Raw genomic sequence first — 144,179 nt, 5'->3', positions numbered from 1 at the left:
TAGACAGGAAAAATCAGATACCCAACCGACTTTTAAAACATTTGAATTCCCCCCTGTGCGTCTGGGCAGGTCTCGCCAACACTCGGTTCTAGCGATATATGAGGAAGTCCTATATTCGTCCCCCTCGTTTATTATGGCATTCTGATCCAGGAACCTCATCCCAGGAGTCACCAGCTGAGTACACAGGGACACAGGACATGACAGATAATGATTATTATTAATCATAGCAGCATATTCTGTTGTGCTTTGCAATTGGGAACAAACAGTAATTAAACAATACTGGGTAATAAAAGACAGACATAGACGTAAGAAGGCCCTGTTCGAGGGCTTACAGTCTATCGAGGGCTAACAATCTTGGGTGCCACTCCTGTTCCAGACCACCTGGAAGATGCCATGCCCCTAGCCCCTCCCCTTCTGACCTACTTGTGAATGCAGGTCAGCCTATAGTTTTGGTTTAGGGGAGGGTTTTAGGGGGGTGTAATTTATTAAGCATTGCATCAGCGATGCAATACATCCAGCCACTTATTGATTACATACTGGCGTTAAAAACTCTGGTATTTACTTAGAAATGCAATTAAAATCGCACAGACCAGATATCCCGATAAGAGATTTCCCTTGTGATAGAAGGATTTCCGGGTTTAGGACCCGGGAGTCCTTCTACATATGCTCAGAGTGATTCAGGGGTGCTGGGAATTGGATCCCTCTCGTGGGAAATGTGAAAAGAAGACTATAGGCTTCTACTGGGTAACGCCACATAAAGATGGTGTTACCTATCATGACCAAGCTCCAAAACGTATCGTATTCCGGAGCTTAGTACATATGGAAATGCGCCCAAAACTCCAGAAACTGTATTTCCTTAGTTTTGGCCTCATTTTCCGCTATTAGTTCATTCCTCCCCTTGTCTGTTACAGTCTAGTGGACATTCTATAAGAAATGTGGTGCAGTTATGTGCTTACAGCTCGATTGTTAAAATATAGATAGATATACCTTTGTACATCCTTTTCTGTCCTTATTTCTTTCTGCTGGTATTTCTCCTGCTGTCTCTTGGTCGGTCTTTCACCCCCTATTTTTTTCTTTTATCTGCTGTTGCTGCTAACCCATCTAGGTGCTCTCCCTTCTCGGTCCTACCTTCTCTGCACTTTCCTTTCTCTGCTATCCCTTCTCCGTTCTGTTAATACTATACAATTCTTTCTGCAGTCATGTCCCGCCTGCAACATTCTGTGGGTATCCTAGCCCGTTACCTTGTAAATGCCCTCTCTGAGCCGGCAGCCCCCGGCCTCTGTCGGGCATCTCCACGAGTTGTGGCGTTGGGCAGTTTGCAGCCTGTCTGGATCACCGATCCAGCGTACAGCGCACTCAGGCGGAATGTGGCTCTCTCCTGTCAGCTTCCCTAGGCTGAGTGCATAGCAGCGCTGTCAGGGGGGAATCTGTGGAACGGCGCTGGGGGCCACAGGATGACAACTTCTCTCTGATGGCGGCGGGTGCTGTGGCTACTGTTTAACACAGGAGGGACTTGTGGGTGGGTGGAGGTGGAACGCGTTCCATCTCCAATTACAGCTAATGGAACACAGTTCCACCCCATTCCGGCCCACTTTAACCTCTGCTGCCAGAGTATTGGCTACAGCACTGATGCAATAGCTAAGAGCCAACAACTTATCTGCTCCTAACAACCACAGCCCTCCCCCCAAACAGCACCCACCATTGGGCCTAATTCAGACCTGCTCACTGCAACGGCAGCATACGGAGGCTAAAGCCCACTGATTGACAGGCAGATGCTGTGGCGGGGGAAGTCGGCGGTGTTTGGGGGTGCGGTCTGGACAACGCAGGCATCTCTGGACCATTTGCGGGGTGGGCCGTGGTGGCCGCTGTGACTCTAAACATGGTGGGTAGCCGCCTGCCTTTGCAGCTAGGCTGCGTAGGCAGAGAGCTACTTGTCAGGTGTGAAAGCATCGCTGCTGTGTGATTCTTTCGCATGTCTACGGGGGGAGGGGGGGGGGGGGGATGTGTTTTTTCGCACATGTACGTTCAGGTCTGAATTAGGCCCATTATCACAATCTCCACACATTGCCCCGAATGTGCAGCAATCCTAGATGTTGAGAAATAAGTTTGATGCAGGTTAATTGAGCCTACAGTGTGATTTTAGGTGTTTTATGCCATGGAAAAGACAGATAAATAAGACTCTGCTGCCACGAATATCATTGGATGCATTTTGATCTAATACTGTACTTTATACCTCTGGCCAAACAGCTGCTCCTTACATTTCTCTATGTTGCCAATAATCATTTCAGTTAATTTAACTACATAATTTCAGTTTACCTCAATTTTCCTGCATTTATAATGTTTGCAATTTCTTGCTAAACAAAATTTATTTTAAAAGAGAATTTCCAGAAATATACTGAAACCTAGTAAAAAGTAATTGGATTACATCTGAGACAGGCTTATTTAATGAAACTTTCTGGTTTCAGTGACCCCATTTATATCAAGTGCTGTACCCAGGGGCTTTTATAACAGAGGAGGGGGCCCCTTTGCAGACTCTGGGTGGGCCCCCTCCTCTGTATAGCACAGCAGACTCTGGCATCGTGCCAAAGTCTACTGCGCATGTGCAGGTCTCTGGAAACATGGCGCCCACCATTTTCCGGAGACCAAAATCACTACTGTGCATTTATGGCCACCATTTTGGCTGCACCGCACACATTGCACCCATTATAGAAACGCCAATGGCCGTATCTGTAAATATTAGTGCCCACTTCCTTACAACTTTTTCTGTGTTATTCCCACACTAGTGGTGTGCAGAATATTGATCTGATTTCAAGTTTCGGCCCATGTAGGGCGTCCTTGTGAGGTGCAGTGTCAGGCTGTTCGCTGCCAATCCAGCGGGCAGCACACTCTCAGATGGCATGCAGCTCTCTGCTGTTAGCTCCCCTCCGCCGGGTGCACAACAGCGCAGTCGAGGGAGATGTGTGGGGTTGGCAGGGGCATGCAGTTCACCACAGCAGGTGGGTGGGTGCGTTCCGCCTCCAATTACAACTGACGGAACTCAGTTTTGCCCCGTTCCAGCCCACTTTAACGCCTGGTAATAGGTATTGATATACAAAAATGGTGGTTCTGGAATTTGATAAGCTTGCCGGAAGAGATGAGTTTTCAGAGAGCGCTTGAAGGTTTGGAGACTAGAGGAGACTCTCAGAAGCGTATTGCACTCTCACACTCTCTGTGACTACGGTCACAATGATGGTGAATATAGCCAGGGTGCGGGGCACTTTCAGGTATGGGGAGGGGCAAGGCACCTCCTCTTCCTCATCCGCTCCCCTTCTCATTGGTCCCACATGGTTTGTCACCAAACAGCAGCCACTACAATCAGCACCAGTCAGCAGTGCAGCATGAGCATACCTGTACATTTTCTGGGGGTACCGTAGCTGCACTGCATGGTCTATCCTGGTAGTCTGGATCACAGGTTACAAAGAGCTCTGTATGGAGAGGTATCTAGACCAGTGACTGCCTGTCCAGCTGTGTTGAGACTACAAGTCCCAGCACACCTTGTCAACTGGATTTGCTGGGACATGTAGTGCCACCACACCTAGAGAGGGGTTTTTAACTGTATGTATGTGTGCATATATCCCCTCAGTGTCCCAGTCTGCACCCTCCTTATAATTCCTCCTTAGCATCCCTGCCCGCACCATACCTGTAACTGCCCCCTCAGTGACCCTGCCCATACTCTCCTGTAATTCCCTCTCAGTGTCCCTGCCCGCACTCTTCCCATAATTCCCCCTCAGCATCCCTGCCCGCACCCTCCCCGTAATTCCCTCTCAGTGTCCCTACCCGCACCCTAACCGTAATTCCCCCTCAGTGTCCCTGCCTGCACCCCTCCCTGTAATGCTCCCTCAGTGTTCCTAACCTCAGCCTCCCTGTGACTCCCCCCTCAGTGTCCCTGCCTACACACTCCTGTAATTCCATCTCACTGTCTCTTCCCACACATTCCCCGTAATTCCCTCTCAGTGTCCCTGCCCGCACCCTAACCGTAATTCCCCCTCAGTGTCCTTGCCCACACCCTCCCCGTAATTCCCTCTCAGTGTCCCTACCTGCACCCTAACCGTAATTCCCCCTCAGCCTCCCTGCCTGCACCTCCCCGTAATTCCATCTCAGTGTCCCTGCCCGCACCCTCATAGTAATTCCTCCTCAGTGTCGCTGCCTGCACCCCTCCCTGTAATTCTCCCTCAGTGTTCCTAACCTCAGCCTCCCTGTGACTCCCCCCTCAGTGTCCCTGCCCGCACACTCCTGTAATTCCCTCTCAGTGTCCTTGACCTCACCCTCCCTGTAGCCCCTCCCTCTCATTTTCACTACCCGAATCCTCCCTGTAATTCCCCTTAGTGTCCCTGACCTCAGCCTCCCTGTGATTCCCCCCTCAGTGTCCCTGCCCACGCCCTCCTGTAAATCAACCTCAGTGTCTCTGCCCATACCTTCCCCGTAATTCCCCCTCAGTGTCCCTGCCCACACTCTCTCCCTGTAATTGCCCCTCAGTGTCCCTGACCTCAGCCTCCCTGTAAGCCCTCCACCTCATTGTCCCTACCTGGACATAGGCAAATGCAGGAGGGGTGCGGTTGCCCGGAAACCCCCCTCCTCTTGGCAAGTGACTCAAATTATGAAAACATTAGCAATGGTATATAATACGATATCTAGAGCTACCACCACATAATGCAGTTTAAGGGACAGAGCACATGCCCAGTGGTAGCATCTTCTTCTACCAAGTTTGCTGTGTGAATCCTCAATCAGTATACTGGACAAGAGAGTAGCTACCAGAAAGAAAAGACATGAGCCTTACCATGAGGTGGGAGAATGTGTGCTTAAAAAGTGCAGGACTGGTGGTTCTATTATGTTTGTGTATTTATTTATTTATTTATTTATTTATTATGGTGTGTTTAATCTTTTTCCTGACCACTTAGTTATATTATTTAAATGTGTGATACAGCCTACACTATAGACCATCTATAGTGTTAAATATGAATACTGTATTCCATACAGTATACATTAATGTCCAGGGTCTTTACTAGGTTCTTCTACTGCTCCCCCAGACTCCCACAATTGCTCCAACGTTCTGCAGAGTGGGAGATTGTGTACTGCATTTGGAAACCCCCCTCTAGAAATCCTGCATTTGCCACTGTACCCACACCCTCACTGTAATTCTCCCTCAGTGTCCCTGACCTCAGCCTACCTGTACCTCCCCCCTCTGTGTCTCTGGGTGGGGGAGGTGGAGGTCGCCAGTTCCTTACTTTGCCAGGGGCGCTCAGACCCCTAGATACACCCTTGCCTGCAAAACATCAAGCAATCATGAATGAGAACAGGTAATGCTCATGGATAAGAGACGCAGATCTTGTGCATAGCGTAGAGGTTGGATTGGGAGATATTTTGAAGAATAAGTGAAGAGATGCATGTTAAGGATGTAGTTGACATCCCGGCGTACAGAATCGCCACAGTCACAATACCGGCACCAGAATCCTGATAGATGGAAGTAATTATGCCAGGAGGGTTAGGGTTAGGCTGCGGGCGGAGGGTTAGGGTTAGGCGGCGGGGGGGAAGGGGTGGTTAGGGTTAGATTGCAGGAAGGGATGGTTAGGATTAGGGTTACTTTGCTGTAGCGCCCCTGTCAGGATTTCTGGCTGTCGGGATGTCAGTGTTGGTATTCTGACCGCCGACATCCTGACTGTCGGTATTCCATATCCAAACCGTATGTTGGTGTAGTTTTTTTAATATCCTTATATGTAAGTAAAGGTACTTAATATTAGACATAGCAGAATACAGGTAACCAATGCAGGGCCGAAACTAGGATTTATGTTACCCGGGCAAGGCAGTAATTTGACATTTTTGTGGCTGGATTTGAAGTAATAATTAACTAGTTTAACATTTAGGGGTTTGAACCAGTGGCACATTTATAAATCAGGGCACCCTAGGCACAACAGTAATGACCATTCCCCACCATCCATTTTATAATTATCACTATTTGGTTTTAAGCCCTCAACTGACAATTGGCAGTTTACTATCATTAAAGAACCAGACATGAACTATGGGGGTCATTCCGACCCGTTCGCACGCAGCAAATTTGAAGGGTTGGAGAACCTTGCACAAGACGGAAATCATTTTCCACTGTGCTTGAGACAGGTGCATTCCCCCTCCTATGCCTATATCGTAGGTGGATGCAGTGGCGGATCCAGGGGGGGGGCACTCGGGCCCGTGCCCCCCCTGTCATTTGTGGCCTTCTGTCTGCCGTCCCCCCGGCGCCGCACAGGGGGATGACGGGCGCCCGCTGAGATTGCGTTACCAGCGGGCGCCCGCTTCCGGCGCTGTCACTGTGCGCCGTGACTGACGTCTCTCTCATAGTGCTGACTGAGGAGCGGACGCCCAGGGAGGAGGAGGACTGCAGCGGTCTGGAAGCGGGAACGGGGCTCGTAAGTATGATGGTTTTTTTCTTCCTTAATGCAGCGGGGGCATTTACTGGGGGCAAACTACGGGGGACATTACTACTGGGGAGGCATCAACAAGGGGCATTACTATTGGGGGGGCATTATAACTGGGGGGCATCTACTGGGTGTATCACTACTGAGGGGTCATCTATTGGGGGCAGCTACTGGGGGACATTTTTACTGGGGGCATTACTACAGGGGGGTCATCTCAGTGACGTGCGGTGAGGTCATCGGCTGGGGAGGCACTGATATATTTTTATATATATATATATATATATATATATATAGTGTTTGAAGTGGAAATTTTGAAGTGGGGGTATGCAACAGTTAAGGATGCAAGTATGTGCGCACCGAAGGCGCGCACGCTCCAGAAAAGGGGGCGTGGTCACCCAATAGGGGGCATGTCCAGTGTAGTAGAACCCCTTATACTATCTAGTACTGGTGCCCCTTTTACCTTATAGCACACGGTACGAGACGAAATTCACATTATAGAACATGGTACGAGCCGAAATTCACATTGTAGCACACTGAATGAGCCGACATTCACATTGTAGCACACTGAATGAGCCGACATTCACATTATAGCACACAGTACGAGCAGAAATTCACATTGTAGCACACTGAATGAGCCGACATTCACATTGTAGCACACTGAATGAGCCCAAATTCACATTATAGCACACTGAATGAGCCGAAATTCACACTGTAGCACACTGAATGAGCCGAAATTCACATTGTAGCACACTGAATGAGCCGAAATTCACATTGTAGCACACTGAATGAGCCGAAATTCACATTGTAGCACACTGAATGAGCCGACATTCACATTGTAGCACACTGAATGAGCCGACATTCACATTGTAGCACACTGAATGAGCCGACATTCACATTGTAGCACACTGAATGAGCCGAAATTCACATTATAGCACACTGAATGAGCCGAAATTCACATTGTAGCACACTGAATGAGCCGAAATTCACATTATAGCACACTGAATGAGCCGAAATTCACATTGTAGCATACTGAATGAGCCGACATTCACATTGTAGCACACTGAATGAGCTGAAATTGTGATAGCAGGGAGAGCCAGAGTGACGACAGGGAGAGAGAGTGACGACAGGGAGAGAGAGTGACGACAGTGACAGCAGGGAGAGAGAGTGACAGCAGGGAGAGAGAGAGTGACGATAGTGACAGCAGGGAGAGAGACGACAGTGACAGCAGGGAGAGAGAGTGACAACAGTGACAGCAGGGAGAGAGATTGACGACAGGGAGAGAGAGTGTGACAGTAGGGACAGGGAGAGAGGGTGACAGCAGGTGAACATTACCTGACTCATTTGTTGCGGCTGGTGGCGGTGAGTGGCTGCCAGCGGTGGGCGGCTGGCGGTGGTGAGCGGCCGCCGGCCGTCAAGCAGGGGCTTCTGTCTGAGAGAGGGCGGAAGAGGAGAGCACCGGGCGCCGCTCAATTCACGCTGGGTCTGTTGCTTCCCGCCGCTGTCGCCGTGCACATTAGCCAGCGTTTGGGCCAGCGGGGGGACATGGAACACACTTTAGCTACTAGGGGGGGGGGAGGGGTACATGGCACACACACATTAGCTAGTAATGGGAGGGGGGGTACATGGCACACACACATTAGCTAGTAGGGGGAGGGGGGACATGGCACACACACATTAGCTAGTAGGGGGAGGGGGGTACATGGCACACACACATTAGCTAGTAATGGGAGGGGGGGTACATGGCACACACACATTAGCTAGTAGGGGGAGGGGGGACATGGCACACACACATTAGCTAGTAGGGGGAGGGGGGGACATGGCACACACACATTAGCTAGTAGGGGGAGGGGGGTACATGGCACACACACATTAGCTACAAGGGGGAGGGGGGGACATGGCACACACACATTAGCTAGTAGGGGGAGGGGGGGACATGGAACACACACATTAGCTAGTAGGGGGAGGGGGGGACATGGAACACACTTTACCTAGATTACAGTAGGAAGATCTGCCGTTCCGCTCTCCCCCTCCTCCCTGTACCGCTGCTGGTGCACTCCTGTCTTCCGCTCTCCCTCTCCTCCATGTACCGCTGCTGCTGCACTGTCTTCATGCTCTGCCTGTGTGTGACAGGCGCCGGACCAGCAGCGGCAGCAACAGCAAGAACAGTACTATGAAGTCAGCCCCGCATGGACTCCTGGGCATCACGGCGCCGCCGCAGCTGGAGCAGTATCTGACTGGTCCCGCCGCCGCTTCTCCCGGCCGCGTCTATGTGATTGGACCAGCGGATCCAGCACTGGATCCGCTGTCCAATCACAGGTGCCTCGCTAGCAGGGGCATGCTTTCCCTGCCAGTGAGGCACTTGTATAAGTGCCGCATTCTAGTCTTTTTGTAATGGGCTTTTCCAGCCCAGCGCATGGCCCCGCCCCCCCCGCTTTGTCCCGTTCCCACTAGCTACGGGAGGCACTAGCTGTCAGTGCCTCCCAAACGTATTAGATGGGCTAAAATGATTATATTAATATAAAGAGGGTACATATGACACAGAATATGTGTCTTATGTATCTTCTTTCTATTATTTTAATCATTAATGACAGGGGAGGCACTGCCTCCCCTGACTGCACGTCCCTGGGTCATCTATTGGGGCAAACTCGTAGGGGGCATTATTACTGGGGGGTCATCTATTGGGGGCAGCTACTGGGGGACATTTTTACTGGGGGACATCTACTGGGGGCATTATTACTGGGGGGCATCTACTGGGGGCATTACTACTGGGGGATCATCTATTGGGGGCAAACTCCTAGGGGGCATTACTACTGGGGGCAAACTACTGGAGGACATTATTACTGGGGGGCATCTACAGGGGGCAAACTGCTGGGGGACATTATTACTGGGGGGCATCTACTGGGGGCAAACTGCTGGGGGACATTATTACTGGGGGGCATCTACTGGGGGCAAACTGCTGGGGGACATTATTACTGGGGGGCATCTACTGGGGGCAAACTGCTGGGGGACATTATTACTGGGGGGGCATCTACTGGGGGCAAACTGCTGGGGGACATTATTACTGGGGGGCATCTACTGGGGGACATTATTACTGGGGGGCATCTACTGGGGGCAAACTGCAGGGGGACATTATTACTGGGTGGCATCTACTGGGGGCAAACTACTGGGGGACTATTACCGGGGGCCAACTACAAAGTGCTAACTACTGGCGGCGTAACTACAGGGGCATTACTACTGGCGGCTTAACTACAGGGGCATTACTACTTGGGGGCTAAACTACAGGGGGGCCAAACTACTGGGGGCTTAACTACAGGGGCCAAACTACTGGGGGATAACTACAGGGGCCAAACTACTGGGGGCATTACTACTGAAGGCTAAGCTACAAGGGGGCATAACTACAGGGGCTAAACTACAATGGGGCAAACTACAGGGGGGCATTACTACTGGTGGCTAAACTACTGGGGGCATTACCACTGGGAGGCTAAACTAAAGGGGGGGGGGGGAACTACTTGGGTCATAACTGCAGGGGAATTACCACTGGGGGCATAATGACTGGGGGCATTACTACAGGCAACATTACTACTGGGGGCAATACGGGCATTGAAAAAGGGGCACCACTACTATGGGGTCTATATAAGGGGCACTACCAGTACAGTGGACATTGCATAATGAGCGCTACAACTGTGGGCATTGTATAAGAAGCGCCATCTCACATGCACTGAAGCCGCACGCAAATGTACTTGCCCCTTCCATGGTGCCCCCCCTATCATTTTCTTCTGGATCCGCCCCTGGGTGGATGTATAGGCTTGAATGGATTTTTGCTTCTCCTCCATCCTCTGAAGCATATAGAGTGTTGAATTCCACCTCGTTGCCACCTCTTGCTTCAGGTGATGGCAGGGCAGGTTCGGGAGTGTTTGCTGGCGCTCCAGTCTTTGGCAGGCGGTGGCTGAATGTTGAAAGTGGCCTGCAATTTTACGGGCCACCGACAGCATCTCCTGCACGCCCCTGTAATTTTCAAAAAATTCTGCACCACCAAATTAATTGTATGTGCAAAACATGGGACGTGCTGGAATTTGCCCAGATGTAATGCACGCACAATATTGGTGGCATTGTCCGATATCACAAATCCCCGGGAGAGTCTAAGTAGGGTAAGCCATTGTGCGATGATGTCCCTCAGTTTCCATAAGAGGTTGTTAGTGGTGTGCCTCTTACGGAAAGCGGTGATACATAGCATAGCCTGCCTAGGAACAAGCCGCTGCTGTTGTTGCTGTGTGAGGCCATACATCTACCCAGTGGGCTGTCAGTCATATAGTCCTTAGTCTGCCCTGTTCCACTTGTCCACATGTCCATGGTTAAGTGGACAGTGGGTACAACTGCATTTTGTAGGACACTGAGGACACTCTTTCTGATGTCTCTGTACATTCTCGGTATCGCCTGCCTAGTGAAGTGGAACCTAGATGGTATTTGATACCGGGGACACAGTACCTCAAACAATTCTCTAAGTCCCACTAAACTAATGGCGGATACCGGACGCACGTCTAACACCAACATAGCTGTCAAGGCCTCAGTATCCACTTTGCAAAAGGATGACTGCTGTCATATTTCATCTTCCTCACAAAGGACTGTTGGGCAGTCAGTTGCTTACTGGAAGTAGTACAAGTGGTCTTCCGACTACAACTCAGGGATGACGATTGACTCCCAGCAGCAACAACAGCAGTGGCAGCAACAGCAGGCATACCACTCAAGGATCCTCTGGAGGAATCCCGGTTAGGAGAGGACTCCTCAGTCTTGCCAGTGACATGGCCTGCAGGACTACTGACGTTCCTGACTGAGGAGGAAGTTGACGTTGAGGGAGTTGGTGGTGTGGCTTGCAGGAACTTGGGTACAAGAGGAAGAAAGGATTTAGGTGTCAGTGGACTGCTTACGCTCTTACCCAAAGTTTCACAACTTGACACTGACTTCTGATGAATGCGCTGCAGGTGACGTATAAGGGAGGATGTTCCTAGGTGGTTAACATCCTTACCACTACTTATTACAGATTGACAGAGGCAACACACGGCTTGACACCTGTTGTCCGGGTTTGTGGAGAAATAATTCCACACCGAAGAAGTGGCTTTTTTGGTATTTTGCCCAGGCATCACAATGGGCTTCTTCATCCCATGGACAGCAGGTGTCTCCCCCGGTGCCTCATTTAAACAAACCACATCACCATTAGAATCCTCATCATCAACTTCCTCCTCAGCGCCAGCAACACCCATATCCTCATCCTGGTGTACTTCAACAGTGACATCTTCAATTTGAATATCAGAAACTGGACTGTGGGTGCTCCTTCCAGCACTTGCAGGGGGCGTGCAAATGGTGGAAGGAGCCACCTCTTCCCGTCCAGTGTTGGGAAGGTCAGGCATCGCAACCGCCGACACACTTGGACTCTCCTTGGGGATTTGTGATACCATCTTAGAACACACACTTCTTTTCTGTGCTTTTTCCAGCTTAATGCTTATCATTTGTTTAGCAGGAGGATGAGGCTTCCATCATCATGTGAAGCTGAACCAGTAGTCATGAACATAGGCTGGGGCATTAGCCGTTTCTTGCCACTCCGTGTCGTAAATGGCATATTGGCAAGTTTACGTTTCTCCTCAGACCATTTAAGTTTCTTTTTGTTTTTTTTTACTGAACTTTGGCTTTTTGGATTTTACATGCCCTCTACTATCACATTGGGCATCGGCCTTTGTAGACGACCTTGATGGCATTTCATCGTCTATGTCATGACTTGTGGCAGCAGCTTCAGCACTAGGAGGAAGTGGTTCTTGATCTTTCCCTATTTTATCCTCCAAATTTTTGTTCTCCATTATTTTTCTGGAGTTATATAACAATATCCAGTACAGGAGAGCGTACGTCTACACCACACAGGGCAAACCCTGTGAAAATTATTTGGATTAAATATTAATAACCCCTTTATTTGGAGTAAATAATATACAGAGCAGGACAGCACCACTGAACTTATATGGCAGCACCACTGGACTTGTCTTATATGGAATTATACAACAAGATCACTGGAATTATACAGCAGGATCACTGGACTTATACGCCAGTTCCACTGGACTTATACGCCAGTTCCACTGGACTTATATGGCAGTATCAATGGACATATATGGCAGTATCACTGGACATATACGGCAGTATCACTGGACATATACGGCAGTATCACTGGACTGGACTTATACGCCAGTACCACTGTAATTATACGGCAGGATCACTGGATTTATACGGCAGTATCAATGGACATATACGGCAGTATCACTGGACTGGACTTATATGCCAGTACCACTGTAATTATACAGCAGGATCACTGGACTTATACGCCAGTACCACTGTAATTATATGGCAGAATCACTGGAATTATACGGCAGGATCACTGGATTTATATGGCAGTATCACTGGACATATACGGCAGTATCACTGTACTGGACTTATATGCCAGTACCACTGGAATTATACGGCAGGATTACTGGATTTATACGGCAGGATCACTGGATTTATATGGCAAGATCACTGTAATTATACGGCAGGGTCACTGGACATATACGGCAGTACCGCTGGACATATACGGCAGTACCGCTGGACATATACGGCAGTATCACTGGACATATACGGCAGTATCACTGGACTGGATTTATACGCCAGTACCACTGGAATCATTCAGCAGTATCACTGGATTTATACGGCAGGATCACTGGATTTATACGGAAGTACCGCTGGACATATACTGCAGTATCACTGGACATATATGGCAGTATCAATGGACATATACGGCAGTATCACTGGACTGGACTTACACGCCAGTACCACTGGACTTTTACGACAGTATCACTGGACATATACGGCGACAGTATCAATGGACATATACGGCAGTATCACTGGACTGGACTTATACGCCAGTACCACTGGAATTATACGGAATAATCACTGGACTTATACGGCAGGATCACTGGAATTATACGCAGGATCACTGGAATTATACAGCAGTACCACTGGACTGGCCCTATACGCCAGTACCGCTGGAATTATACGGCAGGATCACTGGACTTATACGGCAGGATCACTGTATTTATACGGCAGTACTGCTGGACATATACGGCTTTATCAATGGACATATACGGCAGGATCACTGTAATTATACGGCAGGATCACTGTAATTATACAGCAGGATCACTGGACTCATACGACAGGATTACCGGAATTATACGGCAGGATCACTGGATTTATACGGCAGTACCGCTGGACATATACGGTAGTATCACTGGACTGGATTTATACGCCAGTACCGCTGGAATTATACGGCAGGATCACTGGATTTATACGGCAGTACCGCTGGACATATACGGCAGTATCAATGGACATATACGGCAGGATCACTGGACATATACGGCAGTACCACTGGACATATACGGCAGTATCACTGGACATATACTGTAGCACAGGGACACCACCACTGGCCTGATGCAGGACAACACAGCACCACTGCAATGGACTGGTTTTATACAGCAGCACCATAGGCATGCGCAGCTAATTTTATTAGGGGGTGCACTGCTGGAGGGGCATGTCTAGCACCTCCTTTTGGGCGTGTCTCGCACCGTCTTTTGGGCATGTCTAGCACCGCCCAGGGACATGTCGACCACTATTTTACATTCTCTCAGTAAAATCACATAGTGTAATCTAATTTATCCCTAGTTCCTAATAATACAAGTAAAAATAATACACCCCAGAGAAATAAAATGAAACATAATGGTGCAACCAGTAGCCATTACTGACTGTCCGCTACGGCATAATCCTTAGTCCTAGCTGCCGCTGCAACCTATCGCTACTTACACTTCCCCAACCTATCTCTGACCTAGTGGTGGAACTAGAGAGTGGTGGGCCTTAGTGCAAAATTCACATTATGCCACACGGTATGAGCCGTAATTCACATTAAGATACACAGAATAAGACGAAATTTACATTACGCCACACAGTATGAGCCAAAATTCACATTACACCACTTGGTATAAGTCAAAAGTCACATTACGCCCCATAGTATGAGCCAAAATTCACATTATGCCACAAAGTATGATAGAAAATGCACATTACACCACACAGTATTGAACCGAAATTCACATTATGCCACACAGTATGATATAAAATTCACATTACGCCACACAGTATGAGGCAAAATTCACATTATGCCACTCAGTATGATATCAAATTCACATTACGCCACACAGTATGAGCCAAAATTGACATTACACCACATGGTATGAGCCAAAATTGTTATGCACACCAGTGCCTGCAGGAAAGTACTGGTGTCAGGACTGTTATGCACTCCAGTGCCTGCAGGAATGTACTGGTGTTTGAACTGTTATGCAAAACAAATGGACTTACAGACAGACTGGGGAATATGACATAACGTACACAGAAGGTGATAGGGTAACAAAATACACACAAAGTGAACAGAGAAGCCCAGAGGCTAAGGAACTGGGTATCTCCCTTGTATTAGAACTGCTCAGATGGGAAAAGCAAGATGTTGTGTTTTAATACGTAGAGAACCCGAAATGCTGTTGCTAAGGGCAACAAAAAACCCTAAAGGGTTACCAACGGGTGTGGCAGTAAACTCCTTGGTCAGAGATGGAATGATAGACACAAGGAGAGTCTCCACAATCCTAATTCTCACTTGCAGTGCACAGGTTCAGCTTACTGCCACTAAACTGACCCCTGACACCTAGCACAGTGAGACAGGATTAGACAGGCAAGTCTTAGAATACAGCCGCAAACTTGCTAAGTTCACAGAGTAGTAACAGAACCCCAGCAAGCTAAACGACTGACTCCAGTCTTACTGCTAGGTCTGGATTGGCAGAGTGTAATACCAAATCCCCAGGCCTAATTGCAGTAAGCAACAAACAAATACAAAGCTACACAGTACTGGCTAACTTTCAGAAACTGACTAACCAACAAAGATTCAGCAGCATCTGCTTACCCTGAGAAGAGGCCTTATAAAGCAGGTGCTGTCCACGCCCCACTCAGACCTCACAGACTGTGAGCACAAAAACCAGCACCGGATCCCCTGCCATGCACAGAGCCTATAACCACTGCACAGCAAAAGACCCGAACCGGAGTATCAGCTGCGCTCAGGTCACTCCACTAGCACTTGTCTCCCGGTTGCCATGACGACGTGGCAGCACAGGGCAGGAGACCCTAACAGTAACCCCCCTCTGACGAGGGGTCAAAGAACCCCTACCACCGGGTTTATCGGGGAACTGCGAGAAGAAAGAGTGTATCAGTCTGGGGGCATGAAGATCACAACTGCGCACCCACGACCGCTCCTCCGGGCCATACCCCTTCCAGTGCACCAAAAATGACAGCCGACCCCGAACCACCTTGGAGTCAAGAATCCTTTCAACAACAAACTCCCTCTGGCCACGTATCAGAAGAGGGGAAGGTCTTCCACTGGAAGAAGGATTACTAATCGCCCGTTTTAAAAGGGAACAATGAAATGTTTTATTGATACCCAAAGAACGGGGCAGATCTAACTGAAATGCCACCGGATTGATAACCCTGGTGATCTTATAAGGGCCGATGAACCGGGGGCCTAACTTATGAGATGGCTGTCTCAACTTCAAATTCTTGGTAGACAACCAGACGAAGTCTCCTAATTTGAAGCTGCAGGGTCTTTTCCGCTTATCAAAAACCCTTTTGGTCACTAATGACACAGACACAAGGGCTTTCTTCACTTTCCGCCAAATACCTCTAAGGACCGAAACCACAGAGGAACCACCAGGCGTGGAGTCCAGGGGGTCAAAAGAATTGGCCTTAGGATGATGCCCATACACACAAAGGAAGGGAGAGATCCCTGTAGCAGAGTGAGCCGCGTTGTTATAGGCAAACTCCGCCATGGACAGATGAGCAACCCAGTCAGTCTGACACTTGGAGACATAACACCTGAGGAACTGCTCCAAGGACTGGTTCACCCTTTCAGTCTGCCCATTAGACTGCGGATGGTAGCCCGACGACAAGCTGAGAGAAATCTGGAGATCGGAACAAAATGCCCTCCAGAATTTGGCCACAAACTGGGATCCGCGGTCAGAGACCACATCAAGTGGCAACCCGTGGAGACGCACAACATGCAGCATAAATAATTCAGACAGGCGTCTGGCCGATGGCAGCCCAACCAGTGGAACGAAGTGCGCCATCTTCGAAAACCTGTCAACGACAACCCAGATGGCTGTCATCCCCGAGGATTTGGGCAAGTCCACCACAAAATCCATTGAAATGTGGGTCCATGGCTTAGATGGGATAGAGAGTGGATGTAATGGGCCAACAGGAACCCCTCTAGGAGTCTTATTTCGGGCACAGATGTCACATGCCCGAACCCACTGATCCACATCCTTAGCCACCAAGGGCCACCACACCGCCCTAGATAGCAACTCCCGAGTTCTGGCAATACCCGGGTGACCTGCAGACTTCTTGGCATGGAATTCCAGGAACACTCGCTGTCTTAACCTAGGAGGCACAAACAAAAGACCTACCGGAAGGTCTGGAGGAGCCTGCTCCTGTGCTCTAAGGACTAATGATAAGAGGTCCTGGGTAATGCCCACTTTAATACATGATGGGGAAACAATGGGCAACGGCTCCTCGGTGGTCTCCTGGATTGGAGCAAAACTCCGCGAGAGCGCATCAGCCTTGATGTTTTTTGACCCAGGGCGATATGTTATCAAAAAATTAAAGCGAGCAAAAAACAAAGCCCATCGTGCCTGCCTGGCATTGAGACGCTTCGCTGACTCTAAATATGCCAGATTCTTATGGTCAGTGAGAATTGAGACCACAAACTTAGCCCCCTCAAGCCAGTGTCTCCACTCCTCGAGTGCATCCTTAATAGCCAACAATTCCCGGTTACCCACGTCATAATTCATCTCGGCAGGCGAAAATTTACGGGAAAAGTAAGCACAGGGATGAAGGCGATTACCAGACACTCCCATCTGAGAAAGCACTGCCCCAATACCCATCTCAGAGGCATCCACCTCCACCACAAAAGGACGCTCTGGATCTGGGTGTCGCAGCACCTTGGCCGAAACAAATGCCCTTTTGAGACGGGCAAAAGCCGCTTTAGCCTCACCAGACCAGTGAGCAACATCCGCCCCTTTCTTAGTGAGTGCCACCAAGGGCGCCACTATAGACGAAAATCCAGCGATAAATCGTCTATAAAAATTCGCAAAGCCCAGGAAACGCTGAAGCGCCTTCAAACTAGTGGGCTGCACCCAATCCAGGACTGCCTGTACCTTGGAACCCTCCATTTGGAAACCTTCTGGGGAGATGATATATCCTAGAAATGCGATTTGCTGAACTTCAAATTCGCACTTCTCCAGCTTCGCCCCAAGCCGGTGGTCTCTGAGTTTCTGGAGGACTAAGCGTACATGCTTCCGATGTTCCTCCAGGGAATGGGAGAAGATTAGGATGTCATCTAAGTATACAACTAAGAATCTATCCAAATATTCCCTGAGCACATCATTCATGAAATCCTGGAAGACTGCCGGGGCATTACAGAGCCCAAAAGGCATCACCAAATATTCATAATGCCCTGAGTGGGTATTAAAGGCAGTCTTCCATTTATCCCCCTCTCTTATTCGGATTAGATTGTACGCACCGCGTAGGTCAATCTTAGAAAAAATGGTGGCAGTACGAAGCTGGTCAAACAAGACCGAAATGAGAGGCAGTGGGTATGAGTTTTTAATCGTGATACGGTTCAATTCCCTGAAGTCGATGCAGGGTCGCAACGAACCGTCCTTTTTACCCACGAAGAAGAACCCCGACCCAACTGGAGACTGTGAAGGTCTGATAAATCCCTTAGCCAAGTTCTCCTGAATGTACTCTGCCATAGCCTGAGTCTCAGGACGTGACAGGGAGTACAACCTGCTCTTGGGAAGCTTAGCATTTGGCAACAAATCAATGGCACAGTCATAGGGGCGATGGGGAGGTAGTACCTCTGCAACTTTTTTGGAGAACACGTCCGCAAAATCTGCATAACACCCTGGCAATCCTGGCAAACTTAGCTGCGAGAGCCTGACTGGAAGGCTCAAGCAACTCCTGAAACAATCAGTACCCCAACTAAGAATCTCCCCAGAGACCCAGTCAAATTGAGGATTGTGGGCCCTTAACCAGGGTAACCCCAACACCAATGGGGCAAAAGTACAGACAGTCACATAAAAGGACAATTTTTCAGAGTGTGTGGCTCCAATAAACAAAGAAATTTGGCTAGTGCAAGAGGTAATTTTACCTTGGGATAATGGTTCCCCGTTTAACCCACAAATCTCAATTTCCGATGCCAAGGTTACTAAGGGAACAGAGTGTTTCAGGGCGAATTGGCGGTCCATAAAAACCCCGTCGGCCCCACTGTCCACAAAGGCCTCAGTCTTGACAGTTTGACCGAGGATCTTCAAGGTCACCGGAATGATAAAAGTCTTCTTGGGAAATTCTGACTTCTGGCCTGATAGGATATTTCCCATCACCCTCAGGCCCTGAAGTTTTCCGGCTTTTCTGGGCATGATACTACCACATGACCTTTATTCCCACAGTACAAACACAACCCCTGCTGTCTCCTCCGCGTCTTCTCACGCGAGGAGAGGCGGGTAGCCCCAATCTGCATAGGCTCCTCGGAAAATTCCTCAGAGTCTGAGGTTCCCTTGGGAAGGAAGGAAATCTCAGTCTCCCTTTCAAGCCTACGCTCTCTCAGCCGTCTATCCACCCGGATGGATAACTGCATGAGCTGATCCAAGCTATCAGGCAAGGGATATTGTACCAGTTGGTCCTTTATCTGGTTAGAAAGACCTCTTCGGTACTGGTGTCTCAGGGCTGGGTCATTCCACTGGGTATCATGGGCCAACCTCCGAAACTCCGTACAGTAAACCTCAACTGGCCTTCGCCCTTGCTTAAGGATCGAAATCTGAGCCTCGGCTGAGGCCGTCTTGTCAGGGTCATCATACAACATGCCCAGTGCCGTAAAAAAAGCATCAACACTTTTAAGCGACGGACAGTCAGGCTGCAACCCATATGCCCAGACCTGTGGGTCTCCTTGTAGCAAGGAAATCACTATGCCCACCCGCTGAATCTCCGACCCAGAAGACTAAGGCCTAAGCCGGAAGTATAGCTTGCAGCTCTCCTTGAAACAAAAGAACTGCGAGCGATCTCCAGAAAAACGATCCGGGAGATTTACTTTCGGCTCCTTAACCCCTGCAGGTGCTGCTGCTGCGGGAGCTCCGCCAGCAGCCTGGGAGGTGTGCATTTTAATGGACAAATCATTAAATTGTCGAGTCAGGACCTGCACCTGATCGACCACCTGTTGCAACGTATTTTGAGGGGTATGCTCCATATTCCCACAAAATTTCAACAGGAGTATTGGGCTGCTGAATATGTTATGCACACCAGTGCCTGCAGGAAAGTACTGGTGTCAGGACTGTTATGCACTCCAGTGCCTGCAGGAATGTACTGGTGTTTGAACTGTTATGCAAAACAAATGGACTTACAGACAGACTGGGGAATATGACATAACGTACACAGAAGGTGATAGGGTAACAAAATACACACAAAGTGAACAGAGAAGCCCAGAGGCTAAGGAACTGGGTATCTCCCTTGTATTAGAACTGCTCAGATGGGAAAAGCAAGATGTTGTGTTTTAATACGTAGAGAACCCGAAATGCTGTTGCTAAGGGCAACAAAAAACCCTAAAGGGTTACCAACGGGTGTGGCAGTAAACTCCTTGGTCAGAGATGGAATGATAGACACAAGGAGAGTCTCCACAATCCTAATTCTCACTTGCAGTGCACAGGTTCAGCTTACTGCCACTAAACTGACCCCTGACACCTAGCACAGTGAGACAGGATTAGACAGGCAAGTCTTAGAATACAGCCGCAAACTTGCTAAGTTCACAGAGTAGTAACAGAACCCCAGCAAGCTAAACGACTGACTCCAGTCTTACTGCTAGGTCTGGATTGGCAGAGTGTAATACCAAATCCCCAGGCCTAATTGCAGTAAGCAACAAACAAATACAAAGCTACACAGTACTGGCTAACTTTCAGAAACTGACTAACCAACAAAGATTCAGCAGCATCTGCTTACCCTGAGAAGAGGCCTTATAAAGCAGGTGCTGTCCACGCCCCACTCAGACCTCACAGACTGTGAGCACAAAAACCAGCACCGGATCCCCTGCCATGCACAGAGCCTATAACCACTGCACAGCAAAAGACCCGAACCGGAGTATCAGCTGCGCTCAGGTCACTCCGCTAGCACTTGTCTCCCGGTTGCCATGACGACGTGGCAGCACAGGGCAGGAGACCCTAACAAAAATTGACATTACGCCACACAGTATAAGATAAAATTTACATTATGCCACTCAGTAGGAGATAAAATTTACATTACGCCACACACTATGAGCCAAAATTTACATTACGCCACACAGTAAGAGATAAAATTCCCATTACGCCACACAGTATGAGATAAAAGTCACATTACGCCACACATTATGAGCCAAAACTTACATTACGCCACACAGTAAGAGATAAAATTCACATTACGCCACACAGTATGAGCCAAAACTTACATTACGCCACACAGTAAGAGATAAAATTCACATTACGCCACACAGTATGAGATAAAATTCACATTATACCACACAGTATGAGTCAAAATTCACATTACTCCGCACGATATGAGGCAAAATTCACATTACCCCACTTGTGAATGCACGGCTGCACCCCGGCCTGAATAGACCCCATAATACCCCCCAAACACATTATATAATACACAGTGCCCCCTAAACACATATGCCACACAGTGCCCCCACACACACATTATGTGACACATAGTGCCCCTCCAAATACATTATATAATATACATTATACATTACTTGTTATGGGTGTGCTCACAGCTGAGCGCTCCTCGCCACCTGCCACTCCATGCATAGACAACTACTGACGTCCTTTCTCTCTCCTTCACCCCCTCCTTCCCTGCAGTCCTGTTCACATGTGGGTTCCAGTAGCGGGTGCAGCTGACAAATGCACCATCTACTGCCCCTGCAGTGGCGTGTCTCTTCCCCTATCGCCAAGCCTGCTGACTGGGTGTAGCGGGCAGGTGTAGAGAGGGAAGCGGAAGGTGGAGGGCGGGCGCGGGTGTATAGAGCGGGGGTGGGCGAGTGTATAGAGTGGGGGTGGGCGGGCGTAGCGAGCGGGCGGACGGCCGTAGAGAGCGGGCGGTCTGTGCTGGCTGGTGGGAGGTCTGTGCTGGCGGGAGTAGAGCGTGGGTGGGCGTACAGTCAGGAATAGAACTGCAAGCTCGGCAATGACTCAGCTACAGGCATGTGTGAGGGGGGTGCCGTACATTAGGGTGTGCCTGTGCGCATCAGGCACCCCTCCTGCGCACAACTATGAGCAGCACTGGACATATAGCAGCAGAGGACACCACCACTGTGACTGGACTGATGCAGCACAACACACCCCCACTGGACTGATGCAGCACAACACAGCACCACTGGACTGGACTTATACAGCAGCACTGGACATATGGCAGCAGAGGACACCACCACTGTGACTGGACTGATGCAGCACAATACACCACTGAACTGATGCAGCACAACACAGCTCCACTGGACTGGACTTATACAGCAGCACTGGACATATGGCAGCAGAGGACACAGCCACTGTGACTGGACAGATGCAGCACAAGACACGGACACTGAGGACACAAAGGATGGAGACCCGTCCTCTCTCTACACTCTCCAATGCCGGAGTGAAAATGGCAGCGACGCGCGGCTCCTTATATGGACTCCAAACCCCGCGAGAATACGACAGCGGGATGATGACGTTTTGCCTCGTTCTGGTTTCCGAGTCAGGCGGGAAAACCCGAGCCGGGCTCGGATCCGGGCTCGTGACGTGAAGTCCGGTAGGGTTCAGTTCTTTGAGAACCGAACCCGCTCATCTATAAGATTAAGGTAACTTTTTAGCTTTTAAGTTTTGTTATGCAGGTAAGACAGTCAGTAAAGTATCATACTGCAGGGTACATCCCTAAAACACCGCAACTAGCCATACTGTGCTCTTCCAGACACCATGCTAGCCAGATGCAGGGGCCATGAGGCAGTGACAGTGCTACCCCAAGGACCCAGGTTGATGGCACCACTCACCCACTCCTCCCTACAGCCATCACATCACCAAAGCTTACTGACCAAGCAGAGCTTTGGAGGGCGGAGCTGCTCAGCCAGACCTCCAGAAGGCCGGGCCATCCCATGAGGCCGTTCGTCCTTCTAGCATTAACACAAAAAAAAAAATACAGATGCACACTCAATGGTACTAAGCACTGCTAATCAGAATAATCTAACATAGGGCAAAATTGACATGCTTAGCATAATTTTTGGTCAAAAATATAGGCCCACCAATCCATGCTAATTAAAAACACCCTCAGATAGGTGGGAGGGTGCTAATCTAAGTTGAGAGCTTTGTGTGGGCATGTACACAATCCCCCCATACCTTTTGGCATTTGCCAGATGGCGGGTCCAGCTGTGATTGATTCACATGCCATCTATTAGTAACTGTAGGGCAAAAGGGGTAATTCAGACCTGATCATAGCAGCAAATTTGTTAGCAGTTGGGCAAAACCATGTGCACCACAGGTGTGGTAGATATAACATTTGCAGAGAGAGTTAGATTTGGGTGGGTTATTTTGTTTATGCGCAGAGTAAATACTGTCTGCTTTATTTTTACACTGCAATTTAGATTTCTGTTTTAACACACCCCACCCAAATCTACTCTCTCTTCACATGTTATATCTGCCCCCCCCCCCCCCCCCCGCAAGTCACATGGTTTTGCCCAACTGCTAACAAATTTGCTGCTACGACCACTGTCCAGATGGATTTTTTTAAATGATCTTCTACATAAATGCCATAGCTTATTTTCCCATAGTGGGGCTTCTGGGAGTGTGGAAAATGAGGCAACTTTAATTGTCCATGCTGCAACTTTGCATTATGTAAATGAAAAATTCTCAGAAGCATTTTTTGTTGTTGTGTATATTGGTTGTTTCACTTCTACATGTCACGTCATGGCAGAGTTTGATACTGAAGCGACGGACATAGTGTGCCATAGCATGCTCTTGCTCTGTGTGCCATGGCTCCACGATTCATCTCTGCTTACAGTCTGCATATATCTAATCCTACCCATTCACATTTCCTTGAAAATGGCATGTGGACTGGTATGGTATTGTGGAACTTTTTTGTAGGTACTGATATTTGTATGACTGTCAGTAATAAAACAAGCTTACTTCCCCCAGCATGTGCATCATATACAATGAAAAAATCACCACCGGATTGAACGCTTACCACTATGCACATTTTTAGTCTTAGTGCAAAGAGAAAGATACTGGACCTATCAGGCACTCTTAATATCGTTGTTCTAAATTTGCACTGCTGTATAAATGGAGCTACTCAGACTCTAACAATGGATAAACAATAAAAAAGGCTATACAGTGCACAGACACGTATATATAATACCAATTAGAATGTAACTCTTCAAACAAAGCTGAGAGCTGGAAACAGCTGTTCTGTGGCATTGAGGAGACAGTGTGTCCAGTACACGGTGCAGTACACAGAATGGGTGGTAGGTTGATAGATTTGGTTTCTGTATTGCAACCATTCTGATGCATTTGCCAATGCAATCACTTCACTTTCAGATTGGGACCCAGTTTATGCTACTATATACATGCGTAGTCTACTGACTGCACATGCAAGAAAGAAGAGTACTGGGAGGGATACTTCAAATCCATCTCAGAGAATTTTGCGGAGGGAACCCATAGACTATATTGAATTAATACCAATTGGTGGCCAGTGGATGTCCTGTAAAAGTGCCTAGAGGGTCTTCTATGGTATAAAGTGGAGTCCAAGTGGACAGTACCTAGACCAACCAGATCATATGGCCTTATAGAGAGGACCATTGGTCTGCACATCAAGCAACCAGAGCTCCTCAGAGTCAGGGACTGTGTTCAGAATCTGAAGCGACTATATTGGAGCGTCCACAAAGACTCCAGAATTTGTAGTAACCTCAGAGCCGTGTGACTAACCCTGCAAACCTTTACTACTGCAATTAAGTAACAGTCCGCCAGACTAAAGGGCCCCATACACTAGAACGATAATGCCCAATTTCAGCCCAATTAGGGCATTCGGGCCGATATATTGGGTGAAATCGGGCATTTTCGTTGTGCTTTACATCTGATTCGATCTGTTGCGCGTTCCCCTGAGCATCAGATCGGATCACCCTAAATCCGACATATCACGAGTGCTGCACTCGTAATATGTCGGATCCCGCAGGAATGGCTGGGATCGTATAAGATACATTACATGCAAAAAGACCGCATACGATGTATCTTATACTATCCTGCCGCCCGGGAGGCTGCTGGGAGTTTGAAGGGAAATCTTATACGACATGACGGACCATCATATCGTATAAGTGTATGGGGCCCTTTAGGTAGAGGACTGATACTGATCATAATTAATGATCATTTCAGACCCCAGCACAAAGCAATTTGGGTCCAGTTTAATGCAACCAAACTGTCTAAGGGGGTAATTCAGACTGGATCGCTGCAGTGATCGCAGTCTGAAGCCTTTTTTGGAGTGCGCTTGCGCAGCGGGCACACCGTGTGCGCACCCCGGGAGGCCCAGTGAGATGCTAAAAGCATCTCAGGGCTGCGATCGCCTCTGCCTGGTTGACAGGCAGAGGCGGTCGCGGGGCGGGAGGAGGCTTGCCAATGACATTAGAACGCCATTGGTGGGGCACAGTCTGGACATCGCAGGCATGTCCGGACTGTTGCGGGGGTAGGCCGCGGCAGCTGCGTGACAGGCTGCGCAGGCAGGGAGCTACTCGGCGGGTACGAAAGCATCGCCGCCATGCAATGCTTCTGCACCCGTGCAGGCAGAGCCGGCCCTAACCAATATGATGCCCTAGGCAAGATTTTGTCTGGTGCCCCCTAGCACCACCTCTAGTTCTGCAAGAGATGCCTGGCATGAGTCAGCTGGCAGCTCTGCTAACGTCGGGTGCCTTTTGTTTATGAAAATGCATCTTATTTGCATCACTATGTGGCTAGGATGCACAAGCAGCTTCTGCTGATTAAAATGATATGCAGCATGCCTATATTCTGTGCGCGGCTGCGGCTGTATCTGCATACGAAATGCTACACACAGAATATAGGCATGCCGCATATCATTTTAATCAGCAGAAGCTGCTGGTGCCCCTAAGCATACCAAATGCCCTAGGCAATTGCCTAGTTTGCCTATGCCTAAGGCCGGCTCTGGGTGCAGGGGGGGGGGGGTAGGGCCAGACATGCAGAGCGGTCTAGCGCTGTCCTTGGCATCCCCCCGCATGTTAGAGTAACTGTTTATAGATGTGATAAATTTAGCACATCTACGATCAGATCTGAATGACCCCCATAGAACTATCTGTATGTTTAGTTTAAGCCAGACATCTAGCCCCTGAACTTTGAAAGTTAAGCCCAATTAAATGTCATTTTGAACCATTTTGCTAAGACTTGCCACTGTGGCTCATTGCCATAAATGTATTTTTGTGAGAAATTTGGATGCTCCTATGTTTGTATTATGCAGAAAACTGCATGGAAAGATAATTTTCAGGGATAAGGACAGTGAAATCAGAATTGTGTTTCGGTTCCATGATTATAATTTTCATATGTTCTGTAAATGGAACCTTACTTCAATACACTTCTTGGCAGCATGTAACATTCCTGCCGTGTCTGGGGCCTTTATTTCTTTCTTCTATGTTTCTCTTAAGACTTGTGCCTATACTGAGAAGGAAACCTGGCATTGTTTTCTAAGTATTTGGATGTAAAAAATCTCTTTGAAACCCACAGGGGTCTGTAATGCAATGCAAATAATATCCAATTGGATCTGATAAAGCTTTTTTGGCAACTGTGGGTGTATTTAAATATGTCTAAGTGTTAGGAAAGGTCTTTTATTTTCTTTCTGTGGCATTATTGCTTATGATTGTTTTTGTTACTTGGTGATCCCTAAGGAGATATGTGCATTCATGTATGCCTCTCTTGAGCAAGAAAAGAATGAAAAATAATAAACATGATTTCTATATTTGCCTAAGAGTGGCAACAGGGGCAGTGTGCTACAGAGGAACCAGGGGTGTTTTGATATTAACCCCATGGAAGTCATGCATTTGGAGGATAAAGAAATGTGTGTTTTACCTGCTAGTTGATTTCACTGTCTTTCTCCTGTCCAGTCTGGCACAGCTGAAGGTAAGTGAGTAATCAAAACAGAGCTGCTGGAAGGTGCTCCTTTTTAAAGGCAAGGTAGGAATGTCATTTGCCTGTCAGTCTGGGGGAGAAGGAGTCTAGGGTATGTAAGATCTGTCTGTATGACCGATGCTGGAATAGCTAGCCGGTGGCTCTGCCAGTTAGTGACAAGGCCGTAAACATCTTACTGTGAAATGGATAGTGTTCTGCGTTCATTCTGAGAAAATAAAACCATGATGCAATGTATATAAGGGGTTCTACCTGGCGCAACATGTATAAGAGGCTCTACCTGGTGCAACGTGTATAAGCGGCTCTATCTGGTGTAACGTGTGTGAGGGGCTCTATCTAGTGTAACGTGTGTAAGGGGCTCAGCCTGGCACAATGTGTATAAGGGGCTACCTGGTTCAATGTGTATAAGGGGCTCTATCTGGCTCAATGTGTATAAGGGGCTACCTGGTGCAATGTTTATAACATGCTCAACCTGGTGCAATGTGTATGAGGCTTTACCTGGCACAATGTGTATAAGAAGCTGTACATGACACAACGTATATAAGGGGCTCTACCTTGTGTAACGTGTGTAAGAGGCTCTACCTAGCACAACGTGTATAAGCAGCTCTACTGGCGCAATGTGTATAAGGGGCTCTACCTGGCATAATGTGTATAGAAAGGGCTCTACCTGACGTAACATGTATAAAAGGGTCTCTACCTGGTATTACGTGCATAAAAGGGGCTCTACCTGGCATAATGTGTATAAGGGGCTCTCTCTGGTGCAATATACTGTATATAAGGGGCTCTTCCTGGCATGTATAAGGGACACTACTGTATGGTGTAATGTGACTGATGGACACTACTGTGTGGTGTAATGTGAACTGATACTTTTCTGAGGTAATTGGTGGTGTGAGACCACTGGGCACTGGGTAAGTATTGATGATAAAAAGCAAGATTAAATAATAAAATGCTTTATAAGTAAAAAAAAAAAAAAAAAAGTACAATAAGGGTTGCAATTTCGGTGCTTCCGGTCATGAGGTTTTAGGTACTCCTGGTCGTGGCTTTGACTATGCATGTGCCCGTGATCCCACTTCCGGTCTGGGGCCATCTTTAGTTTCCCACAGGACTGTTAGTGTACCTTTGTGAACGCCATGTTTGATGAGGGCAAATTATATTAAATTCCTTATAAAAGGGATCCAAACAAAATGTCAAAATTCCTTGTTACATTTGTTGCTCCAGTTTTGTGCTCAAAGGATTGGACATCAACATTCACCAGGTGACAAACGTTGGAGCTCAGCAGGGTGGCTTCACTCTGCTTTTCTCACACCACCAGTGGTTCCATACATCTACACCGGGTATGATCACCTTTTCATTAAAAAAAATTGTTCATGGTGAATGCCGTCACCCATGAGAACATTGATACCACTTGTTTTTACATCACATGTTTTTTACATGTTTGTTGTCATTTTCATGTTTCATTGTGTTTTTAAATTGCATCCCTTATTGTACTTTTTTTTTACTTATAAAGCATTTTATTCTTTAATCTTGCTTTTTATCATCAATACTTACACCTAGCGGTCTCACATCACCAATTACCACATTCCTATCAATCAGGAGCACATGGAGATCCTAGGTGTTTTTTGACCCATGGTCACATAGGTTTGGTAGCGCTTCAGATCCACACTAACTATCTCTCCATAGTACTATTATGTGGCCACCCCCTTCTCTGTGAAGCCATGCCCCTATATTTTTGTCGCACTGTCCTTAATTTCAATTGGGAAGGGAGGTGCCAAAGGAAATGTTTGCCCTGGACGCCACAAGGTCTAGAACCGGACCTGATGGAAATCTGAATGAAACACTGAACCACACCTGTAACTCCCAACTGCATACCTCCCAACTCTCCCGATTTTGGCGGGAAAAGCCCGTTTTTTGTGGACTGTCCCACCTGTGGGCCACAGTGTCCCGTGGTGGGGGGGGCTAGTTGGGAGACACTCTCACTTGCTGCTCTGCTTAGCAGAGCAGCGTGAATAGATGCTGTGTGTATGTTCACAGCGACTATTCACTGCGAGAGAGGGACAGGGGACAAGGTCAGCAATTCACAGAGCGCTGTCCATGCCGCCATAGTGTTTAAAACAGGGGTATGGCTCGCGATGATGGCACTTGCTGTGAGGCCATGCCCCCTTGACATGAAGCCACACCCATTACTGCGAGGCCGCACCCCTAATTTCCTTGGACAGTCTCAAAATTGGGAGGTATGCAACTGTCCTGATTCTCACGGGAGAGTCCCATTTTTTTGGGTGATGGTCCCGCTGTCCCACCCACGGGCTGCAGTGGGACATGGGGCCATCACAAAAAAACGGGACTCTCCAGAAATACCCCGGAGATGGAGATGGTTAGCAGTGTAGGACTACATAGGAGACCAAAGGTTAATTGCATAGGCTTGCAGACTAGAAGTGATTAGCAGTGTGGGACTGCACAGGATTGCAGGCAAAAGCTAGCTGGAAGAAACTGAAAGCAGGAAACAGGAACTGATGAGCTCAGAGCTATAGCATGTACAATACTTGTGAACCAGGTGATAGGTTAGCAATCAATCCAGGAAGCAGAGCTTCTGATTGCGGAACCAGGAACTGGTAAGATACAAGTTGTATTGGCAATGAGCAGATATGAGGGTCTTAAACACGGCACTCTGATCAGTCATTGGTGCCTCTGGTCAGGTGGAAGCTTGCCTTCTATGATTGGGAGAAGCCAAAGTCACTGAACAGTCCAACATGGGGGATTTTCTTGATTTTGCTTTACAAAAGATAGAAAAAGGCGCCAAGTAGCCAGCAGCTAGCCATCCTCAATATGTTTATGCTTACTGTAATTGCCAGCTGGAGCACCCTAGCAGGAGATGTGACAGCGTTGGGCTCAGACAGCGGGAGTATGTTATTATTATTATTATTATTATCCTTTATTTATATGGCGCCACAAGGGTTCCGCAGCTCCCGAGTACATAAACAAATAATCAAACAGGAAAACAGCAAATTACAGTTGATGACAATATAGGACAAGTACAGGATAAATAAACATATCTACATCAGCAGATGACACTGGAATAAGTATCACGTGGCAGAAGACTGCTGGATTTGGTGCAGCTGAAGATTATTAAAGTAAGAAAAAGGATAAGCACATGAGGGAAGAGGGCTCTGCTCGTGAGAGCTTACATTCTAAAGGGGAGGGGTAGACAGACTGGGGTGACACAGATGGGGTACATAGAGAGCATGGAACAGAGGGCTAGGATGAGATTTGGTTGGGTTTGGTGAAGAAGTGGGTCTTGAGACCCCGTTTGAAGTTTTGTAGGGAGGTGGAGAGTCTGAGGGGGAGAGGTAGGGAATTCCAGAGAAGTGGTGCAGCACGTGAAAAATCTTGGAGGTAGGAGTGGGAGGAAGTAATCCGTAGGCAGGAGAGTTGGCGTGCATTAGCAGAGCGAAGAGGACGGGTGGGAGTGTAAAGGGAGATAAGGTCAGAGATGTAGATGGGAGAGGAGAGGGTGAGGGCTTTGTAAGTGAGTGTGAGAAGCTTGAAAAGGATTCTGAAAGGGAAGGGGAGCCAGTGAAGGTCTTGTAAGAGAAGAGAAGTGGACGTAGTGCGTTTGGTGAGGAAAATGAGCCGGGCAGCAGCATTGAGGATAGATTTGAGTGGAGAGAGGTATTTGCCAGGAATGCCAGTCAGGAGGAGATTACAGTAGTCCAGTCTGGAGATGATCAGTGAGTGGATAAGAGTCGCATCCTGGGTCAGAAAGGGTCTGATCCTGGAAATATTTTTAGATGAAAACGGCAGGTTTGTGAGAGGTGCTGAATGAGTCAGAGTATGTTGCTTGACAAATGACTCTGACTTGCCTATATTTGCTCAAAATTGCAAACTTGCAAGATCTGTCCACAAAATGGATTTGGGCACAACGGGGAATCAGCCCTATAGACTACCCAGAACCCTGACCTAACATTTATATTTAAACATTTCCACAGTTAAAAAGAATAAGTTGTATCAGAGCCAGTTGGACTGTTATTTCCATTACACCAGAGACTCATGTGTGTTCAAAGGCAGCACACATAAATTCTGTAAAACATGACAAATCAGTGATAGAAAGATATGTAGATAATTCATGAATGATTTATTACATGCCAGCTATTGCTTAATAGGCATAATAGTATATTGGTGGTAGATATTTTATGCAGAATGTCTTCTTTCAACATATTCTGCCGGTTTACCATTTTTCAATATTGGCATGTTTAAAGTGACTCAGTGAGGTTCTGCATTGGTTCTGGATGATTGAGTGCATTGGAAAATATTAGACTATGGCTTTAGACCAGATTACATTATTTGATTTTTTTTGTTTTTGTTTCTTGTGTTTATCTACTGCTACTACAGAGTACCTAAAGGGTGAACAAGTTGTTGTTTGAACTGTGATTTATCTCTGGCACAGTCCTACTTCATTATATTTTATTTGATCCCTGGTGAAAGTGTCTTGTGTAAATGTTAGCATGGAATATCTTACTGAATTTTGTATGCACAAGTATAGTTTATGAAGCTGGTTTGGCTTTCAAATGATAAAACAAGTTATAAAATGTTCTGTGTGGCCATAAAATGTTGCATAGAACAAATGACTAATTCAGTAGTAAGACACGGTGTTATTATTATTCTTCTTTAAAAATCCTCCAAGGTCCAGAGGGTGTATCCAAATACTTAAGGTGGTGTGCAATCTTCACAACCTCATTCAAAGGCAAAGGACAAGGGAATTCTATAATGAATGCTTAACAAGGATGTATTGTATCGGGATACAGTTAATATACCAGTAAAATGTCGGAAGTCGGAATACTGCACGAAGGCTGGTATTCCCACACGAGTGGTGGGTCCACGCCACCATCCGAGTGAAAATATAACCTGTGGTATGTGAAGCTCGCCGCCAGGCCCAAAGCGAGAGGGCTCGCTGTGCAGGCTGATGGTATTCAGGATGGCGGGATGGCGCTGTTGGTATCCCATCTACTGGTATTACATATGTATTTCATTGTACCAAGTCATGTAAAAAATAACATCAACAGTTGAAATACTTTACTGTAGGTGCATGAAGTCATATCAAAACATTCACACAGAGGACTTTGTCAGGGGGTCTGACAAAGTCCTCTGCCGAAATGCGTTAGGCGTGGCTTATGGAACGTTGGACGTGCTGACGTCACCCAGCTGGTTCCTGTGTGCGAGTGAGCTGTTATCGCGGCACCCGAAATCTGCTGTGTGAGGGATTACGGTAGAAAGCTGCCAGGAGGCTGGGCCACCGCATGAGAACGCTAAGCCGATTATTTAAAACTAAGATGTATGTGAGCTTTTATTGTCATTAAATGGAACTGTGATTTTGTCACTCACACCTGTGCCCTCCATTCTGCTCATATATATATATATATGAGAAATAATATAAAATAGTTTTATTTGGGGAGCGCTATAATTAATTAGGAATGTCTCAATTGGTTAAAAACCAGCAGCTGCTTGCACTGCCACGATCACAGCTCACCGCTCCGTGACCTCAGCGCGTTCACATCATTAGTCATCCGTCAGGACTTCGTCAGTGGGTGTGTGGCGAAGTCCTGACGGACGAAACGCATCTGGGCGTGGCTAATGACATGAATGTGCTGTCGTCACAGAGCGATGAGCTGTGATCGTGGTAGTGAGGCTGGACAATCCAGGTTCTAAATCTGTCCATATGCGCTATTGTGATATGTTCTTGTTATATATCACCACGATCGTTGTGAGTGTTTTTATTCTCTAGTAAAGTTGTTCTGTTTTTAAAAAACACCACACTATTGTGCGCCTCCTGGTGTTTTGGATATATATATATATTATATATATACATCAACTTATAATTTGAGGTGGTTACTTAATTTAGGGAGGTGTCAGGGGCTCACACCCTATAGATTTTTGTTATGTTACTATGATGCGCGAACAGAGGTAAATGGGCGGTAGTCAAATATTATATCACACCCAATCTCCTTTCTAAAGTGATTCCTGTGATCGCACATATCGCGCCCATAGTAATCTGGTTTAGTTGCGTAAAGGGTTGGGCGCCCCTGCTGCTCTGGGGGTAGCGAGCTGAAATTATTATACCATGCCCATCAGCCGAAACAGAACGGGTGTGGAAGGGGGTGAAAAGAATTGAATGCCGCCCAATGTGTGGGTTTTTAAACCCGCTGCACATTGCCAACAGCTTGTGTTTTCAGCCTTCAAATCTCTGGCTATTACATACAGTATGCCGATATGGCGGCTAAAATTGTCTGAAAATCTCCTTAATTTGAGGGGAAAAACAAGTCCGTGTTGCCATTGTCAGGTAAAGCCCCAGACTACCAGTAGACTTGTCTGTTCTAATAATAGTTTTGGACACCTACCCTAATATAGAAGTCTGGGCATTCCAGTAGAGCAGGCAATAACTATGTGCTGGTGATGATATTTATCAGTAAAACATACGTAAGAAAGCTTATACCGCTCTCCATAGTGTCTATAAAATAAGTTGGTCAATATGTTCATAAAAGATATTATGGGTTCTCAACTCCAGTCCTGTTTTGTGGGGGGGGTTTTAAATCATGCACACATATGTTAATTTAATTTCCTGGGTCAGGAAACCCCCCTTGTCTGTTTCTTGTCAGCAATTATCCCACCTGCTTCCACAGACAGCCTCCGAACATGACCTGTTTGAGGGTTTATGTTGAGAACCACTGAAATAAATAAATAGAATGTTCTAATGAACTTCACCGAGAAACGATTTGATGCATACTTGCTGACACTCCCAGAATGGCGGGGAGACTCCCAGGCCATCTTGAAGCTTGGGCAGGTCTCCTGGAGCTATCTGCTACACGCCATCCATCCACCCATTTACAAAGTGAAGTGGACGGTCCCACGATTGACGACACGATTTGCACTGAATCACGTCACCGTAGCCACTGATAATGACAGCTATGAAACCAAATGTAGGTATATGACTCTATCTGGATGCATAGAAGCATACAATTAATATACGCATTTAAGACCTGATTTAGGTTCAGTATAGGGAGGCCAATCCTGGGCCTTTTTTTCAATCCCGGGTATCGGGATTGAAAAATGATCAATCCCGGGAATCCCGGGATACCTGGGATTGGGTTGAAGATTTTAAAATTAAAATCTTCAGTACCCACCCAGCCCACAGAACTACTCACCATCCTCTGGGAGTGCGGGCGGGTTCACTTGCTGCAGGCGGTGGGCGGCGGTCCGGGCACCACGGGCGGTTGGCGTCAGGCTGTGCAGTGTGACCTCTGACTTGACGTCATGCTGCACAATTCGCACAGCCGGGGCAGGGGGAGCCGGGAGGACGTAGCTGGGCAGCGTCTGAGCCTCCAGAGGATGCACAATGCTGTCTGTCATTGAAATAACAAGGGGGCTCCAATCCCGGGGATTAAATCCCGGCCAATTTTAGGCCTAATAGCAGGCAAGGGTAAAGCCGCCCAGTATACAAGTTGCCACCCTGCGGCAATTCAATTGCGATCGCATCGCAGATCCAGGGATGCCATGCTGCATATGCAGGAGCACTGCCACAATCTTTTAAATTGGAGCAGCCACGTGTGACATCACATGGCTGCCCTGAGAATGGTCCGGACATATCTACGTGGACCGGAACATTCCCCTAAAATGCCACGATGATGCCCCCGACGGCTTCCGCTGGCAATTAAATTGTGATCGCAATGCAGAAGTCCGCACATGTACAATGCGGACTTCACGCATGTGCAGACGGACGAAAAGTGTCTGCAATTTTCTCAAATTACAGGCCTTAGATCCCTGCTCACAATTTGGGAGCAACTATGGCAAACTTGCATTCAACTCTGCCTTATCCCAATAGGTTCAAAGGTTCAAAACTTGTTACCTTCACTTTAAACATCAGATATTTATTATGTAAAATATGTCCATGAACTTTCCACAAACATGTCTATAAAGATTGATCTTGGACTAAACAGCAGCAATTTTGCTAGTTTAATGCTTAGTAGTAATGATATATGCACAGTACGCTGAATAAAATTATGCCTTTTGGTTTATAAATTGTATGTTATTGTATATTTAATGACTTTTCCAGATGGATTCTTTAAACCTTAAAAGTGGTTTGGCAAGTTGGAAATAACCATTGTTAGTGTGGCTGGCACATTGCAATTTGCGAGAAACTAGTACAGAAATGTTCCAGAAGTAAATAATTCAATAATATAAAAACATTTTAAAGAAATAAAATTTAGTTGTCAAATAAAAACCCCAAAACATATTCATCAGTTAAAGTCTGACATTATCAGTCATCCATTACCATTATACAATTAGTGTGATGTTTAACTGGTGCACTTTAAATAATATATCATTTTTAAATACTGTGAAAAATCTCCAGGGAGTTGATAGTTGATTCCAGGTTGTCAGAACCAGACCCTCCTGGTATGTCAGCGTGAAAGAGCTAATCAAACCAAACTACCTGGTGTCTCTATAAAGCACTATAGTCCCCCACAATTATATCTCACACTCGTGATTAAACCCGAAATCCTGCCATCCATTTTCTTCAAAAGACGACACACTCGGAACCTCTTCTGGTACTCTCTGACTGATCCCAACTGGAAACTACCTAAATTCAGGTGTGCCGAGAGGGAACAGAAGCGTGTACTAATTACCTGGGCCGGGCTCGTTGAAGAGGCCCGAGCCCACCACCACCCCTTCTTACCAGGGAGACTGTTGCCTCTAAGTGCAGCCGCAGTCTTCTCTGCATTGTGTACGGTGGGGAAAGGGAGTGAATGCACTGATCCCCTATACCCCTGGAAATGACCCTGACTGAGGGGAGCACGGTGCACTCCCAGGGCCGGTGCTAGGGTGTTCGCGCCCCCCCCCCCCCCCCATGCAAACTATAAATTTGCACCCTCCCTTACTTTTCAAAGGGAAGGTGCACACCGAAAAAAAGGGTTTGGGCTAGAGATGAGCGGGTTCGGTTCCTCGGAATCCGAACCCGCCCGAACTTCATGTTTTTTTTCACGGGTCCGAGCGACTCGGATCTTCCCGCCTTGCTCGGTTAACCCGAGCGCGCCCGAACGTCATCATGACGCTGTCGGATTCTCGCGAGGCTCGGATTCTATCGCGAGACTCGGATTCTATATAAGGAGCCGCGCGTCGCCGCCATTTTCACACGTGCATTGAGATTGATAGGGAGAGGACGTGGCTGGCGTCCTCTCCATTTAGATTAGAAGAGAGAGAGTGAGATTGATTTGAGACAGAGACACTTGATTTACTGGAGCTTAGGAGTACTGTAGACAGTGCAGAGTTTAGTAGTGACTGACCACAGTGACCACCAGACAGTGCAGTTTTATTTAATATAATCCGTTCTCTGCCTGAAAAAAACGATACACAGTGACTCAGTCACATACCATATCTGTGTGCACTGCTCAGCCCAGTGTGCTGCATCATCTATGTATATATCTGACTGTGCTCACACAGCTTATAATTGTGGGGGAGACTGGGGAGCAGTGCCAGTTATAGGTTATAGCAGGAGCCAGGAGTACATATTATTAAAATTAAACAGTGCACACTTTTGCTGCAGGAGTGCCACTGCCAGTGTGACTGACCAGTGACCTGACCACACTGACCACCAGTATAGTTAGTAGTATACTATATTGTGATTGCCTGAAAAAGTTAAACACTCGTCGTGTGACTTGTGTGGTGTTTTTTTTTTTATTCTATAAAAAACTCATTCTGCTGACAGACAGTGTCCAGCAGGTCCGTCATTATATAATATATACCTGTCCGGCTGCAGTAGTGATATATATATATTTTTTATATCATTATTTATCATCCAGTCGCAGCAGACACAGTACGGTAGTTCACGGCTGTAGCTACCTCTGTGTCGGCACTCGGCAGTCCATCCATAATTGTATACCACCTACCCGTGGTTTTTTTTTCTTTCTTCTTTATACATACATACTACATCTCATTATCAACCAGTCTATATTAGCAGCAGACACAGTACAGTAGTCCACGGCTGTAGCTACCTCTGTGTTGGCACTCGGCAGTCCGTCCATAATTGTACACCACCTACCCGTGGTTTTTTTTTCTTTCTTCTTTATACATACATACTACATCTCATTATCAACCAGTCTATATTAGCAGCAGACACAGTACAGTACGGTAGTCCACGGCTGTAGCTACCTCTGTGTCGGCACTCGGCAGTCCGTCCATAATTGTATACCACCTACCCGTGGTTTTTTTTTCTTTCTTCTTTATACATACATACTACATCTCTTTATCAACCAGTCTATATTAGCAGCAGACACAGTACAGTAGTCCACGGCTGTAGCTACCTCTGTGTCGGCACTCGGCAGTCCATCCATAATTGTATACCACCTACCCGTGGTTTTTTTTTCTTTCTTCTTTATACATACATACTACATCTCTTTATCAACCAGTCTATATTAGCAGCAGACACAGTACAGTACGGTAGTCCACGGCTGTAGCTACCTCTGTGTCGGCACTCGGCAGTCCGTCCATAATTGTATACCACCTACCCGTGGTTTTTTTTTCTTTCTTCTTTATACATACATACTACATCTCTTTATCAACCAGTCTATATTAGCAGCAGACACAGTACAGTAGTCCACGGCTGTAGCTACCTCTGTGTCGGCACTCGGCAGTCCATCCATAATTGTATACCACCTACCCGTGGGGGTTTTTCTTTCTTCTTTATACATACATACTACATCTCTTTATTAACCAGTCTATATTAGCAGCAGACACAGTACAGTAGTCCACGGCTGTAGCTACCTCTGTGTCGGCACTCGGCAGTCCATCCATAATTGTATACCACCTACCCGTGGTTTTTTTTTCTTTCTTCTTTATACATACATACTACATCTCTTTATCAACCAGTCTATATTAGCAGCAGACACAGTACAGTACGGTAGTCCACGGCTGTAGCTACCTCTGTGTCAGCACTCGGCAGTCAGTCCATAATTGTATACCACCTACCCGTGGTTTTTTTTTTCTTTCTTCTTTATACATACATACTACATCTCTTTATCAACCAGTCTATATTAGCAGCAGACACAGTACAGTACGGTAGTCCACGGCTGTAGCTACCTCTGTGTCGGCACTCGGCAGTCCGTCCATAATTGTATACCACCTACCCGTGGTTTTTTTTTATTTCTTCTTTATACATACATACTACATCTCTTTATTAACCAGTCTATATTAGCAGCAGACACAGTACAGTAGTCCACGGCTGTAGCTACCTCTGTGTCGGCACTCGGCAGTCCATCCATAATTGTATACTAGTATCCATCCATCTCCATTGTTTACCTGAGGTGCCTTTTAGTTGTGCCTATTAAAATATGGAGAACAAAAATGTTGAGGTTCCAAAATTAGGGAAAGATCAAGATCCACTTCCACCTCGTGCTGAAGCTGCTGCCACTAGTCATGGCCGAGACGATGAAATGCCAGCAACGTCGTCTGCCAAGGCCGATGCCCAATGTCATAGTACAGAGCATGTCAAATCCAAAACACCAAATATCAGTAAAAAAAGGACTCCAAAACCTAAAATAAAATTGTCGGAGGAGAAGCGTAAACTTGCCAATATGCCATTTACCACACGGAGTGGCAAGGAACGGCTGAGGCCCTGGCCTATGTTCATGGCTAGTGGTTCAGCTTCACATGAGGATGGAAGCACTCAGCCTCTCGCTAGAAAAATGAAAAGACTCAAGCTGGCAAAAGCAGTAGCACCGCAAAGAACTGTGCGTTCTTCGAAATCCCAAATCCACAAGGAGAGTCCGACTCCAATTGTGTCGGTTGCGATGCCTGACCTTCCCAACACTGGACGTGAAGAGCATGCGCCTTCCACCATTTGCACGCCCCCTGCAAGTGATGGAAGGAGCACCCGCAGTCCAGTTCCTGATAGTCAGATTGAAGATGTCAGTGTTGAAGTACACCAGGATGAGGAGGATATGGGTGTTGCTGGCGCTGGGGAGGAAATTGACCAGGAGGATTCTGATGGTGAGGTGGTTTGTTTAAGTCAGGCACCCGGGGAGACACCTGTTGTCCGTGGGAGGAATATGGCCGTTGACATGCCTGGTGAAAATACCAAAAAAATCAGCTCTTCGGTGTGGAAGTATTTCACCAGAAATGCGGACAACAGGTGTCAAGCCGTGTGTTCCCTTTGTCAAGCTGTAATAAGTAGGGGTAAGGACGTTAACCACCTCGGAACATCCTCCCTTATACGTCACCTGCAGCGCATTCATAATAAGTCAGTGACAAGTTCAAAAACTTGGGCCGACAGCGGAAGCAGTCCACTGACCAGTAAATCCCTTCCTCTTGTAACCAAGCTCACGCAAACCACCCCACCAACTCCCTCAGTGTCAATTTCCTCCTTCCCCAGGAATGCCAATAGTCCTGCAGGCCATGTCACTGGCAATTCTGATGATTCCTCTCCTGCCTGGGATTCCTCCGATGCATCCTTGCGTGTAACGCCTACTGCTGCTGGCGCTGCTGTTGTTGCTGCTGGGAGTCGATGGTCATCCCAGAGGGGAAGTCGTAAGACCACTTGTACTACTTCCACCAAGCAATTGACTGTCCAACAGTCCTTTGCGAGGAAGATGAAATATCACAGCAGTCATCCTACTGCAAAGCGGATAACTGAGGCCTTGACATCCTGGGTGGTGAGAAACGTGGTTCCGGTATCCATCATTACTGCAGAGCCAACTAGAGACTTGTTGGAGGTACTGTGTCCCCGGTACCAAATACCATCTAGGTTCCATTTCTCTAGGCAGGCGATACCGAAAATGTACACAGACCTCAGAAAAAGAGTCACCAGTGTCCTAAAAAATGCAGCTGTACCCAATGTCCACTTAACCACGGACATGTGGACAAGTGGAGCAGGGCAGGGTCAGGACTATATGACTGTGACAGCCCACTGGGTAGATGTATGGACTCCCGCCGCAACAACAGCAGCGGCGGCACCAGTAGCAGCATCTCGCAAACGCCAACTCTTTCCTAGGCAGGCTACGCTTTGTATCACCGGTTTCCAGAATACGCACACAGCTGAAAACCTCTTACGGCAACTGAGGAAGATCATCGCGGAATGGCTTACCCCAATTGGACTCTCCTGTGGATTTGTGGCATCGGACAACGCCAGCAATATTGTGTGTGCATTAAATCTGGGCAAATTCCAGCACGTCCCATGTTTTGCACATACCTTGAATTTGGTGGTGCAGAATTTTTTAAAAAACGACAGGGGCGTGCAAGAGATGCTGTCGGTGGCCAGAAGAATTGCGGGACACTTTTGGCGTACAGGCACCACGTACAGAAAACTGGAGCACCACCAAAAACTACTGAACCTGCCCTGCCATCATCTGAAGCAAGAAGTGGTAACGAGGTGGAATTCAACCCTCTATATGCTTCAGAGGTTGGAGGAGCAGCAAAAGGCCATTCAAGCCTATACAATTGAGCACGATATAGGAGGTGGAATGCACCTGTCTCAAGCGCAGTGGAGAATGATTTCAACGTTGTGCAAGGTTCTGATGCCCTTTGAACTTGCCACACGTGAAGTCAGTTCAGACACTGCCAGCCTGAGTCAGGTCATTCCCCTCATCAGGCTTTTGCAGAATAAGCTGGAGACATTGAAGGAGGAGCTAACACGGAGCGATTCCGCTAGGCATGTGGGACTTGTGGATGGAGTCCTTAATTCGCTTAACAAGGATTCACGGGTGGTCAATCTGTTGAAATCAGAGCACTACATTTTGGCCACCGTGCTCGATCCTAGATTTAAAGCCTACCTTGGATCTCTCTTTCCGGCAGACACAAGTCTGCTGGGGTTGAAAGACCTGCTGGTGAGAAAATTGTCAAGTCAAGCGGAACGCGACCTGTCAACAACATCTCCTCCTTCACATTCTCCCGCAACTGGGGGTGCGAGGAAAAGGCTCAGAATTCCGAGCCCACTCGCTGGCGGTGATGCAGGGCAGTCTGGAGCGACTGCTGATGCTGACATCTGGTCCGGACTGAAGGACCTGACAACGATTACGGACATGTCGTCTACTGTCACTGCATATGATTCTCTCACCATTGAAAGAATGGTGGAGGATTATATGAGTGACCGCATCCAAGTAGGCACGTCACACAGTCCGTACTTATACTGGCAGGAAAAAGAGGCAATTTGGAGGCCCTTGCACAAACTGGCTTTATTCTACCTAAGTTGCCCTCCCACAAGTGTGTACTCCGAAAGAGTGTTTAGTGCCGCCGCTCACCTTGTCAGCAATCGGCGTACGAGGTTACATCCAGAAAATGTGGAGAAGATGATGTTCATTAAAATTAATTATAATCAATTCCTCCGTGGAGACATTCACCAGCAGCAATTGCCTCCACAAAGTACACAGGGTGCTGAGATGGTGGATTCCAGTGGGGACGAATTGATAATCTGTGAGGAGGGGGATGTACACGGTGATATATCGGAGGATGATGATGAGGTGGACATCTTGCCTCTGTAGAGCCAGTTTGTGCAAGGAGAGATTAATTGCTTCTTTTTTTTTGGGGGGGGGTCCAAACCAACCCGTCATATCAGTCACAGTCGTGTGGCAGACCCTGTCACTGAAATGATGGGTTGGTTAAAGTGTGCATGTCCTGTTTATACAACATAAGGGTGGGTGGGAGGGCCCAAGGACAATTCCATCTTGCACCTCTTTTTTCTTTTCTTTTTCTTTGCGTCATGTGCTGTTTGGGGAGGGTTTTTTGGAAGGGCCATCCTGCGTGACACTGCAGTGCCACTCCTAGATGGGCCCGGTGTTTGTGTCGGCCACTAGGGTCGCTTATCTTACTCACACAGTCAGCTACCTCATTGCGCCTCTTTTTTTCTTTGCGTCATGTGCTGTTTGGGGAGGGTTTTTTGGAAGGGACATCCTGCGTGACACTGCAGTGCCACTCCTAGATGGGCCCGGTGTTTGTGTCGGCCACTAGGGTCGCTTATCTTACTCACACAGTCAGCTACCTCATTGCGCCTCTTTTTTTCTTTGCGTCATGTGCTGTTTGGGGAGGGTTTTTTGGAAGGGACATCCTGCGTGACACTGCAGTGCCACTCCTAGATGGGCCCGGTGTTTGTGTCGGCCACTAGGGTCGCTTATCTTACTCACACAGTCAGCTACCTCATTGCGCCTCTTTTTTTCTTTGCGTCATGTGCTGTTTGGGGAGGGTTTTTTGGAAGGGACATCCTGCGTGACACTGCAGTGCCACTCCTAGATGGGCCCGGTGTTTGTGTCGGCCACTAGGGTCGCTTATCTTACTCACACAGCGACCTCGGTGCAAATTTTAGGACTAAAAATAATATTGTGAGGTGTGAGGTATTCAGAATAGACTGAAAATGAGTGTAAATTATGGTTTTTGAGGTTAATAATACTTTGGGATCAAAATGACCCCCAAATTCTATGATTTAAGCTGTTTTTTAGGGTTTTTTGAAAAAAAACACCCGAATCCGACAAAAAAAAATTCGGTGAGGTTTTGCCAAAACGCGGTCGAACCCAAAACACGGCCGCGGAACCGAACCCAAAACCAAAACACAAAACCCGAAAACATCTCTAGTTTGGGCTCATAAGGAAGTGACGTGGCCACACAGTACACACAAATTACGCCACACAGTAGCACAATCTCATTCACATTACATGGCACATACTAGTGCTGCTTATCCACATAATGCTCCCAGTAGTGGTCACATGGGCGTTATGCGCCACTGTCCATATTGGTGCTGCTATCTGAAAGATAGAGCACGCCAATATGCAGGGGCAATGTATTAACAGTCGGCATCGCTGACCATCCTGACACCTACAGCTATCGATTTTGACAGCTGCAGATTATGTTGCCCATACACTACATCCAGGTACAGCTCTGTCTCTGGCTGCAGCGGCTGCCGGCTCCTTGTGAGCTCTCGCGATATTAACGAACGCTCGCTCATTACCAGTGAGCCGGCCGGGGTAGCAAGTGTGACGGCGCATGTGCACTGTGCACTGCCTGTACAGAGTACTGAGGCCGGACAAAGTGGTGTGACGGGGGACTGACATCTCGTGCGCATGTCTATGGATGTGAACTCTCCGCCAATTGTGCTGGGGATGCAGCACTCTGCACAGCGCTAGTGATGGCCCTACACACACACACACACACACACATACATACATACATACATACATACATACACACACTTTCTCTCTCTCATTCTTATTACATCAACCAGTGCCGTTTCTAGCGGCGGGCGAGCCGTGCAACCGCACGGGGCGCCCGCCGCGGCACTTTGTGACTACTCCTCTCCTCCCTCTCTCTCCCCCCGAGCGCTCCTGCTCGGGGGGCGGGGCTTCGCGGAATGACGCGTTTGCGTCGTGACGTCACGACGCAAACGCGTCATTCCGCGAAGCCCCGCCCCCCGAGCAGGAGCGCTCGGGTGGAAGAGAGAGGGAGGAGAGGACTGGAGATAACCATCGACGGAGGAGGCGGCCGGCGCGCGGGACCCGAAGAGCGGCAAGTTGTAAGTACTCTCTCTCTCTCTCTACCCCCCACCCCCCCACTTGACACCTGCCGCACTGTGTAAAATGGGGATACCTGCCGCACTGTGTAAAATGGGAATACCTGCCGCACTGTGTAAAATGGGGACACCTGCCGCACTGTGTAAAATGGGGACACCTGCCGCACTGTGTAAAATGGGGACACCTTCCGCACTGTGTAAAATGGGGACACCTGCCGCATTGTGTAAAATGGGGGCACCTGCCGCACTGAAAATGGGGGCACCTGCCGCACTGTGTAAAATGGGGATACCTGCCGCACTGTGTAAAATGGGGATACCTGCTGCACTGTGTAAAATGGGGGCACCTGCCGCACTGTGTAAAATGGGGACACCTGCCGCACTGTGTAAAATTGGGGCACCTGCCGCACTGTGTAAAATGGGGGCACCTGCCGCACTGTGTAAAATGGGGATACCTGCCGCACTGTGTAAAATGGGGACACCTGCCTGCGTACTGTGTAAAATGGGGATATCTGCCTGTGTACTGTGTAAAATGGGGACACCTGCCTGCCGCACTTTGTTAAATGGGGACACCTGCCTGCCGCACTTTGTTAAATGGGGACACCTGCCTGTGTACTGTGTAAAATGGGGATATCTGCCTGCGTACTGTGCAAAATGGGGACACCTGCCTGCCGCACTTTGTTAAATGGGTACACCTGCCTGCCGCACTTTGTTAAATGGGTACACCTGCCTGCCACACTTTGTAAAATGGGGACACCTGCCTGCCGCACTTTGTAAATGGGGACACCTGCCTGCCACACTTTGTAAAATGGGGACACCTGCCTGCCGCACTTTGTAAATGGGTACACCTGCCTGCCACACTTTGTAAAATGGGGACACCTGCCTGCCGCACTTTGTAAATGGGGACACCTGCCTGCCGCGCTGTGTAATATGGGGACACTTGCCTGGTGTAATGTGGTAAAAGGGGACTTTTTTATTTTTATTTTTTCCCCCTGTAGTGGGTGTGATATCAGACGAGGCCACGCCCACTGTAATGAGACCACGCCCATTTTAATCAGGCCACACAGCCTTGTCGGGAGCGCGCGCGCATGCTTTTTTTCTGGTTATATGGGGGGGGGGGACGCAATTTTTTTTTTATAGCAATGGGGGGGGGGGCGCATTTTGAAATCTCGCACTGGGAGCCAAATTGTCTAGAAACGGCCCTGACATCAACTTACCAGAGTCTTCCTGGCCGGTTCTGCAACAGCCTTGTTCCAGGTAGCCCCGCCCCCTCTGCCCATGTAGCCACACACCCTCAGTCCGCAAAGCTCCGCTCCTTTTCAACCAAACACTGACACGTCCCTCGCTGTCACAGGGGATTGGGAGGGGAAAGGAGAGGAGGACTTAAGGTGCCGGCAGCGCTGCCTGTCAGTGTGACAGGTGCAGCACAGGGATGCAGGGCAGGGAGAGCACCTCTCCAGCCTGGCGCCTACCTGCTTTGCATCCCTCTGCTGAGCGGGTAGCGCCGGGCCTGCCCACTCCCTCCCCCTTCGTGTGCAGCAGGCACACATACTATTTTTTTGTAGGAGGTGTGACCACCTGATTATGCCACACGCCTACAGTATCTGGGCTGGCCATGCTCTCTACAGATCTGCCTACATTAATCAGTGCTACTGTAAACCAAACAATTCCCTGCAGAAATATAACATTATATAACATTATTGAAATGATGCCCGACACGTCAATTTAAAAAAAAAAACAAAGATCATTGTTAAATTGAGTTTAGTATGAATTTATTTATTTATTTAAACAGTTTATTTATAAAGGTTACACAGTGACGGAAAATGAATGCATTTTAACAGAGCAGTACAGCAAATTATTATCACCGCTATGATAAGCGTCATCCTTTTTAAAAAAAATTAAAGGAGCAAGAAGACTTTCAGTCCAGTGCGCAACCCTTCTCCATGCGGCCGCATCCAGGATTGATAGCGGTGGTTGTTCATGGGCGCCAATGTGGCATTTTTTTTTGGGGGGGGGGCGAGGTGTGATGGAACGCATGGGACTTTCCTGGAGCATTTTCGGTGCGGCTGTATGATGTCACACACTGCTGCTCCGATTAAAAAAATGTCTGTGGACCGGCTGACAGTGCACTGGCGGTTAACCTAAATTCAATGCGCCCACAGTCTAATTGCGGACGCATTTGGAGGCGGCGCATCACACATGCTGGGTGACCTTGCCCTGTGCTGGACGGCCCCCAGCATGTGAAGAGGAACACAGATCTGGCTGCGTATGCAGCGATGTGCGTACATCTCTGAATCAGGTCCATAATTTAGAGATCAAGCCTCTGGTAGTAGAGCACTGTCTGCAGAGAACTTCAAAAGTAGTAAGCGGTCTACTAGTGAGAATAGTATGGACCTTGGAGTGAAAGTGTCTGATTTGCAAATAACGGAAAAAGTCACAAGACGGAAGTGCATGCTGGGGGAAACCGGCGTCTCTAGTGTTGTCATTAAGATAGAAAATGTTCCTCTCCTTCTATGAAGAAAAGAACAACCTGGACATACCCGGGGAAAAGCTGGGTTATAAAACAGAGGTATGATCGGTGATTGGCCAGGGGCTAACTGAAATTTTCTGTTGACATAGGGGGTAATTCTGACCCGTTCGCTCGCTGCTGTTTATCGCAGCCGTGCAAAGGGGTCTGTACTGCGCATGCGCCGGCGCCGTAGTGCGCCGGCGCATGCCAGATGGCCGAAGGCCGTGGCAGGGCTGCAATCGCCTCTGCCTGCGGTCGCTGGGAGGGGGCGAAACGGCGGCGTTTGGCCGCCGTTTCGTAGGTGCAGTTCGGCCAACGCAGGCGTGGCTGGACCGAATGGGGGGCGGGCCGCAGCGGCTGCATGGCGTCACATGCAGCCGCTGCAGGCCGGGGAGCGGTGAGTAACTCCCAGCCAGCACGCTAAAGCTGCGCTGGTCGGGAGCTACTCTTGAAGTGCAAAGGCATCAAGGGGGGGCACACTGACATGCGGGGCGGGCTAGCCCTGTGCTGGGCGTCCCCCAGCATGTCAGTGTGAATGATCGTAGCTGTGCTAAATTTAGCACAGCTACGATCAACTCGGAATAAGCCCCATACTCCCATAGAAATAAAGAGCAGGCAAATGTCGGGGGTGACATGACGTTACAGGCACGGTGAGCCATCGGCAACCACAAAAAGGAGATCACTGATAAACCCAGAGCTTCAGCCTCAATAGACACCCATACCTTCTTTGCATGAAAATCACACCACTGCACACAGCAAACAAGCTGTGCTGCGTAGTAATAATGCTTAAAATCAGGGATACTCAGCCACTGCTACGAGCGGGTTTCTGTAACAGTGTCAATTTAACCCGAGGGCATTTGTGAGCCCAAACGAAGCGAGATGTTTGAAATTGCGAAAATTAAAAACACAACTTTAAATTCTTTGAGAGTTTTACAGCTGTTTTGTGTCCGACTTGTAATATTGGATTTCATTACATTGGCCGAGTTGTTTACTTACTTAAATGGGGATATTCAATTGTTTGAAAAGTTGGTTGGGTGTCTTTTTTTCCCTGTCTATTAGATAGGAAAAAACAGACACCCAACTGACTTTTCAAACAATTGAATACCCCCAAATGTGTCTGGAATGATTAGCCAAACGAATATGTGTAAACTAATTGTCGCAACAAATATTGTCTTGTATTTTCTGCACTGTGTTTGAACAGCGGTTACTCTGCGTGATTCTCACATACAGGCCTGATGACACCTCTTCTCCATGCGGTACAGTATATCAGCATTGTAATCAAAGATTGTACTTGAAAAATGTGAACTGATTTCCCTTAGATTAGCTTTGGACATATTCTAGTTAATTACGTTATAAGTGGCCTTGTCACATACGGAGTAGCCGGAGGACAGTGAGCACATAAATGGTTGAACAATTGTGATGAGGCGTTCTGGTCACAGATAGAGCCATGCCAATCAAGGTGTATCCACTGACGGGTGTGGATCATTACATCTACAAGCAAAAGGTCTACAGTCATTAGGTCGACCACTAATGGTCAACATGCATTAGGTCGACAGTGTCAAAGGGCTGACAGGCTCATTAGGTTGACATGAAAAAGGTAGACAGTAGGAAAGGTCGACAGGGTCAAAAGGTCGACATGACAAAATGTCAATACAAAAAATGTCGACGCAACATTTTTAATTTTTGTAGGTGTTTTCACCGTGAAAGCACAAGTTACTCCAATTAGTGCATCTGGGGGTGGGTATAATATTGAAATACTTACAGGTTGTTTTTTTTTACCATGCCACATGTGGAATGTAATGTTTAAGACCTGGCTAAAGAATACAAAACTGCATTTTCAGGAGGGAATTTTATCATGGTAAACTTTGCATGCAACACAACTGAAACCATTTTATATATTACAGCTTTGCTCTCTAATTTATTAGTTTATTTAAAACAATAATACTCTTATAAATGAAAGAGCAAAGCAATACTATATAAAATGGTTTCATTTATGCTGCATGCAAAGTTTACAATGATAAAATTCCCAAGTGAAAATGCAGCTTTATGTTATTTTTAATGATTTCTGGAAAAACAAAAATAACTTTTATGTAATCCTGTATCTCTCCCCGGCTGACAGTGAAAACGTGCTGCCACCGTTAGCTGCACGGCGGAGCAAGTCACAGTGTATGTCCCCAGAGTGCAAAGAAAAGGGGCCATGTCATGTGACCACGTCCCTACTGACACGTGGCCCTGTCAGTAATGTAGTCTAGGGTATAGAGGGCTCAGTAGTGTAGGGTAAAGAGGGCCCAGTAATGTAGTGTATAATGTAGAGGGGACTGTAGTGTAGTGTAAACTGGCGTGCGCAGCACATTTTATTAGGGGGTGCACCATCGGAGGGATGTGTCTAGCACCGCCTTTTGGGCGTGTCTAGCACCATCTATTGACGGTCAACGCAATATAAAATATCCACCCTTGTACTAATCCTAATAAAGCAGATGCATTGTCAGATGTTGTGGTGTGCACCAAACAAACACCCCTGATGACACTCATGCAATTACACTGCTCCTCCTCAGCCTGGTATGGCTCCCCCTCTTTCCCCTGCAAGCTGCAGCAGCTTACTTACAAGTCAGTCACTCACTGACACGGACAGTCACAGACTAGTACTGCTGCTGTAGGAAAAACGAGTGACGTCACTGACGTGTCAATGCTGCTGCAGACTGCCTGCCAGTATTGAATTTGTCTTCCTAAGAGGAACACTGGCTGCATGCTGATCCTCATCACGTCACATCACGCTGTTTTTGTACATGGAGGTGGAGCAGGGAGTTTGAAAGCCGGTGGCAGTGGCACCCTTGATTAAACCAGGCGTCCGGTCAGTAATGCAGTCCTGACAGGGTGCAACGCAGAGGGTACAGTAATTAGCCTGCACGGCGATCGCTGCATCAGGCATGTGAGATCGGGGTGCCGGACATTAGGGGGTGCCTGTGCGCACCAGGCACCCCCCCTGCACACACCTATGGTAGTGTAGGGTATAGAGGGCTCAGTAGTAAAGGGTATAGAGGGGCCAGTAATATAGTGTATAATATAGAGGAGTCAGTGATGTAGCGCAGGGTAAAGAGGGGTCAGTGATGTGGTGTAAGATATAGAGGGCCCAGTAATGTAGTGTATAATGTAGAGGGGACTGTAGTGTAGTGTAGGGTATAGAGGGCTCAGTAGTAAAGGGTATAGAGGGGCCAGTAATATAGTGTATAATATAGAGGAGTCAGTGATGTAGTGCAGGGTAAAGAGGGGTCAGTGATGTGGTGTAAGATATAGAGGGGTCAGTGATGTAGTGTAGGGTATAAAGGGGTCAATAATGTAGTACAGGGTACAGAGGGGCCAGTAATGTATTCAGTAATGTAGTGTAGAGTATACAGGGCTCAGTCGTATAGGGGATATAGATGTTATGGTCAGAACTTACCGTTGATAACGCGATTTCTCTTATGTCCACAGGTATCCACAGGATAACATTGGGATATGGTTGAACGACAGCGGAAATGGCACCAACACGCTCACGAGCTTTCTACCCTCCCAGGACGCATCGGGGCTTCCCCATATAGTCCCGCCCACTGACTCAGTCAAATCAGTCCTTTCCACAGCGATTTAGGCAGCATCAGGTAGAAACCTATTTAGGCGATAAGAACACACATGCACACCCTTCCATACAAGAGGGAAGAGGTTTAGTGATTGTCATGATCCTCAAATCAGGTGCGTCAGGGTGGGATCCCTGTGGATACCTGTGGACATAAGAGAAATCACGTTATCAACGGTAAGTTCTTACCATAACGTCTATTTCTCTGGCTGGGTCCACAGGATAACATTGGGATTCCCAAAGCCAATTTTAGTGGTGGGGACGCTCCTGATTACACAGGAGGACCTTTCGCCCGAAGTCTGCGTCATGAGAGGCAAAAGTATCCAAGGCATAATGTCTGATGTATGTGTTTATGGAAGACCATGTGGCTGCCTTACAAATCTGTTCTGCTGAAGCACCCTGTTGTGCTGCCCATGAAGGACCTACCTTACGTGTAGAATGAGCAGAGACATTAGCCAGAGTAGGGAGATCTGCATGAGAATAAGCTTCTGATATCACCATTCGGAGCCATCTCGCCAGCGTCTGTTTACTAGCAGGCCATCCTCTTCTATGAAATCCGTAGAGGATGAAGAGAGAATCTGTTTTCCTGATGGCACTAGTATGATCTATGTAGATTCTTAAAGCTCGGACTACGTCCGGCGACGCTTCTCCCGCAGATAGTCCCGATACCTGAAAAGCTGGGACTACAATCTCTTCATTCAGGTGAAACTTTGAAACCACCTTCGGAAGATAACCATATCTCGTTCTGAGAACTGCTCTGTCTGGAAAAAAACTTAGGAAAGGAGACTTACACGATAACGCTCCTAAATCTGACATTCTTCTGGCTGACGCCATTGCCAGTAGAAAAAGTACTTTAGCCGTTAACCATTTAAGATCTGTTCTCTTAAGCGTTTCAAACGGAGGACCCTGGAGGAATTTAAGAACTAAATTCAAATCCCAGGGAGCTGCAGGAGGAACAAATGGAGGTTGAATATGTACCACTCCCTGAAAGAAAGTATGTACATCCTGTAAATCAGCAATCTTATGCTGAAACCATACAGTTAATGCTGATAGTTGAACTCTCAAGGAAACTACTTTCAAACCTTTTTCCAATCCTGCTTGAAGGGAATCCGAAATCCTGGATACTTTGAAAGATCTTGGATTCAAACTTTTTCCAGTACACCAATGAATATAGGCTTGCCATATTCTATGATACACACGAGCTGAAGAAAGCTTTCTTGCTCTGAGCATAGTTTGGATTACTTGTTTTGAAAATCCTCTAGCTTCTAAGATAGAGGTTTCAATAGCCACGCCGTCAAAGACAGACAATCCAGATGACTGTGGCAACAAGGACCCTGCATTAGCAGATCTGGACGTTGAGGAAGCAGTATTGGTGCTTCCACGGACATTCTCAGTAGATCTGTGTACCAATGCCTTCTTGGCCAAGCTGGAGCTATTAGAATTATGGCTCCCTTTGCTTGCTTTATTTTTCTCACTACTCTGGGTAACAGAGATATTGGAGGGAACAGATATGCCAGATGAAATTTCCATTCTACTGACAGCGCGTCTACAAGGACCGCTCCGGGATCCTTTGTTCTCAATCCGTACCTCAGAACTTTGTTGTTTAGACGAGACGCCATGAGATCTATCTCTGGTAGACCCCATCTGTTCACTAGTGTCTGAAACACTTCTGGGTGTAATGCCCATTTGGTTTCCTGAATGGTGTGTCGACTGAGAAAATCTGCTTCCCAGTTCAGAACACCTGGGACAAACACTGCTGACAATGCTGGGAGATGGAGCTCTGCCCATCTTAGAATGCTGTCGCATTGTCTGAGCGAATCTGGACCAGTCTTCCTTACAGACTGTCCTTTGCCTGAACTAGAGCCATATAAAAGGCCCTTATTTCATACAGATTTATTGGCAGGCGACTTTCCCTTGCGGTCCATTTTCCCTGGAACCACAGGCTTCCGAGTACCGCACCCCAGCCTTGCAGGCTGGCATCTGTTGTCAGGACTTGCCATTCTTTTATCCAAAAGGGTCTCCCCTTGGTTAAATGGTCTGTCTGTAGCCACCACGCTAGAGACCTTTTTACGTTTACTGGGAACTTTATCATCTGCTTTTTTACTGTCTGATGATTTCCGTTCCATTTGGTCAGAATAAGGTGCTGTAATGGTCTGGAGTGGAATTGCGCATATACCACCATGTCGAAGGTTGATACCATCAGACCCAACAGTCGCATTGCTGCATGGACTGACATTGTCTGGGCGTGCAACGCTTCCTGAGTCATGACCTGCACCGTGACTATCTTTTTCTCTGGTAAGAGAACTTTCTGTATGTCTGAATCCTATATGGCCCCCAAATGAGCCATCCGCTGTGACGGATTCAGAGACAACTTTTCCCAATTTATGAGCCACCCGTGTCTCTGTAAACAAACTATTGTCTGTTGAAGATGGCTCAAAAGTAAATCCTGTGAATGTGCTAGGATTAACAGGTCATCGAGGTATGGGAATATTCTTATCCCCTGTTTGCGCAGACAAGCTGCCATAACCACCACAATTTTGGTAAACACCCTGGGTGCTGTCGCTAGCCCGAAGGGCAAAACTTGGAACTGAAAATGTTCCTGGAGGATGGCAAACCTGAGGTAACACTGATGAGACAGTGCTATAGGCACATGTAGGTAAGCATCCCGTACATCCAGAGATACCATGTAATCTCCCGGTTCCATAGCCAACATTATGGAGCGTAACGTCTCCATGTGGAACCTTGGGATCCAAATGTATTTGTTCAACATTTTCAGATTGAGAATTGGTCGAAATGACCCATTTGGCTTCTGGATCAGAAATAGATTGGAGTAAAACCCCTGTCCCCTCTGTGATGGCGGTACTGGGACAATCACACCTGACTGCAGTAATTTTTAGACTGCTTCTTGCAGGGCATTGGCCTTCGACTCTATACGAGACAGGCTGGTGCCAAAAAATCTTTGAGGAGGCTGCTTCCTGAATGGGAACCCATACCCCTGAGATACCACCTTCTGCACCCAAGCATCTGTTGTTGACTGTTGCCATATGTGTGCAAAATGAAGGAGTCGGCCCCCAACCCTGGAATCCTCCAGGCGGAGGCCCGTCTCTTCAGGCTGATGGTTTCTATTCAGGCTTGGAAGCTGGCTTTTTGCTAGCCCACTGCTTCCTACCCCTGGTTTTGAACTGGGGTTGCTTAGACTCCTCTTTAGCTTTCGCTTTGCCAACGAAATGAGCGAAACTTTGAACCGTTAGACTTAGGGTTATAAGTTTCCGGAAATGTGACCTTCTTTGATTCAGCCTCTGATTCTAGGATATCAGATAATGGTTTCCCAAACAATATATTACCAATGAAAGGCAATGCTTCCAATTCTTTCTTGGATTCCGCATCTGCTTTCCAGGTACGTAGCCAAACTGCTCTGCGAACGGCTACTGTCAAGGCTTAAGCTTTAGAAGCAACTGTACCCATATCAATTGCTGCTTCTTCCAAGTATTGGGCAGATTGTCTTAAACGGCTTAATTGATACTCTTGCTCCCTATTAGGAGAAGAGATGTCATTCTCTAGATCCTCTATCCATTCGCCCATTGCCTTTGCTACCCAGGCCGAAGCCATAGCAGGTCTAACCACTGCTCCTACTAGAGAAAATACATTTTTCAAGAAGCTATCTTCCCTTCTGTCTGTGACATCATTTAGTGAGGTAGATGACAGTGGTAAAGTAGATTTATGCACAAGTCGCAGAACATGTGCAACTACTTTTGGAGGAACTTCTCTTTTCGAAGAATCCGCAGCTGGAAATGGATAATAAGAATTCCATCTTTTCGGAATCTTATATTTTTTACTGGGCGTCGCCCAAGACTCATCCATCATTTCCGTCAGCTCATCTGACGCTGGGAATTCAGTTTTAACTGATTTTGTTCATTTAAACAAAGGTGCTTTAGATTTTAACACTGTCTTGGCTGGCTCTTCCAAAGAGAGAACAGCCTTCACAGCATCAATAAGTTCAGCTACATCCTCTGAACTAAAACTCTGCGACTGATCATCATACGAAGTATTTGAATATACTGTATCATCATCTGTTGTATCATCTTGTGTAGTCTGCCACATAGACGCATCTGTCTTAGTCTTACCTGTCCCTTGGTTGCTTGTAGAGGCTACTGTAACCAAGCTGTAGGAAGGGAGCTGCATGTATGGGTTAATAGTGTAACCGAACCCTTGAGGTGGTGCTACCGGAGTTAGCCTGTCCGCTATTGAAGATAAAGTCTTTGCGAACATATTCCATGGTGGCTCTGTTGGTGGTTGAACCAACTCCTGTTTTTACTTTGCTGAAAAGCAAAACAGTTCGCACACAACCCCTCATAAGTGACCAATTGGTCCATACCAATTAACCCTGTCTTACAAGATAAGCATGTTAGGGATGTAGGAGTGCTTGATAAATTCTCCTCGTCACTTTTGCCGCTCACAGACATGGTAATAATCTGTTAATGACTACACAATTTGTGACTGAAAATCACCTATATATGAATATATAGAAGTGAGATCAATCTCACCACAGCCGTGCACCTGAATTGAGGGTCAGAACAAGACTGACAACATGGAAAAGTCAGCACACATACTGGCAGTCAGTCACATGTTAAGGCATTAGACATTGTCATATGAGAATACAACCCCCATAACAACTTACAAATAAGTAGGAAAATTGTACTTCTGTTTCAACTGGTTCTTTTTCAACATAACATGCAGAAAACACAGTAATATACAGATCTCATATGCAATATGTACTAAAAATTAACAATTCATACTAACAAGTAGAGAGAATTTTTAGTACTGTATACCCTTCCTCCGTAGAGCGGGATACAGGGAGACTCACCACACTTCCATATCCAAGCAAATGCGCTCGTAAGACGCTGAGTGGATTCAGACGCTACTGATGTAAACTACCGCTCCTGATAACTGATAACGGACACAGTCGCTCACTGATGGACACGGACGCTCAGCGACTTCCACGTGCATGCAGACGCTAAGGCTTGCGACTCGGTCTAGACGGGATCTCTAGTGTACACAACCGCAGCGTCTAAGCTGCGACCGAGTACCCTCGTGGTAGCGTCTGAGACGGAAGTGAGGTCATTCAGTTCATGGACGGGAGACACGCGGAAACTGGTCATGAACTCGGAGGAGGGGTGGCCAGGAGAGCGTCTGAATCCCCCTGTTGACTTAAACTCCAAGGATCGCAGCCTCTACCTAGTCCTGGCGCCTATGATCCCTAGAGCTTAGCGCTGTCGCACTCGAGATGTTCGGCGCATCAACACACTGTTTGTAGTCTCCACCAATACAGTGTAGCTGTGTCCGGACCCCTCTAGTAAGAGGAAATCCATAGACTTGCCTTCCCCCCATGCTCTGGCCACAGCCTGGTTACTTCTGCTGGACCTGCTAGAACACCCGACACAGACGCCCGTCGAGACAGCACTGTACCGCGAAGGTAAGCGTTGTTGTGACCTGGTGGGGAGTTGTTGGAGCGACTCTTTCCAGTATGCGTTTAAGACGCTGTTAAGAAAAGTTGCTCAAAAAAACATAGTAAGTCTATAAAAATAACATAATAAAAGCTTCAGGTTGCTTTATTCACAGCAGCCCTGTGACCATGTGGCTTCTTGCCGCACCAAGCAAAATACTGATTTGACTGAGTCAGTGGGCGGGACTATATGGGGAAGCCCCGATGCATCCTGGGAGGCCAGAAAGCTTGTGACTGTGTTGGTGCCATTTCCGCTGTCGCTCAACCATATCCCAATGTTATCCTGTAGATAATCCTGTGGACCCAGCCAGAGAAATAAGGGTCAATAATGTAGTGTACAATATAGAGGGGTCAGTGATGTAGTGTAGGGTATAGAGGGATCAGTGTAGGGTATAGAGCGGTCAGTGATGTAGTGTAGGGCAGTGGTTCTCAACCGCGGCCCTCAAGTACCCTCAACAGTTCATGTTTTCCAGGTCTCCTCACAGGATTGCAAGTGAAATAATTTGCTCCTCCTGTGGGGTTTTTTAAATGGGTCAGTGAGTAATGAATACACCTGTTTCACTGCTAGGTGACATGGAAAACATGAACTGTTGGGGGTACTTGTGGACCGAGGTTGAGAACCACTGGTGTAGGGTATAGAGGGGTCAGTAGTGTAAGGTAAGGAGGGGTCGGTGATGTAGTGTAGGGTATAGAGGGGTCAGTAATGTAGTGTGGGATATAGAGGGTTCAGTGATGCAGTGTAGGGTATAGAGAGGTCAGTAGTTTAGGGTATAGAGGGGTCAGTGATGTAGTGTAGAGTATAGATGGGTCAGTGATGTAGGGTATAGATGGGTCAGTAATATAGTGTAGGGTATAGAGGGGTCAGTGATGTAGTGTAGAGTATAGATGGGTCACTAATATAGTGTAGGGTATAGAGGGGTCAGTGATGTAGTGTAGAGTATAGATGGGTCAGTGATGTAGGGTATAGATGAGTCAGTAATATAGTGTAGGGTATAGAGGGGTCAGTGATGTAGTGTAGAGTATAGATGGGTCAGTGATGTAGGGTATAGATGGGTCAGTAATATAGTGTAGGGTATAGAGGGGTCAGTGATGTAGTATAGGATTGGGTATAGAGGGGTCAGTAAAAATAGTAATCCCAATAACTTGAATTTAAAATGCACAAAAAATAAGCAATTTTCATTAAACAAAAGGCAAACGCCATGCCTTGCACCACATAAACTGAGTTAGGGTTCAGTATGATTTCCCGATGGACAGGATGCCGGGATCCCATACATTGAGAAGCTAACTGCTTCTCCTGAGTTATGTTTATTTTTTGTATGGGGCATTGGGGAATGTTGGCTGCAAAAATTTGTCCTGGACTCCACTTAGCCTAGAACGGACCCTGACTCTAATTTACTTGTCTTTGTAAATAACTGATATTTTAGGTTAAGCTCTTAACCAGACTGCTTCCCTATCCAGCAAAAGAAGAACATATTAATAAATTGTGTTGGAAAAGGTTTCTGTGTCTGGTAGGAGTGTTGGTTTTATTTGGAAAATAGTCAGTGCAAAAATATTTCCAAACGCATTTTATTTCTGCCTTATGTAAGGCAATCAGGTATCTTACTCGCACTAAAATCATAATTATACTTGTGATAATTGCATTTATTGCATAAATTAACATCAATTGCTTCCAAGTTTATGAAGTTTAGTTTATTAAGAGCAGGCTCATTTATTTTTCCATCTATGGTAACCCCTCTTGGCATTTAGATTTTAATGATTATTTGTAAAATAACCATTAACATAATAAATTATGACCTTTTAAGTAATGTGTTTTGCCCTTTCACTCCCTTGCCATCATTGTTAATTTAAACGGTTTGAATTTATGAAATATTTTTCTTTTGGTAATTATTTTAAACAATTAAGTTAAACATTGTTACTGAAATGAGGCTGCAGAACATTTATAAAAGGATAATGGTCTAACAACTTTGCCATACGGCAGCAACAGCTGCTGAATTACTCTTTTACTTCATAATGACCTGATTTTTTTGGGCGCAGCCATATTGCAACATTAGTAGGAAAACATTAGCCCAGATGTTTCCAAGCGTGGTCCTTAAGGCACCCTAACGGTCCAGCTTTTAAGGATATCCTTGGCTGAGCACAGGTCATTAACTTAAATTGATTGAGGCCATACACCTGCCAGATCCATTTTGCAGGTGCTGGGAACCCTGGCTGGCTGTCGACTCTCCTCTCCGGGAACGGGTGTAGAAACATAGAAACATAGAATTTGACGGCAGATAAGAACCACTTGGCCCATCTAGTCTGCCCCTTTTACTTTTTATCCTTTAGGCAATCTCAACCCTTTTTGAACCTTAATTCTTTGTAAGGATATTCATATGCCTATCCCAAGCATGTTTAAATTGCTCTACAGTCTTAGCCTCTACCACCTCTGATGGGAGGCTATTCCACTTATCCACTACCCTTTCTGTGAAGTAATTTTTCCTTAAATTTCCCCTGAACCTCCCCCCCTCCAGTCTCAGTGTATGTCCTCGAGTTCTAATACGTCTCTTCCTTTGAAGAATGTTTCCCTCCTGAACTTTGTTAAAACCTTTGGTATATTTGAAAGTTTCTATCATGTCTCCCCTTTCCCTTCTCTCCTCCATACTATACATGTTAATATCTTTTAGCCTTTCCGGGTAAGTTTTGTGATGTAGGCCATGCACCATTTTAGTTGCCCTTCTTTGTACGCTCTCTAATGTATTTATATTCTTCTGGAGATATGATCTCCAGAACTGGACACAGTATTCCAGATGAGGCCGCACCAATGACCTATACAGTGGCATTATTACTTCTCTTTTCCTGCTATTCCTCTTCCTATGCAACCAAGCATCTGATTTACCTTTCTCATTGCTTTGTTGCATTGCTTTCCTGCCTTTAAGTCACTTGAAATAGTGACACCTAAATCCCTTTCCTCCTCAGAAGTTTCCATTATAGTACCCTTGATACTATATTTAGCCTTTGGGTTTTTGAGACCCAAGTGCATGATTTTGCATTTTTTAGCATTAAACTGTAGTTGCCATGTTCTTGACCATTTTTCAAGTCTAGCTAGATCATCAATCATTTGTTTTACACCTCCTGGTGTGTCTACCCTGTTGTATATCTTTGTATCATCTGCAAAAAGGCATACTTTCCCTTCAATACCATTTGCAATGTCACCAACAAAGATATTAAAGAGAACTGGTCCGAGTACAGATCCCTGGGGTACTCCACTGGTAACATTTCCCTCCATAGATTGCACTCCATTTACTACAACTGTCTGTTTCCTGTCCTGCAACCAGTTTCTTATCCATTTAACTATTTTATAATCCACCCCCACACTTACAAGTTTATTTAGCCGTCTGCGATGTGGGACAGTGTCAAATGCTTTAAAAAAGTCTAGATATGCTACATCTACAGCTCCCCCTTGATCTATTATTTTCATCACAGAGTCAAAAAAGTCAATAAGATTTGTTTGGCATGATCTCCCACCAGTAAATCCATGCTGTTTTGGATCCTGTAAGTTGTTTGATTTAAGATAGTCTTCAACTCTTTCTTTTAGTAGTTTTTCCATTACTTTCCCTACTACTGATGTAAGGCTTACTGGTCTGTAGTTACTTGCTTCTTCCTTGCTTCCACTTTTGTATAGTGGAACTACATTTGCTCTTTTCCAGTCCTCTGGAATGGCACCTGTACTTAGTGACTGGTTAAATAATTCTGTGAGTTGGATCCTGTCTTTATACTAAACCATACTCCTTGATGATCACTGGATCCCAGGTGCTCACCCACATATATGTCTGATATCCTGTCACCATTTGTAAGAATTAAATCTAATATTGAGTCTTTGCGAGTGGGTTCCCTCACCAATTGCTTGAGAGATGCTCCCTGTAAGGAATTTAAAAATTTGCCACTTGTAGCTGAAATTGCAAAGGACCCCTCCCAATTTACATCAGGTAAATTAAAGTCTCCCATGATTATGACTTCTCCCTTTAAAGCCATTTTAGAGATGTCCAACAATAGGTTCCTGTCCAAATCCTGCCCCATGCCTGGTGGTCTATAGATCACCCCAATGCGAATAATGTCCTTCTCCCCGGTTTCTGTGGTGACCCAAAGGGCCTCAGTTTTGAGTAGCGGTAGTCCCCCTACGTTTGGTAAGTAGGAGCCACCGCTGGTAAATACTGCTAGTGCAGCATGAAATGTAATAACAGCAGTGCACTGTAGAGAACACATCATAGTCCTGTGCAGTATAAGTTAATAACATACAGTGAGTATAATGCAAGTGCACAGTCTGGAACCTGATCCCTGGAGGAGAAGGAGGTGGACCCCCAAGCAGTGGGGCCCACCAGGGGTTTCCCCTGAATCCATGTGTGTCAGTCCAACCCTGCATGTATGTAACTTTTCCACTTGATCACACTAATAAAGGGCCACATGTAATTTATGAATTACAGGCTTACATTGTATTGATATCGGAGGTGAGTTTGTAATATATCCTGCTCTTTCTATGATGCATAATATGTATGTGTTATTATGTCCTTATTGGCATTAAATTGATTTTTATTTACCTATTGCATTCTGCATATTGTAATTTCACCAGCGCAGTGTATTTTTTCTTTGTGCTTGTAGTGTCTTTATTGGTTATTATCAGAGACGCTTCACAGCCACAGTGATTTAAGCGCCAGCAGTCTTTCTGTTTTTTTGTTAATTAGCTGTCTTGGATAGAGAGACAGCAAATATACCTGGTAGAGAAGAGCCAGTGTCCAGTGTCTAGACTAACTAGGACTGAGGGCATCAGGCCTGCAAGTCCAACAAATGTAGGCCCTCACAGGCAAACACTGTGGCCAAAATTGTGACTGACCATATTATAGCATTCCTCTTGGGAACAGAACCTTGTAAACCATTTACACTACTACTCATTAGGGTCTGCCTTTATGTAGTACTCACCATTAGTCTACAACTATGCGTGCATCTTTATCGGAATATTAGCCAGAGACTAATTGATACCAACTTTAATCTGATTGACACATCCTGCATCCAGTGTAGTTTTATTGGCAAAAACTGCCACACTAATTAATGTCTGGAATGAATCAACTTGTTAAGTGCATCAACTATACCACAGTGGGGCAGATGTATTAACCTGGAGAAGGTACAAGGAAGTGATAAACCAGTGATAAGTGCAAGGTGATAAATGCACAAGCCAATCAGCTCCAATATGCAAATTGACAGGGGCTGACTGGCTGGTGCATTTATCACCTTCCACTTATCACTGGTTTATCACTTCCTTATGCCTTCTCCTGGTTAATACATCTGCCCCAGTGTTTGAGCTCACTAGTATTGATTTATGGAATCATATTTATGAATATTAATATTTAATATATCATATATGGTATTTAATATATGGATATATTTCAATTAATATGCATTTATCATATATATCTGCAAATATATTATGTCAGGCTTACAAACTAATTGGCTGATACATATATGCAGTCCTTATACATATGACTTATGAAGTTATTAAGTTAAGATTCCTTAAAGAGAGTTCAAGCTTGAATATTACCGCTCTTTTTATATGATTCTTTATTTACAGGCAGATCAAATCGTACAGAATAAGATATACACAGTAGTGATATATATACTAATTATAATTATATATGCTTCCTTCGTTACATAACATAAAACAACATGACATAAGTTTCACAAACAGTTTCAATTGCTAACATAAAATGTATACTTGCAAGTTAAAGATTGCCATCCCAAGAATCATTCCTTCTGCATGTTCTCCATGACTTCTCCTCCTGACTGACTTCCTTCCTTCTCCTTCTTCTTCTCCCTCTCCCTCTTCCTTCTAACTCCTAACTACAAGTCTGGTCCTTTTATCTCATATTTTACCAATTCAAACTATCATATTCTCATAGTTTCCAATGGAATAGGTAATTATAGGTTTGTCAGATTCCAAGGTGTAATAAAACAAACATTGAACTGGGCTGTCGTGTCCTGTTCACGGAGGCATGGTGTCATAAAAGTGTGGTGTCCACACTGCCTTAAGCAAGTATAGTATTGTAAAATCTGGAATGTCTTTTCATCCAAAGTTCTGTTGTATTGACAAGTTTTCCTGGGGTCGGTTACACAATGTTTTATCAATGGATGTGATCTCTTTTCATAGTAGTTAATTTATACTCCCTAGCTTTTAACCTTCACTGGACAATAGACAAACCAGTAGATTCTGATCTACTGTAAGCACACCTGTGAATTCCAATGACCAACAGAGCTCTGTCACATACCTATTATCATTTATGGCCTAATACCTTTTCTCTACAATGACTCTTGATCTTACTGTAACCTCTCTGGCCTTATTTATGACTAGAGCAGAATAAACCTGTTCCCTACACTATTTTTTTACCATCTTGCTGTAAAACACAAATATACAGTATATCTATATAAACACATACACAAACCTAATCTCTTAAATCAGCTAAACATTACCTCATACATTCAAACTTATTTCATATCTATTCCTTACTATATATATCCAGTATACTGTCCACTATGGTAACATCGCCTATTTATAATGAATTATATTTTGATTCAGACAATATCCATTGCCCTAATATTATACTAAGTGCAGACAATTACCTATAAGGCAACAGTCGCCCCCTTGTGGCCATGAGAAATTCTTTTGATTGGCCACACATTAAACTAGCGTAATTGCTTCCAAATACATTTCAAAATATTCCTTCAAACATAACTTTCGTTGTAACCATAATATATACCATAAGTGTAATAATAATAACCATTATGATTTTAAAAATCTCTAAAAATTCTTAGCTTACCTAACCTTATTCTACTTTTTAACTAAAGCAGACAAAACTGAGGTTTTTATTCAGTATTCATGAGGAAAACTAATTTCTACAGACATTTGGAATACCATAGCCCAATTGTAGACCTTTTTTCTGTATCTGGATCAGTACGTTTGGACATTTTTGCTGTTCTTGTATGTAGCAATTTACTGGGATAAGACTGTCCTCTGCGTGGTTTGCTTGCAATTGGAGATGCCTTGCGTTTGCATTATGGCCTTGCGTTTGCAACATTTGCACCATTACTAGAAGTAGAATTCTTCGTAGCAGCTGCTCCTTTGCTTGCCATTTCGCTGTTTGAGGCAGAGGGCTGTGTACGTCGAGTGCTGTGTCTTGAACATTCAGTACTTGTGACGACCCTCAGTAATAGTAATAGTCTTTATACAGTCTTTAGCAGTTCTGTTTCCTTTGCGTTTATCCAATGCCGCAGTTGTGACCAGTGTCCATATTGCTTTTGCACAAACAGGTTGTGATTTTGAATAGAACAGGCATATATGAAACAGTCTTTTTTTTTTTTTCTTTCTTTCTTTCTTTCCTTGCTTGTTAATAGTAGGTCTTAATTGTCTTCGGGCAATAGTACCACAAATGGCTGTGAGTAGTACACCTACTCTGTTCTGTATTTCCTCACTGAATAAATTACCATGCAGTCTTAAATCTCCTTATTCTACCTTGTACCTATTTATACATCTCAATCTTACATAAACTTATACCAGTTTAACCCATATAAAGGCGTTTTCTATCCTACCTATATTTTGACTAATAATTATTTAAAATGCTTTTGATGTGTATATAGTAACATCCTATCAATACAATAAATGAATATAATTTTGCTTCAAACAGATATTAAATATCATTTAGGAATGGCTTTAAATATATCTAATTCCATCCAATATTATTTTATATGCAGCCATGTGCATATACAGTGACCCTGTTATGCTACAAATAATTATCTTAGACTTGTGACAGTCTTTATTAAGAGAATTATTCATCCCACTTAATAATCTCGGCCCAATTTGTTATAACGTGGTATACCATCCTGTATTAGATATTTAATTACTTTTGAAGCTTTTACGAAGGAAGCATAGGTAGTATCTATTGTGTAATATATAAAAAAAACATAAAATATTTACAAGGTATATATGCAATGATATAAAATATATCTCAGACAAATGTTTACATATATGTGATTAAGGTATATGAAGGGATGAGACAGTTCTGTATAATCACAGTGATGAGATGTGCTGTACACTGTTGTGGGAGTGTACATGTAGTTTGAAAGACAAGTAATGATTACTTGTGATGAAAGGGTTAATGAAAACCTTCCCCTTTCTTGTGAAACTGGAAAACTCCTTGAGGATTTGTCCATATATCAGTCTTTAGGGATGCTATGTAGATTTTGCTGGATAGCAGCGATGAAAGGGTTAATGAAGACCTTTTCCCTTGTAAATTGGAGTCTTTTTGGAGTCTTGCACCATTCTGTATACAGGTTGCCAGGATTACTATGAATCAAACAAAAATACATACAATGACTATCACAGATATTTATACAGTGATTTAACATAGCTTGCTATGCATTCTGTCCTATCTGCTGCATGTTATCAGGTACAGAATTTACAAATGTGTCTTTTAACGATTGAATAACAAACAAACAATTGTTTCTGGCCTGTGCCAATCTTTCCTGTCACATTGTGTGTCAATGACAGCACAATTGTCGCTGCAGATATGATGCAGGTTTAATTTGGAAACTGTGGCTGTTTGAACATCAAAGCAAACAATGGCTTCATTGGATCTAACAAGTAAAGGAATGATACTACCGTATTCACTTGTGACCATACTCCCTTGTGATGCAGCCTGGTCCCAGACTGTCTTTAACCATAGCGTTTGCTGCTTGGTGTGGCTCCTTAGTTTGGAAGAATCTTGGAGCTTCTGAAAAAACCTACTTTTGTGGGGAGAGAAACTTGTTAAACTTTGCCAAATATGTATTGCAGGTCCCAGGGCTTTCTGTCTTTCCACACCTGTAATAAAATGGTTATGGCACCAGGGCATAAAAACATTTTCATCCTGGTGATCCTTTTTGTCATTGTTAATTGGTGTGTGGTTTGCAGAATGACACTCTGCATGTGGTCTCTCTGAGAGCATGCAAACATTTGCACCATCACTAGAAGTCTCTGAGTGCTCTGTGGGGGTTACATAAGTTTGGGAACTTTGTTTGTAAACATGCATTCCTGAATTAATTTCATGGATTTTCCCTTTAAACATGTTTCCAGGTGAATACATTTCAAGGTTTGCAACTCTGGTTGCCATGGGAGTTTTCACCATGGGGAACTTCCCCACCCCTGTGTGCACTGTACTGCTGCTATCAGTGTTTAAATCTGCTGACAATTCACCTTTGCCTAAGGGCATAACAAATTCTTCATTTACATTGGGAACTCTGAGAGTGTATTCAGCAGAATACTCATAATCTGAGTTACAATGATCTTCCCCCTTACTAGACACAGTATAGGGGACATCTCCTATTGCTGCTACCTCCTTTACATTAATGTGCTGTCTGATGATAGACACATCCGGCACATTGCTACTTTCTTCCTTTACCACAGAGGCTTTTCTGCTGGTGGTCTGTGTGACCATAGCAGACTCCATGCGCTGCACATTGATGCAGTCCTGCAACATGTAACTTTCCTTAATTTTAGGATCTTGACTGATTAAGTCATTTCTGACTCCTGTAGACTCTGTGTACAGAGTTTCACATACCTCAACACTATTCCTGTTTGGTGTTTCTATCTCAGCTTGCTTGCTGGATGTTATCTCTTCATCAGAGATCTTGACAATTTGATTACAAACTGTCAGGCTTTTCGCTTCTGCCCCAAACTTTTTCTGTTTATTTTTCTGTTTAAGGGACTTAAATAACGAATGCATTTTTGCATTAATGGTCAGGCACGCCTTACGAAGACGTGAACCTGATTCTTCTTTACATTTCTGTTTGGCTTCTAGAGCCGCAGTTCTGCGCATTTTTCTAAATGCTACAGAAAACTTTTGCATTTTTAACATTTCAATGCTAAATTTATATATTCTTTGTTTTTAGTACTGAAGGTATCCTCTCCTTAAGATTGACCGGTGTCTTAAGGTTAAACTCTAATACCTGGTACATTTATACATTTATTTGGAAATACTCTTTTCCACTGTGCACATTTTCTATTCTAGGCCTTTAAATTCTTTATTCTCATTTGTAACCTATTCCACTGTGATCTTGTACTTTGCCAGCAGGCTTATAGCCATTGGTGCTGCTTCCTAATAGATATTATGTTAGTTAAAATAACGTATATTGCACTAACACATTTATCCTAGGTTATACAGAATACAAAATTGACATTACACAATGGTAATAAATTTTCATAGATACATCCCCACCGTGATTCTGCAGATTTGGTAGCCAGCTTATAGCATTTGCTACTCCTCATAAATATTATAAATCAGATAATCAGATTCAGTAATAACAAGTCCAATTCGTGGTCGCCAATATTGATTTATGGAATCATATTTATGAATATTAATATTTAATATATCATATATGGTATTTAATATATGGATATATTTCAATTAATATGCATTTATCATATATATCTGCAAATATATTATGTCAGGCTTACAAACTAATTGGCTGATACATATATGCAGTCCTTATACATATGACTTATGAAGTTATTAAGTTAAGATTCCTTAAAGAGAGTTCAAGCTTGAATATTACCGCTCTTTTTATATGATTCTTTATTTACAGGCAGATCAAATCGTACAGAATAAGATATACACAGTAGTGATATATATACTAATTATAATTATATATGCTTCCTTCGTTACATAACATAAAACAACATGACATAAGTTTCACAAACAGTTTCAATTGCTAACATAAAATGTATACTTGCAAGTTAAAGATTGCCATCCCAAGAATCATTCCTTCTGCATGTTCTCCATGACTTCTCCTCCTGACTGACTTCCTTCCTTCTCCTTCTTCTTCTCCCTCTCCCTCTTCCTTCTAACTCCTAACTACAAGTCTGGTCCTTTTATCTCATATTTTACCAATTCAAACTATCATATTCTCATAGTTTCCAATGGAATAGGTAATTATAGGTTTGTCAGATTCCAAGGTGTAATAAAACAAACATTGAACTGGGCTGTCGTGTCCTGTTCACGGAGGCATGGTGTCATAAAAGTGTGGTGTCCACACTGCCTTAAGCAAGTATAGTATTGTAAAATCTGGAATGTCTTTTCATCCAAAGTTCTGTTGTATTGACAAGTTTTCCTGGGGTCGGTTACACAATGTTTTATCAATGGATGTGATCTCTTTTCATAGTAGTTAATTTATACTCCCTAGCTTTTAACCTTCACTGGACAATAGACAAACCAGTAGATTCTGATCTACTGTAAGCACACCTGTGAATTCCAATGACCAACAGAGCTCTGTCACATACCTATTATCATTTATGGCCTAATACCTTTTCTCTACAATGACTCTTGATCTTACTGTAACCTCTCTGGCCTTATTTATGACTAGAGCAGAATAAACCTGTTCCCTACACTATTTTTTTACCATCTTGCTGTAAAACACAAATATACAGTATATCTATATAAACACATACACAAACCTAATCTCTTAAATCAGCTAAACATTACCTCATACATTCAAACTTATTTCATATCTATTCCTTACTATATATATCCAGTATACTGTCCACTATGGTAACATCGCCTATTTATAATGAATTATATTTTGATTCAGACAATATCCATTGCCCTAATATTATACTAAGTGCAGACAATTACCTATAAGGCAACACTAGTTTACACTGCTATGAGTCTGCTTTCTGGACTGTAGCTGCAATCTATCTAGTAATTGTGTGTGCAGTCTTTATTGTGTACTATGGACCCTATTCAGTAAGGATTGCAGATTCTGCTTATTAGCAGAATTTGCAATCCTTTTGTTCACATGCTGGGGGCCGCCCATCAGAGGGCAAGGCTGCCCAGCATGCTACCCACCACCTCCCTCCTGCGACCACGCTGAAATTGCGGTCACACCACAATTTCAGTGTGTTCGCAGAAAGTAAGGATGCCTCCTGCTGGTGCAGCATGGCTGCGACCGCAGGAGGCCCGCTGCCATCTTTGTGATCGGAGCGGATGCGTGTGACATCACGCAGCCGCCCGATCATGCCCACGCCACATCCCCCGTTCACGCCACCATGGCACGTTTTCCAGATGCTGCTCCCCACAACGCTTCATCTCTGCCTAGGAAATGGAGCATTGCCACCCCCTCCAGGGCTCTTCGTCTTTGTAGTTTTTTTTGCAGTTGGATCGCATTTTGCGATCCAACCTGAATGAATGCCTATATACAGTAGATCAGGGGTGTGCGGATAGATGAGGAATTGCCTCACCTGTCATAATCCACGATACACCACAGGGGCGGATTTAGACTGATTTAGAAGTAGTCTGAGGAAGCTGCTGACGCCAACAGTAGGCGGGGAAACGCGTTGAGTCTGAGACTACATTCTTCTACACCGCACCAGCCAGGATAAGACCTCCATTCAAAGGACACAGTATTCCATTGTGGATGGACCCTGGAGTTGACTGCATTATAAGGAATTGCACCAGCACCACATTGAAACAGGATCTGAGGACAGTGAGAATATTTATATGTAAGGAATAGTCAGACCAGACAGGTGGTTTTCAGTATGCTGCCTGTTGGGATCCTGGCGCTCAGTATACCAGCGCCAAAATCCCGACACCCAGCATACTGACAACTAATCTCCCTCTTGGGGTCCACGACCCCTCTAGAGGGAGAATAAATAGGGTGGCGCGCATAGTGCGCCACCGTGCCTGCAGAGTGGCAAGTGCAGCAAGTCCACAAGGGGCTCGTTTGTGCTCACCCTGCTGCCGGCATGCCGACGGTTGGGATCCCGATCGCCGACCACTCATACTACACCTGACCAGATAGATATATATATAGAAATAAACACCCCCTGGATGAGATAAAGAAACAGCCTGCAGGACAAGCATAATAGGCTGAATGGCTACACCTGTGAGTAAAATCACCTGGGATTGTTACAGCATATTAAACAAACCACAGAGGTAATATTGTTCCATTATTGTGACTGCCTAAAAGCTGAAAAATATAACTGCTACTTCAGGATGCTACAAATATCCCTGGATTGTTACAAAATAACAGAAAAGATCCTGCAGAGAGCATTAGCTTGTTATATATGCTGCTAAACCAATTAGTCTTTCTGGTACTGTGACTGGGTGTATATATGGCTGCTATTTAAGACCAAGCAGTAGGTTGTAAAACCAGCGCTAGTCACAGTGGCAGTGATCCCTGGGAAGGACCAAGCTACCAGCAAAGTCACCAATACCAGCACTAGCCCCTACAGGACAGGGACCAGTGCCTACCTCCAAGCCAGCACAGATGTGTGCCCATATGTCTCAGATCTGGCACATACTGTAGCTCCTATTACCCATGAACCTACCTACGTGCACTGTTGTGAGAATGTATGTTTTGTATAGATTTGTTCTGCTGCTCTGAAACAAAGTGAACTAACCAAACAAAATATAATTGTGACTATTGAAAAAGTATAAATGATTGGATTAAACATGATTAATATTACTAATCAGGGGGATATCAACAGTGTGCAGCATGCACTGTTGACTGATTTTTTATAGGGGCACAGTACACATCTAATTAATAAGACGATGAGGTCGGTCCAGATCATGTTTCCCCGGGTGGCGGAGGGTAGCATACGGTGACTCAGTGAGGAGAAGCTGGGATGTCCCTGCAGCAGTATCCGTGCTTGAGCTGTGGTAGAGGTACCTGGTCATTGTCACTCACAAATGCAGCAGGCAAGACGGCTCCAGGAAAAAAAGCTGCGTTTGTCAGCTGACCTGCTAATATGTTGTATATATCATGTCTCTTTAGCAGTCACACTCACGGCGCTGCCGGGTTCTGACAGAAGCACAGCTGCTCCAGGGAACTTTGCCGCAGTAGCGGCGTGCTGACAGTGCTGCCTACCCGGAGCTGTAGCTTCAGTAAATGGGCATGGCTATGACTATGCTACGGGGGGGGGGGGGGGGTAATCACCCTTATCGCCCCTCCCTGTATCCGCCACTGATACTCCAGAGTGTTACCTATAAAAATTATATGAAAATACAAAGTAAGATATTATACATTATACATATCATCTTTATATTATTCTAATCATTTTTATAGTCAAAACTCTGGAGCATACTGGTCTATGACAGATGAGTCAGTGCCTCCCCTGCCTACCTTGTCTGCACATCTCTGATCATGGCCAGGAGGTAATGAAGTCCGAGTTCAGCAGCCGTGCGGGATGCCGGACAAACTCGGACAATTTTTTAAAGGGGTAATTATGTACAAGGCTAAACCATGCCTTGTACATTATTGCCCCTTTAAAAAACATCCTAGTTTGACCTGTGCGGCCGCCGATTTTGGTCTTCACTACACCTCACACTGAAACTTAAATTTCCAGCAGTATACCCTGCTGCACCTTTGTATGATGCCCACATGAACCCTAGGGGTGTGTGTGTGTGTGTGTGTGTGTGTGTGTGTGTGTGTGTGTGTGTGTGTGTGTGTGTGTGTGTGTGTGTGTGTGTGTTAGTAAATCTGGCTCCAATACTAGCTAGTGCCTCCCCAGCCACTTACCTCACCGCACATAACTGTAGTATAGTCTGTATTGAAAATCATCATGCTGAATGTCACTACAGAGAGAGACACACGAATGGTCATACTACTTTAACTGCTAAATCAAAATATGCTATAAAGTGTATCAATCCAGTCTTCAAACCACAAAACTAAAAAGCCATTAGGTCAACACCATATGCTCGACAGTCAAAAGTCCGGCAGGGTCGAAAGTCCAACAGTCAAAATGTCGACAAGGTCAAAACGTCGACACAAAAAAATAATTTATTTTTCACCCACTAGGGGTCACTGGAGTACTCTTGGGATATGGACGGCTTCCACAGGAACAGGGCACTGAATATTTAAATTTAGAACTCTCCACCCCTCCATATCCCAGAGTACCTCAGTGTTTTTTCTGTGCTCGATGTAGCAACAAGGCTTGTGTGGAGCTCAACCACACTTCTTTTGAATATATTTTTATTTTTATTATATTTTTGATTTTTCACTTTCTCCACATCCCTTCCCCCCTTCCAAAAGGCGAGGGTCCGGGATTGTGGAAGCTGCTACAAGCAGCTACTGGCGTGTCGGTCCTCTCTAAAAGAGCACCCTCACAGCCAAGTGCAGACAACCTGCAGGAAAGGCTGGACGGAGCTTGCAGAAGAAGCCCCGTCATAGCCCCTCACCACAGGCGTCCAGGTATGTAGGGGACGGGGCGGTCAGCTCACGCTGCCGCCCCGCTGTGTGGGGACACTGTACAGTGAAGCGCCGCCCGCCGCTATGTGAGGAGCTTGTGAGCGGATGCAGAACCCGCTCAGTCCCGCCACTAACAGAGCCGTGCTGGCCGCCTTTGCTGCACACCATAGACGCCACTCCATGGCTCTATGGAGCGCGCTCCCCGGCTCCCGCTACCCGGCTCCCTCTACCTCGCTCCCCGTAATCAGAGCAGATAGCTCAGTCATGTAAGCCCCGGCTCCGTGTACCCGCTCCCCGCTGGAATAGACAGCGGTACATGGAGCATGGGGGGGGGGGAGTCTCACACAAGGGGGGAGAAGTGTGCCCATAAGCAGCAGCAGTATGAACGCTGCATGGGTTATATAACAGCATAGGCTATTAAGCCTTTTTTAACAGGATTATTCCCAGGTTATATCTGTTTTGCAAAGTTAACCTGTACTGTGATTTTAACTGTAAGCATGGCATGGTGGCCATTTTAACCATGCTTCCTGTTCTTCCTGTTGTGATTCCTGAACGTTCCTGTACTACATCTCTACTCCACCGGAGGCGCAGGGGTGTTAGTGGGAATTTGGGATCAGATTTTATATAGTACGGGCCACGTGCACTGCACTTGGCCAGATATATATATAGAGAGAGACACCTTAGTACTATTTTACTGAGTCGTGCAAGTTGTCTGTCTTTGTATATTGTATTGTCTATCTCCATAATGAGTAAGGCACCAGCAAAATCTAAAAAGCAGTTTCACTGCAAGGTCTGTAACAGTGTGTTACCGGATGGATCTACCACTTGTACAGTATGTTTTGTGAATTTAGCTACGAATACAATTTTGGCTCCGGTTTTAAAGCCGGTTTCCTCCCCGGACCCTCCATGGGCTATGCTAACAAATGTAATGGCTGGGTTGCAATCAGAATTGGCCGCCGCTCGACTAGAGCGGAAAGCGGCAAGATCTGAGTCTAGGGTGAGACCGCCAGAACTACCGGAGGCGTCTCAGCCTTGCCAAAAGTCCAAATCCATTTTGGGTAGACGGGGATAAATTTCATATGTCTTATGATTTACCAGTTTCTGCTATGTTGCATTCTGACGATTCCATGCCAGACCTCACTGCGCAAGATGAGGGTGAGGAGGGCGAAGTGAACCAGCAGTCAGATAGTGATGATTTTAACAGCCCAGGTATTGATAATCTCATCAGAGCGGTGCGTCAGTCTCTGAAGTTTACAGAAAGTGAGGAGCCTCTGACAAATGATTAGGTCGTCTTTACTAAACGACAGAGATCTCCAATGTGTTTTCCTGTTTCAGAATCTCTTAATAAGATGTTAGTAGAAACACGAAAGAATCCAGATAAACGATTTTCTATACCTCGCAGATTTAAGTCTAGTTACCTGTTTCCAGAGTCGGTAACATGTACATGGGAGAATCCGCCAATAGTGGATTCGTCTGTGTCAAAACGTACAAAGAAATTAACCATACCAGTACCAACTGCTACTACGCTTAAAGACCCTTCAGACCGTAAAAATTTGGGTCACTAAGGCGCTAATAGTATGGATAACAGAACTCAAGTCTGCCCTACATGACGATCACCTTATACTTCTCGCTGATCAAATCTGTGAAGCTGCTGAGTATCTATGTACAGCTTCTACCAACGTCTGTCAGCTCACTTCTCGTATTTCTTTGTCGCTAGTTACAGTACAACGAGCACTCTGGCTGCGTTCTTGGCAAGTGGAGGCAGAGGTCAAGAGAGGTATAGAGGCGTTACCTTACGGTGGCGAGAAATTGTTTGGTCCTGAATTGGACAAATGGATTTCTGAGGCCACGGGAGGAAAATCTGTTTTCCTACCATTGCCTCCAATGGTACCTAGACGGAAATACTCTGGCCCGGCGTTCAAATCCTTTAGACCTCAGCCATTTCGAGGCCGTGGTAGAGGAACAGCCACGCCTGGTAGACGAGGTCGAGGACGTGGTTTCCACCAAACCAACACCAGTCGTCAGGACGCTAAGTTCACCGACAAGCCAGTGGCATGACGGGCTCCCAGACCATCTCGGATCTCCAGTTGTGGGAGCACGCCTTCAGACGTTCCATTTGGCATGGTTCCAGACATCCACAGATGGGTGGATCCGCAATTTAGTGTTAAACGGTTACAAAATAGAGTTCGACTGTCTCCCGCCACTGCGGTTTTTCAAGACAGGACTGCCTCTGTCGGACAACAAGAGTGCGGTTCTGCAAATTGCCATTCAGTCCCTGCTGGATTCAGCAGTTTTGATTCCGGTCCCTGCACAACAACAAGGTCAGGGTTATTATTCCAGTCTGTTTGTGGTAACAAAGCCGGATGGCTCCATCAGGCCAATATTGAACCTAAAGGATCTCAATCAGTATGTCACTTACTACAGATTCAAGATGGAATCTCTGCGGTCAGTAATTGCAGGTTTAGAGCCACAGGAATTCATGATTGCGCTAGATCTCAAGGATGCGTACTTACACATTCCGATTTGGCCACCTCATCAGAGGTTCTTGCATTTTGCGATACGGCAGAACCATTACCAGTTTCAGGCTCTACCGTTTGGCCTCTCGTCAGCGCCTCGGGTATTCACCAAAGTGATGTCTGTGATGATAGCTCATCTCAGATCCCTGGGAGTGATAATAGTTCCGTACTTGGACGATCTGCTCATCAAAGCTCCGTCTCAACATATGCTCCTCCAATATGCGTTGCTAACGTACAATGTACTAGTTCAGCACGGTTGGATTGTCAACTTCAAGAAATCACATCTAATTCCGTCTCAACGACTTCAATTCCTAGGTATGATTCTCGATACGGTAAATCAAAGAATTTACCTACCAGAACAGAAAGTACAGATTATTCGTCATCTGGTACAATTAGTACTCAAGCCACGCACAGTCTCGGTACATTTGTGCATTCGCCTCTTAGGCACAATGGTGGCGGCTTTCGAAGCACTTCAGTTCGGAAGATTTCACTCACGTCCTTTTCAACTGGATGTGCTCGCACAGTGGTCGGGCTCGCATCTGCAGATTCCCCACAGGGTGAGGTTGTCGCCACGGGCCAGGGTATCTCTACTCTGGTGGCTCAAAGTACACAATCTAACCGCAGGGAAACGGTTCGGTGCCTGGAATTGGATAATTATAACGACGGACGTGAGTCTCAGAGGTTGGGGAGCTGTAGTTCAAAATTGTCAGCTCCAGGGTCTCTGGGCGGATCACGAAAGATTGCTGTCTATAAATGTCCTGGAACTCCGGGCAATTTACAATGCGCTATGACAAGCAGTGCACATGCTTCGGTCTCAGACTGTCCAGATGCAGTCAGACAACGCGACGGCTGTCGCGTACATCAACAAACAAGGAGGAACGAGAAGCCGCATGGCAATGTGGGAAGTAGCTCGAATCCTCAATTGGGCCGAGCAAACGCCCCAGTATGTGTCCAGAACGCGAGATCCACAGGCAGTGGCGGTGGATGCTCTCACAATCGCGTGGCCGTACAGCCTCGTGTATCTGTTTCCACCATTTCCGCTGCTCCCTCTGTTGCTAAAACTGATCAAAAGAGAGTCCACCACAGTCATACTAGTGGTGCCTCATCGGCCTCGGAGAACTTGGTTCTCGGATCTCCGCGGACTACTCGCAGACGATCCTTGGCCGCTCCCACTACGTCCGGACCTGTTACAACAGGGTCCGTTCCTTTACCCCGATTTAGCGCGGCTGCGTTTGACGGGGTGGCTGTTGAGACCGCCCTCTTAAGAAGAGCGGGCATTCCAGAATCGGTTATACCAACCATGTTACGAGCTAGAAAGCCAGTTACGGCAGCTCATTATTACAGAATTTGGCGTGCCTATATAGGTTGGTGTGAAGCTCAGAAGTTTCCGACATCATCTTTCAAGTTATCCCGTCTTTTGTTATTTCTACAGACGGGGTTAGAGGGAGGACTGCGTTTATCTACACTAAAGGTGCAGGTATCTGCTTTGTCAATTTACTTTCAAAGACGATTGGCTCTATTGCCATCTGTACACACCTATCTGCAAGGTGTCCTCATAGTACAGCCTCCATTCATTCCACCTACAGCGCCATGGGACTTGAATCTGGTTTTAGATTTCTTACAGTCTTCATATTTTGAACCCTTACAACAAGTGGATATTAAGTTTCTCACTTGGAAAACAATTTTTCTCCTAGCCTTAGCTTCAGCAAGGCGTGTTTCAGATTTGGGTGCCTTGTCATGCAAGCCACCGTATTTGGTGTTTCATGATGACAGAGCGGAACTTCGGACGAATCCCGCTTTCTTACCAAAGGTAGTGTCATCTTTTCACATCAATCAACCAATAGTAGTTCCTGTGTTAACAGAAGATTCTGGAACTTTGGATGTGGTACGCGCATTATGCGTTTATGTATCCCGAAACGTCTACAGTTCGTAAGACGGATACGTTGTTTGTTCTCTATGATGCTGCCAAGATGGGTTGGCCAGCTTCTAAGCAGACCTTATCCAGATGGATAAAACTGACCATACGTCAGGCTTACCTTCATGCTAGGTTACAGCCGCCTACATCAGTAACAGCTCATTCCACACGTTCTGTGGGAACTTCATGGGCAGCTGGTCGTGGGGCTTCTACGACGCAGCTTTGCCGCGCGGCTACGTGGTCATCAGTGCACACGTTTGTGCGCTTTTACAAGTTTGATACGTTTGCGGCATCAGCATCTAGCTTTGGCCGCTTAGTGTTACAGGTGCCAAATAGCTCTCCCGCCAACGGGGGAAGCTTTGGTACGTCCCAAGAGTACTTCAGTGACCCCTAGTGGATGAAAAAGAAAATAGGATTTTGGTACTTACCAGGTAAATCCTTTTCTTTGAATCCATAGGGGGCACTGGACGCCCACCCAGAGCAGTGTTACCTGGTTTGTGGTAAGTTCAGGGGATCTTACGGTAACACACTCTCACCGACTGGTTCAAATTATCAAGTTCTATCGGTTATGGTGTCAACTGTTTAGTTGTCAGTAACGTTATGTGTCAACTTTATTGTTGTCCGTTATGTTATATGTAATTCTCCATTGTCAACCTCTCTATAGCTCCTGTTCGGCTCAGTAAAAAACACTGAGGTACTCTGGGATATAGAGGGGTGGAGAGTTCTAAATTTAAATATTCAGTGCCCTGTTCAAGCGGAAGCCGTCCATATCCCAAGAGTACTCCAGTGCCCCCTATGGATTCAAAGAAAAGGATTTACCTGATAAGTACCAAAATCCTATTTTTGTGTTTTTAAACATTTTTTTCCAAAATGTGTTGAAATTCAGGCCCTTGCTGGTTCGCTTTGCTCGCCACGCTTCGGGATAGGTGGCTCGCTCCACTTGCCACAAGGTAACTAAAGGTAACCTACTATGTGACATGGATAGTAAATAAAAAAAGTTGTAACAGCATCAAAAATCGCTAAAACAACGTATCGACATTTTGATCCTATTGACCTTTTGACCCTGTCGGAATATGGTGTCAACCTAATGCTGTCTATCTTTTAACTGTCTGTCTGCAGTCCGTCTATCTATCTATTGCCTCCCAAAGTTAAGGGGGTGGGGAGGGGTTAGGTTCAGTTATTGAACTCAAGCCTGCTAACTTCTTTTCACTTCTGAAGCAACACTATGAAACTAGTTACAGCCAGAGAAAAATAACATATGTTGTCAAGATCTGTACATAATTACATGATAATGCAAGCTGCAAAAAGAAGACAAAATTACCTGGAGCATGTAATAAAGAGCCCAGTGGTTCTTAGCTTGCTGATGTGGAAGATCTCTTTACCGATATGGCAAACTATTATATTGGCAAACAATGTTTTCTGGAATATGATGCACATCTTAAAGTAACAGAATTCAATGGCTGAAAAGATCCTGCAGGACCATCTAGAACGCCCTATTTTTTGGGGGTATGGGCTGTTGGGTCGACACACATTATGTTGACATACATTGGGTCGACCACTAAAGGTCGACATGTACTAGGTCGACAGGGTGTCTAGGTCAACAGGGTCGTTAGGTCAACATGTGCAAGGTCGACAGGTCAAAAGGTCGACATGGGTTTTTTGACTGTTTTTGTTGTCATTTTCTTTGTACAGTGACGGGGAACCCCAATTAGTGCTCCACGTTCCCTCGCATGGCTTGCTTCGCTCGCCATGCTTCGAGCAAGGTGACTTGCTCCACTACCGCTGTGCTCTGCACAGATTACCATTCCCATTAGTAGTCCACATGGATCGTAAAGTATGAAAAAGATCAAAAAATGAAGGGGAAAAAATTGTGAAAAACTCACGTCGACCTTGAACATGTCGACCTAGACACTGTCGACCGAGTGCATGTCGACATTTAGTGGTCGACCCAATGTATGTCAACCTAACAACTGCAACCCCTTTTTTGGATGTATGCACTTTTTTCCTTAATAGTTTCTATTTAAGTATTAGTTAAAGTTTGTCCCATGTACTCGTAAAGTCTAATACGGTATGAGTTCCCTCCCCTGAGAGGTATCTGGATGGTAGATAGACCGTACATAGATACAGTCAAAAAGTTGACAATAGATGGTTGACATGGTCAAAAGATCAACACTTGGGTTTTTTTTCATGATTTTTAGTGTTAGGCACTTGGGGGAGGATTAATATTTGTCTGCAGGAGGGGAATGTTAAGTTTAGGCTGCGGGATGAGACAGTTACGAACTATGGGAAAGGTCAGGGTTATGCACTAGGGTTAAAACAAATATAGACGTGTTGACCATTTCAATGTCAACATTTTGTCTCCGTCGACCTAAGTCCATGTCAATTATTTAACTGTCGACCTTTTGACCCTGTCAACCTATCAACTGTTTAGCTTTCAATCCACACCCCCACTGGGATACTGCCCCATGGATCTAGCACACCTACCCTTATAAATGTTCTTATTTTCCCTTTCAGTCTCCTTCATTCATTTTCAAAATGTATCCCTACACTACACAGAGGTGAGCAATAAAATGTTTAGGTCAGGTCTGGCCAACCTGTGGCTCGCCATCTGTTGTGAAACTACACATCCCAGCATCTGTCAGCAAGGGCGGGAAGGCAGTATCCCTTCGTATCGGGATACAGTAGTGCTGGCTAGATAAGCGTCTGTTTCGCTACGTTGAAGGAGTGCTGGTGGAATCCGGAACCGGAGGTAAGAACAATACGCTAGTGTCTTTAAAAAAAAAAAAAAACTGTTTATTTCTGTTTTGCGTACACACGCACGCACACACCTGTATTTCTTTTCACTTGTGTATTTTCACATATCACTTTCCTGGTTGCCATTTCACAATTGATAACGTGCTGAGAAAGATTTGTTGCTATTGGTAGTTAAAGAGTAAAAATAATACGTTAAGGAGTAATTTGTAATACACGCGCACGGCTTGCCTAAGATACAAGGAAGTTTGGTGTGGTGTTCAGTAGATGATTACAGTTAAAGATCATCTACATTGATATAAACGTGTTAAATTGTATTTCTGTGGATATACCTGGCTGGCGTACACGTGTCTCTAACAAAGGGCGGGACTAGGGTACGCGACGCAAGGGCCGACGCACGGAGCGTATATTACGCAACGGAGCGTCTGGGTACGCCCACATAATACAAATCACACGATAGTATTGTTTTAATTAGGCGATAAGGAGGCAACGCGAAAATAGCGCAAATCGATCTCAGTGTCCAAAATTTTAAGCTAATAGATCCTTCTCTAGTTGTAACTCCTCGGGATTAGCCTGCGATACTGAATGAAAGGGATTTCTGCGCAGAAACGAAAGTAAAGAGTACATGAGGTGAAAGAGTGTGTATACATATATATAAGTTTCTAATTTTTGGGGTTTGAACCAAGGAAATCATCGAGTTCTCGTGAAGGTACATACGTGTAAGTGACTGCATGGTGGCTTGGGAGGCATCCCTTGTTAAACAAAAAAAAAAGAGCATTAGAGTATAGCAGACCAGGAGGTCTACTGTAGCACAGACCAGGAGGTCCAGGTACAGCAGACTAAGAAGTCCGCTATAGATAAAAAGTAAAGGAGCACAACACCAGGAAGGGTTGGTGCGGTACCCATCTAGGCCATTAAGCTCAGGCTGAAGGAATTCGCAGCCACAATTTTCGATTCCACTGGTCGCTCCGCACATAAGATTAGTTGCTTATGTGCAGAACGATTGTACCGCACGTAATTGTGTGCATTAGTTAGTAACTTGACCCAGTACCATTTGCGTACGCTAGAGGGGTCATAAACGCTATTTGTACATTCTAACGTGATTTGTGTAATTTTGTTTTATTTTAAGGGAAGTTCGCTAGTCACTTGGGAACTATCCAACAACCAATAGTTACTGGAAAGGGTTAAGTGCTCTTCGGATCACACCCACATGTTCCAGTAAATAGAGGTTCAGGTCGCAGGGGCCCTAGGTCGAGTACGCCAGCGCTAGTGCAGTGTGTGGGCGTATTGGTCGACGTGGGCAAGTGAGTGGAGTACTCGGTAAACTGCCACCGCCGGCCTACCCCGGACATCTTGGTTTTTGTAAGGGTTCGCTGAAGACCCTGATTTGAAGGTCAGAGGTAGTGAAAGCAACACCTGCAAAGATGGGGGCCAGTTGTTCAGGTAGGGGGCGATCAACCTCGGTTCGGGTTGATTCAGTAAACCGACCAATCGGGTCGGCAAGGTATGTAATGTGTGAAAAATACGGTTCACACACAGAAGTTTTGTGCGATGAATGGGAAAGAATGACTGTGCACGATGGGGAAAAGTTCCCACGGGTAGGCAGTTTTAGTCCTGAGGTGTTACAGAATCTAAGGAGAAGGATATGTCTCATTAAATCTGCAAAGAGACGGATCAAACATTATGATTATTTACAGTTATGGCAACAGGAAGGTGAAATACAAAGAGGATTGGCTCAAGCGGGTGGATCTAACCCTATTAGAAAACTGATAGCCACCGCGCCACCACCACCATACATAACGGGAGAGAGGGTGGTTGCAGAGAATGGCACACTGGTGAATGATAAACATGCACTTAGTAATTGTATAAATGTTAAGCCTAATGTAACCAAGATTGTTGATGCAAATGTTAACCCGTGCAAGCTGTACCCTGTTTTAAACTTTCCCCAGGATTGTGACCAAGAGGATGAACCAACAACAATATCGGCACTCTCTCTAGCAGCCACCATAGCAGAAACAACAGTGGGCACGGCCCAACCCGTAAGATTAGTATCAAAGGCCCCTAGTGGAGGGACAGGTGAGATCGTATCAGCTGGTAAGTACGGCACCATACAATATACTGAAACCATTTCACCACATGCTGTAGAATCTACTCAGAATGATGTTATTGGACTTAATCCCGTTAGGGTAATTGCAGTGCCAAATGGAAAAACTGACACTTCAGGAGTCACTCCTCTCAGACACATTGCCATGCACTGCCCCTTTACCCGAATGGAATTAAGATCAATGGTGTCTGAATTCCCTGATCCTAGGAAAGATCTAGTTGCAAGCCAGGAATACATTAGAGAGCTAGGAAATACTGTAGAGCCCAATAACAAAGACTGGCAGATATTGCTGAGGGCATGTTTACCCTCCAATGTCGACTCAGCGAAATTTTTAGCTGACTGTAAATTAGATGAGGATGTACCCCTTACGGATGTGTACAACCAAGATAATGTAAAGAGAATAAATTTACAGTTAAAAGAGTATTTTCCAGCTGTTGTCAGATGGAACAAAATTTTCTCCATCAAACAGAAAGAGGGAGAAACAGCAGCTGATTATTTTCATCGGGCACTACAGGATATGGCTAAGTATACAGGCATAGAAGACATTAAGACAAATGTGAATCATAGAGAAGCAGCAGTATCTGTGTTAATGGATGGTTTAAAGGAAGTATTGAGGACAAGGGTACAGACCACCCAACCATGTTGGCGAGGTCTGTCGGTGGCTACTTTGAGAGAGGCCGCTGTTGATCATGATCGGAATATCACCAGACACAGGGAGTCGCAGAGTGATAAGTTAATGGCCGTAAGTATACAGGCCCTGACTACCAGGCAACCTCTGTATAAATCTCCGACCCCTGTGGGTAAGTCAAATGTGGTAACTTGTTATTACTGTCATAAAGAGGGACACTATGCACGAGACTGTAGATCAAAGAATGCACAAAAATCATATCAACCCCCTAGACAACGACATGACACGCGAAATTGGGATCAAGGACCGCAAATACGGAGTTATGAGCCACACGCAGGGGAAACAAAAAGGTATCCCCCAAAAAGAGACTGGCAAGTCACTGATAGATCCCATTTACCCCCTTCACAGGTAATAGCTGCCAGCGCAATGCAGGGAGGCCACCACGCACCATAGGGGTGAGGCCACACCTGTAATCTGCAGCCAGTGAAATTAATTGCGAACCTTGGAAGTGAATCCGAGGTCACAATTGATGTAGCTGGTAAATCTCTAAATTTCCTTGTAGATACGGGGGCGGCCAAGTCAGTGATAAATTCGACCGTGGGCATGAGAACCACTGGTAAAACAATTCCAGCCATGGGTGTAACAGGAGTAGTACAGCACTACACTTTAAGCAAACCTGCAGAGATTACGATAGGGCCTTTGCATACCAAGCATTCTTTCCTGCTGGCTGCATCGGCTCCGACTAATCTCCTAGGGAGAGATTTACTGTGCAAAATGGGATGCGTCATATACTGTACTCCTGAAGGTGTGTTCTTGGATATACCCGAAAACCACGCTCAGGAAGCGCAGGATATGCTAGACTCCCCAACAAGATTATTGTCACACACTGTTGTTGTAAATAGGTGTCCGTCCAAGGTAGAGGAAATGATTTCCCAGATACCGGAATCACTTTGGACCAAGGATGGACAAGACACTGGATTGATGGCAAATGTAGCCCCAGTAGTTGTGCAAGTAAAAGATGGTAGGATAGCTCCAAAAATCCCACAATATCCTCTGAAGCCAGAGGTGGAGTTAGGAGTTTTCCCTGTAATAGAGCGCTTGCTACAACAGGGCATTCTGGTAAGGACGTCCAGCACTGCAAATAGTCCCATCTTCCCTGTTAAAAAGAGTGGGGGGAGGGGTTACAGATTAGTGCAGGATCTAAGAGGGATCAACAAAATAGTTGAGAGTCAATTCCCCGTAGTGCCAAATCCAGCTGTCATTCTTATGCAAATCCCTCCCACTGCCAAATTTTTCACTGTGATTGACCTCTGCTCCGCTTTCTTCTCGGTACCTCTGCACCCTGACAGTCAATACTTATTTGCATTCACATACAGAGGAGTTCAATATACATGGACTCGCTTACCACAAGGTTTCATAGACAGTCCAAGTATTTTCTCACAAGCTCTGCATGATTGTTTACAGTCTTTCCAACCAGGGAGTGGATCAGTATTGATCCAGTACGTGGACGATTTACTACTGTGTTCAGATTCACTGGAAGCGTCCCTGAGAGATACGAAACAGCTCCTGTTTCATCTTTCAGACACAGAACACAAGGTTTCCAAAGACAAGTTACAATTATGCCAGACCCGTGTGAAGTATTTGGGACACTGTCTAACACAAGGACTGAGACACCTTACCGCTGATAGAATTCAAGCAATTCGTGACATGACCCTGCCACAAACCCAGCAACAGATTAGAACGTTCTTAGGAATGTGTGGGTATTGCCGTAACTGGATCCCAGGTTTTTCCATACTGGCCTTACCTTTGCAGGAAATGGTCTCATCAAGCAAACCTGATCGGATTTCTCACACAGACGAATCTGAGATGGCATTTGAGAGACTTAAACAGTGCCTAACGCAGGCACCAGCATTAGGTATGCCAGACTATGGGAAACCCTTTGAGCTGTACGGAACAGAGAGTGCTGGGTGCGCAGCAGGTGTCTTAACCCAGAAGCATGGTGATGCCAGCAGGCCGGTAGCCTACTACAGCGCTCAGCTAGATACGGTAGCGCGATCCCTCCCCACATGCTTGCGAAGTGTTGCAGCAATAGCATTGCTAGTCACAAAAAGCGAAGATGTAGTGCTAGGACACAACCTCACAATTCATACACCACATGCAGTGTCAGCCTTACTGAATTCTGCCCAAACCAGACACGTCTCATCAGCGCGGTTTACAAGATGGGAGTTGGCATTGATGGCCCCCGTAAACATCACCATAAGGAGATGCAGCGCATTAAATCCTGCAACGTATCTCCCAGGTGTGCCTGGACAGGCACAAAGGGTGGAGGATGAGAGTGATGGTGAAGGAGGATTTAATACAGGGGATGACACGCATGATTGTATGGAATATTTGACCCAAAATTTCACGGCAAGGCCTGACATCAGTGACAACCCACTGGAAGATGTAGATTTTACTTTCTACACTGACGGTAGTTGTCACAGACAGACGGACTCGGGAGACTTGTGTACTGGATACGCAGTCGTAGATGACCAAGGTACCATAGAAGCAGAACCGCTAGGCCCACCTCACTCAGCACAAGTTGCTGAACTGGTTGCCCTAACCAGAGCATGTGAATTGGCTAAGGGCAAGTCAGCCAATATTTACACAGATTCTAGGTACGCATTCGGAGTAGTCCATGATTTCGGAGCCCTATGGCGCCTCAGAAATTTCATGACGGCAGCTGGCACACCCGTAGCGCATGCATCCCACATCAAAAGACTTCTAACAGCGATACAGGAACCCGACAGAGTGGCTGTTATCAAGTGTAAAGCTCACACATATAGCCAAGACCCGGTATCACTTGGTAACAGCCGAGCAGACGAAGCTGCTAAATCAGCAGCTGGTAACCACATACAAACAGATAGTACACGACTGATGGTATTTAATACTGTAAACACACAGAAATTGTGTGAAATGCAAAATTTGTGTTCCCCACAGGAAAAACCAGTCTGGAGGTCAAAAGGATATGGCCAGGAGTCCTCAGGACTCTGGACAGATGGACATGGTAAACCAGTGGCACCCAGAGCAAACCTTCCAAGTCTAGCGGAAGCAGCACACGGGCTGACTCATTTAGGCAAAGAAGGGATGTGTAAGCTAGTAAGAGCTTATTGGTGCGCCCCAGGATTTTCCTCCCACGCGGGTAAAAGAGCGATGACATGTCTCACCTGCTTGAGGAAGAATATCGGAAAGGCAATACCGACAGAGCCATCCCATATCCCTCCGACAGATGGTCCTTTTCAGGTAATACAGATTGATTTCATACAATTGCCACCTTGTAGAAATTTAAAGTATGTTTTGGTCTGTATTGATGTGTTTTCAAATTGGGTTGAAGCATTTCCTGCGGCCACAAATACAGCTGTATTTACTGCAAAGAAAATTGTGCAGGAATTTGTGTGTAGGTACGGTATCCCTAGAATAATTGAAAGTGATAGGGGTACCCATTTCACAGGTGAAGTCTTTCAAACAATGTGTAAGTTGATGGGAATTAATAGTAAGCTGCATACTCCGTACCGCCCCCAGGCGAGCGCGAAGGTGGAAAGAGTAAACAGCACTATTAAAAATAAATTGAGCAAGGTAATGACTGAAACAGGACTGTTATGGCCGGAAGCTTTGCCAATTGTATTATACAGCATCAGAACCACCCCCAGGTCCCCTCTTAATCTGTCTCCCTTTGAAATTCTGTTTGGTCGACAACCCCATGTTATGATTAACCCCCAGGATGATTTGAAATGTAACAATGAAGTAACCGTAAAGTACTTGGTTAAGATGAGTAAGCAATTGAGGAATCAGAATGATAATCTAAAGTTGGTGATTCCTGATTTGCCAGACAGTAATTGTCATGACATTGAACCTGGGGATTATGTAATGATACGGAATTTTCTACGCTCAGGTTGCCTTATTGACAGATGGGAAGGACCATATCAAGTCTTATTGACCAGCACAACTGCTTTGAAGGTTGCCGAGAGAGAGACTTGGGTTCATTCGTCTCATTGTAAAAAGGTCACTGACCCAGAGAGGTCCCGTGATAAAGAACAGACGGTAGAGGTTGTATCACTAGAGTGTCTGTTCAGGGAGGATTGAGACGACACCTGAGCGCTGAGAATAACAAGACCGGAAGCTTGTCGAGCCAGATTTCTTTTTCCCATTTGTTATTTTCTCCAGTTCCCACCTCCCTCCTATTTCCTTTCCCCCTTCTTATTTTTCTCCTTTTACTCCTCTAAGATGGACTTGCCCCAAGAGACTGTGATCCGGATTTTCCTGTTGACCATAATGTTGACCAGAGCAGTCTGTTTCGGTGAGAGTACCATGGAGGTCGAGAAAGGATCGGGAATGGGTTCTGATGACCAGGATGCAGGCGTAGATTTCCAAGAACAACATAATCTCAGAGTAAAGGCGAGTATCAGAAAACTATCTGGTAGCATTGACAATAGAAGGAATTGTGAAGGATTGTTGGCTGAAGAGAACTGCATCTGTAGGCATTGTGACAATATAGTTGAGGATGGGTGCATAAAGAAATGTCAGTCCAGTTTTAATGTCCACATGGACCGGCATCCATTGAGTGACTATCACTCCTTAGTGGGTAAAGTGTTAAATCAGACAGACAGTTGGGTATGCTCTCAAGTACCTCAAGGCCATAGCAAATCAGGACTAGTACCATTCCCTTTAACGGTAGGAGAGGTACTTGAGCTAAGTGGTGGGAGGCCGGTGGACAAGAGGTTTAATATCTCTAGCCCTCCTAGTTTGAAGCTCCACCAATATCATGTGGATAGGTCTTTAGTATGCAATGGATAGACAGTCACACTTGCGCAACTGTGGCTGCTTTTCTCAGTAGAGGGATTGAAGTTCCACCAACACTTCACAACGTAACAAACAAAAATAGAATACCTCCACACAGAATAGCGCACACACAGAGAATAATTGATTTCCACAGAGAATACTTATTATTTGATGAATCTTTCATAGGTCTTTAGAAGGATTTGGATAACCTCAAAAAACAGAAAATACATATAGTGTTATATCTTTATAACAATTTGTCTAGGTCTTTATGAGGAAAACCGTACCCTTAGATTTGTCTATCGGGTTTAATGATAGACAAAAAAGCGTCTTGACCTCCAAATGGTCATACAGGGTTCCTCCTTTCAGTAAAACCTCCTTTTCGGCCTTCCAATGAAAACTCCTCAGGTTTTCACATGTAAAAACAGAAAATCACCACCATAGTGTAAAACCATAATTTATTTTCACATACAGAATTAAAAATTGGCCTCCCACCCTTAATGGTGGTCTACCATTAATGTCTATCATTAAACCCGATAGACAAATTTAAGGGTACGGTTTTCCTCATAAAGACCTAGACAAATTGTTATAAAGATATAACACTATATGTATTTTCTGTTTTTTGAGGTTATCCAAATCCTTCTAAAGACCTATGAAAGATTCATCAAATAATAAGTATTCTCTGTGGAAATCAATTATTCTCTGTGTGTGCGCTATTCTGTGTGGAGGTATTCTATTTTTGTAGGTCTTTAGTATGCTTTAATATTTCCAATCCCCGAAAGCCGGGAAATTGGGAAGTGTCATGGAGTAATCAAACCATGACATTCTCACATAGAGCCGACAGATTGCCCATAGACACAGAACTTATACGCCAGATAGCCGACCATAGGAAATTCTTTCGGTATAGGTACACCTTAGGAAGTAGGATCATGCGAGTTGGAGAAGTATCACCAGGATACTGTGCACAGGTCGTACAAACTGAGACGTGTACTAAACAGATGAGAGAATTAGGGTTAGGAGAATTCACATGGAAAATTTGTAATATGGTTATGTCACACTCCGTCCCATATGTTCTCCCCGATGATGCATATTTCATATGCGGGAGGAAGGCGTATAAGTGGCTTGCCCCAAACTCAGAAGGGTTATGTTATATTGGAAAAGTACTGCCTGAGGTAATGACTGTATCCCACACTAAAATGAAAGATATTCACCGCAGTGCCCAAGCTCCTTATACTCACACTCATTAAGAGCACATCGTTAAACGGCACCTAATAGAAAGAACAGAGCATTCGGCCTCTGACCTGATCCATGAATCCACCGGGATTCAATTCCTACTCGCGTTAGATATCACTCGTACTGCCAGAGGAGTGATAAATTACAAATATATATCTGCGCTTGCAAATTTATTAGACAATATCACCGAAATGTATGACGACACATTTAGGTACACTGGGAAAGAGTTACAAGCCTACAAAACAGAACTGGTTCAGCATAGGATGATTCTCAATTACCTCACAGCTGTGACAGGCGGGTATTGTGTTACCCTGGCAACTCAATATGGAATCAAATGCTGCACGTACATTACAAACAGCACGGAGGACCCAGCCGAGGTCATAGACCAAAAGATGGATGACATCTTACAATTAAAGTGGGAGTTTCGAAGGAAACACAATCTCACACTCGCTGCTGTGGGTAATGAGCTGACCAGTTGGGTGTCATGGTTGAACCCACGAAATTGGTTCTCTGGTTTAGGAGAATGGGCCCAAGGTATTATTATGGATGTAGGGAAATTTCTTTTGTGTATTCTGGGTGTCATCATATTGGTCGGTCTGATATTTAGATGCGTTCGGGTTTTAGCGAAGCGTAAAAGTAATACCAGGGTGATGAGTCTAAGGAGCGAGGACACTGTACTAACAACAACAAATTTGATGTATGACCCAACAATAGAGACAATGTTGTGATGAAAATGTGATTCCACGGTCCGTTTCTTTCACCCGTTTCTCCTTCGTTTTTCTCCAAGGTACAAAGACTCGCTTGGAAGAAGGATTTGAAGACCACATTTATACAAAGATTTTTTTTTATGGACTATGTTGCCGGCCCCCAATATCCCTAGTGACTTTAATGAAAACGCTAGCCCAGAACTTTAGTGATTTAAAATTTTATGGACATTGAAACGGCTTTGCTCGCATTATAGCAAAAGCCCAAAGAGACTACAGTCAACATGTACATCGAGACAAGACACAAGACAAGACCTCAATCAACAAATGTATATTAAACTCACATAGTTTATGACTGCATTTACCATAATTGCTTCTTATCTTCATTTCTTCAACCTTCAGGTAATGACACACATAGTCGATAGGGAACATAGGCACAGATATCAACACTCACATATCCCCCCATTCATGTATCATCAACTAAAATGTGCTCCCCCATTTTGTTACAACAAAAAGCCGAAAAGAGCTCGGTAAAGTTTGACAGCCCATCCACAGGCCCGTAATACGGGATAAGAAGGAATTCAAATGTATACTTCGCAATACCTCGAAGCTTGATTTAAAACACGTACGGCACGATGATACATGACCCCTCAAACATGGACTCATACACACATGCTTCTACTATCTCACTAGGTCATACCTTTTTCCCACCTTCCTCTCTTCTCCCTTACCCAATCATAGAAATTTATTTATACATGACATATATTTTTCTCTTTTTGAACTGTTTTAGGAAGTGGCAGTTATTGATGACTGCCAAAGGGTGGACTGTCAAAGTAAGAAAATATCATGCTACACGTTGCCATATATTCACCTCATGCGCGTGCCTGCTGCACGTGCACATTCTCTCCCGTGCGTGCGGATATACGCAGCCGCGTGATGGCGCCCCGGCAATGCGCTCGAGCGCGTGGTATGTGCATTTACGGTAGAGTTTGTGTGCATCTAGCGGGCGACTCAATCGTTTAATAATAAAACCAAATAGTATGTTTTATAGATAATGTTCCCCTTAATAATGACTGTAAGTTTGGTTAATGTAAATGGTCGCTGGACAGAGGAATTCCTCTTTGTATGGTACGAAGGGTCAGACAGGGTTTGAACAGCTGTGTCTGGTACCTAACTAAAGAACATTTTAATAGCAACAATCCGGTGTTGGTTAGGTAAAGATTAATCGCTCCTGCGTATAGTTATGGCCATTAGTAGATTCTGGACATTTCATATATGTGCGATTCATTACCCATGCGGCGGGAATCTTCAGATTCCCTCCCACCTGAGCAGTTTGATATAGTCACAGCCCACCTGTTCAAACTAACCTATGACCTTTTGTTATGATGCGAGGAGACATTCCTGTGTCCAATGAACAATGAGATTATAGGTCCCTTTGTAGTATACTGTACTCAGTGTATATAAGATCAGCCAGCCTGGGCAGCTCTCGCTCACTCCACAAACGGTTTTCATATTGACTAACTCGGAGCTGGTACCAGGCTGCGCAGCGATCGTTCCCAGTGTGTGTAAGTAATTCTCTGCAAACCAACTTATTCTCTGTGTGTATTGGCCATTCCCTTTCTCTCTGTTATAGTATAAGTTTGTGACGCTATTGTATATTTTCTGTCTAGATATTCTGTTAGAATTATATGTTAGTCTGTAGTGTATGACTTGTAAACTGTTTTACCTTTTTCAATATAACTAAAAGCTTGGTAGTAAAGGTGTTGGAACCTTAGCACGGTATCGTGTGTTCATTTACATTGCTGAGGGTAATAGGAGCGTCTTGATCGCTCAAACAGCTTTAGTGTTAATCAGGTTAAGCAGCGTTATATCGCTACAGTGTTTCAGAACAAGGTTTACAGCATAAGAGTATCCTTTCTGTGTGTTACATTCAAGGTTTACTGATTGTCATCTTGTGAGCGTCTGCGCCGCTCGTGATCTCCTCGTGGTCTCGAGCGTCCGCTACGCTGGTAGCGTAGCATTACGGTAGTCTCTCGCCTATAGCGTGCTCGACACCACGCATTAAGCTGTAAGCGAGCGTTCCGCATGTGCGTCTCGATCACGGCCGAGCGTATGCTACGCTAAGTGCGTACCCTTACGGTACCCCATACGCCAATTGCGTATTAAGTCTCTTACCCATTAATGTGAAGGTTTTAAGGTAATCAAATCAACATTATCAGTGGATTGCAGTGTTAAACACACCACTAATAAAAGTGTATACACCAGATTTCTTTAATTCAAAGGCCTAAAAAGGACAGTGTGTCACACCCATGTTTTTAAAGCAGCATATTTTTGCTACTTACAAAGTGCTCAGAAGTGTTTAGCAGGGTTGTATCATATCATACCCACCAACATTTTACACATAAAAACCGGTACAAATTAGGACAATGGGTGTGCAGAGCCGGATTAAGGCCCCGGGAGGCCTGGGGCACTAAAGAGCAGGGGGCCCCCATGGACTAAAATAATGTGTGTTAGTATATATATATTTAACAGATACAAAGATGAGCAGCACTCACAGGTCTTCTAAGTATAGTACATCATAGGTACAGGACACCATGCATTAGTTAATTTTCTCAAATCTTTTGTCAGGACAATATACTATCAAAATCAACTTTACCTTTATAACTTCACCCTGTGACAAGTTGTGTGGAGACCAACACTACCGGGCGCTGCGCACTTTGTTTCAATACAACTTGTCACAGGGTGTACTATAGTTAGAAGACCTGTGAGTGCTGCTTGTTTTCGTATCTGCTAAACTGACCACAGCCGTGGTGGCGAGAGGGTACAGAGGTACACATCTCCACAAGAAGTGACCGAGTGTCAGCAAAATGTGCTACATATATATATATATATATATATATATATATATATATATATATATACATAAAGCAAATATAGATCGGTGATTTGGTGGGTATGTATGTGAGAAAAAAAATTAAATAATAATAATAATATATATATATATATATATCCATACAAATACTATTTGGTGATGCCAATTTAAGTCCCTTGGCAACATGTATTTTGGATCATACACCCCCCCCCCACACACACACACATTTGGACCACACAGAGTACCACACACACACACACACTTTACCCCTCATCTCCAAGCAGTGGCGGAACTAGCGAGCGGTGGGCCCAGGTGCGACAAAATGCTTTGGGCCCCCTTCCCCCATCCCATCCAAGTCCACCCCCTCACCCCTGGAGAGGACCTGGTGAGGGGAACCTGCTCAGGGCCAGAGAAATGGATACCTAGCAACAGTGCCGTAACTAGACATTTTAGCACTGTGTGCAAGAAACGGCATCGGAGCCCCACCCCTGCATGCAAAACAGGGGCAGTGCGCGCGGTAGCCACGCGCATAAATACATAGTAGCGTGGCTTTGTGGGGAAGGGGTGTGGCCACAAAATAATACCAATTCATAAAACGGTGCACAGTAGTCTCCAGTATTCAAATTACGCCGCACAGTAGCACCACTACACCAGGTAGAGACCCTTTTACACCTTACGGCAGACAGATTCCTCTTTTTACACATTACAACAGACAGTGTCCCCTTTTTACACATTACGGCAGACAGCGTCCCCCTTTTTACACATAACGGCAGACAGCGTGCCCTTTTTAGACATAGCGGCAGACAGCATGCACTTTTTACACATAACGGCAGACAGCGTGCCCTTGTTAAACATAGCGTCAGACAGCATACACTTTTTACACATAACGGCAGACAGCGTGCCCTTTTTACACATAACGGCAGACAGCGTCCCCTTTTTACACATTACGGCAGACAGTGTGCCCTTGTTACACATCACGGCAGACAGATTCCCCCATTTTACACATTGCGTCAGGCAGATTCCCCCTTTTTACACATTACGTCAGGCAGATTCCCCCTTTTTACACATTGCGGCAGGCAGATTCCCCCTTTTTACACATTGCGGCAGGCAGATTCCCCCTTTTTACACATTGCGGCAGGCAGATTCCCCCTTTTTACACATTCCGGCAAGCAGATTCCCCCTTTTTACACATTGCGGCAGGCAGTCCCCCATTTTTACACATTGCGGCAAGCAGTCCCCCATTTTTACACATTGCGGCAGGCAGTCCCCCTTTTTGTACATGGAAAGAAAGACAGACAGACAGACAGACAGACAGACAGACAGAAAGAAAGAAGAATTATACTTACCCTCTCCGCTGGCTCAGGCTCCTCGGTGCAGCTTCTGGTCACGATTCCCGGGCAGGAGAGAAGGAGGAGAAGGGAGGTGGAGGAGGGAGCCGCAGCAGCGCTGTGTTATTGGTGGAGGCGCTGCTGCTGCTGCCCCTCTGCTTCACTATAGGCTGTTCTCGGAAGACAGCCTATAGTGAAGCAGAGGGACAGCAGCAGCAACGCCTCAACCAGTAGTTAAGCGCTGCTGCGGCTACCTCCTCCTCCTTCTCCCCCGTACCGCTGCGCTCCTCTCCTCTCTGTCCGGGCGGCTGTGTGCTGCGGGCAGCGGTTGCCCGCAGCACACAGCGGCAGGTAATGAGTCAGTTTGACTCATTACATGCTTTGGGCCCCTGGATAGTGGCGGGCCCCAGTGCAACGCACTGGTTGCACTGGCGGTAGTTCCGCCTGTGTCTCTAAGTCTGAAGTCGCTGCAGAATGCTGGCAAGACCACAGGAGCCAGACACAGAAGGAGAAGACGAATCCCGGTAAAGTTGGGGGCGTGGCCTAATCACGGACGTTTGGCCACGCCCCCTTTACAATTGCAACTTGAAAAAAACAACCTCTACCTTGCAGCAGGCACCATCTGAGCCCGCCGGGTATAGGTGGCACAGGACGGGTCCAGCAGGAGAGTATCTTGCTATGGGGCCGCTGCATTCTGTGAGGTTACTGCTTCCCTGCATGTGATGGTCTCCGATGGCATCTGTAGATCGGTGACCACAGCGCTGGCTGCTCAGATGTATGCTGAGGGGCAGTTAACTTCATTTATAAAAATGCATTCAAACCGCCTGTAAGGGAGAGCAGGGATGGGGGCCCCTAAGACAGGGGGGCCCAGGGTTATGTACCCCCTGGGCCCCCCCCTTAATCCGGCTCTGTGGGTGTGGCTAAGTTTAAAGTGGACGTGGCCATGCCCCCTTTCCTATACTTTCAATGTAAATTTGGAGAGTCAAAAATCGGTACAAAGCCCTTTTTGGCAGGTACAGACCATAAAAAAGGTACTGTGCTTGTGTTATCAGTTTGCTGTGGGACGGTTTTCAATGAAAGGCCTAGAGCTGCAGCTGCACCCGCTCCATTGTAAATCCGGCTGTTTCTGTGACAATGCATACCCTCCAACATTTTACACATAAAAATCGGTACAAATTTGAAAAGGGTGTGTGGCCACAGGTAACTTTTTTTTATAATTTCAATGGAAGTTTGGAGAGCTAAAAATCGGTACAGACCATAAAAAAAATGTACTGTACCTGCCAAAAAGGTACAGTTGGAGGGTATGTCATACATATGTTATGTGAGAGCACAACATATAATGTAGCAGCATAGTTAGAAGTTTTGGAATCATTTAGTGTTAAGGCAAAAAGCAGATCACACAGAATTTAGTGGCTTGCAATATACAGGTGTGACACCAGCCAAAACCACCTTCAAAGGGCATAAGCTTCTACTTGGTATAAAAAAAAAAAAAGTAGGCTCAAGCACGTGTGACTTTATATAGCCAACTGGACATGTTTACAACACCAAATGTTCCTGTAAAAAGCATTGCCAGGTTTAGGTGAATAAAAATATAACGTTTAAAGTTTTATTAAACCAGGTAAACATGGACGCCAGCTGGTCATACACAAAAGGATAAATATCAGTATTTCCAAAGGGAAATTGTGTGCCTCATCTTAAGGGATACTGCAAACATTTATGTAGACTAAAACACAAACAATGCATCTTCATAAAAGGATTTAACAAAGTCCTGTACGGTGAGAAGTGTGGTTCTTCATCAAATGGCATATGGGAACACACAAATGACTCAATACAGACCATCACCGGCATTTCAGTCCTTCCAAATTTAGACCATTCCATGGGTCATACCAAACGGCCTACATGGGGTGAATGCGTTACCTCTTAAGAGCTAACATATCCTATTTTGGTATGATACTTTCTGAGAGGAGCTTGTAATCCAGGGTGAAAGGCGGTTCCTTTTTTTGCTGCGGAGAGACAGGAATGGGCTCACGAACATACCCCAGGAAAAGAGGTAATCCTGTGATATCATCATTTAGGAAGAATAAGAACGGGCGGTTGATGCTAAAAGTAGAGAACGAGCGGGACGTGACGACAGATGTGGCTGCAGCAGCTTCAACTCCCTCCTCATTGAGTTCCAATGTGGACTGGTGTTCAACACTGGACACAAACAAGGCCTCATCTGAGATCCCCTTTAAATTTGGACTAGTGAACAACTGGCCAAGTCCTACAAAACAAGCAAAAGTTACCATAGGATACATGGTGTTAAAATACAAAATTTGTACATCCCTCCAGTATTTAAACCCTACCCCAAAACCACCCCTTTTGCAGCCTAACTCCCTTCCGCTGCTGGTAGCCTGACCGCATCCCATACATATGTATATATATATATAAAATATCCAGTATGATTTACTGACAGACAGAATGCTGGCTGACAGTATTACGACAGCGGTATCCCGTCTGCCGGAAGAGAGTCCTCTCGTGGGCATGCTGCTCTTGCCAGGCTTCGGGCCCGCGTGGCTCACTTTGCTCGCCACAGGTTCAATTCCCACTCGGTTGGTGGTGTGGACTCGGCGTGGGTATACCAGGCGGCCGTCAGGATTTCGTCTATCAGGCCTCCTGAATGTTGGGATCCCGACAGCCGGCATTTTAACGGCATCTCATATATATATATATATAAATATATATATATATACACATACATACAGTTCTGTGCAAAAGGGATCGGGTTCCAGACAGTTCACTTGAATTATACATACATATAGATTATATATACATGCACAAAGCGGGTAAAATAAGTATTGAACACATTAATATTTTTCTCAGTAACTATATTTGTACTGGTGCTATTGTAATAACATGGACCGTACCTCACCACTCACTGCCTGCAGCAAGTGAACCCGCCCACACTCACAGAGGATGGTCAGTAGTTCTGTGGGCTCAACTGTTCCAGGAAGGGGGGGGGATTTGATCCCAGGATTGAGTATTTTTTAATCCTGATACCCGGGATTGAAAAAAAGGCCACCATTGGCCTCCCTAGCAACAACCCATGCAAGGTCATCAAACAATAGATGTCCTTAATTTGAGTTATGTGTAATAATGTGAAATGACACAGGGAAAAATTATTTAACACGCTTACTGAAGTTTATTTAATACTTCGTACAAAAGCCTTTGTTGGTGATGACAGCTTCAAGCCTCCTCCTGTAGGAGAAACTAGTCACATGCATTGCTCAGGTGTGATTTTGGCCCATTCTTCCACACAAACAGTCTTCAAATCTTGAAGGTTCCGTTCTTCTATGAACTCTGATCTTTAGTTCTTTCCATAGATTTTCAATTGTATTCAAGTCTGGCGATTGGCTGGGCCATTCTAGCAGCTTTATTTTTTATCTCTGAAACCAATTGAGAGTGCCCTTGGCTGTGTGTTTGGGATCATTGTCTTGCTGAAATGTGCACCCTCGTTTCATCTTCCACATCCTGTTAGATGGCAGCAGATTTTTCAGTACATTTTTCCATTCATCTTTTCTTCAGTTATATGAAGTATGCCAGTACCGTATGCAACAGCCCCACACCATGATGTTCCCACCTCCAAACTTCACTGTTGGTATGGTGTTTTTGGGGTGATGTGCCAAATATGGGGTGTATTATGGCATCTGAACAGACTATATTCTCCCAGTATTTCAAAGGCTTGTCCAAATATTGTACAGAAAACTTTAAACGAGCTTCAACATGCTTTTTCATCAGCAATGGAGTCTTGCGTGGTGAGCATGCATACAAGCCATGGTGGTTGAGTGCTTTACTTATTGTTTTCTGTGAAACAATTGAGCCTGCTAATTCCAGGTCTTTCTGAAGCTCTCCAAAGTGGTCCTTGGCTCTTGGACAGCTCTTCTAATAATTCATTTCACTCCTCTGTCAGAAATTTGTGAGGAGCACCTGGTCGTGACCAGTTTATGGTGAAATTATGTTCTTTACACTTTTGGATTATGCCCCAAACAGTGCTCATTGGAACATTCAGAAGTTTAGAAATCCTACTGTAACCAATGACATCAGTATGTTTTGCAACAATAAGGTCGCGAAGGTCTTGAGAGAGCTCTTTGCTTTTACCCATCATGCAATGTTTCTTGTTTGACACCTTGGTAATGAGACACCATTTTATAGGCCAATAGTTGGGACTGAACCAGCTTGTATTAATTAGCACTGACAAGGAGCAGGATTGCTTTCTAATCACTGATAAGGGGGTACTAACGGAGCGATTGCTGCTTAAAATCTAAGCAATCTGACTAGATTGCTTAGATTTTAAGCATGATCTCTCCGTGTGTACCCCCACAGCGATAGCGAGGCGCAGCCCCGCGCATTGTTATCGCTGGTGCTAGATAGGCCTGCACGCAGGCTCAATCTAGCAGGTCGCTCATTTCACCCGCTGGGTGAAATGAGCGGCCCCCCTTTATCCCCCCACACGCTCAGCACACATCGCGCTGTGCTGAGCGGGGGGAGAGATGTGTGCTGAGCGGTTCACTCAGCACACATCTCTCCCCAAACCGGGCTGTGAATACAATAAATTTTAACTGGTGTCTTGGCTTTCCATATCTTTTTGCACCTCCCTTTCTTCATGTGTTCTATACTTTTTCCCTGTGTCATTTCTCACTATTACACAAATTAATTTATGGAATCTATGGTTTGATTTCTTTGCATTTGTGGATTGCATGGGTTATTGCTGACATTTGGTGAAAATTTCATTACAATAGTCCCAATACAAATATATGTACTGAGAAAACTGTTGATGTGTTCAATACTTATTTTACCCGCTGTATGTATATATATATATATATATATATATATAGAGAGAGAGAGAGAGACAGAGAGAGACAGAGAGACAGAGAGAGAGAGAGAGAGAGAGAGAATGTATTGGGAGGGCACACCAGATGAAATCTGCATCTCATTGGTGAGGTATTTCTCTTTAGGGGTTGTACAATAGGAACTTTGACATTGGTATATAGCTATAAAATTATCTAGTCGGTCTCCTGACCCTATCGGGTTTCTGGCATCTGCAATCCCTGTCAGGATTCCGGCGTTGGTATTCTGGCTGCCGATATCCCAACAGCTGGTATCTTAACCAAATCCCATTCTATGCTGCTTCCACTCTGTCCCAGTTATACAGAAAAATCTCACTGGCAGCAGCTACCCTGGTTTGCATGTAAATCAGTGTAACACAGTATAAATATAAACAACAGGTAGTACTGATGGCATAGTAAATTTGAAGCCAAACACCTGGTATTTATGTGAGCAATATGCGTGCTCTAATAACATGGGGGTATTCAGCCTTGATCGCACGCTGCCTTTTATTTGCAGCCGTGCGATCGGGTCTGAACAGAGCATGCGTGTGGGCCGCAATGTGCAGGCGCGACGGTCATCGCTGGGCAGAGACGGATTGTAAGAAGAAAGCATTTGCAGTGGCGAACGCAAGAAGATTGACAGGAAGAGGCCGTCTGGGGGTGTCAACTCACCGTTTTCAGGGAGTGTCAAGGAAAATGCAGGCGTGCCCGGCTGTTTCCAGGGAGGGTTCCTGACGTGAACTCCGTCCAGGATCATCGCAGCGGCTGAGTAAGTCCTGAGCTGTGCAGAGACTGCACAAACTTTAGTTTGTTCAGCTCTCTGAACAAGCCTTCGTACCTCTGCACAGCGATTACCCCCTCCCCTGTAGGCGGCGACTACCTGATCGCTGCAGTGCAAAAAATAGCCTGCATGCGATCAGGTCTGAATTAGGCCCATAGTGACAGGCTATCTGATCTCTGTGAACCTTAAAAATACCAGATGGTTTAAACCTCTTTGAAAATATTCTTAACCTACCCAACCACTGAGGAGGCAAAGAAAAAGCCTGTGGCCTCTCGTGTGTAGTACAAAAAAAGTACTTTACTAATAATGGTTACCAAAAAAAAACCCCACACAAGACCACCACCATCATCATCATCACCCATCCAATTCACCACTAGCATCTGTCCTCAGTTCCTCCAGAGCTGGAGCCAACTGTTAGACAAGGTCCACATGCTAGTGATTCAATAAAGTAGAATAGCTCTAGTAAGAGCTATATACCAAAAGGCTCATTAGCCACCTTTTCCCTCTCAGGATGCAGGATGGTGGTTTCAGAATGTACTTCAACGTAAAGTCCTTAAAACATCATCTAAAGCAAAAGAGGTTCCGAATGGTAGGCCTGCCAGACAAGCCTTACTTACTAACAAGGGACTGCTGTTATTTAAAGATAGGATAGGGACCCTTCATTAGATCTATCTCTATTCATCCAAAACACAGGCATCTGAGGTTCAGCCATAGATAGCGCCTCTTTCAACTAAGAGCCATAGCAATTGGCCACTCCATTCCTCCATAGGCCTTTATATGGGTAATAAAAGCAAAGTTAAGATTTAAAACAGCAGATGGCTGCATCATCTACGTAGGTGTTTTTATTGCATCCAGGTATCAAAATCCTGGAAAAATACAGATATTTAACATTATCCCCTCTTTCAAGTCTCAGGTTCAAGGCATACAACTCAAAGTCAGATTTGATCTTCACTTATGCTGTAATTTTCCTGGGGATCTACCTAGATACCCATTTACTGTTCTCTCTATGCTAGCACATGAATTGCTGGATGTTCAAATATACGTTCAAAGAAAAGATGCGTCGGATTTGTAACTATGGGGTAAATGTATGAAGCGTCCATATGGGAGGGAAGTCTACAGCATTAGACCCTGGCAAACAGCCTACAGAGCTTTCTGACGGGTGTAGTATGGTATGCCGGCGGCCGGACTCCCGGTGTCCAGCATACCAGTGCCGGAATCTCAGCCGACGGCATACCGACAGCTGGGCCAGCGTGGACCCCCAAGTGGGAGAAAAGGTGTCGGTATGCCGGGTGTCGGGATTCCAGCACCGGTATACTGTGCACCGGTATCCCAACAGGCAGCAAACTGAAGACCACCCCTTTCTGACCTGAGACACAATGCTATACATTTTCAATGACATTTTGCAGAAGAACTATCCCAGCACCAGCATGCAAAAATGGCCCAATTCATGTCACATCTGTAAAGAAAAAGTGGAACAGATTTTCAGGGGTACACATGTTACATATATAATAATGATTGTTCTTACCAAGGATGCTCAGGACGTGGCTAAGTTCCAGTTTAAAGTTAAGATTTAACTTCGGAACTCTTAAGCTTGTTGGCTTCACCTTATGTAATCGACTATAAAGTTCAGTCTTATTTAGATTGTCCAGAATCTTAGAGAGGTTCCAATTCATCTGCATTGGCATCACTACAACAAAACTCGTGTTTCCTTTAAAAGGCAACCTGGCCACCTTCATAGGAGGAAACAATAGGTTATGTATCCAGTACACATGTAATAGTGAGCTGTCACCTTAATTTTTACCTCTTTAGTGGGAATTCAAATGGTGAAAAGTCAGTTGGGTGTCTGTTGTTTAATGTCTGTTATATAGGAAAAAACAGACACCCAACTGACTTTTCAAACAATTGAATATCCCCTCTTATTTGCTATGGAAATGCATTACAATTACACACATTTATTTTATGGATGAGAAATAAAAGTTACAGAACACAAGCTACAAGTTTCTGTGTATATATTTACACTGTGCAATCAGCGTTTCTTTTGAAGATGACCGTATATAGACCGTATAGCCGTAAGAAGCTGTCAGCAAAGAAGGAGAAAGGTGTCAAGGGATATACCAGCACCGGACTTGAATCAAATAGGTATCAGTTAGGATAAGTTCCAACTGTAAAGTGCAATGGAATTTGCTGCACTATGGGGGTCATTCCCACCCGTTCGCACGCAGCGTTTTTTTGCTGCGGTGCGAACAGGTGCGGAATGCGCGGCGGGCGCAGTGCGCGTGCGTGATGTTGCCCAGTGACAGGGGTCACCGGGTTACGTTGCGGCTACCGACGGAAGCGACCGCTAAGAAGATTGAAAGGAAGGAGGCATGGATGGGCGGATCCAGACCGTTTGGAGCCATTTTTGGGGAGTGGTGAGTAAAACGCAGGCGTGTCCAGGACAACGGAGGGCGGAGGTGTGACGTCAAAGCCAGGCCCATCATCGCTGGATCCATCGCACAGGTTTTGCTTGAATTTTTTTTAGCTTAGCAGGGCTACACAAGCGATCGCAGCCCTGCTAAGCTAAAATTCACTCCCCCATAGGCGTGGACTATTGATCGCAGCAGCAGCAAAAAGTTGCTGGCTGCGATCAACTCGGAATGACCACTTATATAAGAAACTGTAAACAAATAAATAAAATCAAGGGATGGATGTAATGCACAGCAAGGCGGCCGGAGCTCCGAGATTCTGGCCAAACTCTTACTTTTTTTTAAAGCAGCAATCATTTACAAGGCAAAACCAGATTTATTTTTTTGGTATTGTAAATGATTGCCGCTTTAAAATAAAAAAAAGTACGAGTTTGGCCAGAATCTCAGAGCTCCGGTCGCCTTGCAGTGCATTACATCTGGCCCCATGTGTTAAGCAAGACCAGTGGTGCAGAGATAAGACCTAACATATCATATGATTTTCTGTGATAAACGGATATATTAAAAATGAAATGATTTGCCTTTTGTTAAACTTTACAAAATTACAAAGTTACAAGATCCACAGTTTATCCTGATATATATTTGGTTAGAAAACATTGAAAGTACATTTTCCTTTATTTCATAACTAGGCTGTGGATTTGTCTCAAATTTAAACTATGACCTATACCTTTATGTCAGTTATTATTAGAAAATTACCCGTATATACTCGAGTATAAGCCGACTTTTTCAGCACTTTTTTTTTTCAGCGGCAGCGGCGTCTGAGTGGTAAAGGAAGTGCACGAACTGGCACTTCCTTTAACACACGCCGCTGCCGCCGGAGATGCAGGAGGGACACAGGAGAGCCGTGCGCTGCGCTCTCCGTGTCCCTCCTTCAGAAGACAGCGCGGGAGCGATGGAGGGTAAGTATCTAGCACTGTGGGGCATATCTGGCACACCTGGCACTGTGGGGCATATCTGGCACACCTGGCACTGTGGGGCATATCTGGCACACCTGGCACTGTGGGGCATATCTGGCACTGTGGGGCATATCTGGCACATCTGGCACTGTGGGCCATATCTGGCACATCTGGCACTGTGGGGCATATCTGGCACTGTGGGGCATATCTGGCACATCTGGCACTGTGGGGCATATCTGGCACTGTGAGGCATATCTGGCACTATGAGGTCTGTGTACGGGTAGAGCTGCATTTCCCACCCTAGGCTTATACTCGAGTCAATAAGTTTTCCCAGGGTTTTGTGGTAAAATTAGGTGCCTCGGCTTATATTCGGGTCGACTTATACTCGAGTATATACGGTAGTTTTATTTTATTTTTTAACACCGAAAAAACTGACCCTATACACCATAAATGATCATTTTTAGTGTTTGATAGTAAAAGTCCACATTTCGTCTTATTTTGCTTACATTTTTAACCTAATAATAAATGTAACATTTTAACACTACATCAGTGCCCCACTAAAGAGTTTACTTTCAACATTTCATCATGTATAAAGTCAATTGTACACTATTAGAATGGTGTAATCATTCCCCTATGACTTCCCAGACTATGTATTTCTGAAAACCTATATTTAGTTGGTTTAATGGCATTATTTCAGGATTCAGCTATTTTTATTTGCTTTTTATTACTGCAAATTGTTTTACTTCTCTTTACAGACCTAAATATTCACCATTGTTGCAGGATTGCCCATACTAATCACAATACGGGGCTGGCGTTATTGTGACCATGTTACATGCATCATAGATTTAGGATATGGGCATGATGTCCTCCTATGCCATTGGCCGTCAAGAAAGGAGTTTGTTGCAGCTATAGCATAATTTACATTCATCAACTCCCTTCCTAACAATTCTGAGGTCACAGGGTAAATGCTGCATAATGACACTAGATGGGAGGAGGTATTCTCATTGCAGGCATAAATCAGAAGTACTTCATGTTACTCTGACCTGATGCTTCTCTACAATGATAAAGTGCTGCCCTCTTGTGGAAACAATGGAAAAATGGGTCTTTGGTGAGGTCTTTATATGATCCACTATTCAGAATCAGAATCAGAATCAGCTTTATTGGCCAGGTGTACTCACGTACACTAGGAATGTGTTGCGGTACAATGCATTGCCAAGTAGCAACATGAAGGGGGAATACATAGCATAAGAAGGGGGGAAAACATAGCAATTCCTCTGGCATTGTACCACAGCAAGACAATGAGTTGATATACAAAGCACAGCTGGACATATCGCAGGCTTCGCAGCACTTTCGCTAATATCCAATTTGCAGGTTTAAATAGGCGGTGCAATTAGTGCGTTTCAGGACAATAATTTAAACGGCAGCACATGGATTACACTGAAAGTCTATGTTTGATCATCCAGTGCACATGAGGAGGCAGCCAGGATGGATGGGGCGGAGGGGAAGGGGTTGGTGGTTGGCACTACGACATGATGCAGAGTGAATCGGGGCATCAAGCCACTATGAAGCGGGTGGCAGCAAGGGGCATGTGGGAGACTCTAAGATTTAGGAAAGTAGGCATACAAAATACAAGGGTATAGTAGGGTGTGCCGGCGGCCGGGCTCCCGGCGACCAGCATACCGGCGCCAGAATCCCGACCGCCGGCATACCGACAGCTGGGCAAGTGCAAATGAGCCCCTTGCGGGCTCGCCGCGCTGCTGGCATGGTGGCGCGCTAAGCGCTCCACACTATCTATTCTCCCCCCAAGAGGGAGAAGAAGTGTCGGTATGCCGGCTGTCGGGATTCCGGCGCCGGTATACTGTGCGCCGGGATCCTGACAGCCGGCAAACTGAAGACCACACAAAATACACAACTAGGGTATATTTAATGAAGTGCATGTCTTTAGAAGTGGAGAGTTTACCCATAGCAACCAATCACAGTCTAGCTATTATCTTCTAGAAAGTGCTAGATAAATAAGTAGAATCTGATTGGTTGCTATGGCCAACATTCCCCTTCTAAAAACTCACACCTTAGTAAATATATCCCCATACTGTACACATACTTATCACAAAACACATAGCACTTTATAGATTATACTTTTTTTAAATATAAAGTTCAAAACACATTAATTTCTTCTTCTTCCATTTCACAGGTAAATGACCTCTTTCACTATAACACAGCCAGCGGTCTCCACTCACCTGACTATCCAGCTTCTCCAGCACAAAATAGCTCAGGGGATACTTGGATGCATACATCATATCCACCAACACAGTCTCATTCTCATTTACATAGAAAATATCTTGGCTAGTCTTAGACGGATCAAACTTATTCTTCCAAACACCTGCACGCACACAATGAGGAGCTCATTATGCAATCATAGGGAATCATGAAATGCTTGACCAAAGATTGTATAGAAGCACTGGCAATAGAAATACAGTATGAAAGAGACATTCTGAAAATGGACACCAGGCCCGTACTGTGTGTCACATACTTGTCCATGCAGCGCATTGTGCATGCCCATTTCATGGTCCGTAGATGACTTTAGAAATATGAGGCCAATGCCATATTTCCAAAGAGGTCAACATAACAAAGGCGCGGGCAACAACAGGGTGTGTGGTGTGGTACTGTACACTGTGCACGCATTATACAGTAGATACACCACTGTGCTGAGAGACAATATGACTACACATATCATAGCTTCAATGTACAGTTTTGCTCTTCCTATGTCCTATCCCACAGGTTCTCAAACTCGGTCCTCAGGACCCCAACACAGTGCATGTTTTGCAGGTCTCCTCACAGAATCACAAGTGAAATTAGTTCCACATGTGGAACTTTTAAAATGTGTCAGTGAGTAATTAATACACCTGTGCACCTGCTGGGTTACCTGCAAAACATGCACAGTGTGGGGTCCTGAGGACCGAGTTTGAGAACCTATGTCCTATACGTTCGAGATCCATCCGAAATGCCGACTCCAGAATCCTGACACCCATCAGAACACAGATGCCGGAATCAAGAACAGGTCAGGATCCCGACACTGGAATCCTGAAGGTTAGTATACCTGGAAGGGTTACAGTTCGGCTGCGGGGAGGGGTTAGGTTTAGGCACTTAGGGGGAGGTAAGGGTTAGGCTGTGGTAAGGGAGGCGAGTTTGAATACTTACATCACCTCTGTTGGGAGCCTGATTATCAGGATGCCGGCATAGGTATTGTGATCCCCCGGCATCCCTTTCCGCCGGGATCGCTTACCGATCCTGTCCTAAACACTAGCTGTATGAAATCAGTGATCTACACATGTGTTCTAAATGTGAAATTTTGTAGTATATTGATTTATTATGTTTAGCAGATCTCCCATATACATCACTAATATACAGTAGGTGCAATGGCAGTACACACTTTTGCTTCTAGTACATCTGGCTGTTCAAAGATTGCAGAGAACATCATATTATACAAAATCTTTCTCTAATGGGCAAAACCATGTGCACTGTTGGGGGGGGGGGGGCAGATATAACATGTGCAGAGAGAGTTAGATGAGTTTGGGTTATATTGTTTCTGTGCAGAGTAAATACTGGCTGCTTTATTTTTACACTGCAATTTAGATTTCAGTTTGAACGCACCCCACCCAAATCTAACTCTCTCTGCACATGTTATATCTGCCCCACCTGCAGTGCACATGGTTTTGCCCAATAGAGAAAATTTTTGCTGCTGCGGTCAGGTCTGAATTAGGCCCTATATAGGGCGAGAAACATCTGTACAGACACAATATGGAGGAAATAATGAACAGATGACAGCAACTTTACGTTACCTTTGAAGTGTATAGCATTGAGGAGCATTAACACAACGTCTGCTGGGATGTTGGAAAGAAAGTTTGGGATTTTGCCCTTTGTTGCGTCACTGACCCACTTGTTTATGGAATCCAGATTGTGCCTCTTATTTTGACCAAGATTCACAGGTTTTGATCCATACAGCTTCTCAGACCTCTTTTTGAAGTTTTTTTTAATATGAAAATCTATGGGTTGAATACAACAGCAATATAAATACTGCAACACTACATATTTCTTATAATGATATCAGCAAAAAGGGGCGGGCACTCCGAAAAATAATGTTCAGTCAATGGAGGGTGCCAGAAAAAATAATTATAGGCATGAAGAATAGTACTCAAAATAATGTGAAATGGAAGGATAATCTGCATATTATGACATATTAGATAATCTAAAGCCCCATACACAGCAGCCGAGTTCCTGCCGACGCCGATAGGGGAACGACGGCCATACTGCATCATGGCTGTCGTTAACGAGGACCTCCCTCGTCTGTACATGTTCAGACGAGGGAGGGGGTCATTAACGATGCGTGGGAGTGTGCATCGTTAACGACATTGAGTGTACACACTGGACGAGATTGTAAAAGATCTCGCTCAGATCGGCCCTTCTGAACGAGATCTTTCACTTTCTCGTCTAGTGTGTATGGGCTTAACTCAAACATAAATTGCATAATATTCAGATTTGCAAGTCTACAGTATATACCTATCTAGGTCACGCACAAATATATCTGAATATTCAGATTTGCTTGTATGGGGCATACAAGCAAATCTGAATATTCAGGATTTAGAAAATGCTGATCCTGCAAAACTATAAACTTCACTTGTTACTTGCATTGTTTCCATATAACCACTCGCCATCCCTTTTCAATTTCCTAAACATACAAGATAATGTAAAAGTAAACTTAAAAAGGCAAAGTTTTTGAAAAATAAAAATAAATTATAACAGGTCTTCTCTTAATATTCAGTATTCTTCACAAATAAACATAAAACTATACATTCCTCTAGTAATAATGGGGGTCATTCCGAGTTGATTGCTCGCTAGCTGTTTTTAGCAGCCGTGCAAACGCTAAGCCGCCGCCCTCTGGGAGTGTATCTTAGCTTAGCAGAAGTGCGAATGAAAGGATCGCACAGCGGCAACAAAAAAATATTGAGCAGTTTCTGAGTAGCTTCAGACCTACTCAGCGCTTGCGATCACTTCAGACCATTCAGTTCCGGATTTGACTTCACAAACACGCCCTGCGTTCGCCCAGCCACGCCTGCGGTTTTCCTGGCACGCCTGCATTTCTCCTGGCACGCCTGCGTTTTTTCGAACACTCCCTGAAAACGGTCAGTTGACACCCAGAAACGCCCATTTCATGTCACTCTGCGGCGGCCATTGCAACTGAAAAGCTTCGCTAGACTTGTGTGAAACTACATCGGCCGTTGTGAATGTACGTTGCGCGTGCAAACTGCGCCGCATGCGCAGAAATGCCGGTTTTTTACTTAATCGCAGCAAACATTTTTATCTAGCGATCAACTCAGAATGACCCCCAATAATCCTTTTCTCAGAGCCGTTACTGTAGGAGTCTGGGTGAATAACTTGCATTTGGCTGACATCCCACAGTAATGCACTATACACTATATATGTAGGAAGAGCAGTATTTGATTATTTGAGAAACTTCTGTGATGTCAGTATTTTTATGAATGTAAGATCTGTCACTGTAAGCAATGCAGAGTTCTATAACATAAGGGAACTCTGTCCCCATGTACTGGACCCACCTTTTCTTACATAAATGCGAGCAGCTACGCTTAGGGCAGTCTGCATTAACCGCTTTGTGACTTTATGCAGCTTCTCGTGTAGGCATGGCAATGACCCCACATGGAGTGTCTCCAGCAACTTCCTTTCTGTTTCATTCTCTGCACCTGAATAGAATATACAGGGATTAGTTAAGATTTCACATTCCAGACTCTATACAAGATTGGATAAATAAAACATGTACACTATATAAATCTTTTCCTGAGATGGCTACCCATTTAGGCCATGTCACACCCAGGATTTGTACACAGGGTTCTTTTCCGTGTGCCACCTGGCCGAGACCCCTTTCAGACTGTCAGCCCAACACGGCTTATTGCCGAGTTGGTGACGTCACCGACAACGTGTGCAGCGGTGGCGCTTGGAGATGATGTCCTACATTGTCTTGAATTGAAAGTGCTGTTTTCTTGTTTGCTCATTTGATTATCTACTGTGTAATGGGTGCTGCGGATCCCTTGTGGCACCATATAAATAAAGGATAATAATAAGAATAATGAGATGATCACCAAGTAAACAGGCGACGCATTAAACCGGTTTACTCGTTCACACGTGTACAACCCTGCTCACTACCCGGGTTAAAATATCGGGTCACTCGACCCAGGTTATTTCAACTGGCCCCTTTCAGACTGTGCCTCGCGTTCATATGCAATAACCCGAGTTATTGACGGAGGTCTGAAAGGGGTATAGGGAGAGATACAACCACAAGTTCTCAAGTGTTGGGTCACCTTAAAAATTACATCCAGTGGCAGATCTATGATGGCTGCAGGGTGCGTGGACACATGGGCCCATGTCCAGAATAGTCATCAAGTTCGTTTGCACACATGTATGCCGAAAGTGTGCCTACAGCAGAGTCTTATTTTAAAAAAAACAAAAAACATCCACACACTTTGAGCACTCTCCGTGTACCCTGCACCTAAACAAACAGAAAATAATTACAATAGCCCTGGAAGAACTGAAGATGGGCCAACACAGAAGAAATTACGGACATAAAAAAAATAATAATAATAAAAAATAAAAAGAAGAGAAGCAAGAAACAAAATGGCATGGGAAGCAAGATAGATAGTAATGGAAACAAAGGTAAAAAAAAAAGGAAAGAGAAAAAGGTGAAAGTGTCAAGGAGGGAGGGGAGAGATATGGGAAAAAGAGTTGGAGAAAGAGGTGGGAGAGAAAGGAGTTGAAGAAGAGGGGGAAGCGCTGAAGATAGATGGAGAAAAAAACCAGAGGAAAGAAACAGACAAAAAAAACAACAACAAAGAAACACAGCACAGCACAGGGGACAACAGCTAGTACTATATACCATAAAATGTAAAGACTACCTCTTATTGCAAATTGAAAAAAAAAAAGTAACTAGGGTTCCTAAAACATCAGGCAGATTTGCAAACACTATCACTAATACATACTGTCAACTACTTAAAATTGCTCTAAGTTGCTACCTGCCGCTGATCAGTCCAACGTTATTTTTCAGAACTTGGCCCTGAACACAAATGCCATCACATCTCTCCATCAGCTTTTACTGTGTACATGAATGGACTAATGGGATCCAGTTGGTGAGCCAGGCAAGAACCCAGAAGAGTAATCTCTTGCTGCAGCGAAAGAGTCGGCTTACCATTCACCAGGACAATTGTTTATTGCAGTGGACAATTGTTTATTGCAGTAGCTGTCCTGCATTAAGACTGGTAAATTGCTCCGAAACTATGGGATGAAGTATCAAGCAGTGATTGTAGAAGTGTAGATGTTCCCTATAGCAACCAAATCAGCTACTACCTATTATTTTCTAGAATGTACTTGATAAGTACTACCTCAAAGCTGATTGGTTGCTATGGTCAACCTCCACACTTTTCACTGCTTGATACATCAACCTCTATGGGGTCTATGTACTAAGCCTTGGAGATAGATAAAGTAAACTGAGATAAAACAGCAACCAATCAGCTCAACTGCCATGTTCTAGGCTTTGCTTGAAAAATGACATTGTAGGAGCTAGTTTATCTATCTCCAAGGCTTAGTACATAGAGCCCATAATCTTGATCATTACACTTGCATACATTACTATCTGGTGTTCATCCATCTTCATAAAGCTTAAAATTAAGCCAGTGAAAAATCTTGCAGATCTACAATAAAATGACTGCACCAGTTTCCAATACGGATGAAAATACAATAAAAACTGTAAGATAATGATCTATCAGGATGGTTTCTGAGCTGCTCTTAAATGACCTTATATTTGTGTTACTTTCTTACTAAAACAAGCAGAACACAAAATAACTGTTTGCTTTCATCATAATTTCTCTGACGTCCTAGTGGATGCTGGGAACTCCGTAAGGACCATGGGAATAGACGGGCTCCGCAGGTGACTGGGCACTCTAAAAGAAAGATTAGGTACTATCTGGTGTGCACTGGCTCCTCCCACTATGACCCTCCTCCAGACCTCAGTTAGATTTTTGTGCCCGGCCGAGGTTGGATGCACACTAGGGGCTCTCCTGAGCTCCTAGAAAGAAAGTTTATTTTAGGTTTTTTATTTTACAGTGAGACCTGCTGGCAACAGGCTCACTGCATCAAGGGACTAAGGGGAGAAGAAGCGAACCTACCTGCTTGCAGCTAGCTTGGGCTTCTTAGGCTACTGGACACCATTAGCTCCAGAGGGATCAACCGCATGGAACTGGCCTTGGTGTTCGTTCCCGGAGCCGCGCCGCCGTCCCCCGTACAGAGCCAGAAGCAAGAAGAGGTCCGGAAAATCGGCGGCAGAAGACTTCGGTCTTCACCAAGGTAGCGCACAGCACTGCAGCTGTGCGCCATTGCTCCTCATGCACACTTCACACTCCGGTCACTGAGGGTGCAGGGCGCTGGGGGGGGCGCCCTGAGGGCAATATATGACACCATGGCTGGCAAATCTACATCATATATAGTCCTAGAGGCTATATAGATGTAAAATTACCCCTGCCAGTATTCCAGAAAAAGCGGGAGAAAGTCAGTTGAAAAAGGGGCGGGGCTTCTCCCTCAGCACACTGGCGCCATTTTCTCTTCACAGTACAGCTGGAAGACAGCTCCCCAGGCTCTCCCCTGTAGTTTTCAGGCTCAAAGGGTTAAAAAGAGAGGGGGGGGCCACAAAATTTAGGCGCAATATTGTATATACAAGCAGCTATTGGGAAAAATTCACTCAATATAGTGTTAATCCCAAAATTATATAGCGCTCTGGTGTGTGCTGGCATACTCTCTCTCTGTCTCCCCAAAGGGCTGTGTGGGGTCCTGTCCTCAGTCAGAGCATTCCCTGTGTGTGTGTGCGGTGTGTCGGTACGGCTGTGTCGACACGTTTGATGAGGAGGATTATGTGATGGCAGAGCAGATGCCGATAAATGTGATGTCGCCCCCTGTGGGGCCGACACCAGAGTGGATGGATAGGTGGAAGGTATAAACCGACAGTGTCAACTCCTTACATAAAAGGCTGGATGACGTAACAGCTATGGGACAGCCGGCTTCTCAGCCCGCTCCTGCCCAGGCGTCTCAAAGGCCATCAGGGGCTCAAAAACGCCCGCTCCCTCAGATGGCAGACACATATGTCGACACGGAGTCTGACTCCAGTGTCGACGAGGTTGAGACATATACACAATCCACTAGGAACATCCGTTACATGATCCCGGCAATAAAAAATGTGTTACACATTTCTGACATTAACCCAAGTACCACTAAAAAAGGGTTTTATGTTTGGGGAGAAAAAGCAGGCAGTGTTTTGTTCCCCCATCAAATGAGTGAATGAAGTGTGAAAAAGCGTGGGTTCCCCCGATAAGAAACTGGTAATTTCTAAAAAGTTACTGATGGCGTACCCTTTCCCGCCAGAGGATAAGTTACGCTGGGAGATATCCCCTAGGGTGGATAAGGCGCTCACACGTTTGTCAAAAAAGGTGGCACTGCCGTCTTAGGATACGGCCACTTTGAAGGTACCTGCTGATAAAAAGCAGGAGGCTATCCTGAAGTCTGTATTTACACACTCAGGTACTAGACTCAGACCTGCAGATAGTGCTGCTGCAGCGTGGTCTGTAACCCTGTCAAACAGGGATACTATTTTGCGAACATAAGACGTCGTCTTATATATGAGGGATGCACAGAGGGATATTTTGCCGGCTGGCATCCAGAATTAATGCAATGTCCATTCTGTCAGGAGGGTATTAGAGACCCGACACTGGACAGGTGATGCTGACTTTAAAAGGCACATAGAGCCTTATAAGGGTGAGGAATTGTTTGGGGATGGTCTCTGGGACCTCGTATCCACAGCAACAGCTGGGAAGAAATTTTTTTACCTCAGGTTTCCTCACAGCCTAAGAAAGCACTGTATTATCAGGTACAGTCCTTTCGGCTTCAGAAAAGCAAGCGGGTCAAAGGCGCTTCCTTTCTGCACAGAGACGAGGGAAGAGGGAAAAAGCTGCACCAGTCAGCCAGTTCCCAGAATCAAAATTCTTCCCCCGCTTCCTCTGAGTCCACCGCATGACACGGGGGCTCCACAGGCGTAGCCATGTACGGTGGGGGGCCGCCTCAAAAATTTCAGCGATCAGTGGGCTCGCTCACAGGTGGATCCCTTGATCCTTCAAGTAGTATCTCAGGGGTACAAGCTGGAATTCGAGGCGTCTCCCCCCCGCCGTTTCCTCAAATCTGCCTTGCCGACAACTCCCTCAGGCAGGGAGGCTGTGCTAGAGGCAATTCACAAGCTGTATTCCCAGCAGGTGATAGTCAAGGTGCCCCTAACTTCAACAAGGACGGGGTTACTATTCCACACTGTTTGTGGTACCGAAACCGGACAGTTCGGTGAGACCCATTTTAAATTTGAAGTCCTTGAACACATACATAAAAAAATTCAAGTTCAAGATGGAATCGCTCAAGGCGGTTATTGCAAGCCTGGAGGAGGGGGATTACATGGTATCCCTGGACATCAAGGATGCTTACCTACTTGTCCCCATTTACCATCCTCACCAGGAGTACCTCAGATTTGTGGTACAGGATTGCCATTACCAATTCAAAACACTGCCGTTTGGACTGTCCACGGCACCGAGGGTCTTTACCAAGGTAATGGCAGAAATGATGATACTCCTTCGAAAAAAGGGAGTTTTAATTATCCCGTACTTGGACGATCTCCTTATAAAGGCGAGGTCCAAGGAGCAGTTGTTGGTCGGAGTAGCACTATCTCGGGAAGTGCTACAACAGCACGGATGGATTCTATACATTCCAAAGTCACAGCTGGTTCCTACCACACGCCTACTGTTCCTGGGGATGATTCTAGACACAGAACAGAAAAAAGTGTTTCTCCCGCAGGAGAAAGCCAAGGAGCTGTCATCTCTAGTCAGAGACCTCCTGAAACCAAAACAGGTATCGGTGCATCACTGCACACGAGTCCTGGGAAAAATGGTAGCTTCTTATGAAGCAAAATTCCATTCGGCAGGTTCCATGCAAGAACCTTTCAGTGGGACCTCTTGGACAAGTGGTCGGGATCGCATCTTCAGATGCATCGGCTGATAACCCTGTCTCCAAGGACCAGGGTATCTCTACTGTGGTGGCTGCAGAGTGCTCATCTTCAAGAGGGCCGCAGATTCGGCATACAGGACTGGGTCCTGGTAACCACGGATGCCAGCCTTCGAGGCTGGGGGGCAGTCACACAGGGAAGAAATTTCCAAGGACTTTGGTCAAGTCAGGAGTCGTCCCTACACATAAATATTCTGGAACTGAGGGCCATTTACAATGCCCTAAGTCTGGCAAGGCCTCTGCTTCAAAATCAGCCGGTACTGATCCAATCAGACAACATCACGGCAGTCGCCCATGTAAACCGACAGGGCGGCACAAGAAGCAGGATGGCGATGGCAGAAGCCACAAGGATTCTCCGATGGGCGGAAAATCACGTCTTAGCACTGTCAGCAGTGTTCATTCCGGGAGTGGACGACTGGGAAGCAGACTTCCTCAGCAGACACGACCTACACCCGGGAGAGTGGGGACTTCATCCAGAAGTCTTCCAACTGTTGGTAAACCGTTGGGAAAGGCCACAGGTGGACATGATGGCGTCCCGCCTAAACAAAAAACTAGATATTGCGCCAGGTCAAGGGACCCTCAGGCAATAGCTGTGGACGCTCTAGTGACACCGTGGGTGTACCAGTCGGTTTATGTATTCCCTCCTCTGCCTCTCATACCAAAGGTACTGAGAATAATAAGAAAACGAGGAGTAAGAACGATACTCGTGGTTCCGGATGGGCCAAGAAGAGCTTGGTACCCAGAACTTCAAGAAATGATATCAGAGGACCCATGGCCTCTACCGCTCAGACAGGATCTGCTACAGCAGGGGCCCTGTCTGTTCCAAGACTTACCGTGGCTGCGTTTGACGGCATGGCGGTTGAATTCCGGATCCTAAAGGAAAAGGACATTCCGGAAGAAGTCATTCCTACGCTGATAAAAGCCAGGAAAGAAGTAACCGCAAACCATTATCACCGTATTTGGCGAAAATATGTTGCGTGGTGTGAGGCCAGGAAGGCCCCAACAGGGGAATTTCAGCTGGGTCGTTTTCTGCACTTCCTACAGTCAGGGGTGACTATGGGCCTAAAATTGGGTTCCATTAAGGTCCAGATTTCGGCTCTGTCGATTTTCTTCCAGAAAGAACTGGCTTCACTGCCTGGAGTTCAGACATTTGTAAAGGGAGTGCTACATATTCAGCCCCCTTTTGTGCCTCCTGTGGCACCTTGGGATCTCAACGTGGTGTTGAGTTTCTTAAAATCACATTGGTTTGAGCCACTTAAAACTGTGGATTTGAAATATCTCACGTGGAAAGTGGTCATGTTATTGGCCTTGGCTTCGGCCAGGCGTGTGTCAGAATTGGCGGCTTTGTCATGTAAAAGCCCTTATCTGATTTTCCATATGGATAGGGCAGAATTGAGGACTCGTCCCCAGTTTCTCCCTAAGGTGGTATCAGCTTTTCACTTGAATCAACCTATTGTAGTGCCTGCGGCTACTAGGGACTTGAAAGATTCCAAGTTACTGGACGTAGTCAGGGCCTTAAAAATTTATATTTCCAGGACGGCTGGAGTCAGGAAAACTGACTTGCTTTTTATCCTGTAGGCACCCAACAAAATAGGTGCTCCTGCTTCTAAGCAGACTATTGCTCGCTGAATTTGTAGCACAATTCAGCTGGAGCATTCTGTGGCTGGATTGCCGCATCCTAAATCAGTAAAAGCCCATTCCACGAGGAAAGTGGGCTCATCTTGGGCGGCTGCCCGAGCGGTCTCGGCGTTACAATTTTGCCGAGCTGCAACTTGGTCAGGGGCAAACACGTTTGCTAAATTCTACAAAATTGATACCCTGGCTGAGGAGGACCTTGAGTTCTCTCATTCGGTGCTGCAGAGTCATCCGCACTCTCCTGCCCGTTTGGGAGCTTTGGTATAATCCCCATGGTCCTTACGGAGTTCCCAGCATCCACTAGGACGTCAGAGAAAATAAGATTTTACTCACCGGTAAATCTATTTCTCGTAGTCCGTAGTGGATGCTGAGCGCCCATCCCAAGTGCGGATTGTCTGCAATACTTGTATGTAGTTATTGCCTAACTAAGGGTTATTGTTGAGCCATCTGTTGAGAGGCTCAGTTATATTTCATACTGTTAACTGGGTGTAGTATCACGAGTTATACGGTGTGATTGGTGTGGCTGGTATGATTCTTACCCGGGATTCAAAATCCTTCCTTATTGTGTCAGCTCTTCCGGGCACAGTATCCTAACTGAGGTCTGGAGGAGGGTCATAGTGGGAGGAGCCAGTGCACACCAGATAGTACCTAATCTTTCTTTTAGAGTGCCCAGTCTCCTGCGGAGCCCGTCTATTCCCATGGTCCTTACGGAGTTCCCAGCATCCACTACGGACTACGAGAAATAGATTTACCGGTGAGTAAAATCTTATTTATCCTATAGATATTCTGCTAGAGGTGGAATAAAGTACATTACTACATGGCAAAACTCTTCAGTTAAAGCCCCTTTACCTAATGACAATTGTAAGAGCCCGAGAGCAATGCTCAAAGGTGACACAACTACATTTGGGGTGTTGGATTCCAGGTGGACTTGTTTCAGGAGGTCCTTGCTAAATGCCATCACTGCTGTAGCCAATTCTTGCATTTCTGCTTGGGATAAGTCTTCATCGCAGTGACTCTCTGAAGAAGAGGACATGTCTTTGTCATCCTGGAACTCTTCAGTTGAGTGTGCTTTAGTCTCAGGAGTCACTGTTGTGGCAGTCTCAGTACTTTGTATCAATGGTGCAGTAGATTTAGTAGTTTTCTCTAACTCTGTTGCCCAAACTGCCCAAGGATGGAGATCTGACCAACTGTCAGAGGTAGAGTCTGGGCTGTTTGCGGGCGTTGTTGTCCTGGATGTAGTTGTATCAATAGGTGTCGCACTGCCACGTAACTCTTTCATGTTCACTTCCTGCATAAACAACAAAATATAATCTATATAAATTGACCACAATTTGATCAATAGGTGAACGAAGAAACCAGAGTGGATATCAGATATATTTTATAGCAATACTGTTTTAGCCATACAGTATATATAAACTTTGGTGTGAACCAAATATATTCATTTGTTCTGTGTATAGTATTTGCATCATTATTTTGCTCCAGTTACTTATCTTGGGGCCTGCAGTGCATTGATTCCAGTGATTTGTTAGGAAATATGGGGTCAAATTTTCAAAGCTGTTTCTGTCACATGCAGAATATAATTAAAGACACCGTGCCAGCACCTCTGCTAACTTCTGTGCATGCATTGCTAAATCATTTCGTAGCGGTATTAAAAAAACAAACATTGGGGCAGATGTATTAACCTGGAGAAGGGATAAAGAAGTGATAAATCAGTGATGAGCGCAAGGTGATAACACACCAGCCAATCATTATGGATTTGCAAAATGACAGTTAGGAGCTGACTGGCTGGTGTATTTACACCTTCCACTTATCACTGCTTTATCACATCTTTATCTCTTCTCCAGGCTTAATACATCTGCCCCACTGATTGAAATCCCCAAGTGACATGACACCATGGAGGGGAGAGTACTGTGCATTTAGTTATTGTTAAAAGTGTATATTTATACAGCCTAGCTGGGAGTTATTCAGGCGTTAAGCAGGAGTAAGATAACAATATACTTGATACACTGCTACAGGAGGACAACACCTCATCTTCTCCTGTAATACACCAGCTTTGGAGACGGCCTAGACTCAATCTATTGAACAGTTTGCAAACCATGTTTCCTAAAACAGCTTAATCACAATATTTTGGTACCTTTTTATTTCTGGTACAATGTGTGACCTCACGCAACATATCCTACCTTGCACCGCTTCCTATGTTCTCATTTTCTGCTACTTACCAAAGTTTACCAACATCCTTTTCCTCTAAGCACATATGTCTTGGTTTTTACTTACTCCCTCTGTCACCCCTTCTTAGCCATCACTTTGTTCGGGCTGATTTAGTAACTTTTATACCATTCAACTACTCTCATCTGCCAAATAACATGTTCTTGTTGCTGCCTTCCTAGTAATCTCCACCTTTCTTCTCTCTAACATCTGAACTCATCCCTTCTCCATTATCTCCCTTGTTTCAAACTGCAAATGCTCTGCTCTCTGCACCCTCAATACTACCTAGCCCACACTATCTAGTATTCTCCCTCATATATATATTTCCATTCACCTTCTCCGCCTAGTAGCTGGTGTCATTTCTCCCAAACCTAGAACTCACACAATAACAACAACTATCTATTCATGTTCCTCCGTGCACCACAACATTTCTTATTCAACATGTACCTTCTACCATTCCGTCCTCATTTTCAGCTGCTGTGCATGTCAGATCTTGCATCAAATTTTGACCTATTCCTCTCTCATTCCGCTCTGCAATTACTCAAATCCATTTTTCTGGCTGCTTCCTCCTATGGGGTTTTTCTTTCACCCACACTCTCAGCCACGTGAACAGAAATAAGTTGGAGTAGGTTTCTTACTGTTTCTTGGCTGTAACTTCTATCTGACTCCCCCTGAACTCTCCCTATTTTCCTTTAAAGTCCATGAATACATCTCTTCTCTTAGCTTAACTTCCAAACGCCTGCCATCTATCACTCCCCAGGCCCAGCTCACCATTGCAAGACAACTTCTCCTCCTGGCTTTCTTTCTACTGAATTACACACTTTTATTCGAAAAGGATTTTAATATCCCTAGCCAAAACCCTACTGGGACTTCCATCTTTACACTCCTCAAGTTTACTTCCCGCTGTGATTCCTCTCTGTGGGTATTATCCCCATCAGTCACTCTGGACAATACCTGTACCTCATATGTCTACTTTCATCTCTTTAGCATATGCAGCTTCTCAAAGTCTGGATTTCTGTTCTCTGACCACAATGTTCTTTCCTCCTACAACACTTTTCCTCCTGCATTCACAACTACACTCAAATCCATGTACACAACAGCTAAAATGTAACTGAACTGATCCTCTTCCCTGCCTCACTTGAACCACTACTACCTCCTACAGTATGTCTGCCTTGTAGAGCCCAAATGCTGCAAACTAATTTTACAACACCAAACTTACCACAGACCTAGAAGTGGCAGTTCCAGCCACCAACCATAATTTGACAAACCAAACACCCTAGAACTCAAAACCATTCACCTGTAAAGAGCTTCCATGCAGTGGAGTGGAAATGTAAAAAACATCAATCCAATACAGACTTCCTCCTTTACAAATGTATCCCCTGCACTGTATTTTACTGTAACAACTTCTCTATGGCCAAGCAAACCAGCTTTGGATCCATAATGTCCACTTTGTCGACTAACAACAGACGCCTACAGTATATGCCACAGTCAAGTTTCTTCACTGTCCACAATCCTCACCTCCATCACTTACTTCTCATGACTTTACACCTATTTCAAAAGGCAAACCTCAAAACCCATCTCTCAAGAAATTTCTCACTGGATTCATCACCCTTTACCCACCTTCTGCTCTGCTCACCTATTCACCCTCAATTCTTTCTCTTATGTTACAGAAGACTATGCTTTAGAAACATAAAAGATAGGATTTGATGGCAGATAAGAACCTTTTGGCCCATCTAGACTGACCCTTTTTCTTTTTCCTTTTCACTAACTTCAAACCTATTTGCTCCTTAGGGCTTTGTAAGGATATTCCTATGCCTATCCCAAGCGTGTTTAAATTGCTCTACTGTCTTAGTATCTACCATCTCTGAGGAGAGACTATTCCATTTATCCACTACTTTCTGTGAAGTAGTTTTTCCTCAAATTTCCTTTGAATCTACCTCCCTCCAGTTTCAGTGCATGCCCTCGTCTCCTAATACTCCTATTCTTTTGAAAAATGTTTCCCTCCTGTACATTGTTAAAACCCTTGATATATTTGAAGGTCTTCACACTCCTCTTTACTCTCCACCTGTCCATTCAATCCCATCCAGAACCAACTACTCCATCGATCACCTGTTCTACCTCTCTCCACTTGCACTTTCAAACATGTGCTCAGCTCTCCTACCTCAAGTTCTCTCTCTACCACCCTACTGCTTGCAAACTACTTGAGCAGCTGATAAAACAGTACGTCCAGTATTTATCCATGGACTCTCTACTCAACTCTTTGCCATCAGGCTTCTGCCCACTATACTCCATAGGTAGTGCCTTTACTACTTTCAATACAGTAGACAAACCTATTCTTCACAACACACGTCACAAAAATGTTCTCTCACGATTTATCCCGTATCTTTCTGACCACCCCTTCAGGGTCTCTTATGATAAATTAACCATTCCCTGTATTTGTAGTTACTCAAGGCTCTGTTCTTAACCTGCTTTTCTTTCATTATGCCTCTCCTCTCAGGGAACAAATATGTTCCACTGGCCTCTATGACCATATATATATACAAAGGAAACACTTGTCTATAAATTCCATATTTCAAACTCTCTGCCACCTCCATTTAGATGACCCAACATATCAAATACAGTATGTAGTGCACACTGCCCCCCTTCTAGTGTTTATACAATGTTACAATAACCCCCTTCCCCCCACCCAACCACCCACCCACACATCCAGACTTTGAGCAGCATTATGGAGTCCTTTCAAACATTGCCATAGTACGCCCTCTCAAATTTAGGACATTCTCAAAAATGATCCATGCTTTCATTACCGTGACTATTGCAATCTCCTTCTATACAGCACTCTCCCTCTGCAATCCATTATAAATGTTACAACAAGGTTGTTTTTTTCCATCTCACTGCTTCACATGCGCTGAACCACTCTACAAATTGCTCCACTGTCTATTTTTCCTCCAGAATTCATTTAAAACTTCAAAGCTCTCATTGCCTCTTGCCCATCCTAAATTTCTGACTTCACCAAAATATATACTCCCTTTTGTCCTCTGCAATCTGCCTCCAGCAAAGAGGACATCAGCAAGTATATACCAACTTGCAAAACATTGCATGGTAATTCATGAAAAGAAAGGTTATATTCTAGATAACAATATAATGCAAGGTTTCTGTGTATTACACCTAGAACCACAAAATTACAGGGTACAAACCACTATACTGTAGTGGCACATTGCATGAAAAAGTATTATATGGCCGGTGAGGTTTCAAGCCGATAACACACTCACTGTAATTTTGGGATCACATGCAGTGCCGTCTTAACTTCATAGAAAGATAGAAACATTTTTACCATATTTTTATCTCAAACCTTATTTGAGCCTTATTTCTTAGTAATTATATCCTTATGTCTATTCCATGCATGTTTAAATTGCTCTACTACTTAGCCTCTACCACCACTGATGCGAGGCTATTCCACTTGTCCGCTACCCTGTTAAGTAATTTTTCCTAAAATTTCCCCTGAACTTACCTCCTTCCAGTCTCAGTGCATGTCATCGTGTCCTACTGCTTCTCTTCATTTGAAAAATGTTTCTCTCCTGGACTTTGTTAAAACCCTTGATAATTTTTTTTTTTTTTTTCGTTTTTCTGTGTATGTTTTGTGATGTAGGCCATGCACCATTTTAGTTGCCCTTCTTTGTACAGTTTCTAATGTATTAATATCCTTTTGAAGATATTGCCTCCAGAATTGAACACAGTATTCTAGATGAGGCCGTAGCAATGACCTATACAGTGGCATTATTACTTCTTTGTTTCTGCTGCTGATACCTCTCCAATGCAGCCAAGCATCCGACTAGCCTCCCTCATTGCTTTGTTACATTGCTTACCTGCCTTTAAGTCACCTGAAATAGTGACTCCTAGATCCCTTTGCTCCTCAGTAGTTTCCAGTATAGTGCCATTAATACTATATTTAGTCTTTGGATTTTTGAGACCCAAGTTCATGATTTTGCATTTTTTGGCATTAAACTGTAATTGCCATACTCTTTACCAGTCATTTAGTCTACCTAGATCCTCAATCATTTGTTTTACCCCTCCTGGTATGTCTACCCTGTTGCATACATTTATGTCATCTGCAAAAAGGCATACTTTCCTGTTAATGCCATTTGGAATGTCACCAATAAAGATAATAAAAAGCACTGGTCCAAGTACAGATCACTGGGGTACTCCACTGGTAACATTTCCCTCCTGTGAATGTACTCCTTTTACTACAACTCTCTGTTTTCTATCATGCAACCAAGATCTTATCCATTCAACAATCTTAGTATCCAATCCCAAATTTTCGAGTTTATTTAGCAGTCTGTGATGTGGGACAGTGTCAAAGCCTTACTAAAGTCTAGATAAGCTATATCCACAGCTCCACCTTTATCCATCACTTTAGTCACACAGTCAAAAAAGTTAATAAGATTTGTTTGACATGATCTCCCCCCAGTGTATCCATGCTGTTTGGGATCCTGTAAATTGCTGGATTTGAGATAATATACAACTCTTTATTTTAAGAGTGTGTATCAATTTCCCTACTGCTTATGTAAGACTCACTGATCTGTAGTTATTTGCCTCTTCCTTGCTTACACTTTTGTGCAGTGAGACTACGGTCGCTCTTTTCCAGTTCTCTGGAATTACTCCTGTAGCTAATGACTTGTTGAATAATTCTGTTAATGGTGCTACGAGCACCTCTTTAAGTTCTTTTAGTATCCTTGTATGTATCCCATCTGGCCCCATTTATTTGTCCACTTTCAGCTTTGAGAGTTCTGTTAGGACCAGTGGCGTAAGTTCGTCACAGTTGCCCGGAGGCAAGATAAATATTGGTGCCCCCCTATTTCCTATATTGAGATAAATATAAGTATATATGTATGTATGTATATATGTATATATGTATGTATGTATGTATGTATGTATGTATGTATGTGTGTGTGTGTATGTGTGTGTGTGTGTGTGTGTGTGTATGTGTGTGTGTGTGTGTGTGGGTGTGTGTGTGTGTGTGTGTGTGTGTGTGTGTGTGTGTGTATGGAGTGCTCTGAAAAAAATGTATATACTGTATTTATACATTTAATTGTCTTTTATTTAAAATCACACATTTCGTAGCAGTCATTCACAGGATTACAACCCATGACCTGTTACACTGACAGCAGACACTTTACTGATGGAGCTATTTGCTCCTGTACAGGAAGAATGAGAATTCTAACTATATGAAGTTAAGTGTAATTGTCAGAGAAGTATCTTCATAATATATATTTAAAATTCTCATATTTCCTATATAGGAGCAAACAGCTTCATCAGTAAGGTGTCTGCTTCCTGTGTAATAGGTTGTGGTTTCTAATCCTGGGTGTGATACTTGTAAAATGTATATATTCAGTATAATAAAGAGGGCGTGATTTGTAAGGTGCAGGGACCAGTGAGGAAGTCGGCCACTGAAAAGACAGCGACAGATATCAATTAACTTAATTCAATGGTGTCACAGAATGGGAGGAGAGGTGCCCCCCTTCAGTGCAGGAGCCCGGCGGCAGATGACTCCATTGCCTCCCAGAGTTCTGCCTCTGGTTAGGACCTTCTCCGCTGTAAATGTACTTGTTTAATTTTCCTGAATATCCCTGCAACTTAACTGTGGCCCCTTTCCCTCTCTTTCAGTAATGAATACTGAGCAAAAATAATTATTAAGATGATCTGCTATTACATTGTTTCCCTCAACAAGTCTCTGTCTTTAGTTTTATTATTCTGCCTTTTGCTTTTCTCCTTTCGCTTATATACTTAAAAAAAGTTTTGCCTTCTCTACCCACTGCCATTTTCTCCTCAGCTCATCATTGTAGGCCCTTCCTGCATCATCTCTCCTCATGTTTCCATACAATAAATGGCTGTCAGCACTATGGTGGATTGCTCCAGCCATCCACCAATTAACATGCTGACAGCCTTCACTGTCTTGCTGCAGGCAGTGAATAGGTAGAAAATGGTGTCTTGTTGCTCTGATTGTGTGACCACCACCTGCCCCCTGCTCAAAGGCCCCTAGAATTGTGATGCCCTGGGCAGCTGCCATGTGTGCCTATATGTTAAGATGGCCCTGATCACATGTCCATTATCCACAGCCAACAGGATTATAAGCAAGAATGGTGTATAAGGTTATTATGCTGTTTAACATACTCTGCTTAGATAATGCTTCATAAATTTATCTTACAAAAACAAGAGAACATAGTTATTTCTTAAAGGCTCTACAACCCCAGCATGCTTTAAATGCTGTTCATGGCTTCCTATAGGGATTGGCTGGTAAAGGTTAACAGAAGAGAATGCCTTATAGGGTAACAATAAGTGTATAACCAGTGTGGCACTGCACCAATGGTATGTTGTACATTTATCTAGGCCGATTTTCAACCGCTGTGCCGTGGCACACTAGTGTGCCGCAAGCGGTCTCTAGGTGTGCCGCAGCCAGCCAGAGATGCTCCCCTCTGCCGCCCGCCAGAGAGATCTGTTGCCGCCTGCCAGCCAGAGACCCGCTGCCCACCGCAATCAATAGCCGGCTCTGGCAGCGATGTGCAGTGTGCGTGACTCATAGGTCACGCACGCCATGTCTCATTCCTGCCTGGAGTGCCCGCTCGCGCGCCCACTGGCCACTCCAAGTCGCATTCCTGCCTGGAGTGCCCGTCCGTTCACTGGCCATTGCTGCTCCTCCATCCATGCTGCCATCTCAGTGTTACAGCTGTAGGTTTTATATTAAAAATAAAAAAAATATTTATGTAAGCAATGTTTGGAATCACTGGGGGGGGGGGGGGGGAGGGATGTGGACAGCAGCAATTATTATTGGGGGCAGTGAGTGGAATTATCATGGGGGGCAGTGTGTGAAATTACTGGGGGTACAGTGTGTGGTGGAATTACTGGGGGAGAAGTGTGTGGCATTATTAAGGAATAGATATGTTTTACCGACAAAGGGGATGTTGGCTGTCAGTATACCGACAGCGGCATCCCGTCTGTTTAATTACTGTGGGGCCAATGTGTTTTTTTTCCCGTGGCGCACTGATGGTGTGCCTTGGCAATTTTAAAATCTTATCGGTGTGCCGCGAGTTGAAAAAGGTTGAAAATCACTGATCTAGGCAGACTTATACTACTTTCCTACCTTGATTTACGGAGGCACTCCAACTAGAATATCCTTATATGACTAGTAATGAATACTTGTTATTCAGTAGCTACCATTGCCAGTAATGCATACTGTAGCTATTAAGTGGTAGATCCAGGTTTTACAAATTGGAAATGTCCCTGATTTTTTTTATAATTACACAATACAATTGATCTACAGTATTTTGCCTTTTTGTTAACTATTCCTATTTTTTTTTTTTTTTTTTAAGAGGCATATTTAAAATGCAAATAATATGATGGGAAATGTAGGCAAGATTGCCATTGGATTCTGCTGCCACACCCTTAGTCAGGGCTCATGTGGCATTAAACTTATTCAGTGTCTCACTGCGCATGTGCTAAAGAGGCGCCACCTCCATCATTAAAGTATTAATGGGGATCGATTATTGTATAATAGAGATATTAAGAACCAATTATTCCTGGATCCCTTATTTTAGGATGAACCAATTATTCCTGGATCCCTTATTTTAGGATGAAGTTTCAAAAACAATCTGAGGGTTTTTTTTTTTGCAGTTTATTTTGAAGTATTTGCTTAGAAAGCTAGCCTGAACTGGTCTCTCGTATCAGTGCCCTTCAGTCTCTGGTGTTTCAGCTCATTTTCTGGGAAACACTCTAATATTTGCATTCATCATGAAGCCTACTGGATAATTACAGAGAGGGTCGCATGCCTGCTGCGAAATACAAGCTGACGTTTATAGATGCAATGTAAATACATAGAACCACATTCAAACTGTACTCTCAGATTATCATTAACCAAATCAATCACATACAAGCAAAAAATGGTCAAACTTTACGAAAGGACTTTGTGCCAAAGGTAACAAATCTGTGAAGACAGAATTAGACTGGAAACATACACACAAAAAGTGGGAATTCCCCTCCCCCCCATCACAATATATGGTATAATAATATTCCAATCTATTTTTTTGTGTTGATGACAATCTATTGAAAATATTTCCAAAAGGTATAGGACAATAGTTTTCAATTCCAGTTCTCAAGTACTCCCAACAGGTCATGTTTCCTGGATTTTTCTAATCATACATTGCTTATTCTACATATGCTGTGGGACACTTTTGAATGGCAATGCAGACAAGCGTGCCATAACTCCTAGCTACAATAAATAAAAGGCATTTGAGGTTGTGAGGTTCAGTCAGTGCCGCGCACATTTATGCTTATTGTGATTGATAAAACCTTACTTATTTCTGGCTTTCACAGTGGGGTGCAAGCAAAAATATACAACATTTCACTACCAAATATCCTGCATAGTGATTGGAAGAAAGAAAGAAAGAAAGAAAGAAAGAAAGAAAGAAAGAAAGAAAGAAAGAAAGAAAGAAAGAAAGAAAGAAAGAAAGAAAGAACAATCACAATTTCCATAGAATATAGTGGATTGCAATACGTTATACAGGTTGAGTATCCCATATCCAAATATTCCGATATACAGAATATTCCGAATTACAGACTTTTTTGTGTGAGAGTGAGATAGTGAAACCTTTGTTTTTTGATGGCTCAATGTACACAAACTATGTTTAATACACAAAGTTATTAATAATACTGTATTAAATGACCTTCAGGCTGTGTGTATAAGGTGTATATGGAACATAAATGAATTGTGTGAATGTACACACACTTTGTTTAATGCACAAAGTTATAAAAAATATTAGCTACAATTACCTTCAGGCTGTGTGTATAAGGTGTATATGTAACATAAATGCATTCTGTGCTTAGACTTGGGTCCCATCACCATGATAGCTCATTATGGTATGCAATTATTCCAAAATACGGAAAAATCCCATATCCAAAATACCTCTGGTCCCAAGCATTTTGGATAAGGGATACTCAACCTGTATTATCTTTATGTTGTGCGCCTGTTTTAATGTCAGTTAATATGTACTTACTGTATATATGCGGTATATAACATGAGATGAGTACCAACATAAATATATACTTACAGCTGATGAACAGCAAACGCCAGCCAAAACAATGATACAGAACACCGCTGTATCCATTCTACTAAAAGAAGAGATTTTCTGTTATATGGAGGAATGCAGCATAGAATACAACTATAGATAACCAATGTGAAGCCATATGAAAACAATATAAATCTTACACCCCTGTAATTATTGCTGATCATTCTACAGTACACAGTAAGGTCTTTGCATTATTTGGTTAAACCAGGGTTTCCCAAACTCTGTTCTCAAGAAGCCCAGGTACAATCCAATTGACTGAGATATTAATTAATACACCTGTGCCTAAGTATGGATATCCTTAAAATCTGGACTGTAATGTTGGGCATACACTGTACAATTATCTGACAAAATCTGCCAGATCTGGCAGGTTGGAATTAAAATCTGGTAATGGATGAGAGCAAATGACAATCGACCACTTGCTCCTAAATACTGGAAAATGGACAAAAACTGTTGTTCATACAAATTTGTTAAATCCATGATGCAACCAATTTGTCTGAACAACAGGGTTTGTCCGTTTTCCAGTGTTTGGGAGCAAATGTTCTATTGTCATTTGCTCTCATCCATTCCTAGATTTTCTTTCCAACCAGTCAGATCTGGCAGATTATCTGCAGGATAATTGTACAGTGTATGCCCAGCATTAAGGTGCCTTGAGGACACAGTTTGGGAAGTTATGGGTTAAACCCAAGTTGAAGGGGGCATCAGTCCCTAGAAAGGAGCGTTAACGACAAACCAGAGCCGGCCCTAACCAATATGATGCCCTAGGCAAGATTTTGGCTGGTGCCCCCTAGCACCACCGCTGGTTCCACCTCTGGCCTTGCACCTCTTTCCCAGCACCATCACCCCTCACCCATAGCAGTCCTTAGTTTAGTGTTTGTACCCCTATATTTTAAATAGGAACAGTTTGCACATTTGGCGCACAGCCCAAAAATGGGTGTGTTTTTGCTGGCATGGGGCATGGCCACACAATAGTAACCCCAATTCCAATTACGCCACAGTACTGCAACTTTATTCACATTTGATCTTGCGATAGTGTCCATAATTCATATTACATCCCACTTTAATTTTATAAACGTTACTCCTCACAGTAGAGCCTCTTACTCACATTACATCACACTGAATTGCTCCTTATTCACATTACACCACACCCTATTGCTCTTTATTCACATTAGACAACACAGTAGTGCCTTTTCTATATGCAACACCACATAGTAGAGCACCTTATACACCTAATGCCACACATTAGTAATGCATTTATACATATAATTCCACACAGTAATGCCCCTTACACATATGAGACACATTATTAATGTCCTTATAAACATAATGTGCCTTACACATTATGACAACCTTTATTAATGCCCTTTTACACATAATGTCCCTTACACATATGCCGCACATTATTAATGCCCTTATACACATAATGACACACATAGTGCCCCCTACACATTTGCTGCACATTAATAGTGTCCCTATACACATAAAGACACACATACAGTAGTACCCTTTTACACATATGCTGCACATTATTAATGCCCTTATACACATAATGACACACACAGTGCCCCTTACACATATTCCGAACACTACTGCACACAGCAATCACACTGCAACTAACACTGTGACCTCTGCCTCTGCTTGGATACAGATGTGTTCTCATAAATCTTACCTCAATGCTAACGACTGGCACCTTTTTTTTAATCAAAATGTATCTTATTTGCATTGCTATGTGGCTAGGATGCACAAGCAGCTTCTACTGATTAAAATGGTATGCAGCATGCATATATACTGTGTGAGACTGTGGCTGTATCTGCATATGAAATGCTGCACACAGAATATAGGCATGCCGCATATCATTTTAATCAGCAGAAGCTGCTGATGCCCCTAGGCATATCAAATGCCCTAGGCAATTGCCTAGTTTGCCTATACCTATGGCCGGCTCTGCGACAAACTACGCCCATTTATTTACAGGTTAGTTGAAGCATCATCCATCCAGCCCAATATTATAAATTAGCTTAGAAGAGAAAAAAAAATGAAAGGTTTTTAGCACAGTTACAATTCCTTGGAGCTGCCTGAAACTCCCAAATGACCCATCACCCACCTGCCTCTGATGCCCTGCGGGGTCTGCAGAATCACTCACAGGAAAAAGGATGAACTGAGGGCTCTCTGGACTTAAACACAAGCTCAGCCCATTCATGAGGTCACTGGACGATGTTTCCACATCCACTATTTGAGGTTTACAACAAATATTGAGCTTTGCAATCAGCTAAGCACCCAGCAGTACAGACACACAGTGCTACAGCATAGCTTTGTCTTATTATTAATAAGTACAGACCAATCCAGGTGAAATGGCTCTGACACTTCTGCAGCAGCAAAATCCCATTAATCACTGCATTTCTTGCAGGCGGCCAGACTGCGGCTGTTATGCTAGGGATTGCTGATGCCTTCAGAATACTATAGTTAAGTAGACTTTAATGTATTTTGTCAGAAAAATATAATCTATTTTTAAATCTCCTGATTTCTTTGTTTATTGTTTCATGATCAGATTATTATCCTTCCTGTTAGGTTGTGGTAACATTACTATTGTGTATTGCTGTACATACATAAACCATGACTGATGCCTGGACTGATGATATACATGCCTGCCTAAGGGGATCCTTTATCCAGAGGTTCCGAAACACAGTCCTCAAGGCATCCCAACAGTCCTGGTTTTAAAGCTATCCATGGCTCAGCACAGATGTTTAAATCAAACTGACTGAGGTACTGTACTAATTAGGTCACCTGTGGACAAGCATGGATTTACTTAAATCCTGGACAGTTAGGGGGCCTTGAGGACTGTGTTTGGGAACCACTGTATTAGACACACAGATTTTTACTTTTTACTGAGCCCTCACACTTCAAAATTATAAAGTCCATCATCCTCAGTGATTATTAAGGACAAGTCCTTACAGATCTCCTTCCCCTAGTAGTGTTTTGCGGTGAGCTTGCATAATGGGATGTGATTAGCATCCCGGCTGTTGGGATGCCACCGGTCATGTGACCAATGCTGGAATCCTGATCACCCAGGAGAACGGTGGCGACCAACATCCCGGGTGATTATCTGGGTGGGGGATAGGGTCAGGGGTTAGGATTTTGCACTGGGGGGAGGGAGGGGGGGGGGAGGGTTAGCCTTAGCTTCCACCCATGAAGGGTTAAGGTAGAGGACAGGAAGGGGGGTAGAAATACTTACCGCCCTCTGATGTCGGGATCTTCAATGTGGGGATGCTGCAGTTGTTCATGTGACCGTCGGCATCCTGACTGCCGGAATATAGTATGTATTCCTGCATAACAAATGTCATCTCTGGGAGCAGAAAATTTAAATCCAGGTCTCTGTCTGGATCATAGTTGCCAATGGTTAAGAAGCTGTATGAGTACCTATGGGAAACCTTTCCTAATTCTAAGACAGGTGTTACCTGCTCCGCTACTTCCAGGTTTTGTTGGTATTTTCATAATTAAACAAACTCGGATTCACAAAAGTCTTTTTCAATCCCAATCTTAACAACTTCACCCCTTATGCTGGGAATACACCGTCCAATTATCAATACGATCAACCGATAATTAATAGATTGGGTCAGTAATCGAACAGTGTATTGCCACGACTGATCAGTAATTATCGGTCTGTCGGACATGCAAAAGCATCCAGCATGTCTTCTAGATACGATAATTGGTCGGCTGCATCTGACAGTGTATGCCCAGCATAAGATGTGCCAGAGTTTTATTCAGCTCAGCAGAGAAAAACGAGATCTATGGTAAGACTTTACCGTTGTTAAATCTCTTTCTGCGAGGTACACTGGGCTCCACAGGAAATAACATCGGATTGTAGAGTAGGATCTTGATCCGAGGCACCAACAGGCTCAAAGCTTTGACTGTTCCCAAGATGCATAGCGCCGCCTCCTCTATAACCCCGCCACAGGAGCTCAGTTTTTGTTAACCAGTCCAATGCAGTAGCAGGTAAAAGAGATGACAACCATTAGTAGCCACATGCACCACACACTCACGACAGAATAGGGTGTCAGCGGCTAATGCCATACCAACCCAAAGAAGCTAAGTGCGTCAGGGTGGGCGCCCTGTGGAGCCCAGTGTACCTCGCAGAAAGGGATTTAACTACGGTAAGTTCTTACCATAAATCTAGTTTTCTGCTGCGGGGTACACTGGGCTCCACAGGCAATAACATCGGGGATGTCCTAAAGCAGTTAATTATGGGAGGGGACGCACTGTAGTGGGCACAAGAACACGGCGTCCAAAGGAAGCATCCTGGGAGGCGGAAGTATTGAAGGCGTAGAACCTTAGGAATGTGTTCACTGAGGACCACGTAGCTGCCTTGCACAATTGTTCAAGGGTCGCACCACGGCGGGCCGCCCAAGAAGGTCCAACAGACCGAGTAGAATGGGTCTTAATGGTAGCAGGAGCTGGAAGACCAGCCTGCACATAAGCATGTGCAATCACCATTCTAATCCACCTTGGCAAGGTCTGCTTATTAGCAGGCCATACACGTTTATGAAAACCAAACAGTACGAAGAGAGATTCAGACTTCCGAATGAAAGCAGTTCTCTTCACATAGATACGGAGAGCCCGTACCACATCCAAAGAGCGCTCTCCGGAAGACAACTCCGGAGAATCAAAGGCAGGAACCACAATCTCCTGGTTAAGGTGGAAGGAAGACACCACCTTAGGTAGGTAACCAGGTTGTGTTCTAAGAACTGCCCGATCACGGTGAAAAATCAGATAGGAGGACTTACAGGACAAGGCACCCAAGTCTGAAATGCATCTAGGAAAAGCAATGGCTAGCAGAAAAAAGACCTTAAGGGAAAGCCACTTAAGATCTGCGGATGAAAGAGGTTCAAATGGAGAGTCTTGCAAGGTCTCCAAAACCACCGACAAATCCCAAGGGGCCACAGGTGGGACATAAGGAGGCTGAATGTGCAACACACCCTGAGTGAAGGTATGAACATCAGGCAGAGATGCAATTTTCTCTGAAACCATACTGACAAGGCAGAAATAAAAACCTTGAGGGAGGCCAGACGAAGACCTAAGTCCAGGCCTTGCTGTAGAAAAGCCAAAAGTTTGGCTGTACTAAGCTTGTAAGCGTCATGATTGTTATTTGCGCACCAAGCAAAGTAAGAATTCCAGACCCTATAGTAAATCCGGGCAGAAGCCAGCTTACGGGCCTTCAACATAGTTTGAATGACCGCCCCTGAAAAACCTTTTGCCCTCAGTACGGAAGCTTCAAGAGACACGCCGTCAAAGTCAGTCAGGACAAATCCTGGTAGACACAAGGGCCCTGAATGAGGAGGTCTGGTCATTGTGGAAGTAGAAGGGGACGCTCTAACGAGAGGCCCTGGAGGTCTGAGAACCAATGCCATCTGGGCCACACGGGAGCAATCAGAAGTAGTATGCCTCCTTCTTGTTTGAACTTCCTTATCACTCTGGGCAGTAGAGACACTGGAGGGAACACATATGGCAACCAAAAGTTCCACGGGATTGCCAATGCGTCCACGAACGCTGCTTGAAGATCCCTTGTTCTTGCTCCGAAGACCGGAACCTTGTGGTTGTGTTGAGACACCATCAGATCTACATCTGGAGTGCCCCACTTGTCCACCGAGGAGTTGAAATACTTCTGGATGGAGGCTCCACTTTCTGGTGTGTACGTCCTGACGACTGAGAAAGTCCGCTTCCCAGTTGAGGACCCCCGGAATGAACACTGCCGATATGGCTGGCAGATGGCGTTCCACCCATTGAAGAATCCTTGATACTTCCCTCATTGCCATGCGGCTTAGAGCGCCGCCTTGATGATTTATGTACTCTACCGTGGTGGCTTTGTCCGACTGTACCTGAACCGGTCTGTTCTGAATTAAATGCTGGGTCAGGTTCAGCTCGTTGAACACCACCCGCAGTTCCAGAATGTTTATCGGGAGGCAAGACTCCTCCTTGGTCCACCGACCCTGAAGGGAGTGTTGATCCAACACCACGCCCCAACCTCTCAGACTGGCATCCGTCATCAGAAGGAGCCAGTTGGAGATCCAGAAGGGACGACCCCCGCTCAAACGTCGGTCCTGCTGCCACCAGCTTAGTGACAGACGGACCTACGGAGACAAGGAGATCATGTGAGACCCGATCCGGTGAGGCAGTCCGTCCTATTTGGCCAGAATCAGTTTCTGCAGAGGGCGTGAATAGAATTGACCGTACTCCATCATGTCGAAAGCCGACACCATGAGACCTAGCACTTGCATCGCCAAATGTATTGACACTTGTGGACGAGACAGGTAGTATCGAATCTTGTGCTGAAGCTTCAGGGCCTTCTCCTGAGACAAGAACAACTGCTGGCTGTGGGTGCACCATGCTCTGCGCAGGGACCAGGGAAGATATCTTCCAGTTGATGAGCCACCCGTGGCGTAGAAGAACTTCTGGGGAATTTGCCAGGATCAACAAGTCGTCCAGATACGGTAGGATCCTTACCCCTTGACTCCGGTCAAACCAAAATGTTACGCCCAAAATTGATAATGGAGGTTGCCAACCGCAAACCTCAGGTACTGCTGATGCGACATTGCAATGGGAATATGCAGGTAAGCATCCTGTATGTCCACGGAGACCATATAATCCCCAGGATCCAAGGCCAGAAAAATAGAGCGAAGGGTTTCCATATGAAACTTGGAAACCCTGACAAATTTGTTCAAGGACTTGAGGTTGAGGTCGGGAGGACCCATTCGGTTTGGGGACTAGGAACAGCGGTGAATAGTATCCCTTGCCCCTATGAGCCAGAGGCACTTGTACTACCACTCCTGTGTCCAGGAGGGATTGTACCACTGACTGAAAGGTGATTGCCTTCACTGGGTCCGACAAAAGGTCTGATAGGCAAAACCGATGAGGGGGATGTTTCATGAAGTATACGGCGTAACCTCGAGTGACGACTTCCCGTACCCAGGCATCAGAAGTGGTCTTCAACCATTCCTGGGTAAACCCTAGAAGTCTGCCCCCCCACCCTGGGATCCCCCATGCGGCAGGCTTGTCAGTTTTGGTAGAAGGCTGACGGGCAGCCCAGGCCCGTTTGGGTTTGGGCATAGCAGGTTTGGAAGTGTGAATGTGTTTCGGGCACACCTGACCTTTTGCTTTTCCTGGAGGACGAAAGGAACGAGAGGAAGTACTCTTGGCCTTCGGCGCTGAAGGAGCAGCACTAGGCAGACATGCCGTTTTAGCAGAAGCTAAGTCAGCCACTATCTTGTTGAGGTCTTCTAAAAAAAGAATGTTTCCCTTAAAAGGGAGCACCTCCAGGGTTTTCTTGGAGTTCAGATCTACGGACCATGACCGCAACCAAAGAATCCGGCGAGCCAGGATAGATGTAGTAGAATCCTTGGCCGCCAGAATACCGGCCGCCTCCTTCACATAATGAGAAGCTGTGACAATATACGACAGGCATTGTCTAGCGTGATCAGAAGCATTGGAAGCCAACTCTTCCTCCAACTCCTGGGCCTACGCCTCAATGGCCTCTGCAGCCCAAGTCGCTGCAATAGTGGGTCTATGCGCAGCACCAGTGAGGGTGTAAATTGCCTTTAAACAACCCTCCACATGCTTATCCGTTGGTTCCTTCAGGGATGTGACAGTAGTCACAGGCAGAGCTGAGGATACTACCAACTACACCACCTGCGAATCCACTGGCGGGGGAGTCTCCCAGTTTTTACTTAGCTCCGAAGCAAGAGGATAGCGAGCCAGCATCTTCTTGTGAGGTGTGAATTTCTTACCTGGAGTTTCCAAGAATTCCTGACGTATGTCCACTAAGTGGTCAGAGTGAGGTAAAACTTGTTTAACCACTTTCTTATGTTTGAACCTGTCCGGTTTCTTAGGAACGGCATCAGGCTCTGCGTCATCAGTGATCTGAAGAATCATCCTGATCGCCTCCAACAAGTCAGGAACATCTACCTGTGAACCAGCCTCCCAATCAGAACTATCAGGATCAGAATCTGAGGGGTCAGTATAGACACCATCCTCATCAGATGAAGTGTCTGGGACAGTGGTAGACTGTGAGGAAGTAATGGCACATTTCATTTAGATGACCCCTTGGTCTTAGGCGGGCGAGAGTCAGATTTCTTTTTAGTCAGCGACTGGTTTAGTTGCTGTAACTGATTGGAGATTTGATCTGCCCAGGGCGGATTAACTGTACGGACCATAATCTGTTGTACTGGCACAGGAGGTCCCATAGGGGGGCGTACATTTTGTTACAAGCGTAGTTAGTAATGAGGAAAATGTAGCCCAAGGTGGGTCATTTTGAACCCCCTTTGCCACTATTCCACTGCGGGGTAGGGAACCCCTAGAACCTGAAATCTCTGCTGCCAAGTTTTCCTCAAACTTGCCTGCAGCGTCACCTCCACACACTGTGGGATCAGCTCCACCTCTGTTGCCCCCTGTAGCCGACATATCTGAAAGCGCAATCTCCGGCAACACAGTACAATATCAGCAGCAATATACCTGACAAGCACCCCCTGTGTAGCTTATATACTCCGCAACAGGGAATTCGAGAGGTATATGGTGACCAAAAATCACAAAGAAAAATACACAATGAGTATATCTTGTGAGACGCCTATATCAGATAATAAACCTGACGCACTGAGCCCCCTCAGGTCAAAGAAAATAGGGATAGCAATCTGAGTGAGACACACGAAATGGAGGTCACACAGCAGCTACATGCACACACATATGGTCACAATGTACAATGCAGAAATTATAGCATGCAATAAAACTGCACTGGACTAGCAATACAAAGTAATACTCAGAATAGCTATATAATTAGTAGATATATCAATGCATATATCAATGCACAGTAAAGACTGGATGTATATCACAGGGTACTTGTACTATATAACCCTGACCAAATGCACTGTTTCTTAACTAACACTGTCAACAGACATGTAGAATACTTAAGTGTCTTGTAAAATGCACAGCGCTGACGTGCAGGCGGCTTTACAAAGGAGGATTTGCCCAAATAGTCCCAGGAACAGTGCTGCTCTGTGTAATGGCGCCCAAACACTGACTGGGAGTGAAGGGGAGAGATATATGCAGCTCCAGGGCGGGAACATTACTGTAAATGGTGCACTGGGGCTGAGGGAGGGGCTACAGGTCCAAGCCTTATCCCCCTGCTGGACCTCACCACTGGTACTATAGGCTGTAATAAAAACGTTTTTTTATGAAGAAAAACCGACCTGTGCCCTTGCCCTGGTGGTTTAGTGGAGTCCCTGCCCGACCACAGTGTCCACGCCAGCGCACGCGGCCCGCCTCCCACCGGCCGCGTCGTACTGCGATTTCAGCGGGACCCTCCTAGGGGACCCACTTACCACCACCCTGACCACGTGATCCAGGAAAACTTCGGCGAGTGTGTGACTAACTTGGAGCGAACCGGAGCCACCGCTGTAAGTATCCGGCAACAAGGGCGCGGGAGTATACAGCGCCGCTGAGGGAGGTGATGGAGCTGCAGCAGGAGATGTCAGACTGACATCTATCACTGCTGCAGCCCTAAAAGTCTTCTGTCTTCGCTTAGAAAAGCTCTTCTCAGGGCTGCTGTAGCAGCCCACCTGTTGTATGCCTGCTTACTGCATGGCAACAACTACAAAACTGAGCTCCTGTGCACGGAGGCAGAGTTATAGAGGAGGCGGCGCTATGCATCTTGGGAACAGTCAAAGCTTTGAGCCTGTTGGTGCCTCGGAACAAGATCCTACTCTGCACCCCGATGTTATTCCCTGTGGAGCAGTGTACTCCGCAAAAGAAACACTGATGTTAATTGTGTACAAACAGTCCAAAGGTTGCTGAAACACTTCTGTTGTAATTTCCTTTGTCTCACAGAGCCAGAGATCCGCTGTGGAAATAAATCATTTAGGAAATGTAGAAATTACCAGTATTAGCTTTATCATGCCTCGATTTACCCCAGCCCCCACCATATCCTAACCATCATTAAACGTAAAGACTCAGGGGTCTATTTATTAAGCCTTGGACGGAGATAAAGGACCAGCCAATCAGCTCACAACTGCCATGTCATAGGCTGGGTTTGAAAAATGACAGTTAGAAGGTGATTGGCTGGTACTTTATCTCCGGCCACTTTATCTCCATCTGAGGCTTAGTAAATAGACTCCTAAACCTCCTGTACCAAGGAGCTAACATGCATAATGAAATACAGGGGTTGCCGTGTACACTGCACCCATTCACTTACTGTATGCTGAAGACTGCCCATTCAAATGACAATTTAATGATAGGTTCTAATCTCATTGTTAAGATCATTTGACAACAGTGACGTAAAGGGGGTTATTCAGATGTGAGCGCTATCAGAAGAGTAGCACTTTGCAACAAACATCATCAGTTTTTCTGAACACCCTACAGAGAAAGCAGTTACAGTTGTTGATGTAAGCATATCAGATTCTGCTATGATGTGCGCCGCCAATTATCACAGAGAATTGAATACAAGTTTATATTAGGCCTCTTTTCAATTTGTGATATGTGCAGCAGAAAACAGCATGTGGGTGATTCTCCAGAAAGTCAACATAAAGTCCTGTGCATCACACGCTTTTAATTTGGTTTTCCTTTTAAAGTGGCCTGTTAGGAATTTGTTGTTATATCTACCTCCCAACTTTGTCCGCCTGTGAAGAGGAACACACGCGCGACAAAGCCGTGCTCCTGAAAAGGGGGCATGGCCTATGAAAGGGGGCGTGGCTTCGCGGGAGGGCCCATTATCATGAGCCATGCCCCTGGTTTCGTCACTGAGGGGGCATGCCCAGCGCTCTGTGAGCTGCTGGCATGCCCTCTCTCCATCTGTCTGCACTGAATAAACACTGTGCGCATGCGCACAGCGTCTATTTACCGCTGCTCTGCTAAGCAGAGCAGCGAGTGCAGGAGCCTCCCAACTGCATCACACCACCACGGAACACTGCGGCCCGCGAGTGGGACAGCGGTATAGTCCCCAAAAAACGGGACTGTCCCGTGAAAATTGGGACAGTTGGGAGGTATGGTTATATGAAAACGTATTTGCTTGGCAGAGCTGTAAAGCCGAGACACCCCGGCCAGCCGCCCAGGAAGAACCCACCGACCTAGTAGAGTGGGCCTGTACAGATTTTGGACATGGAAAACATGCCGTGGAATAAGCATGCTGGATAGTAAGTCTGATCTAGCGTGCAATAGACTGCTTTGAAGCAGGACACCCAATCTTTTTGGGATCATAAAGAACAAACAGTGACTCCGTCTTTCTGTGATGAGCTGTTCTTTTCACATACACCTTCAAAGCCCTCACAACATCCAAAGGCTTGAAGTAGCAGAGCTGTTGGTGACAACCGGGACCACAATAGGTTGGTTGATATGAAACGCAGACACCACCGTAGGAAGATATTGCTGACGAGTTCTGAGTTCAGCTATGTCCTTGTGGAAAATTAAATAGGGACTCTTGTGAGATAAAGCCCCCAGCTCCGACACACATCTTGCTGAAGCCAAGGCCAACAGTGTGATGGTCTTCCACGTAAGAAATTTTACATCCACCTCCTGCAACGGCTCAAACCAGTCCGATTGGAGGAACTGCAGCACCACATCGAGATCCCAAGGTGCCGTGGGAGGGAGGTTGGATGTGCAGAACGCCTTTCAAGAACTTCTGAACCTCAGCAAGAGAAGCCAATTGTTTCTGAAAGGAAATGGACAAGGCCAAAATCTGGACTTTTATGGAGCCCAGACGTAGGCCCACATCCACTCCTGCTTGCAGGAACAGAAGGAAACATCCTAGATGGAATTCCACCACAGAATATTTTCTACTCTCACACCAAGAGACGTATTTCTTCCAAATACGATGGTAATGCTTAGACATTACCCCCTTCCTGGCTTAGATCATAGTTGGGATAACCTTGTTAGGGATCCCTCTCCTGGCTAGAATCAGCCATTCAACTTCCATGCCGTCAAAAGTTGCCGCGGTAAGTCCTGATAGACGAAAGGGCCCTGTTGCAGAAGATCCTCGCGAAGAGGTAGAGGCCACGGATCTTCGAGGAGCATCTCCAGAAGGTCCGCATACCAGGCCCTTTGCGGCCAGTCCGGAGCAATGAGGATTGCTTGAACCTTTTCCCTTTTTATTCTTTTCAGAATTCTTGGGATTAGAGGAATGGGAGGAAACAAGTACACCAGCTTGTAGACCCTCAAAGATGTCAGGGCGCCTACCGCCACTGCCTGAGGGTCTCTCGACCTGGAACAATACCGCTTGAGCTTCTTGTTGAGATGAGAGGCTATCATGTTGATCTGTGGATATCCCCATTGACTTGTCAAGCACCTGAACACTTCCAGGTGAAGTCCCCACTCCCCCAGGTGCAGGTCGTGTCTGCTGAGGAAGTCTGCTTCCCAGTTATCTACTCCTGGAATGAAGACAGCTGACAATGCCACAGCATTTCTCTCTGCCCAGAGGAGAATTCTTGACACCTCTGACATTGCTGCTCTACTTTTCGTTCCACCCTGTCGGTTTATGTACGTCACTGCCATCACATTGTCCGACTGGACCTGAATGGCCCTCCAGAAGGGCATTGTATATGGCCCTGAGTACCAGAATGTTAATTGGAAGGACGACTTCCTGACTTGACCATCTTCCTTGAAACTGCACCCCCTGAGTGACTGCTCTCCAACCTGAGGCTTGCGTCTGTGGTTAGCAGAATCCAGTTATGAATTCCGAACCTCCGACCCTCTACGAGGTGAGAAGCCTATAGCCACCACAGAAGGGAGATCCTGGCTTTTGGCGACAGACGGATCCTCTGGTGCATGTGAAGATGCGATCCGGACCATTTGTCCAACAGATCGAGCTGGAAGGGCCTCGTAAGAGGCCACCATTTTCCCCAGAAGATGAATGCATAGATGCACGATATTCGGGTTGGCTTCAGGACATCCCGAACCATCGACTAGATAACTAATGCCTTTTCCAATGGAAGGAACACCTTCTGCGACTCCGTATCCAGTATCATTCCCAGGAATGGGAACCTCCGTGTTGACTCTAGGTGAGATTTAGGAAGATTCAGAATCCACCCGTGATCCTGGAGAAGTTTGGTTGAGAGAGCAGTGCTGTCCAGCAACCTTTCCCTGGATGGTGCTTTTATCAGGAGATCGTCCAGGTACGGAATTATGTTCACTCCCTGTTTGCTGAGTAGAAACATCATCTCTGCCATCACCTTGGTGAACACCCTCGGTGCCGTGGAGAGGACAAATGGCAGGGTCTGGAACTGGTAGTGACAGTCCTGCAGTGCAAACCGTAGATAAGCCTGATGAGGCGGCCAGATTGGAATGTGAAGGTACGCATCCTTGATATCCAGAGACACTAGGAATTCCCCCTCCTCTAGACCTGAGATGACCACTCTCAGAGACTCCATCTTGAATTTGAACACTCGCAAGTACGGGTTCAATGACTAGAGGTTCAAAATTGGTCTTACCGAACAGTCTGTTTTCGGTACTACAAACAAATTGGAATAGTACCCCTTGTTTAGCTGATGAGCTGGAACTGGAACAATGAAATGAGTCTGTACCAGTTTTTGGATGGCATGCTGTATAGTTATACTTGCCTCTTGTGAAACTGGCAAGCCTGATTTGAAGAATCTGTGAGGTGGGAGTTCTTGGAACTCCAGTCTATAGCCCTGGGAAACAAGATTTATTACCCATGGATCCTGGCACGAATTTGACCAGATTTTTTGAAGAATAGTAGGCAAGCTCCCACCTGACAGCCTTCCAGGCATTGCGGTCCACCGTCATGCTGAAGTCTTTGAGGAAGCAGAGCCTGAGCTCTGTTCCTGAGCACCAGCTGTTTTGCGTGGTTTACCTCTTGCGCCACTGGAGGATGTAGAAGCACCACTGGATTTGCCCTTGAACTTGGCCGTCCGAAAGAACTGTAACTTAGAAGCTGAATAAGTCTTCTTAGTTGGGGGGGCTATGGAAGGAAGATACGTAGACTTACCCGCAGTAGCTGTGGAGATCCATTTGTCTAATTCATGGTAGGCCTTCCATCTCTTTCCTGGAATCCGCGTCAGCAGTCCACTGGCGTAGCCACAAGCCTCTGCATGCAGACACTGCCATAGTGGTGGTGCGGTGATGCGTGCGTCAAGCACGCCTATTTCCTTTATGGCTTCCACCATAAAGTTCACAGAGCCCTGTATATGCTGCAGGAGTAAGACAACTTCCCCCCTAGATAAGGAATCTAACCCCTCAATTAGGTTACCTGACCATTTTGCAATGGCTTTAGTGATCCATGCACATGCAATAGTGGGATTTTGGGCCAGGGACGTGCAGTCAGGGGCGGCAGGGGAGGCAGTGCCTCCCCTGCCATTAATGATTCAAATAATATAAAGCAGATACATATGACACATATTCTGTGTCATATGTATCCACTTTATATTATTATAATCATTGTAGGCCATGTAATTAGTTTGGGAGGCACTAATAGCTAGTGCCTCCTGCAGCCAGTGGAAACGGGGACAAAGCGGGGGGCGGGGCCATGCGCTGGGCTGTAAAAGCCCATTACAAAAGAAGGGGTATGCGGCACATATACAAGTGCCTCGCTGGCAGGGAAAGCACGCCCCTGCTAGCGAGGCACCAGTGATTGGACAGCGGATCCAGTGCTGGATCCGCTGGTCCAATCACATAGACGCGGCCAGGAGAAGCGACGGGACCCGACAGGTACTACTGCGGCGGCGCCCGGACACCGGGATGCGGCGCTGACTTAAGAGCGGCTCCCCCATCCCTGCCTCCTTACTCACGGCACAGCACTGTCCTTGCTGCCGCTGCCGGACTGGCGCCTGTCACACACAGGCAGAGCGGAAGACACAGAGCAGCAGCAGCAGTACATGGAGGAGGGGGGAGAGCGGAAGACATGGGGCGCACCAGCAGCGGTATAGGGTGAGAGCGGAACGGCAGATCTGTCTACTGTGTCCCCCCCTCCCCCTACTAACTAAAGTGTGTTCCATGTCCCTCCCTCCTCCTAACTAAAGTGTGTTCCATGTCCCCCCCTCCTCCTAACTAAAGTGTGTTCCATGTCCCCCCCTCCTCCTAACTAGTGTGTGCCACGTCCCCCCCTCCTAACTAAAGTGTGTCCCATGTCCCCCCCTCCTAACTAAAGTGTGTGCCATGTCCCCCCCTCCTAACTAAAGTGTGTGCCATGTCCCCCCTCCCCCTCCTATAGTGTGTGCCATGTCCCCCCTCCTAACTAAAGTGTGTGCCATGTCCCCCCCTCCTAACTAAAGTGTGTGCCGTGTCCCCCCTCTAACTAAAGTGTGTGCCGCGTCCCCCCTCCCCCTCCTAACTAAAGTGTGTGTCGTGTTCCCCCCTCTAACTAAAGTGTGTGCCGTGTCCCCCCTCCCCCTACTAACTAAAGTGTGTGTCATGTCCCCCCCTCCTAACTAAAGTGTGTGCCATGTCCCCCCTCTCCCTCCTAACTAAAGTGTGTGCCGTGTCCCCCCTCTAACTAAAGTGTGTGCCATGTCCCCCCATCCCCCTCCTAACTAAAGTGTGTGCCGTGTCCCCCCCTCTAACTAAAGTGTGTGCCGTGTACCCCCCCTCTAACTAAAGTGTGTGCCATGTCCCCCCTCCTCCTCCTAACTAAAGTGTGTGCCGTGTCCCCCCCTCTAACTAAAATGTGTGCAGTGTCCCCCCCTCTAACTAAAGTGTGTGCAGTGTCCCCCCCTCTAACTAAAGTGTGTGCAGTGTCCCCCCCTCTAACTAAAGTGTGTGCCATGTCCCCCCCCAGGCACATAAAGATGGGATCCAGACCCAGCCCACAGTCAAGAGCTTTGCCGGTGGTGAGCGAAAACCACACTATCAGCTCCGAGTCCTGTCCTGCACAATTACTGATAGAGACCCACGTGTGACAGACTACTGCCTCTTCCGGAAGAAGTGAGGAGGCGCTGCACATATCTGGTAAGTGACGGTTGGGGGGATTTAGAGCATTTGTTTATTCTAATCTATTTTTTAGGCCCCTGTCCTCACCCTCCCTGTAACTCCCTCTTCAGTTCTACTGCCCTTACCCTCCCTGTAACTCGCCCCTCATGATCCCTCTAACTCCCTGTCAGCGTCCCTACCCTCACCCTTCCTCTAACTCCCTGTCAGCGTCCATGCACTCACTCTCCCTATAATACCCCATGAGCGTCCCTGCCCTCACCCTCCCCGTCAGCATTCCTGCCCTCACCCTCCCTGTAACTCGCCCCTCAGCGTCCCTGCCCTCACCCTCCCCGTCAGCATTCCTGCCCTCACCCTCCCTGTAACTCGCCCCTCAGCGTCCCTGCCCTCACCCTCCCTGTATCTCCCCCTCAGCGTCCCTGCCCTCACCCTCCCTGTATCTCCCCCTCAGCATCACTGCCCTCACCCTCCCCGTCAGCTTTCCTGCCCTCACCCTCCCTGTATCTCCCCCTCAGCGTCCCTGCCCTCACCCTCCCTGTATCTCCCCCTCAGCGTCCCTGCCCTCACCCTCCCTGTATCTCCCCCTCAGCGTCCCTGCCCTCACCCTCCCTGTATCTCCCCCTCAGCGTCCCTGCCCTCACCCTCCCCGTCAGCTTTCCTGCCCTCGCCCTCCCTGTATCTCCCCCTCGGCGTCCCTGCCCTCACCCTCCCTGTATCTCCCCCTCAGCGTCCCTGCCCTCACCCTCCCTGTATCTCCCCCTCAGCGTCCCTGCCCTCACCCTCCCCGTCAGCTTTCCTGCCCTCACCCTCCCTGTATCTCCCCCTCAGCGTCCCTGCCCTCACCCTCCCTGTATCTCCCCCTCAGCGTCCCTGCCCTCACCCTCCCTGTATCTCCCCCTCAGCGTCCCTGCCCTCACCCTCCCCGTCAGCTTTCCTGCCCTCACCCTCCCTGTATCTCCCCCTCAGCGTCCCTGCCCTCACCCTCCCTGTATCTCCCCCTCAGCGTCCCTGCCCTCACCCTCCCCATCAGCTTTCCTGCCCTCACCCTCCCTGTATCTCCCCCTCAGCGTCCCTGCCCTCACCCTCCCCGTCAGCTTTCCTGCCCTCACCCTCCCTGTATCTCCCCCTCAGCGTCCCTGCCCTCACCTTCCCCGTCAGCTTTACTGTCCTCACCCTCCCTGTATCTCCCCCTCAGCGTCCCTGCCTGCATACAGTGTAATGTGAATAAGATTGCGCTACAGTGTGGCGTAATTTGAATTGGAGGTACTGTTCTCAGGTGCTATTGTCTCCACGCCCCTTCCTTGGGAGACCACACCCCTCTTTTGTGATGCATGCTGTCCCTTTATGAGTTAAGTTAGGGAGGGCGCCGAACACCCTTGCACCAGCCCTGAGCGGCGCCTACACTCTGGCCTGCACACACATCTCAAGTGAGAGAGGGGGCAGATGGAGATATATATGTGCCTCCCCAGCCAAAGACCTCACCGCACGTCACTGCTTTGGGCCACCCCAGCATCTGTGTACAATGATTTGAGTATAGTCTCAATTTTACGATCAGCCATGTCTTTCAGGGAGGCTGCACGAGGAACAGGCAATACAATTTTATGTGACAGCCTAGAGACTGATGCGTCCACTATTGGTGGATTTTTCCATTTTTCCTATCCTCCAGAGGAAAAGAAAAAGATGAGAGCAACCTTTTAGGGATCTGAAACTTCTTATCAGGATTAACCTATGGTTCTTCAAACAGGGTATTCAATTCCTTTGATGCAGGAAAAGTGGTCCGAGGACTTCTTTTTTACATTAAAATAAGATTCCTCACACTCCTCTGACACCTTATCAGGAATGTGCAGAACATCTCCGATAGCCTCTATAAGAGCTTTTATTCCCTGTGACAGAGCTGCATCCCCCCCCCCCCCTCTGAGTCCACCTCCCCCTCCACCATGTCTAACCTGTCAGCATCAGAGTCAGACTGCAGTATATGGGCCAGAGATTGCTTTTGCGGACAAATGGGAGGGGATTAAGTCGCTGTGTTGGGGACTGAGTCTCTGTTCATAAACTCATCCACAGTCTGTTTTAAGTCTTGCGTCTCTTTCTCATTGCGGGACCCTTAAAAGAATGAACCCATTCCAGTTCAGCCCTGCTAGTCTGTGAACCCTGAGTACCCAATAGTGAGCCCCCTGGTGAACAGGAACACCCTGCGGTACAAGACACACACTTTTTGCCTGACATAATGTAATGTAACAGCACACACATAGAGGAAAGGTTAAGCACAATTAACTCACAAAGAGCCCTTCAGGGAGACAAAGATGTTTAGAGCCATTCCCCACCGTGCCCTTATCGCTAATGCCAAGCTTAGCCAGGTCGCAGACTAAGTACCCCGATAGGGGACTTAGTACACTAGTAATCGCTCCCCCCCTTCTATGACCCCCTGGTACCACTGAGGTAATTTGGAGTCACACTGGAGGAGCTGCGCGTCCTTGTCAGTCAGCGTCTGTGTCCACTGCAGAGAGAAAATGGCGCTGGTGATCTGCTGGATCCTCTCATAGTGAAGCTCCGCCCCTTCAATGGTGCGCGGTTTTCCCGCTTTTATATATGGCTGAGGAATCTGGTGCTTAAAATGGAGAAAAACGTTTTAACGCTGTTGTGCCAGCATGGGTACTGTGTACAGAGTACGGGGACGCAGTTGTGTACTGTGTCCAGAGACGAATTCCGCCCATTTAGATGCCATGTGTCTCCGTACCCTCATATCGCCATAATGACCGGCGCCCCGTTAGCCGGGACGCCGGCTCAGTACTCACCACTCTTCAGTCTTCTGGCTCTGTTAGGTGTGGCGGCATGCTGCGGGACTGTACGCTCACCGTGATGGGCTTGCGAATAGGTCCCTCAGGAGCTCAGTGTCTTGTCAGCGGGGAACGGGACCATTAACCCTTTAAGAGCTTGGGCCATTACCCCCCTAAGTCCCACGAAGCAGGCAGGCTGGTGCCATCCAGCCCTGCCTGAAAATAACAAACATAAAATAAATGCAGAAATCTCTTCAGGAGCTTCCTTCAGCGTGACCGGCTCCTCCGGGCACATTTTCTAAACTGAGTCTGGTAGGAGGGGCATAGAGGGAGGAGCCAGCCCACACTATCAAATTCTTAAAGTGCCCATGGCTCCTAGTGGACCCGTCTATACCCCATTGTACTAAATGGACCCCAGTATCCTCTAGGACGTAAGCGAAATAAAAGTTATATTTTATACACATATATATACTACAATAATAAAGCACGTCCCAAAAAGGAGTTCCTCTTTCTCTTCCTGACTCAAACACACTACTATTTTTCTGGAAAAATATGTTCTCGAACTATGGGTCTGGCAGTGGAGCTATTAAAAAAGATATAGATAGATAGATAGATAGATAGATAGATAGATAGATAGATAGATAGATAGATAGATAGATAGATAGATAGAAAGAAAAGAAGGCACTCAAAATAGACTTTAATATACAACTTATCTTATGGAAAATACATTTTGGCCCAGTAGAGGTTCAGGAACCCAGTTCTTGATCATGTCATATTTAATGAGAGGTTCAGGAACTGAGTTCCTGATGAAAAATAGCACTGTTCGCACACATACAGGTTCCTGACTCCTTGGAGCACCACCAACCCTAAATAGATTGTATACCCCTGCTGAGACAGTATCATCTATATATTGTTGGTTCATCATATAAATAAATATACCTCCTAAAATTACCTAAAGATTGTAGTGCTAAATCCTTTTTGTCGCTGTTTATATGATTAAACACTTCCTGGATATGAAATCTTGCAATTCATATTTTAGGGTTCCAAAAAAAAGATCTACACTGCTGCCTGTTTCTCCATTATGGGCTCACTGCTAGTAGCTTCACAGGGATGTCCAGAATAGTGATTATATAAGTAGAATTGCAATGAGTGATGTTGTCGCTATAGCGTAGACGTATCAAAAATGGAGAAGTTGCCCATACAAGGGTGTAAGATCATCCCAGTCGCACGGAGGCAATTTGGAGTTTGGTGCCCCCCTCTTATAAAAAGGGAAAACAGTCAAAGTATGCTCCTACAAAAGCCTTGATGGATCTGGACCAAACTTGGTACACATACCTTTCATTACCCAACTCAAAATACTGGCTGGGT

The 144,179-nt window shown here is 45.5% G+C and overlaps 1 protein-coding gene across 1 annotated transcript; it reads right to left on the bottom strand.

The window, feature by feature from the left end:
* Nucleotides 1-92,594: 92,594 nt before the first annotated feature.
* On the bottom strand, nt 92,595-126,218 carry SERPINF2 (serpin family F member 2). The gene is made up of 8 exons (XM_063956108.1): nt 126,182-126,218; nt 124,111-124,171; nt 113,657-114,095; nt 105,637-105,780; nt 103,864-104,067; nt 102,262-102,404; nt 98,192-98,396; nt 92,595-93,283 (listed from the first exon to the last, which is right to left on the bottom strand). Exons 2-8 carry the CDS (start codon nt 124,165-124,167, stop codon nt 92,958-92,960), a joined length of 1,518 nt encoding a protein of 505 aa, XP_063812178.1. The 5' UTR covers nt 124,168-124,171; nt 126,182-126,218; the 3' UTR covers nt 92,595-92,957.
* Nucleotides 126,219-144,179: the final 17,961 nt, after the last annotated feature.

The sequence above is a fragment of the Pseudophryne corroboree genome, chromosome 2 (assembly GCF_028390025.1).
Source record: "Pseudophryne corroboree isolate aPseCor3 chromosome 2, aPseCor3.hap2, whole genome shotgun sequence".
NCBI lineage: Eukaryota > Metazoa > Chordata > Amphibia > Anura > Myobatrachidae > Pseudophryne > Pseudophryne corroboree.
Note: the sequence above shows the minus strand (reverse complement) of the source record. Positions and strands in the feature narration are given on the sequence as shown.

What these genes read in the sequence shown, in the direction of transcription:
- SERPINF2 (XM_063956108.1), bottom strand. Translation starts at nt 124,167, where the DNA reads ATGGATACAGCGGTGTTCTGTATCATTGTTTTGGCTGGCGTTTGCTGT. An exon ending in GCTCTTACAATTGTCATTAG is followed by an intron (nt 105,781 to 113,656) that starts GTAAAGGGGCTT and finishes TATTCTATTCAG; the next exon opens with GTGCAGAGAATGAAACAGAA. An exon ending in TCGCATTTATGTAAGAAAAG is followed by an intron (nt 104,068 to 105,636) that starts GTGGGTCCAGTA and finishes TTCAACCCATAG; the next exon opens with ATTTTCATATTAAAAAAAAC.